At 32.6% G+C, this 144,179-nt stretch overlaps 3 protein-coding genes across 6 annotated transcripts; 1 reads left to right on the plus strand and 2 right to left on the minus strand.

Annotated features, from left to right (window-relative positions):
• The first annotated feature begins 15,749 nt into the window (after positions 1-15,749).
• Positions 15,750-36,172, plus strand: LOC129224540 (uncharacterized). 2 transcript variants are annotated; one of them, XM_054859013.1, is made up of 6 exons: positions 15,750-15,785; positions 20,826-21,004; positions 24,994-25,090; positions 27,699-27,800; positions 29,237-29,395; positions 35,039-36,172. In XM_054859013.1, exons 2-6 carry the CDS (start codon positions 20,850-20,852, stop codon positions 35,186-35,188), a joined length of 663 nt encoding a protein of 220 aa, XP_054714988.1. In that variant the 5' UTR covers positions 15,750-15,785; positions 20,826-20,849; the 3' UTR covers positions 35,189-36,172. The 2 variants fall into 2 exon arrangements, with proteins under 2 accessions (XP_054714988.1, XP_054714987.1); XM_054859012.1 differs by having other exon boundaries at positions 15,774-16,071; positions 35,039-36,171.
• A 628-nt stretch (positions 36,173-36,800) lies between these two features.
• Positions 36,801-83,927, minus strand: LOC129224123 (uncharacterized protein C2orf42 homolog). 3 transcript variants are annotated; one of them, XM_054858535.1, is made up of 11 exons: positions 83,893-83,927; positions 79,947-80,106; positions 78,948-79,045; positions 74,908-75,604; positions 72,933-73,071; positions 69,996-70,112; positions 55,089-55,181; positions 54,165-54,257; positions 41,154-41,362; positions 37,292-37,454; positions 36,801-37,214 (listed from the first exon to the last, which is right to left on the minus strand). In XM_054858535.1, exons 3-11 carry the CDS (start codon positions 78,977-78,979, stop codon positions 37,030-37,032), a joined length of 1,728 nt encoding a protein of 575 aa, XP_054714510.1. In that variant the 5' UTR covers positions 78,980-79,045; positions 79,947-80,106; positions 83,893-83,927; the 3' UTR covers positions 36,801-37,029. The 3 variants fall into 3 exon arrangements, with proteins under 3 accessions (XP_054714510.1, XP_054714509.1, XP_054714511.1); XM_054858534.1 differs by lacking the exon at positions 83,893-83,927 and adding an exon at positions 80,573-80,702; XM_054858536.1 differs by lacking the exons at positions 78,948-79,045; positions 83,893-83,927 and adding an exon at positions 80,573-80,702 and having other exon boundaries at positions 36,802-37,214.
• Positions 80,042-93,310, minus strand: LOC129225033 (uncharacterized protein K02A2.6-like). The gene is made up of 2 exons (XM_054859579.1): positions 90,403-93,310; positions 80,042-80,106 (listed from the first exon to the last, which is right to left on the minus strand). The coding sequence occupies exons 1-2, from the start codon at positions 93,308-93,310 to the stop codon at positions 80,042-80,044; spliced, it is 2,973 nt and encodes a 990-aa protein (XP_054715554.1).
• Between the last annotated feature and the right edge of the window lie 50,869 nt (positions 93,311-144,179).

The raw sequence follows: 144,179 nt of genomic DNA on the forward strand, positions 1-144,179 counted from the left end.
ACCGTAAAGAGGTCCCCTGCAACTTTTTAAAATGAACAAAGTCATTCATATGAACAAAAGTTAAACGCATGTGTTAAAAATATAAACAATCCTCTGATGAACGGATAATTAAAAATATCAACAATGCCCATCTCTAATATCAATGAATGCTAAACATTTCTCACATGAAAAATAAAAATGGCATAAATACATCTAATTAAATAAAATTTTGAAATTGTAGGTAAATGACATTTAAATCGAATTTTTATACATTCTCCAAAAGTTGTGAATAAACAATAACTGCTTGAGCTTTCCTCGCAGCAGTATGGGGGAAAAAAACGGAATTGTAGTCAACTACTTGCAGTATTAAGCTCACCATATGTCATCAGGAAAGACTGAAATTGGAGAATGTCAACTTTCACCGGTGATTCACAGGAAGCATAATGTCTTATATCGAACTCTTTGGTATGCGAATTTCGATATTCACCAGTCAATGTCAACATTTACCGTACTTCAGAATTACACAGAAATGCTGAGAGAAGAATCTGATCTGTGTGTGGCCCATAAGATAAAAATATTAGCAATGAAAAATAATATTTTCAAAGTAAACAGTAAAAATTATAATGTTTAAGGTGCAATCTTCAAATAATAAAGCTGAAAGTCTGTATGTCTGGTATTTGGATCTCTGTTAAGCGCATAGCGCCTCGACCGTTCGGCTGATTTTTATGAAATCTGGCACAAAATTAGTTCATAGCATAGCAAAGAACACCTCGAAGCGATTTTTCAAAAATTCGATTTTGTTCTTTTTCTATTCTAATTTTAAGAACATTTTACCGAGCAAATTATCATAACATGGAATCTTAACTTGGGCGAGAAATTTAACATAGCAAATTGGCGAGAAATTCATCATCCATTATTTGAAAATATACAGGTGAACCAAATGACTTTTTAATTTCCTGCTACGGGCAAAGCCGTGCAGCTACCGCTAGTAGTTGAATATAAGAAAGAGAACTAATTTGAAAACAATCATTTATTTAATACTATATAATATTTTAATAAGAAATATAGAGCTTATTTTAACAACTTTTAAATGGACGGAAAAATTCAATGACATACAACTTTAAAAAAATAAATACTTTTAAATTGCATCAAATTGCACAAGTGTATGATAGTAAAATGAACATACATTTAGCTTTATTTACAGTTATCAGTTTTGTAAAAAAAGTACAAAATGTATTCATAAAACAATGATTCAAAAGGAAAAGTTTTGCTACCAACAAATTTTTTTTCTTAGTTCATCGCCTAATCTATCCTACCCATAAAAAGGAATTTAAAATGTATGAAAACTCATTTGTTCCGATTACAAACTAAAAAATACATTCAATTTAATAAAATAAAGATAAAAAATTGATAACAAACAATATCGATGATGTACAACATTGAATAAAAAAAGCACAAAGGTGTACAAATGAATTTTCAAAACCTTCACAGTGATGATTTCGGTTCAATTATAATATTCATTACTGAGAATTATTTTACTTTGATAGATAAAATAAATAACTGTTAGCCATCTACAGTCACAAAGAATCAAATATAAAGACATTGAATGCAAGTAAAGTTCTAATAAAAAAAAAAAAAAAAAAAAAAAACTTTTAAGCTAAATTGTACAATGTTTCCTCTTACTGCAACATGCCAAAATGTCCTTTCATCCAAAATTTTAAATTGAATGCTCAATTTCGATCAATTGACATTCAACCAAATGTGATTAACAATTACAGTCTGAGTAAAAACTTTAAGGCCAGTATAATTTTCTTTGAAAAAAAGGAAAATGAAATTAAAGGGATTTTAATATTAGTGTATTAGTAATTATTAATGTTCATTGGTAAGAAATAACGCAACAGACAGGATTTGTAAAGCATGCAATAACCAGAAAAGCAGTGGGTTATTCAAAATTAGCATTTTAGCTTGAGTAAAAACTTTAAGGCCACTAGTATTTTTAAAAAACTGCAAGTACTTACACTCTAATAAATGTCACCTCAGTTAACAAGATTGTAGAAACCCTTCAACTTGCAGTTTTGTGATTAATTTCCTCAAAGTTTTTGTCCTACTTGTGACGATATCGTAAGGTAAAAAGTTAACTTTTCAAGAAGGAGGGCAGATTGAAATTTTTTCTTCAACAAGGATAAGTAGGCGCACTATTGCGAAAAAAAAGGAAGATCGAAGACTGAAGTCAACATTTTTGTTTGATTTAAGCACAATTAGGGTAAAAAGAAAACCCGGGAAAATTTAAAACTTTGTCCTCTCGTCATGGAAGAAGAGTTTGGAAATTATTATATTACCTGAAAAGTATTCAACCAGGAAACTTATTCAGACGATAGGTTTATATGTTTGTCAAAAACTTTATATAACACAATTAGAAGGTGTGGAAATTTTATTGATGCTGCAAAATTGCTTAAACCTCATTTATTGAAAATGCACAATATAGAGCGTTTCAACTTATCTAGAAAATCATGACCTGGGATAAACAATGAATATAAATAATTTTTTCTAACGAAAAGAAGTGGAGTTTCGATGGACCAAACGGACGGAAGTACTATGGGCATGATTTACGAAAAGAAAAAAAAATATTCTACAAGCGCCAATTAGATGGAGGCTCTGTCAGAACTTGAGAGTGCTTTGCTTACAATGGTGCGTGCTCAGTTGCGTTTGTTTCAGGTAAAATGAACTCACAAGCATATAAAATGTCCTCCCAAGTCATCTTTTACCAAATGCTGAATTTATTGCAGGAGAAAATTGAAAGTATCAGCAAAACAATGCATCTACCCATCCGAGTAATAGTGTAAAAAATAGGCTCCAAGTAAACAATATTGAAACTTCGAAATGACCAACTAAGTCTCCAGATCTTAACCCAATAGATTACTTATTGGGTGACTTAGCAAGAAGAGTTTATGCAAAGGAGAGACATTTTACTTCATCAATAGAGCTGAAATCTACCAACGAAGATGAATGGTAAAAAATACATCCCGAATTTTGTCAAAAACTAGTTTCATTCATGAAAACAAGAATATTTGATGTAATTTGAAGGAATGGCTCCCACACAAGCTAATAAATATTTGAATTTTTGTCCTCATATGCTTTTTTCTATGTTGGCCTTAAAGATTTTACTCAGGTTCAAATATTGATCTGTAATATTTTCTGATAATGAAATACTTACAATAGAAATTTTTTCTCTTTCTTACTTGTATTTAAGGTTAATAATTATCACTCACATGACTTTTTGATCCTAAGATTAAGGTGTGTCCAATTTCTCAAAAAAGTGCACTGGACTTACAGACTGTATTAACCCAAAATATGCTACGGAGTTTATTAATTTATATTTTAATTATGATTTAAATATTTGATGATAATTTAAAAATGAAATTTAAAAAAAATAAAAGAAGTCTTCAAGTAAAAAGTGATAAACTGTCATTTAGAAAATTATTTCCCGAAAATGGCATGACTTTTTAATGAATGTTTGATAAAAGTGCACTAAAAAGACAAAACAAAAGTGGAATGAAAAAATGTTTAAAACAATAATCTTAGCACTGAAAAAAAAATAAGTATAATAATTAATATTGTGGATGTCCTTAGGTATCCACTGCTATTACAACCGTCTTCAGCACAATAACATTCTTCCCAGTACACACCATTTTCTTTATAACCCCAATCACAGCCCCAGTTAATACCCCTTTCAGAAATCTGAGCACATCTTCGTACAACTGTCCGCCAGCGACCGTCCCCTGTTAGAAAAGTAAATAAACATTCAACCAAAAAACAATCAGCATTAAGAATTATTTTCATTGAATAATACTTTTGAAAAACCAGGGTTTGTGTTTTTTTAATTCAATCAGATTATTTTTTTCATTTTTTTTAATTAAAAAAATTTACAGAGATTAATTACTTTGCATTCATAAACATAATACAGTGAAACTTAAATAACTCAAAGTTGCAGGGAATGCGAAAAAAATTCGAGTTATTGAAAATTCGGCTTACTGAATATGAAAACATAAATATAGAATAAAGTAAAATACCACCACCGACACTCATTAAGTTTATAATATGAGCAATAAAGTGATAGAATAATGCATCAAAGTTAATATTGCCGCCTCAAAGCAAAAGTAGGATCTCACTGTTATTCCTGGAATTAGATGTATTAGATCTGAGGGGACGATATATACTTGCACATACTTAATGTATACTATAATTCTTTAAGGAGTCACAATACCTTTCAAGCAATTTCTTTTAATTTATATAAATTTTATATTTCTTTGAAACCATAACATGCATACTTATTTTGTAATCAATAATTTTTTGCAAAAATTAAAAATATTGCCTACATTTTTGAAAATTCAAAAAATTGAGGAAAATTTCAACTTTTTAAAATCCCTAAGGCTTTTTTATTTTTGCACTAATTTAAAAAACGTTTTTTGCAAAATGATCACTATAATCATCTCTAAAAATCTGTGCATTCATTTGCTTATGAGTTTATTCGAAAATTTTCTGTGATTAATTATGTAAAAAATCAAAGTTTTTTTTAAAAAAAATTTGGTTTTGAAAGGTTTAACATGCTCTAAACATTAGAGTAATTTATAAAATGCTTATCCAATGCACAGTTTTGTCAAATATGTTATCCCAATTGCAAAAAGTATTACTTTAAAGCTGTATCTTTAATAGAAAAAAATCCTTAGGGATTCTAATGACATGAAAACACAAAAAAACCATCATCGAGAAAAAGCAATTTGAAGTTTTTCTTTTGCATAAGAACACATAGTAAACATGGCCTAAAACCACTCATAACTTTTTAAATATTTGAACTAAAGCATTGAAACTTTTCCCCTGTGTTCAGAATAATTTTTTGTTTTGGAAATAAGCAATAAAAAATTTTTTGCTCGTTTCATCATTTTTGAGGTACTGTTGTAACTCCTTAAATTTAAGACTTCGTATAGGTTGGAAAACAAATTTTTAACTTTACATAGGATATAACAATTTTTAGTTACTAGGAAAAAAAAAGGTACATTTAAAAAATATATATCTGTTAATCAAACATTGCACTGAGCAGAAATTTGAAATTTGTTCTTTGATTAAGTCGCCCTCAGATACTTTTAAAGCATTAAAGAGGGAGTCGGGAACATTTAGACAGGATTCCATAAACATTTCCTACAATAATAATTTTCTTACTTTTAAGAAGAAAAATTTTTAAATATTGGCAGTTCTCTATGTTTATCAGCTTAGAGTTGACAAAAGTTTTGAAATGGATTCAATTGAGGTGAAGAAGGCAATTGTTAAAACTTGATAATAAAGCAATTTGAACTAATAAATCCATTCAGCTTACTCTTAAAATTAGGATAAGTTCTCTAAATATTCAATAATTATTTAAGATTTATGAAATATATATTACAATGATTAGATAAGTTATGATTTTTTTTAATGCTTTACTTAAAGAGAAGAGTTCCAACATCATGTTTTTAGTGGAAAATATGTTATTAGTCATGGCGTATTAACCAGGGCTGCCGAGTCGGAATGAAACTGACCGACTCCGACTCCTGGATTTTTGAAACGCCCGACTCCGACTCCAAATTTTTTTAATTTTTTTAATTGTATTTTTTCAACTCCTCTCTCCCTTCAGGGGAAGGGGGATAACCTCTAAACAAAGATTGAAATATTAATTCCTTTTTGTAACAATTTCGTATTTTGTTTTTTATTGTAAACCCAAGACTCATACAACGTTAGAAATTCAATTAAAAAATCAAATTTTCCAATAGTTACGATTAAAAAGTGAGATGACTTAAAAATCCCTTTTAAAAAAATTGAGAAGGATACTCTGTAATCTGCCCCCCCCCCCTTTAATGTTTAACAAATAGATATTGATGAAATCGTGTGCTTTTAATTTTTGAAAGCTGTAACTTGAGAGAAAAAAAAGCTTTTTTTCTAAATCCAAGTTCTTGAGAGGGGGTGGTTTGCCCCGGGTGACACTCATTTGGTAGATGACACCCAAAGTTAATTTCAGAGTTTATAAAAAATATAAATACTTTAATTCTGAAAATTTTCGTGAATATATTTTAAATTATATTTCATCAATAAAATTTCAACGAAAATAGGGCACATATACGTCAGGAGCTAATTTTACACAAAATGCGGCGGTATACAAATTTGTATGAATGGATTTTACCATACCTATATTTATTCTTCGCTACATTTTTAATTTAAATTTTATTGGCTGCTTTAGAATTAACCTTAATATGAAGATTTTAAGATTAACTGCAATTATTGAGTGTTGTAATCAAGAAATCATTTACACTTATTTTGTTCCATACTTTTTAGTGAGAACCAAGCTTATAGAAATAGTCTTAATAAAGAAAAAAAACATTAGATTATTTCATTGGATCTTTTGGATTGGTGCTTTCGCGCCAGAACTTATTTGAATTTGCCGTTTACCCTCAAAAGTGTCCAACTGAGCTACGGGCCTCGACTTACTAAATTGTTATGTTCCTTTTACTATTTTATAACTGAGATTGAACGAAACACTATATTTCTATTTTTATTTGAAAGTGATTACTTGAAAATGTTAGGCAACAAAATCGTTTGCTGACAGTTGCTATTAGTTAAGTTAAAAAGCAAGCAAACTAGGGGACGGCTACAGAAAGTTCGGTAAGCACTCAAGCTAGCTGGTTGCCATAATGGCAATTATTTTTTCATTAGTATATTTTCATACATGTAATCGAAACAATTGGTAGTCAGTTTTTAAAAAATGCAAGGAGAGTCAGGGAAAAGGAAAGAAAAAAATTAACCCGGAGTTGGAGTCGGAGTTTGCATGTTTTCTAACAACTCTGACTCCGACTCCTTTACCCCAAAACCAGTCCGACTCCGACTCTTTGACTCCGACTCCACAACCCTGGTATTAACTGCAAATTTTTATTTTGTTCTGAACAGTAATTTTAGAGTAAAATCAATATTGCAAGAGTCTGAAAGTCTGTTACACACAAAGAAAGAGGGATCTTGTAGTTTTGCCATGCAAGTTAAGATCGTATAATGCCCTGTACTTAAATTTAGAGCAGCGGTTTCCAACTTTTTTCTCTTGCGAACCCTCTGTGCAATAAACAACAAATAACAAGCAAAAAAAACCTCACTTTGCAATAATAAATGCAAACATAACTACAAAATATGAAAGTACAAACTAAAATGACGGTTAGAAAATGAACGCAAAACAAATTCAACTAAAAACAAACACAGTGTTTTTTTTTTTTTTTTTTTAACATCCTGCAATTAAAAAAAAAACTTCTGAAGGAATATTTGTGGAATAAATGAGATCAAAGTTTGGCTAAAATATGACAGTTTCAGTCCTACATTAGATTCAGCATTAAATTTGCGTCTGTATTGATTTCTGTATGTGCTGAAAATCCATTTCAGGTAGAAATGTTTTCCAAAACGGTAATAAAATTTTTAATAAGTCATTTTTTGACACAACAGTACATCTAAATTAGAAGTCAATTTAAGAATGATACCTATAACAAAAGTAAAATCAGATCTCTAAATTAATATCTTCTTGAAGCAGACTACGAGACTCGTTTCCTAATAGAGATATACTGCGCACATTAATTGTTTGAGTGCTGAAGAATTTTCTTGTCCTTATACTAAAAGTGCGAAACAAAATGCGTAGTTATTTTTGTTTTTTCTAACTTGTCTTTTGAAAAAAATAAAACTTCTATAACTAACACTAATCATTTCAAAAAAGGTGATTTTTACCTACAGAAATATTTTTATGCTTACTTATTACAAGAGAATTTTTTTGCACAAATTTCATGCATTCCTCTCTTACATGCAGCGCAAGTTCTAGTTCCATTGATTTCTTTTTTATTGTGCACACCTCAAATTCACAGTTTTCACACAGGATTTTTTTTTAAAGTAAAATGTTTTTTTTTCACATCAACTGAGGCATTTTTGGGTTGTTAACTATTTCTTTGTGAAAATTATAGCAACAAACAGCTCTTCATCAAACTCAAATCGCAAAAAAAAAAAAACCCATCAAAAATTAACTATAAATATTTCAGATGCTCGCGTATGCTCCATGAAATTTCCTCATCAAATTTACTTGAAATTTCCAATCAAAAGCTTCTGAGAAAACCAAGGAATTCGTATGCTCCTTCATTGTGTTTGAAAAAGGAACCTTTCCAGCACTATGTCAACTCTAATGACAGACTAATTCTTGAAATTTACAAAATATGTCTGGAAGCATGCTAACATTTACACCTAAAAAGTATCGAATGTGCAAGAGACAGACAAATCAAAGATAACCAAAAAATAAAGAAAGAAACCAATTGAACTTAAGAATTCATATCAACAAGCATTTTTAAATTCTGCCGTAACAGTATTGTTTTAGCGAACACCCAGGGGTTCGCGAACAGCTGGTTGGGAACCGATGATTAAGAGCAACACATTCTAAAAATGCAAAATTAGTTCACAGATTTGAATAAATGATTTTGTTAAAAAAATCAATTGATTTAAATCAATAACTTTAAACTTATCATTTTATTTTCAAGCGTAGTCTGCAGACCACAGCACTTAGTACAAATTAACAACAACTTTACTTAGTAGGTTAGTCTACAGATTACTTTAAGTCTTTTGTTTTAATTTAATCTATGATGCAGACTGCTAAAAAAAATATGCTGCTAGTCCGGATCAATGTTGTTTTTCATTTGTTTTCAGCATCTTTAGTTTTACTTAGTCAGCTAATTCAAATTGAATATTGAATCATGCATACTGAATATCCTTCTCCATAATCATACATTCCGTTGGCAAGTTGATTAAGAAGCAAGCAAAAAAAATGAAAATTAATTTGAAATTTGACGCCTTGAATTCAAATTATGTTTTTCGCAATCATGAGTGTGTGTGTATGTACGTAGGCGTTTGTGTCCAGGAATTAGTGTGTGTGTATGTATGCGTGTGTACAGTAGATCCTCATTTTAGGCAGGGGTTACTTTCCTCGTAAATGCTGCGTAAATTAAGACTTTACTGTTAAAATAGGGGTTTAATGGGTACTTATATCGATTTCTATGCATAACATGTATAAAGAAAACACAAATTAATTTAGTGTTTATGAAAAGGAGCTGGCTATGATAGTCTTTTTGCAGTCAAGAATTTTTCTCTGTAGATTTTTGCAGAGCATTAACGCATCCATGATCACTTTCATGATAGAACAAATCACCTTCACTAACAAATCAGAAAGATCATTTTTATTGTCAAGGAATGGCTCAAGATTTTCAATTGTGAACGTTTTTGGTTCTGTGTCATTGATGTCGGTATCGTTGCTTTTTTCCTCTTTTGTTGGTCCTAAAAGCTCTTCTTCTAGTGAGTTCTGAACTGTGTGAGTTTATAACTTTACTTCTGCCAAGAGCTCCGGAGCCGATTGCATAAAATGTCTTCAGTCGCCCACGCTCAATTATTAGCACTTCAAAATGCAGTTTATTATGTGTAATCTGAAATCTTTTAGAGTTTGGATTTCAAAAGAGGGGGAAATTTTATCTGTTTGCATTGCCGCATCCGCGTAAAACCGAAATTCAACCGCGGAAAATAAAATAAAAGTGTCAAATCTTAAACCGCGTATAATCCAAACCGTAAAATAAACCCGTGTACAACGAGGGCCTACTTTATTTGTGTCTGTGTGCTGGCATGAGTGTGTGGGCATATGTGTGTAGGTGTGTGTGTGTTTGTGTCTGTGTGCAGGCATGAGTGTGTGTGTGTGTATGCGTGCATCTGTGTGTAGGATATGGACGCAACCTAGCCTTGGGTTTCGCTTGAGGAGCATCATCGGGAGCGGTCGGTCAACGGTGGTGCTGCAGAGGAAGGCGGGGGGAAAATAAAATCATACAATATCAAAACAGTCAAATGAGAACAATAAGCAATGTGATTGCTCAAAAAAAACAAAAAAACAAAAACAAAGATTTTTTTTTTAAATTTTTCTTCAGAATAATTGTAGAGTTGAAAATTATTGTGGTTGGTGTGGTATGTAAAAGAACACAATACAAAAAAAATTAAAAAAATAATTTGAATTTTGACGTCTTGAATTCAAATTATGTTTTTCGTAATCACGAGTGTGTGTGTATGTAGGCGTGAGTGTTTGTGTCCAGGCATGAGTGTGTGTGTGTATATGTATGCGTGTGTGTTTGTGTCTGTGTGTGTATGTAGGCGTGAGTGTTTGTGTCCAGGCATGAGTGTGTGTGTGTATATGTATGTGTGCATGTTTGTCTGTGTGTGTGTTTGTGTCTGTGTGCAGGCATGAGTGTGTGTATATGTGTGTGTGTATGTGTGTGTATGCGTGTGTGTTTGTGTCTATGTGCAGGCATGAGTGTGTGTGTTTGTGTCTATGTGCAGGCATGAGTGTGTGTGTGTGTGTGTTTGTGGTGTGCAGGCATGAGTGTGTGTATGCATGTGTGCTTGTGTCTGTGCGCAGGCATGAGTGTGTGTGTATGCATGTGTGCTTGTGTCTGTGCGCAGGCATGAGTGTGTGTGTGTATGTATGTGTGCCTTTGTGTGTGGGATACAGACGCAACATAGAGTGGCTGCTCGCTAGAGCAGCAGCATTGGGAAGGGTCGGTCGACGTTGTTGCTTCAGAGGCAGGCGGGAGAAAATAAAATCATAGGACATCAAAACAGTCAAATGAGAGCAATAAGCAATGTGATTACTCAACAATGTGATTGCTCAAAAAAAAAACCCCTTTGTCAGCTTTCTTTTTTAAATGCTAGACATACACAAGTCCCAATTATACTTACATATAAAACCTCGAGGACTTTGTTGAATACTTTTGTAGCAAAACGTTCCTGGCGTTACAGCTTCTTCTCCTAAGCATTCTATTAAAGCATTCCTTTGATTATCGAAAGATTCATAAGCGCCACAGTTATCGTCTCCTTTAGCTTCTTGATCAGAACTGCATTGATAACATCGAATGGATTCGCCTGAAAATTCATCAAAAATAAACATTTTAAATTTGACAATGCAATAAGTAGCAAAGAAAATCTTTAATCATTGTCTTAAAAAAACAAAACATTAGATACTATAATGCATTTTAAAAAATCACTACGTTTCAGGGTTTGCAAATTTTTTATTTTAAATCGGATTTTTTAAAATTTAAATCAGATTTTTTTTTAAAAATCTTCAAATATTGTAAATATTAATTACTATTTACAATATTAAGGGGGCCTACTTTATTTGTGTCTGTGTGCTGGCATGAGTGTGTGGGCATATGTGTGTAGGTGTGTGTATGTATGTGTGTGTGTTTGTGTCTGTGTGCAGGCATGAGTGTGTGTGTGTGTATGCGTATACACACATAATATATTTCATACAACAGATGAAAATGCAACTTTTTAGCTATTTTCATTTCATGGCAGTTAGCTATTTTTTCTTTGTAATCATAAATAGACCCAGTTTTAATATAGAAATGAATACATAAAATACACCACCAGCTCAGTCATTTCATCCAAGGACTGCAGTTTTGTGCTTTTTAGCACAAAACTGCAGTCCTTGGAGCCTATAGAGCCAAACAAACTGGTAGCTAATTAGGGTTGCTAGACGCCCTGGATTTCAAGTGACAGTTCTGTATTTTGAAAAATTTTCCTGCGTCCCGGGGAACTTCTATACAGGATGGCTGAAGTCCCGTATTCTAGCTGATAACAATACATTACAGAACGAGACATTATTTTAAGGGGAAAAAATAAAGTAAAACAAAAAATGTGAAGTAATGAGCAATAAGAAAATCATGTGGGAGCAAGCACAAAAATTATTTTCTTTTTGATTTGGTTTGTATGTTTTTGTTTTGGCGGCAGACCATGAGGAACCTGAATGGTTTCCTCTTCTTTGTTCATTGACTAATGTTGGAAATATATCTCGGTGCATGCGTCGTCAATCACAATGAAAACATTTTTTATACTTTGATAGGCGACATTTTGTGAGGTTTAATGCTTTGAGGCGGTTGAATTTTTCAGATTTCTCATGAATAGACGTCTCCAAAATATCCCCCCCCCCCCACCCGTGTTTTCACTTGTAGTAAGCCTGTCCCGTATTTACTGTTCTTAATTCTGAAAACCCTGTAGCTAATATAGAATTAGCACACCAGACGAGTGACCAGAGCAGTGGTGCTGTTCAACTCAAAGATTGAAGGCAAAGCTGGGTATTTTGCAGTAAGTTACCGCACTAAGCCAGGGCTGAGGCAGACATACATAAAATACACCACAAGCTCAGTCATTCCATACGAGGACTGCAGTTTCGTGCTTTTTAGCACTCATCAGCCCGGAATAGGAAGTTACTGACTGAAGCCAGAAAACCTCTTAAAGGAGCCTAGAAACCCAAACAAACTGGTAGCTAATGTAGAATTAGCACACCAGACGAGTGACCGCAGCAGTAGTCTGGCAATCAACTCAGATTGAAGGCAAAGCTGGGTACTTTATAGTAAGTTACTACCCTACGCCACACCCCTAAAGCAGAAATACATAAAATACACCATGCATTCATTTGGCTCTCTAGGCTCATTTAAGAGGTTTTCCGCCTCCAGCTCAGTTACTTCCTGTTCCGGACTCATGAGTGCTAAAAAGCATGAAACTGCAGACCTCGGATGGAATGACTCAGCTGGTGGTGTGTTTTACGTATTTCTGCCTTAAGGCAGTAACTTACTGCAAAATACCCAGCTTTGTCATCAATCTTTGAGTTGAACCGAACCATTGCTACGGTCACTCGTCTGGTGTGCTAATTCTACATTAGCTACCAGTTTGTTTGGCTCTCTAGGCTCCTTTAAGAAGTTTTTTGCCTTCAGTCAGTTACATCTTATTCCGGGCTGATGAGTGCTAAAAAGCACGAAACTGCAGTCCTCCAATGGAATGACTGAGCTGGTGGTGTATTTCATCAATTTCTGCCTTAGCCCTGGCTTAGGGCGGTAACTTACTGCAAAATACAAATGCATGGTTCACATTAAATGTTCACCCCCCCCCCTCTCCCAGCTTCAACCACCAATCCTTCAGCTATAATTTTAGGAAACAGTGGTACCACTATTTCCTAAAACTATAATTCTGGTATGTTTTAGAAGAAAAATTCTTAAAAATTTCTATGTTTATTAGCTTAAAGTCAATAAAAGTTTGAAATGGAATCAATTCTTCATTTAGAATGAAGAAGGCAAAAAATCTTGATAAAGGGATCTGAACTAATGAAACCAGTCAGTTTTCTGTTAAAATTAGGATAAGTTCTCTAAATATATTCAATAAAGTTTTTAAATTTATAAATATGTTATGTTCAGGTAAGATGTGATTTTATTTCATGCTTGGATAAAACATAAGGTTTCCATCGTCATGTATACATTTTTAGTGTAAAATAATACGCTGAACAATTACTTTTCTTAACTATGTTAGTCATGGTAGAGAAAAACTGCTAATTTTTATATTGTTCTGAACTAATTTTGGAGCAAAAGCAATATTGCAAGATTCTGAAAATCTGTTACACACACAGAAACAGGCATCTACAGTGGCTCCCAAAAGTGTTCGTACACCTTGAAATTTTGTAGTAAAACCAAAATAACGCAAAACTGAATTCGAATATGAAGTCCAATTTTTTTTCACACCATTCCTATGCCATTCTGAATAAAACCCAGTAGTTTTTTTTAAAATATTGCCAGATTTTATTTTTGAAATTTGTCAAAAAACGATGAGACAGAGAAAAAATACGCCACAAAAGTCATCGTACACTGAAATTTTTCCGAATAAATTTATGATTAAAGTTATCACATGTCGTTTTTTTATTATTTTTGCATTGTGTTGACTCTTAAAGGTCATTTGGCTTTAATTTTTTGTTTATTTATTCCTTAATATTTTGCTTATTACTTTAAAATGGCTGGTATTCGAAAAAAACCACAAACACCATTCAAAAGTTGAATTTTTTCGCCACAATAGCGGTAAATTGGTTTGAAATGTCTCTAAATTAGTTGATTTATTCCATTTTATAGTAAAGTGCTTGATAAAATGCTTTAAAGAAAGGAATCGGATCGAAAACAAGGTAAGAAAAGGTCAACTGGCAAAGTTAACAATGCGTGATCGGAGGTTTACAGTTAAAAAAATTAAGAAAAATACACATTTGAGTGCTGAAAAAGTTTCTGCAGAATTGAATGAAACATTTTACGTTTAATTTTCACCTAAAATTGTTCGCCAAGTTCTCTGATTAGCTGGATTAAATGGGACCTCATCGCACAGAAATTTTCTTGTTCGTGCGAAAAACAGTCAATGATAAATAAGCTCAAAACGTTTTGGAACAGCGTCTTACTTATAGATGAAAATAAATTCAACTCTTTGGGTTAAATTGTTGTATAATTGTAAATAAAAGAAAAAATGAGGAATTTAAACTTAGGAACTTAGTTGGATCAGTTAATCAGGACGGTGAAGGTGTTCTAGTGTAAGGGTGCATTACAGCATTCGGACTTGGAAATTTGGAATGTTTTGATGAAATAATGAATCATTCTGTTTATTTAAATATTTTAAAAACAATTTTAAACTATTAGCCCAAAATTTGGTAATCGGAAACAACTTTGTTTTTTTATCAAGATAACGACAAGAAGCACGCGTTTGCATTTGGTGCCTCAAAAATTGTCCTTAAACTTCGAAATATCTCCTCGATCGCCAAATTTGAACTTAATGGAACATATTTGGAGATATCTGGTAGCTGGATTACGAAAATACACCATTGAAACGAAAAGCAAACTAGAAACAGTAAGACTCGAAGTACGTCTGAACACTTACTCAGAAATTACACAAAAAAAGAAAGAAAAAAACAATGAAATCTATTCCCATACGTTTAAAAGCTGTTGTTGATACTGTATGATATTCTACTAAATAATAACTTTGTAAAAAGTTAGATTATTTACTAATTTTTTGACATTTTTCCAAAGTGTACGAAGACTTTTGTGAGATAAAATTTCCGGCAATTTTTGGTTTTTGATTTTTTAAAAATTATGTTTTAATGTTTTATTAAAAATTTTCATGTAGTTTTGTTAAGAATAGATCATAGATCTTATAATAAAATACCTATTCCGAAATATTAATTCTAACCAATGGATAATGGCCTATTTCATTGAAAGTCGTAGGTGTACGAACACTTTTGGGAGCCACTGTATGTCTTTTGCCAGTTAGATAAATTTAGATCAACACATCGTAAAAATGCAAAATTAATTTATAAAATAAAATTAACTATTTTAATCAATGATTTTGGAAAAAAAAATTACTTGATTAAAATCAATTGATTTAAATCGTTGATCTTTAAAAAAAAAATCACTTGATTTAAATCAACGAACCCTGCTACGTTCATAAAAGAAAAAAAAATGATTCTTAGCGTACGCATTTTTAAAAAATATAATGATGAAGACATAAAAATACCTGAGATAACTAGGCATGCAACTACTAAAATCGTAAAGATAATCATCTTTCAATTTAATCACAAAATGTTACAAAAATTTGTAAACAATACAACAAGGTGGGGCACTAGAAGTTACAGTTAAACAATAAAAACTGAAACTGCATAAAAAATGACACTGGAGTAATATTATTTAGGGACTCTAATGCTGGTTGAGAATATTTTATCTTAATAAAGATTCTTAATAAAAGAAATAGTAGCATCTAAGTTAGATAATTCATCAAATATGTAAAAAATAGAAATAAATTTTGATCAAAAGGGGAGAAGAAGAAAAGAAAAAATTCTGTCTGCTTTTCAAAACTCGAGAGGGAGTTTTCCCCGAGGCAACATAGTACGTCACTTTTTGTTATCAAAAATGTTAAATGAATCTTGATAATAATTCTTTCCCTTCTTGATTATTTTCTTCATTTGTAATGACTAATTCAAGTCTTAGAAACTTTCGATAAGAATTTAACGAATTCGTTTCCCTGTTATTATAATAACTTCAATTCTTTTCAGCTAATCATATAAATTTATTTTAAACAAAATTGATAGCTGTCAGAAACTGTCATGTAGAAAAAAAAACTAGAAGCAACTGTCATTTTCTTCTATTACATGAAAGTTTCCCTGAAAACGTGGTTTGTATTGATTTTTATATCCAAACAACTAATAGTTTTATCAAGCTTTATCTGATCTTGCATAATACAAACAAGGAACACCTATTAGAAACTTTTTATTTATAAATCATCATTTTGGTTTCAAGAAAATTATTTCGAAGTAAATCGCGTTTCTTGTTTTGATTTTTTAAAAATATTTCTTATTTTTCAATGATTCAATTTTGACGCATAAAGGGTCCAATAAATAAATACCTTATCTCTTTGCAATGCAGAATGTGAAGCCTCCTGCCAAATCTATGCAAAGATTCTCTTTTTAGTTCTCTTATCTGGGGCTCTTTAGGTACCAGATCGCAGAAGCTCGGCGAACCTCCACACTGGCTTGCACCTTAGAAACCTTGCAGATGTACGTCAAAAAATACACCAATTTACGAAGTTATGCACCAGAAATTGTCTACAGAAGGGTGCTACTTCCAGCTTTCATTTTCAACAGTCTGTCTTGCATAATCATGTTTCAAAATTGCACATTTTTTGTTGATAATCACTAGAATGAACTCTTCAGACCTTAGACCATCGTTTGATGTTAGTGGAACCAAAAATATGAAAATTTGGCCGATATCCAAAAAGCCATATCCGGACATTTCGATCCAAAATCAATTGAGTTTTATTGATCCCAGATTGAAAGTTTGTTCACTAGATGGCAGGTTGTTCCTAACAAGGTTAATTACATCGTTAAATTTTTGACAACTTTTCTTTTTTAATTAGAGTTTGAAAAAATTCTTTTTGATCTGGTAATATTATGTCCTTTGCATGCTTTTTCAGCAATTGTAAATGTTGAGAATAAAAAAACAAAACAAAAAAAAAACACATTTTTGAGTGAATTTTCTATGACATTTATATCTACCTCACATACTCGCATTCTACCCTGCTACCACAGACCTCAACTAGAACTGGACCGCTTATCGTCCGCCGGGAAGTGACACAAATTGGGCGCCAACGCATCACCCCCAGAGCAGCCATTCTAGCCGTGTTTTGCATGCTGTATTAGATCTTGTTTGTTTTAATAAACTTCTTCTACCGTTCTTTACCATCTAGTATGCCGACTTGCAGTGCTGTTGATTGTTCCTACAAACATTGCATATAATACAGGATGGTATTAAGATAATTTCACGCCGTTTTTTTTTCTTTCTAATTTCTGCACAATACTTTAGAACAAATTAAAACAGAACAAAATTTTAGAAAAAAAAAAAAAACAGCACTTTTTATGTTTGTCACAGAAAAATCTGAGGCCTGCTTTTGCTTATATCTCAGCAACTAGACCACGTAAAGACTTCGGGATTTCACTAAATGATTTGCTTAATCTTAAGGTACAACTGAATGCTGAAAAATTGAAACTCCAAAATTAAATTATTTCAGTTAGCAGGGCTGCCCACGTTGGGGGGGGGGGGGGGGTTGTGGCGTAGAATGCGCCATTGAAATTTTTAGGGGGGTTTTGAGGGGTAGTTTTTCATTTTTGGGGGGTCCTCCACGGTATTGAGGGGGTGCGCCCCTGCAGTTAGGTTGGAAAACAGTAAATTCACTGGTGCCCACCTGGGGGAGGGGGGGTCGTGGCACAGGCTGTGCTATTGAAATTTTTAGGGGAGTTGTTTTGAGGGGTATTTTTTTCATTTTGGGGAAGGGTCTCGTCAGCATTGGGGATGGTGTCCTTGCCTTTAAGGGGGACACCCCGGGTAAATTTCTTGTAACTTCCCCACTAAATGATCATTGTAACAAATATTCGTAGCCACAATAGTAATATTAATTGTAATTGTAATGAGAATTTTGAATGACGGCTTCTCTAGAGCAAGCATGAAAAGTGTTCCCTATCATTGATCTCATCTATGCCAACAATCGATAACGGGGTAAAGTAAATAGACATATTACAGAGGTTCCCACCTGGGTCTGGCGTAGACTGCGGCCTTGGCATTTGGGGGTGGGGATCTTGCTCGAAAGGGGGCACCCCTGCATATTAGGATCTTTATCATGAGTAACTTATATGGTTTGAAACATAAATTAGTTTGGAAAACTTTTAATGTTTAAATGGTTTTAGTTAAATTAGTAAACAAATTAATCATAGAGAGGAGCAAGGATTAATTTTTAGTGCTAACTGCTTAAAGTTTTAGATATATACATATAGGTTTTTTTTCTTTCTAGTACAGAGCATTTATATGAAAAATAAGGTGAAATTTCGTGATTGTAACATTATTCTATTTCTGAAGAACATTTACACTAAACAGAATAAAATAATAGATTTAAAAAAAAAAACTAAGCACTTTTCATTATGCACTCAAAAGGTCAAAGTAACTTTTCTGGGTCAGAAAAGACTAGTTTTATCTCTAATGTTTTTGGAGAAACACATTCTGTTATTGTTTCTTAGTTTAGATGATATTTGATTTGAATCAACAGTATTTAAAAATTAAAAAAATATATATTTTATTAAAAATCGTAATTTTAATTCTGCAACATGCCATGCATAACAATTTGGAAGAAATCGAAAGTGGATAATTAGCGCTTGAGTTTATCGCTTTAATTTTTTTTTTTTTTTTGAAAAACAAAAGACGTATGCATAACGTTTGACTGAAATATTTCTTCTTAGAAAGTTCGTTTCACTTTTCGAATTCACCTTTAACTCTTAGACGAAAGAAAAAAAAATTTCCTTATTTCGCGAGCTACAAAAAGTGCGAGTAGTCGCACAGCTACAAAAAGTGCCAAAAGTTACTAACAGTTTTATACATCATATTCTTCCTAAAAAAAAGTGTTGTTTGAAAACAACTATTGAAGAGGATTTCTTCTTTTCATTTACTGCAATTATCTAAAATTAAACCAAGCATCAAATGTAGAATACAATTACAAAACCGTTTTTAACCTAGCATTATTGCCTATAATAACATGCGTGTTGGCTCAAACTGGGGGTGAACATGGCGAAACTCCGTCGTTTCAATTTGTGTCAACGTTTTCTCCCGAGAATGCGGAGGTGGTTTGTCCAGTTCTAGTTGAGGTCTGTGCCTGCTACTTGTAGGGAGAAAATAGAGGGAAAAAATGAAAGCCTGTTTGTATAAGTGAAGTCCCTCCTACTTTTGAGAAAAGTATGGGAAAGGTTTTTTTGTGATATTTAAAAGTAACTCTTTTAAAATGTAGGAACATTACCTATTAAACATGCTTGCAACTGAAAATGAGTGATTTTTATACCTTTGTTTTTTGTACAAAAAGATTTCATTTTTGCAATCACAATATCTGTTAAGGGCTCATTTTTGTCATCTTAAGATTTTTGTTAGTTGTTGCTTGCATTTTGAATTAATGTTAAATAAAATTTTTGTGGCAGCCATATTACATTAATTTTTTTAATGAGCATTATTATCCACATTGTTAACTATCAGGAAAATTTGCTACTCAGTTTGCAGCCCTTCTCAGTTTGCAAGCAGTCGGTCTTTTACTATACTGTAATTATTTTGTCTTTATTTCACTAATTTAAAATTATAGCAAATCATATCAGAACGTGTGGGCGTTCATTTCTTTAGTGATTGCTTAAAACAGTTGGACAAAAATCCAGAAAGTGTGAGAACTTTTGAGTTTTTTTTTTTTTTTTTCTAAGAATGGTTCAGGAAAAAGTTTTGTAATTCAGTCCTGCATATAAGTCCCCCCAACCTTTAACCTCATTTTTTGTACTAAATTTCTCGACTTTACCAGGTATATACAATAACTTTGCCTCGTGCATGTAGAAAGAAAGAAAGCTTAATAATAATCATACTTATTGTTGAATCATATGCAGTGATGTGCCTGTCAACTTTTCTGGGGGTATACTCCCAGTAATTCATTGCACACAATATGTGTATGCGATAATATACATAATATATAATGATATAAAAATTTTTGAAGCTTAAGGGTACAGTCAAACATTGATATCTCGAACCTCCTTATCTCGAAACCCTTGATGTCTGAAAACAAAAATTTTCCCCACCATTTTCTATAAAAACCCCTATGTATTTTCCATAGTTATCTCAAAATTTATTTTTCAAAACCTTTTATATGTCGAAATTTTTGCACAGAAGCAAGTTTCAATTGTCGTTTTGCTTTGGCAATTTTTGTAGTAAAACCAGTTCCAGAGACAATTGCTTTTAACGTTTTTCATCCCTTTTCTTGGAAATTTTGTGAAAAGGGGATTGGGGCAAGATAATAGGGGAGTGTTGGTATGAAGGAGGTGCTGTGTTTTTTCCCGAGTTTAGAATCTTTGTGCATTTATCTCGAACATGTTGTCCACTTTGAGGAAAGGGGTACAATTTTTCATCCGTCAGTTTTCAATTGAAAACGGGAAATGCGTTCCTCATTTTCCTCATTTAGCTTTTTAAACTCCTATAAAATGGCTGCTGAGAACTTTTTGAACGTAAGGTTACTTAATCTAGTGAAATATTGAAGACTACTTTATTGATTGTAATTCAAAGTGTTCCCATAGTACATATATAAATGCATATAGCGTACATGTGTGTACGAGAGTTACTAGTGTAATTTTTTAAAAACTCGATATCTCGAAAAAATTTCCCGTACCGAGAGATTCGAGCTATCAAGGTTGTACTGTATATGCTATATGTATAAAAAATGTTTGAGAGTATACGTCATATATGGAGTATACCCTACGGGAACACCACTCCCTGATCATATGTAAAATTTTAGAAGCATATTTTACTGTGTTTTACATGAATTTTTGTCACTTGCTTTGTTAAGTTACAGTTTTCATTTTATAGTTGAAAAGGTCTTAGTTGTTAACCATGTCATCTGGAATAGTATATTCAGCTGTTGCAAGAGCTGGAGTCATTTTAGTCAGCTGTCAGAGAGTAGCTGGAGACTTTGAAACAACAGTGAACGCATTTTTACCTAATGTCCCTGTTGAGCGTAACACCAAAACTTGCTATCAGTCTGGAATGTAAGAAAATTTTAAGTTACTTTTAATAAGACATTTGCAATTATTTTCTTGGCTTTGCCGTGGACAGTAAAAGATATTCAGCAAGGAATGGAGGGAATCTAAACTTTTTTTGTGTTGAAAGATTATTATTTAACTATATACTGTCTGGACAGCTTTGTGTTAGTGGATTTTTCACGTTAAGATTTTTTATTTTAAACTAGCTGCATTGCCCAGCTTTGCACAATCTACCTCAAAAATAAAAGTTATGTCAAGAGACGCATGTTCAGGATCAATTAGAGGAAAAAAAACTAAAATTTTCTGTCCAAACAATCATTCTGAACGAAAGAAAATGTCAAATCAAAAATTCCCAAACAAATTAAACGCAACTTTCCTGATTATCTTCTGCTGGCGGTACAAAAAAAAAAAAGAAAGAAGGTAAATCCCCAAATAATAATCAAAAGGGGAAATTTTTGCCTTCAACAAAAACAAAATTTTATTTATTCACAACAGAGAAAAATTTTTCCAACCTTCTGCACACTAATTTAAAATGAGATCGCACAAACGATAATTTTCCGATTTAAAATTTCTGTTCCATTAGGCTTTGCAGTGCTTTTTAATTTTTTTCCAGTGATTTTAGTCTTTTTTTTTTTTTTTTGAAATTTGAAGGAACTCTATGGGTGTTTATCGCGAGTTTTCGAATGGGGACCTGAATTAAATAAATTGAATAATTATTTTGGGTAGAAAGAGCCATTTAATGCCATTTTCAGGCTTTAAAAATAAAATTCAAATGGTTCGGTACTTTTTTGACGTTTGAAAACCCCCCTACGTTCCTTCTCGAGTGCCCAAGTACCTCCCAGCCAAATTTTGTGGAGATCCAACGTAAACTGGATTAGTGTAGGGAACATACACACACACACATATATATTCTCTGTTTTATTTATATAAATGTACTTCAGTGTACTGTAAAATCTACAAACTTTTGATTTATTTTATTTTAAAGGATGAGACTTAATGTTTTCCCCAGGATTTTTTAGGAGGGCCCTGCTGAGGGTTTGCCAATATATATCATGATATCACTAATATAATGCAATAATATAATATTCCTTTTTTATTTTGTATTCATAAAAATATTAGTAATGAAGCAATTTTAATATCTATCTAAAATGCCTAGTTCAAAATTAAAAGTTGGTTGAAAAAAGGAAAATGTCCTGTGACTGTGCACTGACTAATGCATATATATATTTTTTTTAATTCTGAATTAAATGATTTTGTAAAAATAGTTAACAAAAGAAAAATAAGTGAAGCAGTTAATGCATTCTTAAGTAACTCAATTAAAATTAATAAAAAATTTAATTAAAATATCAATTATAAAATGCATACCACTAATTACCAATAATAACCAAACAGTTATACACATACGGGTAGTATTAAATCAATTTTTCTTATTCTAATTTTACATGATATTTCATGCTTTTGTATATGATACTGTGATTTTTTTTCCTGAAGGAACTTGTGTATGCGTAATCAGTTTTACTGTCAGTCAGAGCACATGAATATAGACATCAATATCCAATGGAACAGCCAGTATCAGTAGCAGTTATATTATTTTTTATATTTTAAACTTAAATTATCATATTTCTCAAATGATTCTAAATATCACATGCATATATACCATTTAAAGTTTGCAAATTTTTACATAAAGTATATTTATCAATAATGAAAAAAAAAAAATGATTTTAAATCTATATAATATAAGAAAATAAAAAACAATGATTTGAGGATGCAATTATTATTTAAAGACTTCAGATTGTGATGCTTGAAAATGTCGAATATATCGTCGCCTCAGAGCAACAATAAGATATCTAATCCCAGAAATAACACTTAGATACCTTACTGTTGCTGTGAGGCGATGATATATCAAAATATTTGATGCATATCAAAATATCAGATATTTTTGATATTTTCAAAAATATCATGATATTTTCAAACTCTGGGCGGGACAGAGTCAACGCATAATTATTCTTATACAGTGAAATCCCTCTAATGCGGACACTAACGGAACAAATTTTTTTGTCCGCAATAGAGAAGTGTCCGCAGGACAGGGGTTTAATAATGTTATTTGAATTGTAACTGGGGTATTAAAAATTGTCTGCATAAGAGGGGTGTCCATTAGGAGGGGTTTTACTGTATACTAGCTTTTACACGCGGCTTTACTCACGTTGATGTAGTTTTTTTTAATCGATTCAAGTTAATTGTCAACACAGGGAGAGGTCATATAGTTACCAAAAAATGGTTTCTCGCCAGTTTTGCCGATATTTAAAATGGCCTCCCTCCTTTAACATATCAAAAGATATGATGAAAACTGAAAATCAAAGGGGGGGGGGAATGAAATGTCGGCGAAACTGAGAAGACACCCAAAAAAATCACACAACATCAGTCAGGAAAACGTTCAGGAGTAGTAAAGAAGTTAGTTTTGGTAATTCTCCAAAATTCCAATTCGAGTGAGGTCAGCAATTCTTAAATAAAGTCAACCATTTCCCTTACAATCCCCATCCCCGCCAAATGGTGTCCAGCGCTACACCTGCTATCTAAATTATTGTATAGCTTCTTACCGGAGAAATAGTCTTCAAAATAATCAGTCACTACAAATCCAGATTCTAATAATGTCCCTTTAGAGTGAGAACATCAAACTTTTAAAATCCCCCCACATGAAGGAAATCAACTGTTTCTTAATAACGTAAACAGTCCTGATTAAAATACCAAAAAAGTTCAGAGTAAAAATACCATTAAAATCAGAGTAAGCACAACAGTTTTTTTTTGTTTTTTTTTTAAGTTCCCATTTAAATGCGGACAATAGTACAAAAAACTTCTCATTTCATATACATTTTAAAAAAAACAAAAAACCCATTAATTGCTTCAAAGTTGTGTAAAACTGGAAAATAATCAGCCAAATCCATGTATTATTTGCCTATCTTGTGCAAAAAATCTTACTTTAAAATTTAACTTGAGAAAAGCCTTGAACAGTGAGACGAAAAGCAAAAATAGTCAACAATATAACAATTCTCGCTATCAGCAGGGAGTTGAGATGACACCCTAAATACTATATTGTGTTGAGGAAAGCCTTCGAACATGGAACTAAAAAGCTCATAACTCGTTTTTGTTCAACTTAGAAATTTGGAACAGGTGCCATCTTCAGCAGAAAAATCAAAGCTTTCGATGGACATATAATGTTAATATGTGCAAGTATTTTTTCATCCTCATAATAGAGAATTTATACGAAAATTGGGTTTTATCGCCCCCCTAGGGGGGTTTTGCCCCCCATAACGGGGTGAAAACTACCCTATGTGTTATTCTGATGTATAAACTATATTATTGTAAAGGTTCATCAAAATCCATTCAGTAGTTTTTGTGTGAAAGAGGAACAAACATCCATACATCCATACAGACAAACTTCTGCATGTATAATAGTAAGATTTATTTAATGGTTACAAACATAGGACAAAGAAATAAATATAGAGAAGCTCCTTCTATAATAAAAAGGAGATGAAATTGAAGCCAAAATTATGGAACAAATTGGTGCAAAGATGGGTTATGAAAATGTAGTCAATTCGCGAGAATGGTTTTCACTGATCTCGCAAAAGGATTGAATCAAATAGCTAGCGGTTTGGTTTGCATTTTAATGCAAATTTCAAAAACGTGCTTCATAAACATGCAACAATATATAAGTTTAAATTAACTACCAATTGAGTTTCAGTAAATGCAATATTTTGAATCGAAATGTATCCCAAGATCTTTTGTGAGAAGCTAAGGATTTTGTGATGATACATTCGCTTCAATTCCTGAGTAAAGTGGGGCTTTTCTATTTAAATTTCTGTACTCTATGGTACAAATGAATGTTTTACTGAACCTATGTTTTTTTTTATGGAACTTCATGAAGCATAATTTTATTGAAAAATAACCGAAAGCTTTTGTACAACCAGCAAAAATGTTGCACTTGTTTTGTTTTATAGATATAATTATCATATTTTGGTAGAAGATTTGCTCATATACATTTGTGCTGCAGAATCTGACTTCGGGAAAAATGTGCCCTTTGCTTTTCTTAATGAAGTAAGTTAAAATTCTCTGATTTTTTTAAAAATATTTTTTTAATATTTTGCTAAAATGGATCTTTCTGAAGTGTTGGCTTAGTAAAATGTTTATTATGTATTTTAACCTCTGGTGATGCTAACGCTTTCCATCTCACATTAGTAAAAGTGTCAAACATCTCAATATGATCTGAGCCGTTTAAAAAGTGGTGTGAGGTAATAAACCAAGATTTTGAGTAGTCTAATGGTTTATGAGCCACTTAATGCACAAAATGCTATTGCTGTTAAATTTTGCAATAACATCAGCAAATGGTTGAACCAAGATTTTTATACTATAGAATACCTTTATAATGCCACGCTGACTTATATAACGCAATTCTCTATAAACCGCACAACTTTTCAAAAGTAAACAATAGGTTTTGTAGTTTAAAAAATCTCTCTGTTTCGCCTTGCAGACATAAAAATTGTTAGGCAAATGAAATTTTGAAACACTTTTTCATCTTTCCATCTTAATTCAAAAGCTTTTAAATGAAAGTTAGTATTCACAGTGAAAGAAAATACAAGATGGCTCTTTAAAACGCAGCTGTTATGCGAACCATGAAACTAGCAGAAGTACAGGATAATTCACTTTCTTTTGATTGTGAAACATATTTATTTGGAAATGATTAGTTGTATAGTTAGTGCTTTAATGCCCATTGCAGATAAAACTCATTCTGAAATGCTAATATATAGATATATTCTGAATATTAGTTTCAAAATTTGTGAAATGACCTATATAATGCCATTACCTGTATAACGCAAAAACTCTGGTCCCAAGGTGTGCATTATAACGGTCTTATACTGTACCACTTTTGCTTGAAGTAGAATGAGGTTAGTTAAACTAATTTCTGATGGTGCAAATACAAACAATAAATAACAGAATTTTTTAAAAAAATACTAAGCACTTTTCATAATGCACTCAAAAGGACAAAATAACTTTTCTGGATCAGAAAGGACAGTTTAAGTATTCCTGTAGTTATCAAAAGTTCCAAGAAAATGACACCACAAACAACAAAAGGTGTGGCTCAAGTCATGAAGAGAATTTTTTTATCATTATCTAGCTTTCAATCATAACTTTGAGTGTTGAAGCATGCATATTTTTCTTATTGGGAAGGTTTGGTTTGAAATGACTAGAACCACACTTTTCTTAAATTGAGGTGTCATTTTCTTGGAATTTTTGCAAACTACAGGAATACTTAAATTTTCCTTTCTGATCCAGAAAAGTTATTTTATCCTTTTCAGTGCATTATGAAAAGTGCTTATAGTAGTTAGTACATATAACTATTTAGTATATATACTAACTATTTTTTTTTATTTATAATTTCTATATAGTATATATTAGAACTAGTAGTATTTTTTATTAGTTATTAGTAAGTTGTAATTAGTATTAGTATTTAGTATTTTTTAAAAATTTCTGTTATTTTATTCCTTTTAGCGTAAATGTATTTCAGAAATAGAATAATGTTACCATCACGAAACTTCACTTTATTTTTTCATATAAATGCTCCGTACTGAGAGGAAAAAAACCTTCACACGTGTCTAAAACTTTAAGCAGTTGGCACTAAAAATAAATCCTTGTTCCTCTCTAGGATTTATTTTTTTGCTAATTTAATTGGAACCATTTAAACATTAAAAGTTTCCCAAACTAATTTATGTTTCAAAACATACAAGTTACTCGCGATAAAGATCCTAATATGTCTCTTTACTTAGACCCGTTTCTGATTATTGCCATAGATGAGGATGAAAATCCAAAGAAAGCAATGATAGTGGATACATTTTTTGCTTGCTCCAGAGAAGCCTTGATTCAAAATTTTTATCATGATTACTATCAATATTGTTGTTGTCAGGCAACAAAATTTCACAATGGGTTTTATATTTAAACTTTAATGGAGAAATTACATGAAATTTGCTGTTTTCCATCCTAACCAAAATAATAGTTTTATTTTAGAATTGAATTTTTTAACGTGAAGTTGTACCTTAAGACTAAGCAAATCATTTAGTGAAATCCCAAAGTCTCTAAGTGGTCTAGGCGCTGAGATATAAGCAAAAGCAGGCCCCAGATTTTCTCGGGACAATCAGGCCAAGTATAATAAAAGTGCTTAAAAAAGTGACCTACACCACTTTTGCCCTCAATGGCTCATATATAAAACTGAATTCATTTCCATTCATTATTTTCACCTTATTGAATTTTTGTATAACTAATATCTTAATAGCCTAAATTGTTTCTGTAAAGTGTGGTTAACATGTTTACAGTAGAAACCTATGTTTAAAACTATATTTTCTTCAAAAATTAAAACAAAACTGATTAAAATTAAACATTATGTGAATACAACTTTTCTGTAGTATGGTAATTAATTTTTATGTTTTTTGTTTGCATGTTAAAAATAGACTTACATTGTGTGAATTGGTTAAATCTGTCCCAAATTCAATAGGGAAAAAAAGTCCTACAAATAAAATATAACTTGTATAAGCCCTGTATTTTTTATACAAAATTGCCTTTTAAGTACTAAATTTTATGAAAAATATTTTTGATTGTTATTCATGTCAAGATATCTTTTATTAAAATGTTAAATTTTCAATGTTTTCTTTAGATAAAATCAAAATTTACAAATGGAAGTCTTGCTATTAGAGCTTTGATGGCATCTGAGCATGAATTTGACAGAGATTTTAGTTACATTTTAAAGGACCAAATGGTATGTAGTATTTATTTCTCTTTTTAGAAATCAGATTTGTGCTGCATGTATTTCACAAACTGCAGTAGAATCTTGAAAACTCAACTAAAAAGTGGTTTGATTAAAGTGAAAAGCCAACGTAAATAAAGCACAAATAGTGAAGAATTCATTATTTGTGCTTTATTTAAGTTGGCTTTTCACTTTATTCATATTAAAGCACAAAGCTTATATGATAATTTTTCATTTAAAAAGTGATTTACCTTGAAAATACTGTGTTATGCGGAATGCACTCCTAGCAGGTTTTTCTAGAGCTGGGTTTTAGGTTTTTCAGCAAATGGCTCACATTGAATTTTATTTGTATAACTGCTGCTACCCTTACAGACTATGTAACAACATTACAAACATTTCTTTTTTTTTTTCTTTTGAGGGGGGAGCGGTGTCCTATAAGTACTAGCCTTCTGTAAATTATAGTAGTAAAACAAGCTTTATTTGTGTCGGTGATAAATTGTAAATATGATCCCCTCATATTCAACAAATTTCTGAATATCTGTCCTGTTTTGTTGATGTTTATAGTTAGGGATCAGTTTCCTTTAGCATAATACAAGAATTACTTGAAATAGGATATAAGTGTGCTATGTTTTCTGCATTAAAATCAAATTTGGGGTTCAGACTCTTCTCTGTCAAGAGTAAAACATCCATTGGAAAAAAAATGAAATTAAATAGAGCAAAAGTTTAACAAAATATATCTGCTGCTTTCAATAAATCTTCTTAAGATGTTTTAAACCTCTTAAGAAGATTTATTCACACCTTTTCTTCCAATATCCTCACAGCCTGCTGCTCAGAAGTCAAGCAGTTTTACATAATTTTTTGCTAAATCATTTTCAATTTAAATTGGAATGAAGTTCTTTCCCGTAGTATTACCATCATTTTTATTTATTTTTTTGTGTGTGACAAATTTGAATTTTCATATTGTGACAATAAAGAATCAATAAGGTATGCATAACAGTTCATGTTTATTTGCACAGTAGCGCTCAATGGTAACTTTTTTATGATGTGTACGAAAAATTTAATAATTATTTATTTTTTTTTTTGGTGTCCCACAAATCCTATATTTTTTCAAAATGTGTCCTATATCTTTTTAAAAAGATGTCCTATATTTTGTCAGTTGGTTGCTTTAATCCCTGGGTTTATTGAAATAGGCTACAGTAATTAGTGATGTGCTGAATTATCTTCTTTTCATGCTAGAAAAAAAGTATGAAGAACATTAATGATAAGAATTTTCAACACATTTATGCATACTTCTTCAAAAGTTATTGTATGGTAGTTCGAAAATGAACATATCTTTTGATGTCCTAAAAAGTGTGTGTCATTTATTTTTGAAATTTGTTTTTTATTTATTTATTTATTTTTGACTAAAAGAAAAGCTGTATTACATTAAAATTTAATGTACATTTCAGATAAAGTACACCACAGATGTTCCTGCAGATGGCGTTGGAAGGGTGAAACAGCAAGTCCAAGAAGTGATGTCAGTAATGTCTGATAATATTAATAAAGTAGTTGATCGGGGAGAAAGACTAGAATCCCTGCTAGATAAAACAAATGAGCTTGAAGTATCAGTAAGTAGTGCAACTTTTATGAATTATTTGTCTAACAAGAACTACTTTTGTTCAATTGTTTCAGTAATGTCTGAAAATATTAATAAAGTAGTTGATTGAGGATAAAGCTTAAAATCCCTCATAGGTAAAATAAATTAGCTTGAAGTATCAGTAAGTAAGCTTTTCATCAGTAAGTGTAGCTTTTATGAATTATTGTCTAACAAGGACTACTTTTGTTAAATTGTTTCAGTAATGTCTGATAATATTAATAAAGTAGTTGATCCAGGATAATAATTTTTTTGCTGGATAATCCGAATGAGCTTGTAGTATCAGTAAATAGTGTAGCTTTATGAATTATTTGTCTAACAAGAGCCACTTTTGTTAAATTGTTTCAGTAATGTTTGATAATATTAACAAAGTAGTTGATCAAGGATAAAGACTAAAATCCCTGCTAGGTAAAACAAATGAGCTTGAATAAGTAGAGTAACATTAATGAATTATTTGTCTAACAAGAACCACTTTTGTTAAATTGTTTGTGTTATAAAAATCAAAGATTCAAAATTGAAATTAATATTTTACATATCTATACTTATAAAAATCAATGTCCTGAGATAACATGTATATATCAACGCACAGCCAATACCACTGAAGCCTCAGACTTGAAATTTGGCTGGAATGACTACATGATTACGAAAGTACCCTAAGAAAGGATTTTTCGAAATATCAATAAGTTCGGGAGAAATTAATTACCCCCCCCCTAATTTCTGTGATATTAAAACCTGTAATTGAAATTTAAATTCCTTATTTTTGAAGGCTTTCTTCCATTCAAATCATTATTCAGTACTTCATCTTAACTTTTGGTCGATAGCGAATTCTAAATTTGATATTGTTTTTGTTTCTCTCGTGATTCTTCAAGGCTTTTCTCAAGTCAAATATTAATATTTCTGTCTTTTGCTTTCACTTTTTTTAAAACTGTAAACGAAGCTTTTAAGAACATCATCACAGATAAAACATAAAGCATTTACATTTCATTATATAAATTTTTCAAAGTTGTGTGAAAGATTGTGAAAATCTGATAAAAAATTGTGCATTTAAAATGTTTTTTTTTTGTCCATTATTGGGTTTTCCTTTTCAACATTACAAATCTAATCCATTGATAAATTAAAATGAAACTAAACTTTTTTAAAAATATAATTCGGCATTTCTTTGGCACACCCTGATCAATTTTGAAAACAATCCAGCAAAAATTATGTGTCTTATGAACTACTAACAGGAGTCCAGGGGCACCCGAGACCCTCACAAAATTAGAAAAATATATAGGTAATAAGTAGTTATTATAGGGGATTTTCGTAACTATAGGTGCACCAAGCAGTTATCCCCTGCTAATTTTATTAATCGAGCAATGCCGGGTACGGGCATCACTACCTACAAGACTTTCTATATAGGAGGTGGTGGTACGGGAATGCTAGTATTGTATACTATCTCTAAAGTGCCAATCTATATAACATATTTCCCTATAAACCTCACAACTTTTCAGAAATAAATAATTTATATAGTTAAAAACAACAACAACAAAAAAAAAAAAAACTTATATCTGCATTAGAAACATAACAGCATTCTTTGGCAAATTAAAATTTGAAACTGCTTCTCATCTTTCCACTTTAACTCAAAGCTTTTAAAAGTGAAATAGTATTCACAGTTAGAAATAGAACCAGATCGTCCTTGAAAATGCAATTTCTTTGTGAATGATAATTAAATTGCATTGTTTAAATCTTAGTGCTCAAATTAGTTTCATTGCTTTGATTTGATTTGTTGAGATTTTAATTTGTTTCCGATGTTTTCTCATGCAAATGCGGGGGACGAATCGGCAATGGCGTTTTCTTGCTGATTCGTCAGTGTGACATCACACACGTTTTGCTGCAGCACTATCATTTTCTTTTCTTATAAAAGCTTGTGTCTTTAGTTATAATGGCGAGTTGACCGTTTTAAGTAACATGTTTGTGCATGAAGTTCATATTGAACTTGATTTTAACATTTGAATTTACAAATAAAACTAAATGCTTTTAAATTTCTGCCCTGTTTCATTTTTCCACTGTGTAAATCTCTACAATTCTGATGTGCAAATATGTAGATATATTAAAAATATTACGTAATAAATTTGTGAAATGACCTATATATAATCTTTACTAATAATAAAGCTGAAAGTCTGTCTGGATCTCTGTGACGCGCATAGCGCCTAGACCATTCGGCCGATTTTCATGAAATTTGGCACCGAATCGGTTTGTAGCATGGGGTGTGCACCTTGAAGCGATTTTTTGAAAATTGGATTTTGTTCTTTTTCTCTTCCAATTTTAAGAACATTTTCCCGAGCAAAATTATCATAAAATGGATGAGTAAATTACCAAGTTATCATAACATGGAACTGTAACATGGGCAAGCCAATTGGCGAGAAATTCATCATCCATTATTTGTAAATATATAGGCGAAGTAAAAGACCTTTTAATTTTCTGCTACGGGCAAAGCCATGCGGGTGCCACTTACTAGTGTCAAAATAAAAACCTTCGTCCCAAGGTGTCTATATGGTCTTTTACTGTGCTGTTGCCGCCCGCCTTGTCCAGTGGTCGGAGGAGTCTGACTGCGATGAAGTAGTCCCAGGTTTGAATCTCGGCTCAGGCATGGATGTACTTTCTCTCTCCTGTCCTTGTCCTTCCTTTGTGTGAATGTTGTTGTGCTGTGAATGGTTGCCTACACTGTAAACGGGTCCTTATGGCATGTTTGTACTGTGGAAGTCGGACTTCACACCAAATTACGCCACAGTTGGAAAAGTGAAGCAGCGCACCCCAAATTGCCAGCCTAGCTGGCACAAGACAACAACAACTGTGCTGTTAAAAATGCAATTGGTAGAATCCAGGGGTTTTTCTTGATAGTCTCAGATTTTTTTCGGAAAAATGCCAATTTCTTTTTTTTTTTCTCCTGTTGATCAGAATTATTGGGTATTAAATTCCCTGAAAAGGAGAGCTTCCACTTTTGAGTTTAACAGGTTTTAGAGGCATTTGAAAAAATGAGTACTTTTCAGGAACTTTGTATGTAAAGTTAGATTTAAAAATTCAAAATTTTATTTAGCGGCAAGAGGCCAGAGGGCACATTCAATTTAGTTATGTAGCCCCATTTTCATTTAAGTTGGTGTTTCATCCATGAATTTTATTTTTTATGAAACCAAGCTGTCTTTTGCCGATTTCTCAGTCAAAACCTTTTTCTGTACGCAGCCTTTTTGGCCAAAAGATTGCGTTAGCGTGGTACCTTCTTGTTTTCATAAAAAACAAATTCTGGATAAAATGGCACCTAAAAGTGAAATAGTGGCTATATAATTAAATTTAAAGTGTCTTTACTGCTAAATAAAACTTGGAATTTTTAAGTCTACCTTTACATATAGTGCCTGTATAAATCCACATTTTTTTCAAATACCTGTAAAACCTGTTAAACTCAAAATTGGAAGCTCTCCTTTTCGGGAATGTAGCACTCAATGGTTCTAATCCACAATAAAAAGACTTAAAATTGGCATTTTTGAGATTTTTTTTTTTCAAAATGTTGCATATTGTATCAAAATAACATGATTATCTTTCAAATAAAAAAATGCAACAAATATCCTGCACCATTCTGGAGATAAAGCAGTTTGGAATTTTCACCAACAATTACAAATGAGGTAGTGAGAAGCAAAGGGATGCAAGTGGCAAAATTAAAAATTTGGTGATAACCAGTACAAATGGTAGGTGGACCGCTCATCTGTCTTGGGGCAAGAGATTGTACTAGTAGCCCTGGTAGTTGCTGCTGTACAGCATGATTTAGAAGAAAAATTCAATGAAAGCCTACCTAGGATCTATCTGATCTTTAAACGTGTTTTACTCAAAACTTAAAAAGTCCACTTGCATTCCTTTGCTTCTCACTGCCTCAAATGAGAAGTGTCAGGGTGTATCTCAAGTCAGAAATTTTTTTGGGGGGGAAAAAATGCTTTACTTTTTTCTGCATTTCAACATAGGTTAAATTTAAAAATTCTGAGACTATCAAAGCAAAACTCTTCCTGAATTGACGTGGATTCTACTAACAGTTTTGTGTTAAAAAGGGAAATATTCACAAGTTAAACTCGGAGGATTTAAAAGAAGTCCAAAAAAAAAAAAAAAAAAAAAAAAATCACCTATGCCAGTTATGACTCAAAATATCTAGTGAAAAAAATAGCTTCTTTACTGCATTTTAAAATTGTAGGCTTTCATATTTTATTTTTTTTTTTACATCTCGCAGCGCAAAATGCACTTGGCAAAACTGCATACAGTGTTTAATTCTTAAAAGACTGCCTGCTCATTTTTGCACTGTTGGTTTAAATTTTTTTAAACTTTATTTTATGTGTATTTAACACCAAAAGTATTTGAAACTGAGTTTGAATTTTAGTTTTTAAGGTTTTGAGTTATGTAGGTGAAACAGAGTCACAGTTGGTTGCAATTTTCGAGCTTTCATTTATTGCAGAAAGGAACTTGAAATTACAACTAATCAGATACACATTGTTTGCCTTTTCTGTTTACATTTTAAAAAGCTATTTTTCAATTATTTATGAATCAAAATCCAGCACTAAGTACATTTTGTCAGAATAAACTGTTAAATGTTTTTGTCTGTTTGAAATGCAAAATCACTTTGTATGACAGTTTGTTTTGATGCCTTCTGCATAAAACTTGCTCTAATTGCTAATTTATTCCTATTTTCACATTTTTGTATGTAAGGGAATGTGAGGCTAAGTGAAGAACTTACCTTTTTCAATGTAAGCATGTTGAAAATTTGTTTCACGAATTGCAGAACAAAAAAAAAAAAAAAAAACACCTTTGTAATGAAATTTGCATTGAAATATTTTTTTTTTATTTTTGGCAAATAAAATGGGACTTTCAAACCCCCATCCCCCTTTTTTTTTATAAAGCAGAGTGAAAAGTTAAAACTTTTTTTAGCAATGTGTTTTCTATGTAATTATTAAGACATGTGTTTCATTAAATGAATGAATGAATGAATGAATAAGTAATGAAACATATAATATGTAAAAAATAAATGAGTGAATAAAGTAAAGCATGAATGAGAAAATAAGTGAATGAAAAAATTAATGAGTGAATACATAAGTGATTTAATAACTGAGTGAATAAGTAAACAAAATTAACTATATTTAACTTTCCTCTGTGTGCACTTGACAAATTGCAGTTAGTATTTAAAATCAAAACATGCCTATTAACTAAACAGCACTGGACTTGAGTAGAGCTCAATTAATACTCAAACTGTTAATGACAAAAACTTGATCATTCTATAACAGCAAAAATTGTTTTTAATAAGCAATAAAATATTACAATATGTGCAACAAATTTTGAAAATGACTTTTCTTCTTATTTTTAATATTTTGTATTCTTTAGAGCTATTTATGTTTTGATTGGCATCAATTGTAGGTTTAAGAACATAGTTAAAATACTGCTAGATAAGTGGCACTGCAACCTCTGAAAATATTTTATTATTTTGCTTTACCCTCGCATTTTCCTCCCCCCCTCCTGTCCTTTAAAATGCTAAATGCTCATTACTTTCATCTTTGTTTAAGAGATGCATTTGTAATGTAATTTTCATGCTTATTCATTTATTTTTCAGTCGTCACAGTTCCATTCAACAGCAAAACGGGTTCGACGGCACATGTGGTGTAAAAACTTCAAAGTGTGGGTGATATGCTTTCTTATTGTTGCAATTATTATCACTCTTATTATACTGTTAGCCACAAATACAATACCTATTAGAAGTTGAGATTTATTTATTACATTTTGATGTTGCTCAGTGTTAAGCTATTTTTGTAGAGAATAAATAATTGAATATCTACTTGAAAAAACATATTTACAAATAGACTTTTAGTCGATGCAAAACTGAATAATAGACTTTAAATTGTTTATGAGAGGAAAAGTAAAAAATATACTTTTTGTACATGTTTACAGGTTCAGCAATAAAGTAAATCCCATTTTAAATGAATCTTTTATTTATTTGCATTTTGTATTTAATGTTTCATTTGGGATATAAGTACAGTAATAAATCACTGTAAAATCATGTCAAGTAGAAATCTCCTAAAAGTCAGGAAATAGCCTAACCTTATATAGTACTTAATTTTTGTACAAATTTTAAAAAAACAGCTTTAAAACTTTTCTGTTTAACTTAATTTTTTTTTTTTTTTTGAAATTTATTTATGCAAAAAGCCCAATAATTACCATCATGCATTGCTGGCAGCTGTGATATAAAACAGAGTTAACTTGCCTATTTATTCTTTAGATCTATTATGTTTGGAAAAAAGCTTATATATTTGTTAAATAATTTGATCTTTCAAAAACTACAAATAATAATAAAGATAATATCAGGAGAGAAAAAAGCTATTTGTTGAGCTACTCCATTTGTACTAAACTTCTTATCATCAATCTTTTATCAATCTGAGAAAGCATTATTTTTATAATTAAAATAATAAACTTTTATCGAATATACACCTGATTACACATTTGTATATTGAAAATTATTTTGTAATATTTATACTGACTGTCTTTTTGACCCTAAAATTATCAAATTATGTTCAAACCAGCAAATAATTATTTTTATGCAAATAATAATATAATTTTGTAATTATTTGTTATATTTATGAATAAACTTTTTGTATGATGTCTGTGCTCTTTATTTTTACTAATGGATCTGCTGTGATGTCAAGTAATATGACAACTCTGCCTTTCTGTGCAAGGAAAACATACCTTGAAAAGTTAGTGAAAAACAATTATTTATAAAGACATGTTTATTAACTCTTTTAATAAAACTGTTCATATTATCAATTAATATTCACATTAATTATTAACATATTGCTAACTGTAATTCGTTTATGACTATATACAGGGTTGCCACAGAAGTTCAAGAATGAAATTCCCTGACATTTCCAGGTTTTCCAGTTGCTTTTAGAAAAAATTCCAGGTTAATGAATGCCGACTTGCGTTATTAAATACCAATACAACATATTTTTAATGTAAGTAAATCTACTTTATGAACCAAATAATGCTTAAAAAATTGTCAATAATTGTAATCTCTATTTGGGTTAAGTTTAGACAAACTAAAAATTTAATTATTCCAGGTTTTCCATATTTTCCAGGTGCGTGGCGATCCTGTTATATAATAAGTGTAGTAAATGGTGTTAGATAAAAGTGATTGTTTTAAGAACCGAGGTATGGCCTTTGCATAGAAAAGCAGAATATACTGACATTTTTTTAGACAGAAATGATTTCATAAACTCAGAAGATCACTTAATCAACATACAGCTGACATTTTTTTCGAGACAATTATATTGAACAGTAATTGTATTTGATACAAGTAACAAAAATATAATTAGTGATATTCAAATCAGACTATCAACATTAACTTTGTTTAAAATACAGAAACCAATTTCTGGAGGTAAAAAAAGTTTATTGCCTAAAATACATATGTATATATATTTAAATATGTGGGAACTCTACTTTGATTTCATTAAACACTTAACAAAAGCTTTAATTAGCACAAATCAGTCTAAAATTAGTGTAATTTCTATAGATACAGTTGTACACCACGTTTAAAATAGTTTATCACAGTTTTCATGTTTGTGTACTTTGAGATTCTCTCGGACTAGGAGCTTCGCCTCGGTTTTCGATCATACCATTTCGCTGGTGGCCATACTCGAATTTAATTCTGAGTTCACCAATGTGAGATTTGGGAAGTATATCAGGAATCCATTCAACAATAAATGGTATTGGTTGTTTCTGATCTTGGTTCATCGTTCCTAAGAAATTTAAGGCGAAATTGAACTTTCCATTATTGCTGTACAAGTATTATATCAAATTCAAATTGAACACTTACCAACTTTCAGATATGTTTTCAATTCCAGGGGTTTTATGAAAAGGTTGTTGAGTGTTTTCCGGAAATTCTCTGCTAGTTCCACTTTGTCATTTTGAATTGGTTCGTAGGGTATATATGTTCCATCTCTGTTTTCAATGAAACTGCGAGTAACTTCCAAAGAAATCTGAAATTCAGCAAAATATGTAGATATTTACTATATACTAAGAGTTTCAAAAGAATGGAATTTCGGTATTGCTCAAACAACAATCAAGAATTAAATAAAAAATGATCAAAAATGCTTTGTGCTTAAAGATGGAAATCATCGGGAAAAAAAACCAGTTTTCTTTCCACTTGGAAAAAATTTGAAATTTCAAGCTCAAAATTATGTATTCAGAAATTTATAATATTTACATTCCAATGTTTTTATTGTTTAAATACTTTTTTATTGTCTTTTATATCTTACATGAAAACACCAACTTAGATAAGTAAAGGTGTAAGATAATATACTTTCCCTGTAGACCAAAGTAATATTTGCTATATTTGTAATGAATATACACAATGCCTTCTACTGATTTATTTTTTTAAATATAATTTTCGTGATTTTTTTTTTTTTTTTGCCAGATGGTAAATGATTATTTCCACACCAGGCATTTGTATATTCATTACATTCTTTACTAATTTTATATCTTTTTAAAATTTGGCTGCAACTTCAAAGTATGCATTGTTTTGGATTTTGTAGTGCATTGCCGAACTCTCCATTTGATGTTGCTTTGTAGTTCTGGTACTTAATACTTTGAGATTTCCAATGCTGATGAGTTCAATCTCAAAGCAACGTTTCTTTTTCCTTGGCTTTGTTTATAATTATTTTTTTTTTAAATTCCTCCCCCTTTTTTAAAAATGTTTAATTCCTTTTTTGTTACTTGTCATTATTGTACTTAACTTTTGTAATTGCTGCTTTGCGCATTTTAAAGTTAAAATTGTGTTTTTTTCCCCCTCTTTTCTACTTTTATTTGTTTTATTGTATTGTACATATATATATAAACTAGTAGTACCCCCATAGCGATGCCCGTGCTAAAAATTTAATGGAAGTCCGTTGAATAAAAAAAATCTGACGCCCCCTCCCCCTCTGATGTGAAATGATCATTTTTCTTTAAAAAAAAAAGAAAATGTCGTACATTTCACTCGGATAAAAACAAATCAAAAGTTTTTTTTCTTTCAAAACAAATCGCCAAACGATGAATTACATTAACAGTTGCCTTAAAACAATAACCCTAGACTGAACTGCTCAGCGCCTAACACGCCAAGCGGCCACCTACCGGAACCCAGCCCTTTTGCGAGTGAAGTGGATGATTTTTCTTTGGCAATAATAAATTTTTTTTCCAAACAAACAAAAAAGTATAAAATCACGTTAACAGTAGCTTTCAAATCTTTATATATTAAGAGCTGCGTTGCCCGGCTTTGCCCGGTCTACATTGAGAATGAAAATTGTGTCAAGTGACATATATTCAACAATCAGGCTTAAATAAATGGGAAAAAAAAATACACCATGCAAAATTACCCTTCCAAACAATGACGACAGATATTAAAATACTTTTAAGAAATTAAAATGCGAAAGATGGATTTTAAAAGCGTAACCTTGAAACACGAAATAAAATAAGTTTAAGAAATTAAATGCAAAATAAGGAAAGAAACGATGGATTCAAAAAGTGTAACCGTGGAAACACGAAAATAAAACGGCTGACAACCTGAATTCAAAATGACATTTTTCGAACTTGATTTAAAAACACTTGTAACTTTTTTCCTTTGAAGATCTGGGACAATTCCTTCACTTTTTATTGATAGATTTAATGAAGAAAGTAATACCTAAATTTTAGCAAAGTCTAAAAAAATTCGAGCTAAAAATGCAAATTACTTCCGCCTAAAAAATAGTATAAAGACATATATGCATAATTTATAGCCTATGTCACTCAGTAAGAAAGCACCTTTCATATAGCAAAGAGATTTTTCAAATAGGTGCAGTGGTTCCGGAGATTACCTCAAACATATAAACACACAAAAATCCACCCTCTCGTTTTATAATATTAGTATAGATATGTGTGTGTAACAAACTTAATTAAGAAGATGAAAAAATTCAGCTTACAGTAAAATCTCACATTTTGCCAAAAAAAAAAAAAAAAACGCAAAATTGACAAGGCATTCGATTTAATAATTTGCAAAAATAACATCATACTTAAAATTAATGGTCCAATTCTAAATTGACTAATTGTTTTCAATAATAAAAGTTTCATGCATATTTCTGTTAGAAAAAAGAAATAACATAAATATTTAAAGATATATGCAATCCATAGAAGCATTTTTTTAAAAATGTTTTCATAAAAAACATGGCTATTAAACACGTTTTTAATTAACACTAGAATTACGGGAGGTGTCATTTTGACCCCTTTGAGAAAAAAGAAATGCCAATGCATTTCATTGCGATATATTTTTGTTTTGTAAGCTATATTTTTTATTTTTTGCCAACTAAGCAACGAACAAAAAATAATATAAAAGGGTGTCTACATAACATAAAACCTGCCTGTCATGTGGTTTGTAATGCTGCAATTATACTTTCTAAAGGAAAGAGAACAGTGAAAAGATATTAGGCATAGATGAATGATTGTAGGTTCTGCTAGATGATTTGTTTTTTGTTCATTTTTGATAAAAAAGTTTGTTTTATTTACATGACTTTTTAATTTTGAAAAAGCACATTATTGTTATGTAAAAGAGGGCTAAGGCAAGACGAAATTGTAAAAATGCTGCAAGAACTAGACGCTCTAGATCAAATGAGAAGGAAATACTCCCTGAAATTTCCTCATGTGCCTCTGGCCAGTATACTATATATCTTCCACAATATTTTGGACTCAGCAGCTATAAATGCCTAAATTTTGTTCAGGACAGGTACAAAAAAAAAAAAAAAAAGTATCAGAGGAAGGAATTTTTAATTACGTTTAGCAGAAGGAGAACTCAGAAAGGAATGTATACCAAGTAATAAACAAACTTGTTCTAGCTGTAAGTAAATTCATATAAGTGCAAGATTCAGTGGAGTAAAAGAAAAGAAAAGAAAGAAATGTCAAACAAAGGAATGTAAGGGTAAAAAAAATAGCTTTGTACCACTGTAAGATATCTGTATGTCGATTTTGTACATAGAAATTTATAATTATAAGCTTGTGCGAAAATTGCTGCACAAATGAAAAACCTTGTAAATACAATTACTTGTTATTTTCAATTGTAGTAAAAAAATAAATAAATAAATAAAATACCATTAATCTACTTAAATATTTGGGTTCAAAACTGTTTTCTGCAAAATTTGATAAATTATTCACTTAATTTATTGTAGATTTCTAAAATGTTCTTAATGAAACCAAAACAACGCTAAATATTTCAATCTCATTTTTTAAAAAATATTTTTTAAATATTTTATTATATGTATTTAAAACTTCTCTATCCTCAAAACAAATAGTAATTATTTCAATTAGTTTATTTTAACTTCATTAAAAAAAATATATGACATTTTGTAGGAAACTACGCCGATTTCTTTAGCGGGGGTTAAATGACCCCCGCCGTATTTCTATGTATTCAAAAACTGCCGTAATTCTAGTGTTAAAAGTCGATTTTTGCAGATTTTTTTTCCAGCTGCTGTAAAATACCCAGATATTTTACATCTCTAATTGAGCGAAAACATGATTACAATGAAAAGAAAAAAGTTAAATAAAGATAATGAATTAAACAGACAATAAACTAGACTAATATTCATAAATCCTCTTCTAAAAAATATTTTTTATAAAACTAGATTTTTTCATATTTAATACTACTACTAATAGAAGTGGGTAAAATGTTTACTTACTTCAGGCGTGTCAAATATTTGCTTTAAATGAAGGATATTTGTTATGTGCCATGTGTACTTAGAAAATACACCCAAAGGCAAACTGTCTTTTCTTGTGAAAGCAACAACAGAATTCGGAAGACGTTTTTTCTTCGAGCCTGCTGATATCCTCTGCTGAAGTACCTCAAAAAACACTTGTGGGGCTTGAAATATTAATGGATCAGGATTGCCTTAAAAATGTGGAAAAATTAAATTACTATTAGTATTACGCTATTCAAATTTCACAGCATATCATATCAAGAACAAAGGAAAAGTGCGTTAGGTGAGTCATCTTGAAATGTAAAAGAACCCCGTTATACCATGGGGTTGGTGGAAATCAGGGTTTGAAAATATCATAATATTTTCGAAAATATCCGATATTTTGATATATATCGGATATTTTGATATATATCCAATATTTTCAATTAGCACAAACTAAAGTCTTCAAAATAGTAAATGCATCTTTAAATCACTCTTTAATTTCTTATTTTATAATTACAATATGTAAACTTAAAAATAAGGTTTCTTCCATTATTTATATCTAATATTTCAGTTTACATTTCTATCAATTTTAATGGAGTTAATTTAACATTAGCTGTTGTACTCATTTTTCTTCTGTTAGCTATTTTTAGTTACATGATTCATAAATAAATAATATGAATTAGGCGATGCACATTCATAAGACATTTTCTTTTCTTTCTGAGCAATGTTTAAAATTTAACTAGGCACTTTTAATACAAATTAAAATATGTTACATTACTAATAATTTTATGAATATAAAACAAAAGTAAAAAAGGAATATTATTTTACTTTGTTATATCAATGATATATTATACACTACAAAATACATTTAATATCTTTTTGGTTATTTTTAATTATAAATAAACAAAATTATTATGATTAACATACTTTTTATATTGAAAATATCATAGTTGAAAAAAGAAATATCGAAAATAACAAAATATCATGATATTTTCAAAATAAATATTGGATATATATCATGATATATATCATGATATGTAACGACTAATATATATCGGCGAAACCTGGTGGAAATGCTTTATTTCCCGTTTTTATAACCAGGGTTGTCAGGATTTTGACAGTATATACCATGGTTTCAACTGCCACATCAAAAACCTCCTTGTCAAAAATTTCAAAAACCTCATGTTTGTGAAGCAAAATTTATTTGATAGTAATAAATGATAGCTCCTTCTAAGAGTGCTGAAAATAAAGCAGTGCATTAAGTGATTAAGATAACTTAATCTTGAAATAAATTAATGTAATGAGCTTCCTTAACACCCATTATATACAATCAGTAAATATAAGACATAGGTAAAATGCAGATAAAGTCAATGCTGTTGTTTACAGGGATGGTAGCATCAAGAATAAAAGGTTTAGAGCTATGTAGCAACATAACTGAAAAGCAGATATGGGTCATTCTTCAAAAAGTATAACTTTTCAGTCACACACCTTTTACAGAATAAAACCTTTAAGGCACAATTCACTTAACAATGTTTTTTAATTTCATGAAAAATACTTGACCCTGCCAGCAATTTTTTAATAATAATTTTTATTTTAATATATTTTTGGTTCACAACATGTGAATTCTCACTTACGTGGCATGTCACACACCTGGTGTGACTGTTTATGTTGCTTAATAACTTGTTCAATTAAAAGTAACTATATATATATATATATATATATATAGAGTGAGACCTCGATATAAGGTCACCTCCCATATAAGGTCACTTTTCTTAAGTCCCGGCTCACTGAATAGGAATTCTATGTTATGTCTTATCGGATATATAGTCAGGTCAAAATACATTATTCGCTTATAAGGTCACTTTTGTCTTAGTTCTTTAAATGATTTTAGTGCTTAATTGATTCACTTCCAAGAATTTTCCGCGATATACAATCCTTAAAAAGTGAAATGTCTTATTTTTATTAACGTAGTATGCAGTGCACCGAATGCAGTAGAAGGTGACTGCTACAACAGTGACACTAAAATATGAAGCAATAAAGAGGGCACTCAGAGTGTAAATATTGCACTTTTTATCAGTCGTGAGAAGCCGTGGAAAATTTTCAGAAAACAATTAGAAACCATTGGGCTTAAACTAAACAAAAAACCAATTTGTCCAGTGTTAATGATAGTTTTAAGTGAGGTAAGTTGCACATCAGTTCTCTGCAACTTTACTCTAAATAAAAGTTCTAAAAAAATATTTTAAAATTTCTTAATGATTCCAAAAGTTTTAATTGGTTCAAATCTACTAAACTATTTTAACCTAATTTCTGATATTTTTGAACGTATTAATTTTAAAAAAGAATTAATGAATGTAAATGTTTATTTATCAATAAATATTACATGAATCGGTTATAAGGTCACCCCGCTTATAAGGTAAGTTTCGGGAAGTCCTGAGGGGTGACCTTATATCGAGGTCCGACTGTATACATTTATTTATTTATTCTTTCACAAGTATCTCAAATACTCACTTTTTAAGTACGTTGATTTTTTTTAAAATATTGGGTTTTAGTTCGTTTTAGCAGGATAAGGAACTACATCACACAAAATGCCATTGCTCATTAACAGATAGCAGTAATTACATTACATTTCTCATGAAACAAGGGAGCCCCCTTGTTTATTTCCAGCCATAAAGAAGTTGTGAGATTTTTGTTGAAAATCAAGAAGATTCTCATCTCTGTGAATTTGAATTTCTGGGATGTAACTTAATGTAAAAAAAAAGTGTACAGTTTTCATATGCTAAACTTGTGCAGATTATGGCAATGAAGAAAAAAAAAATTCCCTGAAAAATGTATCCATTAGGCCTATATTTATGAGAAATTCCCCACCTTCGTGAATCTCACCTCCATAACAAATCTTATAAGTGTCATTGTTTTTGAGGTGAGAATAACTGATTTAAGGGAAATACATCAATATTAGGCATTATACCAAAATTATAAATTGCCAGTATATTCTCAAATTTACTAATTTGGTAATGCTATACCGTTTTTTACCACAAATTTGAACTAAAAGCATAACTAAAATTTAAGTCGTACTTTAATTAGTGTGAATCTAATATTAAGCTCTCTTAATCATTAAAATAGTTCATTTTTTGCACAATTAACCAAATTACTACTTTAATATTAAATTGGCCTCTATTTTCAAACACTAAAAGTTTTTCTTTCTTTTTTATTTCCGTGAACAATTTTTCTGTTATTTTTATTTATGAGTAAAATAATTGGAATTTAGTTGGGCCATTGTTTATGCTGATTTCTAGTGGGTGTCAATGTAAAAAAAAAAAAAAAAAAAAAAAAAAAAAAAAACAAGCTGATGTGTGCATCACAAGACTTCCTTTTACACCAATTTAAAGTTATTATTTAGTTATTTCCCCATTATTGGCAATTTTAATGTGATTCAATAGTTAACTCTCTAAATATCAACAACAATGGCCAAATAAAACCAGATTTAAAAAAAAAAAAAATCGCTTGGCGACCACAAACTTGGCGATATATTGCCAAGTGTTTGCATAATTATATCATCACTTGAGTTTGCATTGAAATTTAAATTAATTTCCCCCCAAAAGACCCCCTTTGGAACATCCAAATGCAACCAAAAAAGGGAGGTGCACAACTAGGCCCCACTAGTAGTCTACGTGAAACAATCAAATTGTCCAATACTATGTGTGCAAACATCAGATCAAGTACGTGAAATACACCGCCAGCTCAGTCATTTCCAGCCGACTGCAGTTTCGTGCTTATTATCACTCATCAGCCCGGCATAGGAAAGTGACTGAGCTGGAGATGGAAAACCTCTTAAGGAAGCCAAGAGTGCCAAACAAACTGGTAGCTAATATAGAATTAGCAATGACCAGACGAGTGACCGAAGCAATGGTTCGGTTCAACTCGAATTTTGAAGGCAAGGCAGGTATATCAGATCAAGTAGTATATGTATTCAGTTATTAACTTGGTGTAAATATTGAGTTTGTTTATTGTACCTGCGTTTTAAGAACCTTGCTCTTTTCATGGCTATTTTTTTTTCCAGCAAAATGTATGTCACTGTTATAGCTTTTATGAAAAATGCAAACTTTTCTATTCATAAATCTATATATATAAAAGAAAGTCGTGTTAGTTACACCACTTATAACTCAAGAACGGCAGAACAGATTCGGCTGAAAATTGGTAGGGAGGTAGCTTAGAGCCAGGAGATGGACATAGGATACTTTTTATCCCGTTCTACAGCGTTCCCGTGTGACTTGACATGAAACGTCAGTCACTATAAAACGTGGTATAACAAAAAAGAATCAGACTTGGAATAACAAAACGCAAATGACAGCTATGTAATTGACGTAAAATGACAGCTATGTATTGACGTATGGATGACAATTTGATATTTGTAAGAAATCAATATTAAAACTATTTCTATTAAATAAATAATTAACAAGTGGATTGAAGTGAAGTGAAGTTTAATTAATAATGCCGCGACCAAGACGATCGAATCTTTCCCGACAAAGCCGTAATGCAAGAAGAATACAAAATACTGCAAATGAAAGGACTGAAGAAGAACAAGAAATTGCACGTGAACAGCGCCGCGATAGTATGGCTCGACTTCGTGCTTCTCAATCACGAGAGCAAAGTGAAGCAGCCCGTGAAACAGCTCGGTTGGCAATGCAGAATCGTCGAGCGAACAACAGAAGGCAACAAATAGATAATTTGCGACGCAGAACAAGATATTTAGCTGATTTGAATCGAGCAGCGTTTCGATACGATTGCAGCAATGATTACAGCTTGCATCCTAGCGTTTGCATTGGGCAAATGGACGTTGTTTGCGAGTATTGTGGTGCATTAAAGTTTTCCGGAGAAACGCCTGGATTATGCTGCCTTAATGGTAAAGTGAAATTGCCAGTGTTGACTCCGCCACATGAGCCATTGTATTCATTGCTTTGTGGCGAAACACAAGAATCACGCCACTTTCTTGCAAATACTCGAAAATACAATAGTTGTTTCCAAATGACGTCATTTGGGGCAGACATTATCGAAGAAGGAGGATTTAATCCGACATTTAAGGTATTTATTTTTGTACTTACATAGAATGTAGTTAAAGAATAACTTACTTTATCTATTGGTATGTATTATATTTGCTAATACTGAACTCGACTCTCCCACAGAAAAAGTGTTTATAACCCAGTTAATACTGTCTGGTTTTTATTTTGTAGATACAAGGACAGATTCACCATCGAATTGGATCATTACTACCTTTCGAAGATACACAGAATAAATTTTTACAAATATATTTCATGGGCAACGTGGAAGAACAACTTGATCGACGCCTAGGGATCAATGCAGGAATGAAGCGAGCAATTATTCAAGACTTGCAGTGTCTGCTTCATGAACATCATGCGTTGGTCAGGTTGTTTAAGAGTGCTTTAGAGCAAATGCCAAATGATGACTATAAAGTTGTCATCAAAGCAGATAAACGACCATCTGGAACACACGAACGCACATTTAATGCTCCAACAGCAGACGAAGTTGCCATCCTGATTGTTGGTGAACAATTGGAAAAACGCGATATTGTGCTTACACGTCGCGATACTGGGCAACTGCAACAAATATCTGAAACTCATCGATCATATGACGCATTGCAATACCCACTGATGTTTTGGCAAGGAGAAGATGGATATTATTTTAATATTAAAATGATAAATCCATTGAATGGTAAAGTATCAGTATCTTAATAATGGTTAATGTCTGTATTATTTGTCTTTGAAATGGTTAATTATCAAATTTTGAATTTCAGGTGAAGAAACTACAAAGAAAGTTAGCTCAATGAATTATTATGCATATCGTTTGATGATTCGTCAAAATGCTGACAACTATTTGCTGCGGTTTCGTCGATTGTTTCAGCAGTATTGCGTTGACATGTATGTAAAAATAGAAACGGAACGTTTAACATTTATTAGGTTGAACCAAGCCAAACTGCGTTCTGAGGAGTACGTCCATTTACGTGATGCAGTTAGTACTGAAGGAAATGCAGCTAATATTGGTCGATTAACTATTCTGCCGGCGACGTACATTGGTAGCCCACGTCATATGCATGAATATGCACAAGATGCAATGTCATATGTTCGTCATTACGGCCGGCCAGATCTCTTTATTACTTTTACCTGTAATCCAAAATGGATAGAAATTACTCAATTGCTGCTTCCCGGACAAACATCAAATGATAGATCACAGCACGTATATTCAGGCAAAAAATTCGGTCCCTGATGAACTTTATTGTTAAACAACGCGTCTTTGGAGATACTCGATGCTGGATGTATTCAATCGAATGGCAAAAGCGAGGCCTGCCGCACGCACACATTCTTATTTGGTTAGTGGAAAAAATTCAGCCTGACCAAATAGATGATATCATATGTGCCGAGATTCCTGATCATGAAGTCGATCCAGACCTACATGATGTTGTTACTACTAATATGATTCATGGACCGTGTGGTACCATCAATCCCCAATCACCTTGCATGGTCGATGGAAAGTGCTCTAAACGATATCCACGGAAATTAACGGCGGAGACTGTCACTGGCAACGATGGGTATCCGCTGTATCGGCGTCGATCACCAGATGACAACGGTCGAACTGTCACAACGAAAGTGAAATGAATGGATTTCGTTGTCGACAACAGTTGGATTGTTCCATATTCGCCACTTATTTCTAAAACGTTCAAGACACATTGCAACGTTGAATACTGCAATTCAGTTAAGTCAATAAAATATATTTGCAAATATGTCACGAAAGGCAGTGATATGGCGGTTTTTGGATTGCAATCCTCAAATACCAACGATGAAATTTCACGCTATCAAGTTGGTCGTTATGTGAACTGTAATGAAGCGATTTGGCGTATATTCGCATTTCCAATTCACGAACGTCATCCTACTGTTATACATTTGGCGGTGCATCTGGAGAATGGTCAACGAGTATATTTCACGGCTTCGAATGCTACGCAACGTGCTGAAACACCTCCAGCAACTACATTGACCAGTTTTTTTGCAATCTGCCAAAGCGAACTTTGCTTTACTCGGAGATGCCACGTTATTATACTTGGAATGCTTCATCCAAGAATTTTCAAAGACGGAAGCAAGGTGATGCGGTTCCTGGGTATCCAGATGTGCGTTCTACTGATGCTCTTGGTCGTATGTATACAGTTCATCCAAAGAATGATGAATGTTTCTATTTGCGGTTGTTGCTGGTAAATGTGCGTGGGCCAACTTCATTTGAGACACTACGAACTGTTAATGGTGTAATATTCCCAACATATCGTGCTGCATGTGAAGAATTGAACTTATTAGAAAACGATACCCATTGGGATACGACCATCGCTGAAGCCATTATCTCTGCATCTCCAAGTCAGATACGCACATTATTCGCTATCATAATTTCGACATGTTTTCCATCAAACCCATGTAACCTGTGGCACAAATACAAGGATAGTATGTCAGAAGATATTTTACATCAAAGTCGTGTCAGTTCCAGAAATCACGATATTGAGATGAATGAGGAGATACATAATCGTGCTTTACTCTTGATCGAAGATATGTGTTACCTCATGTGCGGTAATTTATTAATCAGGTTAGGAATGCCAGCGCCAAATCGTGAAATGAATGACGCATTTAATCGAGAATTGGAACGGGAACGTAAATATGATCACCAGGAATTAGATTTAGTAGTTCAAAGGAATGTACACCTGTTGAATTACCAACAAAAGGAAGTTTATGATACTTTAATGAAGACAATCGCTGATGAAAATGGTGGTTTATATTTCCTAGATGCCCCTGGTGGAACTGGCAAGACATTCCTTATGTCATTAGTTTTAGCAACTGTTCGGGCGAGATCCAACATAGCGGTTGCAGTTGCTTCTTCTGGAATAGCAGCCACATTGTTAGAAGGATGCCGTACGGCTCATTCAGCATTCAAATTACCGTTAAATCTTCAAACTATTGAAGAACCAACGTGTAATATTGCAAAACACTCAGCAATGGCCAAAGTTTTAGCGGCATCGAAAATCATCATCTGTAATGAATGCACAATGGCGCATAAACATGCATTAGAAGCACTTAACCGAACATTAAAAGATTTACGCAATGACTCGAGATGTTTTGGAGGAGCAATGATTTTACTGTCTGGCGATTTCCGCCAAATACTGCCAGTAATTCCAAGATCTACGGCTGCCGATGAAATAAACGCTTGCCTCAAATCGTCAAATCTATGGCGCTATGTGAAGAAACTGCAGCTGACAACAAACATGAGAGTTACATTGCTTAATGATACATCTGCTGAAGATTTCCCGGAGCAATTGCTGACTATCGGTAATGGTCAAGTACCTGAATGAATCGAGCGGATTAATATCATTTCCAAATAATTTCTGTAATTTTGTCTCATCAAAAGACGAACTTATCAACAATGTATTTCCAAATATTATTTCTAACTACAAAAATAATGAATGGTTGAGTGAGCGAGCAATTTTAGCGGCTAAGAATAAAGATGTAGATGACCTGAACTACATAATTCAAAATAAGATCATTGGAACAATGCATTCATTCAAATCTATTGACTGCGTCACAAATGAAGATGAAGCCACCAACTATCCAATTGAATTTTTAAACTCTTTGGACGTGCCTGGCTTACCACCGCACAATTTACGCCTAAAGGTTGGCTCCGTAGTAATCATGCTTCGAAACATAAACCAACCAAAACTGTGCAACGGTACGCGTTTGGTGGTTAGTAAATTGATGAACAATGTAATTTACGCTACGATAATGATAGGAAAATTCAAAGGTGAGGAAGTTCTCATTCCGAGGATCCCGATGATCCCAACCGATATGCCGTTTGAATTTAAAAGACTTCAATTTCCGATACGTCTTGCATTTGCCATGACCATCAACAAATCACAAGGCCAATCCTTAAAAGTTTGTGGTTTAAATCTAGAACATTCATGTTTTTCACATGGTCAATTATACGTGGCATGTTCACGGGTCGGAAGACCATCTGCGTTGTTTGTTTTTGCGCCTGATAATAAAACAAAAAATGTCGTGTATCACAAGGTACTTAAGTGAAGAGCAACCTATGTACTAAAATACAGAAATAATAATGAATGATTAATGTAGTTATTTAATTTTTTTTTTTTTGTATTTTTTCCAAAAAAAAAAAAAAAAAACACACAATCTGCTTATTTATTGCCATTAAGGCGGAACAAAGTTCGCCGGGTCAGCTAGTTTTAAATAAGTATAAAAATATTACTATTTTGATTTAATATTGTAATTTATCTGTTACCTTTTTTGTTTAATTTGATGACTAAAAAATGTCTACGTGCAATCTTTCCACTTTAATTGCATAATTTGTTGACCGTTTCATAGTTCTATTCTTAATTTTTTTTTTTTTTTGAATGATTAAACAACGTAATTTAACTTTTTTTAACTATGTTTAGTGTACCTAAATCCATACATTATTACAACATTACTGAAATCTTAGTTATATGCTCAATTAAAAAAAAAACAAATCAATTGGTTATTAAACAGTCTCTTTGTTTTTCTTCCTTCTTTTTTTGGCTATTGCTCTTTCTCTTTCATCATACAGCAGTCAAAAAAGGAGAAGCGTAACTACACCCCATACAGATTGTACGTAGTACGATGCAAAAGTTCGGGGACAAGCTGTATAAAATCTTACCCAGAATAGTTCACATTACCGAAGCACATCCACCTTCAAAAGGTCCCCTTAAGGGACCCCCCTTAAGGGTACTTCTGCCAGTGTTCATATAACTTTTGGAAACACTCCTGGAAGCCATTTTTCGCTACCTTCTATGATGCAGCTCCATCTTCTCCTGACGGAAAAAAGCGGCGTCTATGCAAATGTTTTTTTGCTGGGAACAGGTAAAAGTCACACGGAGCTAAGTCCGACGAAACGTTATGTTATTTGTTTGTCATATCAGAGAATTGACCAATCGAACCGTGCATCCTCAACATGAAAGTCGCCTTCTTCCCCACGATGAAGTTAAAGCAGCAGCGCAAGAGGCCTTACAGGAATTTGCGAAAAATGTCTTCCAGGAGTGTTTCTAAAAGCTATACGAACGTTGGCAGAAGTGCATAATCGTTCAAGGTGACTATTTTGTAGATAGATATATGCTTTGGTAATGTGAACTATTCAGGGTAAGGTTTTATACAACTTGACCTCGAAATTTTAGATCATACTACGTACGTATGAGTTTTCAATTTACTATTTCATAACGTTTTTGAGTGACGCAAGTTTACGCGCATGAAGACATCACAAGAGAACTTGCGATAATTAACTGAGGAGGCGTTCAAAATGGATATTTGGTTATCTATATGTTCTTAGGTACATATGTATGTACAGATGTGCCGAAAAAACTTGTGAAGTATAAATTTGGTGATAGTAAAATAGAAATTTAGGTCAAAATCTGACTTTTTTTTTGTGATTACAATTCTTTATTCGTAGAAAGGAAGTAAAGTGAAATGAATCAATGATCCTTTAAATCCCTGACAATTTTATCAATTTATTTCTGTTTGATTTTTTTTTTGCCATCGGCAATCGGCCATTTGGAGGAAAACAATCGGCCATCGGCCATCTTTGAACAATCGGCCAACAATCGGCATCGGCCCATTGGCCAAAAAATGCCATCGGTCGAGCCCTAGAGCCTAAATTTTTTCGCGAATACAATACTTCCTTTTTTGTAAAAGAAAGTAAAAAGAAAACAAAAGGTTTTGAAATTGAAAAATATTTTCGTTCAAAAGTTACACTTTCAGGCAGAAGAACCCATATGAATCAAGAAAAAACTGAGAAGATGCCCTTCTTTCCTTTTACTCACTAAAACAGATTAGGACATTTAGTTGAAGCAATTTAGTTTATTTGAATACGTGGATTATTAACTGAAAATTTAGTTTAGTCAACAACTTTGGAATACGGCATGATGGAATCACTAAATGTTTTTGAATGTCTAAGTATTCAGCGTGTGAATTAATAACTTTTCTTCTTACTAGCTTTCTAGGTAAATATCCTTTTTTAAAAAATTTTGTATTAGTTCAAGTCAAGAAGGCCCACATTCAACATTAAAAAAAGAAAGAAAAGAAAACTACAAAATATTTTGCATATGGTTTAAATATTAATCTAAAATTTGAAACCTATCATTTTACCTTGATTTTCAGAAACAATTTTTTTTAAGCTCTGCGAATGACTAACATTAAAATAAAAACTTTAGCATGATAAATGACAAATATTGCTAGCTTACATGTTTCTTCGGTAATCACTTGTTCAAGTTTTGACGATTTAAACCAGTATTATACACTTGTCATGTCAAAAACTACTTTTGACGTCCTCAAGAACCCAATTATGGATATAATATTTGAATAAAGAAACTTAATTTTACCAAATGTAAAATTCAGACAGTAATACAATATAGTAAGTACAGTACTAATAGACCATTAATTAAATATTCAGTCAAGCTTTACTAAAATCACGTGATCATTGTGACTACTCTAGCATTTCCATTTCGGCATTATACCATGGCATGATATAACAGCGCTTTAATGTAATTGCAAAAAAAAAAAAAAAGATGCTGTTTTTAAGTAACTAAACTAAAAGTTATGTTTCAAATGATAAAACTTAAAGTTTTTGCCCGAAAATAAATTTTTCTCAGTTGCTTTGTTTATATACAAACACAACAATATAGTTCTTGCTCTAACTTCTGTAACCAAATGTTTAAAGAATTGGTGAGTGCAAAATCTAATCTTTCATAAAGTCTAGTAATTGCATAATGAACTACTATGAGATAGGAAATTCTTAGATATTGCAGAAAAAAATAATTTTAAAAGTTTTTTTCTGAAAGAGCATGCTTAAATTAAAAACATAGGATCTGACCATTTTTTAAATAATTTGTTTATGTTTAATATTTTTAAAAATTACTTAAATCGGTGCACTTTCATTGTTTACGCTTCTCAGGGCCGGATTTGGAAGTCTGAAGGCCCCGGGGCAACGAAGGAGTGGAGGCCCCTAATCAGGGTTCGAAAAGATCACCATATTTTCGAAAATATCCGATAATTTGATATATATCCAAATATTTTGATATATATGTATATATCCGATATTTTCAATCTGTGAAAGTTAGGATATTTTGTAAAAATTTCATTGTGGGGGCCCCTTTGTTGTGGAGGCCCCAGGGCAACAGCCCCGCCTGCCCTCCCCTAAATCCGGCCCTGACGCTTCTGTTGTGTGACATCACAAATGATGAAATGCCATTCAGTGTTGCTATTCACAGAACAAAATATTTAATTCGCATCTTTACTCACGTGTATTGGCAACGATATAGTTGATAGCAAGGGTAGAGCGCAATATTTAATTCACTTCTTGATTATCATAACGTGGAACCGTGGTAGAAAGATGCGCCAAGTTGCATCATTTGTGACTTCATAAAGACCAAGCCTTGTTTTCAAAATCGACATTTTAAAAAATTGATTAAAAAATAACTGTTGGGAAAATGCAAATATTTTCTGGATCCATGTTATTTTTTTTTACTCATTCTATCAATTTCAGTGATTAAAAGTAGTACTTTTGACTGAAGGAAACAACTCCATTGCAGGAAATATTGACCCCCTATTGATTAAGAAATTCTTGATCATCAGTGGCAGGTTGTTGGGGGAGCTTAGAAGCCGCACATCCTCCCACCCAAAGGGAAAAAACAAACGTATAATTATCTCATTAAATATTTCAAAATTATATGCACAGATAAAATAACTAAGTTTCTAAAAGGATTGCCAACACAAAGCACTTGGTCACTTTTCTTTTACAGCATTCAAAAACTTTATGAAAATAAAAATTTATACAGATAGCAATATAGCAATAATGAATGCCTTTTAATATGCAAAAAGTAATTTCACAGCATTAATGAGTAGACTATAAATGCATTCAGAGAATTGCTAAACAATTAAATAAAATTACCATTAAACTGATAATGCATAGTTTGGTTGATTTTCTCAGTAATACTTGAAAGCCACTGCTCAAAAGTAAAAGATGCGGTTACTTCGTCTAGATCTGAAATACATAAAGAGTAGATCATAAGTATAATATATGTTTTTATGCTGAAAGAGTTTGCAAGGTATGTGCTAACGAAATGCAACATTTTTAGAAAAAACATAAATTTTTCATGGGAAATGTCTAAATTAGTGCTTTGTTAAAGCATAGTTGCAGCCATCTTCACACGTGAAGTTTCAGAAAATTCAAAGTAAAGCAACGCCTAATGAGCTTTATTTTCTCAAATCTTTGTAAATACTAAATAAACACTGGGGAAAATTAATGATAATTTTTAGGAGTGGTTTAAGTTTGAATCGACTCGGATACGAATTGATTAGCATTCACAAGTGGGCGAGGGAAAATGACCAGCATGCAAGCCATCAAATACACAATATAAAATACAAAAAGGTTTAAAAATAATGGTAAGCGTAACAGTATTAATGAAATGCTGTGGAAACACATAGTAAACAAAAACAAGCAAGTTTTAAAGAAGTAGATGCAATCTGGTTTCAAAATACTTAAAAATAGGAACTTACGCATAAAAGAGTAAAATTAGCTAAAACATGTAGCTTTTATGTCTAATTAGTAAAATTAAATACTTATGCATAAAACGACAACAACGTGTATAAAGTACAAATAAACTATTAAAATAGAGTTAAAAACTCATCAAACAGCTGTTTCAGGGCTGTCAAATGCAAGCCCCTTCATCAGTGCATAAAAGAAGAATGAAAAGCCCACACAATGTGGACCGAACGAAAAATTGTGTTTTTTAAGAAATCATGCCTTTTCACAACACTTAGCATTAAATTAAAAATTTTACTACAAAAAATACTGCTAAGATAAAATACTCACTTTGCTTTTTCGTTGACTGATTGCATCCTTTTTTAATAGATTTTATGGTCTTGTCAACACTATTTTCTTGCATTAAAGGTAAAACATTCGCATCTATAATAGAAATTGAAAAAAAAAAAAAGAATTAAGATTTTTAGCATATCAACAAACTCAAACAAACTATTATTTTATCTACTGTCTTTTAGCTTACTTATTTAAGAGTTTTTACAATCATAATAAACTTCACTAAATATAATAAATATGAATTTGTACTTCAAATTAATGATGCTAAAAAAAGTTAATTTAAGGCAAGAATTTAAAGTGTTAGGAAAAAAATAATAATAAGAAGAGTTGAAGTGATTTCTGATGACATGAATTCTGGGTAATTTGAGGAAACTTTTTTTTTTTTTTTTCAAAAGACATATTTTAACTGTATATTGAATTATATACCAAAAATATTTTGAATGAGCAGTTTAGTTAAGGAAAAGTAAAAAAAAATAGTGCAATAAAATTTGCTTTTAGGACTTCTTTTTCTAGATACTTATTCATATAAGAAAAAAAAAAAGTCTTTAGGACTTCAAAACAGGTAAATTAGGTTTTCAACTATTAGTGTCTTACATAAATATTCTAGTTTACAAATACAAATGTGACAACCAGCAGGCTGGTCCTAGTCAGTTTATTAGTCCCCAATGAAGATTAATGGCCTCTTAAAGCTATCTACCCCCTTCTTCATTCCTCTCTTCTGCTAAGCGGTTTTCAATGCCCACAACAGTTAACAACAACAAAAAACTCTACTAAAGAAATATCTTTTCCTAATTTGTTGAATAGCCTGAGATTGGAATAGATTAAAACAATGACCTTTTTTCCTATTTCCTGTTCAAAATTTTAACCCATTAACATCTTTCATATTGATAAATTTAAACTGAATCATGTCCCCTCTGACTCTCCTTTGCTCCAGGCTATACATATTGAGACTTTTAAGTCTGGCACCATTATCTAAATATAAAAGTCCGCTTACTAGCCTAGAAGCAGGGGCCGCAAATAGGAAGGTCGAGAGGGGGTGGTCACACACCCAAAATTTTTTGAACAGAATGATAGAAAATGGGTGAATTCAATTTATGCATATCGAAGACCAATGTTCATTTTTTTAATCTTGCTGGTTCTCAGTAACTATTTGATGAAACTCAACACGTTCCCAGACAAGAGCAAGTGTTTTTTCCTTTATTGAATGATGATTTAGAAATTTATGAAGCATTTTCCGACCTTTCAAGAACAGGAAAAAACTGATGAGGAAAAATGGTTAATTTCAACTAAAGACAAAATTTCTTCATGTAAGCTAAATATTTCATACTTGTGTGCCCAGTGTAACAATGGTATGTTCAATATGAGAGGCCTGTGCAAGTGCTGTGGCTGTATGGCCTTCACATGAAAATGCCTTGATATTTTGCATTCACTTTTACGCTCATATTTTACGTATATGTTTATTTAATGAGTGTTCATCACTTTCTTCGACTAGAAACATGTTTCAGCTATTGAATGCCATACCATATTTCATAGAAACTTCTTAAAAATGCATACTATTATTGAAAAAAAAGTACATTAACAAATACCTTTTTTGGGGCTCTATAACTACACAATCTCGGAGTGACACAAGCTAAAACCATAAAAACCTATTTCGATAATTTCAAAGCAGTGATTTTACGACTGGAAAATTTTTTTGCAAAACGATTCTTTCAATGGTGAAAAACCTCATGCCCATTAACATGTATGGCTTCGTTTGAATATTTATTCACTTTGTTTGTATTGTGGACAGTTTTCGAAAAATACTTAACTCTATCAAAACATCTTCAATCCGCTAACCTTAACTTTCGGACTATTCAAGCCCCAATTCAATTTACAATTGAGACTGAAAATAAATGTGACACAGATGTATATATTTCAACTAAGCGTGAAACTTTTCAAAAAAAAAAAAAAAAATCTTACTCCTAACCAATTTTAAAAAGGAGCAAAAAAGAAGAGGTGTCAAAAATCTTGATGATGATGTAAAGACATAACATTGATTTTGCACTGAAATAATAGATTCAGTTTCCAACGAAATTAACACAAGAATTGATGATAAATGTTTTTCTGTGTATTTTTGGCTCTATACAGGACCGTCGCCATAGGGGGGGGGGTGAGGGGGTGTCTCACCCTCAAAGCTTTTATTGATTGAATTTTTTAAAAAAAAATTTAGCATTTTCATATTTTAAAGTTGCAAATCTAATCTTTTTTTTGGGTACTTTGCGCAAGAGAAAATAATGAAAAGGATCTTTATTTACATTCATTTTCATTTTGCTCACACTACGTACAGCAAACACGATCATTCAGCATTCTTTCGCCGACTGTTCCATTGAGCGTGCATCTTCATGGTGCTTCTTTTACCGAGTGCGTAAATACGCACTGCCCAGTGCCTAATCATCAAATTCACCAGAGTCGGCATTTTTGACTCATTACTTTCAGCATTCACTACACAAAGTGTGTTTTTTTTTTTTTTAAATATGTATAATACACATATGCACAGATTTATAATTAATAATAAGCATTTACGGGATGAAAGAAAACATGAAGAGTTTGTGCGGGTATGTATACCATGTTTGACTGCACGTCATGTTCATTCTAATGAATTCATATCGCAGACACGAACATTTTTTTCATTTGCTCACTATGCCGATTGCTTACTTTGCGACAGCTCATTTTGCCGACACAATAAAGAATCGATCCCCTCAGAAAGTTCATCTATAGAGTCAGCATTTTTGCTTTTCAATTGATTCTAGATTCAAAATATTTGAATAAAAAGTAATTTGTTTTAATAATGAAAGAAAAATCAAAAACATGTATATACTAGTATAGCTTGTCCATCATACTGACGACTGTTCTTCTGAAAGACATAATCAACTCACCAACTGCTAATTGCACCGTATTTCCAATTTTACCGACATTCATATGAGCAAAATTTGATTTTGCCGACACTGATCTATTGACGTTCCGAACTTAAATTTTTGGAAAATTCTCAATTTGAGAGAAGTTCTCAATTTGCCGAAGAATAAAATATGGGTATGCAATGCACACATGAGAAGGAAAATTCAGGAACTAAAATAAAAAAAAAAGCAATAATGTCCCAAAACTTGCCGAATCATCAAACAAGTTTTGCCGAATAAGAATATTTTGCTTAGGCCACAGGGGGCAGTTTCAGCTACAATCGACAATTTTTATTTTTAGAGTTAATTCTGAATGTCATGGACGTTTTGGATTTGAACGTTAAGTCCGACATTCATAAATTCTAATCGAGTGTTTATTCTGTAAAATCTAAAAAGAAAAAGAAACCTTAATATATTATTTAGAAATTACCCGGAAATCTGTATTGCACATTAAGATTACCAAACTATGAGCAATCAAGATGCACGTTTCAAACATTTTTTAAAAAATAATTATTTAGAACATTACTTGAAAACCTAGGAAAATTCTCGGTTTAAAAATGCAATAGCTTCTGGCCGTCGACACATTTATGAAATTGTATCATCAATAAAAACCATATCAAAGTGGAAAAAATACATGGGACGCCGAAACTAAAGCAAATTAAAATAGAGAGAAAGATAGTGAAAATATTGCAATAAAAAGAGTCACATTTGTACTTATAAGTGCTTGTTTTTGAAACAAACTTCTGAACGCACATTGAGCACTATTTCCAGTTTTTCTACGCCTAACGAGTAAAAATCGAAATAGTATTTTACTACTAGCTGCGGTAATTTGTCGACCACACAAGTGTCAGGACATTTGTCCGTCAATTGTTAGTACTCAGAAATGTCGCCGCCGAGACGGCGTAGTCATGTGGGGGGGGGGGGGGGGTACATAAGAAAGACCCGTTTGACACTAGAAACGCAGAAATGTCGGACCTTCAGGGGGGAACTAGGAGATCGAGGGAAAAGTGTTTTTGTTTGCGTTTAGTTTTGAAGGGTCTGTCCGGAGCCCTGCTGTGTGACCTTTCCGCCAAAAGAAGAAAATTGTTATTGGCGCTGTGGAGCCTTGATGACAAAAGTTGCATTGAGTTTGATTTTCAATGCTGACTGCATCAAGGAGTAGAGCAGACGACTTGAATGACTATCCTGCATAGAGTTATTTTATTTATTTAGCACTGCACAAAAAAAGTTTAGTTGAAATTTTGAACTTCACTTAGCAAGTGAACGAGCAATAATATTCTTTTTGTGACAAGGAAAGAAAAATCTGAAAGTATATGATTTTAGTTTGATGAAAAAAGACTTATTGAAATGCAGCAGAAGAGGGGTATGATTATTTTAATGTAATTTTTCAAAGTTTTATTTTGAGCTTATCTTTTTCACATATCTTCCATTAAAATATTGAAAAATAACAGTTGTGAATTGGATGCTGGCCGGGATGGAAAAATGGATGTCTATTGGCCCCTGTTACACATTCGCAGTGTTGAAAGTTTAAAAAAAAGAAAAGAAAGAAAATTAATGAAGGAAAGAAAAAGAAAACAAATGAATGTTTTTTTTTTACTGTAAAATTTAAGAAAATGCAATCTTAAAATATTATTTAAGAACATTTAAAAATGTACATCATTAAAATTACCAAACTAAAGGCAGCTGAAATACGTTTCAAACACTTTTTTTAACCAATAAAGTAGAAAAAAAAGTAGTGAGTGCGGTATTGAAACGCCTGACAAGCTTCAGTGTAAAAAAGTGGATAAATAAACAAACAAGACAGTTTCTGAGGGGCAACCCTCACATCTATACTTCTACTTTTTTATAAACCACGATATCATCACAAAAATCAGAGTAAAGTGGAGAAAAGTAAAGACCGCCAAAATTATGTTTTAAATTGAGAAAAATATTTAAAATTTAGTAATGAAAAGTCATACCAGTCGCTCTAACGGTAAAAAAGTAAAGTTAAATAAAAGTTATCGATGGATACAGGCATTCAGGATTCCTGATTTTTAAGGGTAAAAAGTTATCTAAGCTATCACTGCAAAATACGTCGTCTGAAACTTCGATTTTTGGTATTCAATTTCAACTGACTGTAAATCAGTTAAGTATTAAGTTACCAGATCCAGTTCAGCCTTGTCACGATAAAGCCTTTCCCTGCATGTTAAACATTACCAAAATATATTATCAAATTATCATGGCGAGAGTTTCATTGCTGAAACACGCGGGTTACTCGATCATGGGCTATTATTCATATTAGGATTATTTTTCGTTGAATCGCTAAATAGGCTTCATTACGAATTATGCTAATAATTGGTAGCTTTTAATTATTAATGAATAATTTAAAATTCCAATACACTCGTATTTGTGAATCTGGATATTTTTAAAAAGACATAAATAGCCGCAAAATCTATGCATGAGTAATATGATTGAAACTTAACTAGGAGACAGACATACTGAAATGTTTTCACCTACAATAATGTTAATAATTCACTTAAACATGCTCAGAAAATATTTTTAAACATTAAAAATTGAAATAGCTCTCGTTTTTCTTTTTTTTTAAGTTATTTATAAATAAGACTTTGAATTTCACTGTGTACTAACATCAGACAAAGTTAGACCATTTTGACGCTCTTGATCATCAATACTGTTCTTTTAAATTGATACTCACTCGTTAAATGTCAAAATTGAACTTACAGTTGCTGCCATAGATGCTAGGGGACTTGTAAAAAGAGCAGAATGCGATTATTTGGGAAATTGACATAAAAATCGTAATTTTAGGCCACATTTGGCAATGTGGAAAGAGGATTTGGAGTACCTCTCGGAATATTTGTAAAATTGAAGTCAGTTTTAGGACTATCTTTGCTGATATTAGGGGGTCAAGAGTTTCTTCCAGAAATTTTTCGGATTTGGAAGTTTTCAAAACGCAATTTTAGACAATTTTTGCAGACATTAGGTGAGAGGTGGTGTTTCAGAATTTATCTCGGCAAAATTTTGAGCAATTTCAGGCTATCTTTGATGTTTGGGAAAGCGTGTGGCTCGGAAACCCCCAGCTATTTTTTTTTTTTAAATTGAAATCCTAAAATGCGTTTGAGGCTAATTTTGATGACGTTTGGGAAAATATAGGTTTTGGCGGATGTCTCAAGAAAATCTTTGATTTTGAAGTTTCAAAAGCGAAGTTTTAGGTTATGTGTAGAGATGAAAGGGGATGAGGGAATTGTTCGAAATTGGAGGCTTGAAAGCAGGGCCACCGAGAGCCAAGGACCAAGGCGGGTCCCTTGTTGGTCGTTGGTTTGCTTTCTGGGCCCCTTTCCTCCCATTAAACTGATAAAATTTATACTAGTCTGATTTCGAGCTGGGCCCCTGGTCAGATCCCTAATTTCCGACTAGGTAATGGCCTCTTATTGGCAAGGGAATTTTAAACACCCCATTTTTGAGACAGAAAAGAAATGTTAAAGTTTTTCGAGGGACAGCCTCTGAACATCATCACAGATCGTGTAAAAATACGTTTTTCGAATTTCAGTCTCAGAAATTTTCGGGGATGAGTCTTTTAACCCCACTGTTTCCCCCCAACACTAAAAAGATGTCATTAATCTCTTCTTTCTTTAATATGATTAATAGTTGTCTATGATTGCCTATGGAACTTGAATTTCAGAAAATTGCAAAGGGAGCACCGCTAGGCCCCATCCCTTCCCCTAACGAATCTAAAGATAGCTTAAAATCGCATTCTTAAGTCTTCGGTTTCGAAAAAATTTCCGAGCCTGCTCTCACCCTAAAATCGTCAAAGGTTGTCTAAAATTTCCTTTTCAGAATAGCATTTTTTAAAATTCTCAGGGGGGGAGAACCTTCCGAAACCCGTTATTTCAAACCTTTCATTATCATGGTATGACTCATATTATATTCTCTATATCATATTATATACTCTATTTCTCGACTTACAATGCAATTCTCCTGATTTGTATTCTTTTAACCTTTTTAGTGCGCTATAGAAATATTCAATCAGAAACAAGGTATTCAAAGATACCTAAACGGATGATTACCGTGAAATTTTTTTTTCTTCCAAAAACATGCTTTGCTTATGTAATATAATTAATTCACCATGTAGTATGAAAACTTTTTGTGTAAGTAGAAAATATTCTTATGGGTTAAACTTAAATTTTGGATGGTTAAAATGTGTTTCCTTTCTTTTTTTTTTTTTTTTTTTTGTCGAATTTCCTAATTATGTCTCCTCTAAAAGTAAATATAATTCCTCGTAAACTTCCTAAACAATCAAGTCTTTTAAAATCGAGGGTCATGAATGTTTGTTTATGCCATTCCCTTTTTCTAGCTAATCTGCCATTGTCCACTGATGATCTGTCAGTACCTATCCTCTCAACTACAGTCTCCAATAAATAGCCTAAAACTGCGGTTTTAAAAATTTAGTTTCAAAAATCTTTCGGGGGAAGGCACTAATGCTAGTCTGCAATGCGTGTTCCAGACTTCAATATGTAACAAATTCCAGTCAAAGGCAATTTTATATATATATATATATGCAGTCGAACCTCCATATATCGAACTTTCACATATCAAAATTTTCTACATATCGAAATCCCAGCAAATTTCAATGTTCATTTCATAGAAAAATTGTTTCTATGTATCGAAAAAAATCTCTATATATCAAAATTTTTTTCGAGACACTCGTACACATTTTTTTCCACTTTAGACTGTTTGTCTCATGAAAAATGAAGGTTGGGGGAGAAAATTATGTTCACTAAAATTTGCTACTAAACTCATAAGGAATCTAAGGTTGAGGGGTGTGTAGATAGGTCGTTGTTCCGATCTGGAGTAAGAACTCCAGAACGGAACAACGTTTCCTCAAGTTTATTTCAAATCTTAGTTGTAACCAGTAATACTGTAAAATCAGTTTCAAGTTATCCTTTTTGTATGTTGATTATCATTCCTAGTCCTTTTAGCTTCGGTAAAAATCATTCAAGTTAAGAAGATTGATTTTTTACTTTTATCTCGATTACATTGTCAAATCGAAAATCAAGTTGAACTGCCGAAGAATGAAGATGTATGAAGGCACAAAAATGTAATTACTGTTAATTTTTCAGCTATTAATTTTCGTTTATTCCGATGCTCGTATAAATTAGAAATTGGGTTTCATGCACGATAATTAGCTTTAATTTTAATGTTTTAGGATATTTTTTTGATAAAATAGGATTGTTTCTATATATCGAAATTTCTATATATCATATTTTTTTCCGGCAATTTGCTACTTCGATATATGGAGGTCTGACTGTGTGTATATATATATATATATATATATATATATATATATATACATATATAAATCGATATATCGGAAAAAATCGATATATAGAAATTTCAATACATAGAAACAACCTTATTTTATGCTAAAAATCCCCTAACATATTAAAATTAAATTATAGTTAATTTTCGTGTATGAAACCCGATTTCTAATTTATACGAGCATCGGATAAAATGAAAGTTGATAATTTAAAAAATAACAGATATTACATTTTTGCGCCTTCATTCATCTTCATTCTTCGACAATTCAACTTGATCTGCAACATTAGGGGATTTTCTTTTTGACAATGTAATCGAGAGAAAAGTAAAAAATCAATCTACTTAACTTGAATTATTTTTATCGCAGCTAAAAAGACTAGGAATGATAATCAACAGACAAAAGGGATATTTTGAAACTAATTTTACAATGTTACTGGTTATAAGATTTGAAACAAACTTGAGAGAATTTAAGAACTCCAGAACGAAACAACGACCTAACTACACACCCCTCAACCTTAGATTCCTTATGAGTTTAGTAGCAAATTTTAGTGAACATAATTTTCTCCCCTAACCTTCATTTTTCATGAGAAAAACAGTCTAAAGATGAAAAAAAATTTACGAATGTCTCGAAAAAAAAAATTGATATATAGAGATTTTTTCGATATATAGAAACAATTTTTCTATGTAATGGACATAGAAATTTGCTGGGATTTTGATATATAGAAAATTTTGATATGTGGAAGTTCGATATATGGAGGTTCGACTGTATATATATATATATATATATATATATATATATATATATATATATATATATATATATATATATATATATATATGTGTGTGTATATATGTGTATATATATATATATACAGTAGAACCTCCCAATAAGGGACACGAAGGGGACCAGAAATTTTGTCCCTTAAATAGAGGTGTCCCTTATTCGGAGGTACAAAAATCAAGATTTCCAAACATTAAATAGAGCATTAACGTTATACAATAATAATTAATAAGAATTCAATAATAATTTTTAAAATGCCCTTTTAATTTTCTAGTACAGGCTAAGTCGTCCGGGTAACGCTAGTATTAAATAAAGTTTGAAAATATTTTGAATTTTAAGTTATTTAATTAGAAAAAATTAATTTTAGCAAAAATTTAGTGATGAAAAGTACTTACAGATATTTATTTAAAGTAATCTGTTACAAGGGTTTGTTTTGCAGCACGTAATTTAGACGCATTTTTCTGTACATGTATACTAAAGTCGCTAATGAGTCCGAGTCCTTCACTGTCACCATTTATCAACATAAACTTTTGCAACTGTGTGATATGTCTTAAAGCATCACTATAATTTTTGATTTTGCAATCTTCTTCTTCCTCACTACTTTCAAGATCCTCTGGAAGACTTCCTCCTGCATCTTCAATTTTCTCAGAGATGAAAGCAGTGATATCCTCATTGGTGTCATCAGTGCATAAATTTTCATCTATCGCTATATAATCGTTAATCGGAATATCACAGCCAGTGACTCGAGCAAGTTCGGAGAGTTCATTTTCTTCATTGTTACTTTCATTGACTATTACACCTTGGATTTTAAAGCCTGCTTTTTTAAAACAGTTCTGAACGCAACTTATGGATATTGAGGAAACCGCTTTAGTGATCCACTGGATTGCATTCAATACATTCACGTACTTTGCGAGCTGAGCACTGTTTTCACTGGAAGCTTGCGAAATAACATGCCTTAAAAACAATTTCCTATATCCAACTTTAAAGTTTTGAATAATGCCTTGGTCTAAAGGCTGCAACACAGATGTAGCATTTGGTGGAAAAAATACCAATTTCACAGCCTTCAATTTTAAATTTTGTGGATGTGCTCTACAATTGTCAAGAAATAACAAAATCTTCCTATTTGTTTTGCACATTTTGTCATCAAGAGCAGTTAGCCATTCTATCATTATATTTTGAGTCATCCATGCCTTTCTGTTGAAATACCACTGAACTGATAAGGTTTTTGGGTTAATGTTTTTGAAACATCTAGGTTTTTTTGCCTTACCAATTACAAGTGGTACTTCAAATTCTCCTTCCGAGTTACAGCAGAGTAACACAGTTAACCGTTCCTTAGAACTTTTTTCGCCAGAACACTTTTCTCCTTTAAAACATAAGGTTTTATTTGGCAAAACTCTGAAAAACAGTCCAGTTTCATCAGCATTGTATATGTCCTTAGCTTCATAACCTTCACAAATTTATGTCAATATTTCCAGCCATTCTGTAACACACTGCAAATCTACAGATTTTTCTTCCCCACAAACAGTTTTAAAAGTAACATTATGACGTAGTTTAAACTTCTCCAGCCATCCATTAGAGGCCTTAAAGTTCTGCAATCCTAAACTTTCGGCAACTTCTTTCGCCTTTTCTTGCAACAGTACTCCACTAACTGGAATGTTCTTTCCTCTAATAGCCGAAAACCATTTAAAAACTATTTGATCAATATCTTCTCCTTCAGTTTTCCTAAACTTAACAGTTTTAGAATTTTCATTTGAATTTGTAATCCACAATCTTTTTATTTCTTCTTTTTCCTTTAGCACATTACTTACTTGGTTTTTACTTATTTTAAATTTCTCACCTAAATCCCTTAAGCTTAGTTTTTCATTTTCGGCCACATTTATTACTTCAATCTTTTCTTTCAAAGTTAATATTTTTCTTTTAGAAGCCATGGCTAGAATTAAAGCTTGAAAACTAAACAAATTCCTCTCAGCAACAGAGCTCTATATGACCTACCTGACTGGTGACAGGACATTAAAAGCAAAAAATCTCCTTTTTCCTACGGAATCTAAATTTAGCCTTTTAGAATAGTGACTGGGCCAATCAGTCAAGATAATCCCTGCCTTCTCCATTCTTGATTGTTAGTAAGCAACATTCTATGCATACAGCCTTTTCCTTCTCATAAGAAACCTTATCAAACTCTTCTGAACAACACCCCTCCCCCCTGACTTGCTAGTGAAATCTGCTTAGAGTTGAATACACCAGTGTACATTCTGAGACACCTGTGGAGCTTTTTCAAAGGCATTCTCAAAACTTGAGATAAGAATTTAAAAGATGAGTATGAGTGAGGGTGAGAACAAAAGCAAAATCAACCAGAAGTAATCCAGATCCACACTTTGTAAGAAACACCTTGCAGATAATTTCACCCCTTGCCCCTTCTAGAGCAATAGTATGCACTTTCCTGTTATGAATAGAAAATGTCAAGGGCGGTGCTCAAGTTGTCAGTGCTGAACCCACATGAATGGGGAAAGCATTTGGGAGTAGTTTTCAGCTAACATTTTAGTGTGATAATAGTACTTTTTCTTTGTTCATGTTTTGAAACCTATACCATTATTCCCCAGTTAGTTTGTTCAGAAAAAGTGGAACTTGAATTCTAGAAAATTCAATATTTTTTATCCATTTATGCATTAATTTTTGTTTTTTCGTTTCTTTGAGTGTCCCTTAATGAGAGGTAAATACATTGGAGTCTCTATTCAAAGGGACTGGGACCAGCAAAAGTGTCCCTTAAATAGAGGTGTCCCTTATTCGGAGGTGTCCCTTACAGGAGGTACTACTGCATATATATATATATATATAACATATTTCTTATGTGCGTATGTATTTGTTGGCAAATGTCGGGAGTCAGTCGGCAAAATCAGTTTCAACACCCCCCCAAATGAATCCACTTGGCGACGGCCCTGGCTCTATATTATCTGGATTGGATTTTGAAAACGAAAAATAAAATGCTTCAATTATGAGTAAAATTTTTACCATGAGACAAGAAATATTACAAGCAGTATAATATGGACAGACCGATTATCACATCCAGAACGTTTTGAAGTTGCCAGGGTGATATTGAAGAGTAAGATCTGAAAAGTGTTCTCATACATAACTTTGTTACTTCAATTATTTTTTAACTACTACAATCAGCTCAGCTAGTCGAGAAAGATATTATTTTCAAAGCACAACGGGCAAAAAAAAACAAAAAAACTTATTTTTAGCTGTACTTGCAAAAGAGCACGACGACACAGGGCACTGATAGATTAGAAACAAGATTCCCTGCTCTTCCGGATTCCTAAAATTATACATTAAAACTTTACTAAAAGGTATAAAATAAGTATCAATAAGTTTTAATAAGTTTTGCATGATAACTTATTAAAAAATAAACATTTTTGTCATAAAAATTTAAATTGTTTCTTAACACTATTTTTTTTAATATTAAACCCATTTTATGACCACTTCCTGTGAGCCAATGTGCGTTCAGTTCCACATTGTGGTAATTCATATTTAAGAAACTCAACCCCTCAAATGAAATGCTGAAATGCCGCCCCTGCCTAGAAGCCCTTTGAAATGAAAAAATATCTTTCTTCGGACCAGGAGACTGAAACTGAACAGCATACTCCAAATGGGGTCTTACCAAACTTCTATGTAAAGGATAGATTTCATATTTGCTGCCCTTTTTTCAAAGATAAAATTTTCATTTTTGTAACCGACGGGTGTCAATATGTTAAGCAAAACAATCTACAAGTTGCAACTTTTAGTTTGTATTTATGTTGAATGCGACTGCTAGCTTTCAATCTACAATTAAAATTAAAGAATGCTACTGTCTAACCATCGATTACATGGAAAGGTTAATATCCGGTTTATAGGCGGAAATGGACGTATCTATTAGTTTATAAGGGTGTTAGTTGGTTTGTTACAGATGTGCACTTTTGCCTCTCTATTATTTAGCCTTAGTTTTGTAAAAATAAAAATTTGCTCTCTCAGCAACATTTTTTTAATCTAAAGTATATTCGATCTATATTCTCACGGCAAAAATTCACAACAAAGTTTTGAATTTACCATTTTGCTTTTACGTTCCTGAACGAAATGAGAATATTATCTTTTCTTTTTCTTGTTTTCATGGTAATTTTTGTTTTCCCTTATTTTATTTTAGAGAATGCAATAAATGAATAAGGCACTAGTGACATTATAAAACGCGTGCATGAATATCCCATCGTTATTTTCCCTTCTCCCCTGCTAGATTCATTCAGATGGAATAGTCTTTACTTGGCAGATTGTCAAATCACATGCAATCCGCGGTCAAACAGTACAAAACATGTTTGAATAGAAAAGAAACAACATTCATTTGTCCAAAATGAATAATAAGCTATTAAAAATAATAATAATAATAATAATAATAAAACCTTTTTAAAATACAAATTCTTAATGTATTGTAACCTATAAATCTTTTCGCAGAATTTATTGTACAAAGGTGAAAAGATAAATTTCAACGAAAAAAAATTGTACTTTTGTATAAACTATGAAAGCGCTAGCAAAAAAACGCGCATAAGAGTGATAAGGGTGTCACTTTACCTTTACAAGCAAGTCATGGCTCATTTTCCAAATTTTTCGACCAACTGGCAAAACAACAAAGCACTTTACTCATCAAGTGTTGCCAAAATCGATATTTCGGAAATTTAAAATTTAATGTTTAGTTTTTAAATAAAACCATGCATTAAATTAGACTAATCGTTGCTTTAAAATGAAAAAAAAAATCCACTAAACAAATGAACTAAGCCATTAAAAATATCAACTTTGGATGCATTAGAACAGGGCTGTCTAACTGCAAAGAGCACACGGGCCAGAATTCCGGTCACTGATCACCTGGCAGGCCGCAGTTTGAAAAATTTAAACAATAAGCTCTTACCTCTTATACAATAACAATTAATAATAATTCTTAATGTATAAGCGATAATTAATTATAAAACAATAAAACAGGAGGATTATAAAACAATTTGCTTAAATTTTAATGGCAAAATTGAGGCAGATCCGCCTTTTTTACAGGGGCAGGAATGCCAACCTCGATGTTTTTCGTTGCCAGCAGAAGAAGGTCTATCAATGAACTGTCGGAGAGAGAGCTCCTGTGATGATTCTTGATAAAGTTCATTGTCGAAGAAACACTTTTGCACAAATATATGCTCCCAAACATGGAAGCGACGAGAGCAAATTCTCAATTTCTTTTTCGAAATCAACAAAGGCCGTAGAGTCATTGAGGGGGGGGATCTTTATTTTTAACCAATTGCAGGCAGGTTTTGCTTGTCTGAAATGTTTCTCTCTCTTCCCTCCCTGTCTCCCCCAGCCAACGCGAGGTAATACTATTTCTAGGAATTCGGTTAAACACCAGCGGGGTAGGACCGGTTGACCTTGACCTGTAGATGTCCTGTACCCTTTTCTCTCAAAACAATGAAAGAAGTATCAAAGGGCGATCAAGAGGAAATTTTCTGGACCCCGGCTTGACCAAGGTGGGTAGACTCGGATGCTTCTTGATACCAATAAATGTCGAAAAAATAAATATGCTGAATAAGAAGATGGCAGGCCGCACAATATGTGTTGGCGGGCCGCCAGTTGGACAGCCCTGCATTAGAAGGTCTGTAACTGTTGGATCTGGTTCAGCTTTGATTCATTTCTCTCTGTTGCATTTTCATTTTCAATTCCTTTAATTTGACTACTTTTGAATAGCTTAGATCTAATGCCTTACAATTTCAGCAAGACATTCACAAGCCCTATGAGCTGAAAGTAATTACTTTTGAAAATATTCTTATGCAAATACCTTACATCAAACTGAAATCACAGTAAAAGTTCTTTAGAGTATAGTAATATTACCATGAGAGTCATTCTTTTTTCTCTTAGGAGAAGGAAATATATCTTCTGGAAGAAAATCTTTTAAAACTTTTAGGCCAGAACTGATTTCATTAAGTTCTTCTGGAAGTGTAGTTGCATCTAAAGAAAGTAAGAAAATTTTATTGCAGGAATTAAATTACAAGGAGTAATTGTAGAAAATTTTATATATTTTAGAAAAACTAAAATTAACAATTTAATTTTAATAATTACAAAAAAAAAAAAAAATACAAATAATAATAGTTAAACTTTTGACATTTTAAACCACAAATAGCTTAATGATGAGATTCCCGAAAGTATTTATCTGAGTTTACAGAAAAAATCAGTAGAGCATGGCTTTTGAAAGATTGTTGTTTAAAGAACTAGTTACAAGAGCAAACCCTGAACTGAGTTTTATCTGGAAAAAAAAAAAAGAACAATAAAATAGTTCCTACCTAGGAGATAATATTTACCTAGGAGAAATTTTGAGGGGGGAAAAACAGGAATTATAACTTTTTTTTTTTTTTTTGTTCTTTTCTTTTTTTCAGGTGTAAGGTGATTTTTTGCTCTGATTTGTGATGACTGGTACATAAAATTATGTTGCAAAGATGAAAATATGATAAACCTGCAACATTTTCTAACAACTTATTTGGGGCAAAAAATGTATTTAAATTCAATTCTGGGCCAATAAAAATATTTAGAAGAAAAAAAATGTTTTGAGAACAAGAGTAACATATTCCACCAACTTATTTTGGGCAAAAAATGTATTTAAATGCATATCATGGCCAATAAAAATGTTTAGAAAAAACTTTTTTTTAAACAAAAAAAAATATTATTAAAAACTTTGAATGTAAATTGACTGAAAATGAGTACTGGGCACATGATTGGCATTTAATTTGGTCACAAAAGTAAAAACCTTTGAACCTTTTGCTAAGTAGCTTTTATAGTCAGTGCTGTGAAAATATGCAGGATCAGGTTCATGCTGTCATATTACTAATACTTCTAGACATGTAATAATAAAAATTAAAAAAACCCTTAACTTTATGAAAATACTTAATTCTGGAAACAAATGAAAAATTAGTACTTTTCTCTTAAAAATACGCCACTTGGTTGGGTGACTTGCAGTTTCTATCTTGGTGACAATAGAAAAGTAACTGCTTAAAGCATTTGGCAGTGTACAAGAATATGGAAACCTAGAGTTCAAAAAATTTTTTAATTGGGCCTCACCAACGAAAGTGACTTTGGGGAACTCTGGATTCTATTGGACAGTCGCAGCTCCCTTCAACAACTATACAAGATAAGTTGGAGACAAAATAAGCACTTCTATCCTTCATAATTTCAAAGCTTCATGATGTTCATTTTCAGTGGATACCATCTCACATAGATATCTTTGGGAACGAGCAAGCAGATTGCTTACCCAAAGAGGGCTGCAGTCTCTTGACACCCTCCTTCTCTGCTCTTACCTATTCAGAATACCAGTCCAAACTTAATAGTCAAGTATCAAAGGAATGGAAGATCTCTCCCTCCCACCACTGGTATGCGGCTAGGATACCGGGCTCTCCTTTTGATCTCAACTGTGAAAGAGCATCTAAATCGGCAATTTCTAGATTGGCAAACGGACATACCGAAGAGTCTCTCCTTTTTTGAGGGTAGAAAAACTTATGCAGTCCGCTCCAAGTGCACAGTTCAGCAGGCCTCAGTTGAACACATCCTGCACTGCTTGGGTCTTACCAAAGAAGACTTATATGCCTCAATTCTTCTTGTACTTGTTTTCTTAAGGGTCAATGATTTGCTGGATGTTGTCTGACTGTCTGACTCCATCAGATAATCAGAGGATTAGAAACAACAACAGAAATTAAAGTTGTGGAATGTTGTCAACTATGTAAGTTTTAGTTTACAATAGCAATAAATTAATATCACCAAAAATAGAAAATGCACCAAGTGAATGTACCTTTAACGGAAAAGTATTAAAATCAAATGTTTGCTTTTTTATTGTAAAAACAATGCAAATTTAATACAAATCGGCTTCAAACCACATTCTCTTTCGTCGAGTCCTCCCCAAACACAAAAGAGGGTTTTCCCCCCCATACATTTTTATCCAACTACAACACTGCTTAAAACAGTAAAAATTTTGGTATAAACCTCATCAGTAATTTCAACTTTTTGAGGAAGTTTAAAAGGACAATACAGTTTTCAAAATTTTCAATTGAATAAATGAAACTTTTAATAGTTTTCAAAGATTTTAGCAACTACAAAATATGCATTTAAATTGATGAATTCATTCATAATTTTTTTTTTACAGAAATGTTATCAAAGTACCTCAGTACTATTATACTAAAGCTTTTCCTCAAAGTATGTAATATTTTCTAGCATTTGGTAGTCTTCTAGAAAAGCAATTTAAATTAAAATACACTTTATTTTCCATATTATTTTCAAATGACAATTGTCCTGGATCACATTAATTAAAATAATTAAATCTTAAAACAATACCAGTTGCTCTAATTAAGAATGTGTAATTCTACTGATCCAATATACACACAGGTTTCAAATGAACTATAAATTTATTCTATATATTGTAGAAACTAACTTGCCTTGCTCATAAATAGCTAAACATTCCTCTACAATTCTACAGATGTGTAAAAAAACATTAGCTAAGATTGCACAGGCTAATTTGTATCATTTTTGCATTGAAACACTATAAAACTTCTATAAGGTTATACTAGTTTGTTATGAATAAATGAAAACTATGAAAATATGCTTCCTTATAATTCATACTCTTTGAGTCAAACTATTAGTTACAGAACAATAATAATACTTTATAGGTTTAGTTATTCAGGGTTAAAATACGTATGCATGCATGATTTGAATACAGTTTCATCTGTAGAATATCATAAAATTATACGATGCATAAGTGAGAAATATTCTAAATCCTTTTGAAGTTACCTGTTAATTTGTGAAAAAATACGCTTTGAACTAATGGCTTAAACTCTTCAGAGAGCTTTGCATCACTTGCAAAAGCACAGACACACATGTAAAAATGCATACACATTTGTTTTTCTTTTGGTATAAATGGTTTTGTAACCTAAAATAATGATAAAATATATTTAATCAAAAATAATACAGTATATGGGAAGAAAAAAAATTGAATAAATATGCAGTGAAATCCCGTTACAACGTACTTCGAGGGACCACAAATGTTGTTCGCTGTAACGGGAATTTCATTGTGATAGAATCCAAGTATTGCAATGAAAATTGAATTGGGATGGAAAATTTATTTCATTGAAATAGATATTGTTGTTGTATTGATATTCGTTGTAACGGGATTTCACTGTATGTGCATCAAAAGTTCAACATTTTTTAAAAAATGGAAATAATTTTTTTTTTTTTTTTTGATTTAAAGCAGAGGTTTTCAACCAGGGATCAATAGAATTTATTGCTGCCAGGAACTTTAACGGGGGTTCCGCAAGTAATCACTATTTGCCTAATAAAAGCACCAAAGTTTTAATTTGTAAAAAGGACTCTATGTGGGCATGTGTGGGGATGTTTCTTATACACAGTTTATGCCAGATCTTTGCCAAATTTGGCACAGAGGTCCCTTGAAGAAAACCTGTGAAACAAAATATTTATGCCTTTTAACAACAATGACTGAAGTTATGGAACTTTTAAAAAATTCAAAGAGGTCTCAATATAAATTCCGAGTCATAAAATTGCTCTTTTTCTACACCTTGACGGGAAATTTTACTTTTTACACATATATTTTTTCTTTTCTTCAGGCCTGATTGTTGAACACGCATTACTCAACATAACTTGTTTTTCGAGGTAGACTATACAAGGCAGCTAGCATTTTATAAAAGATTTAAAAAAAAGAAAACTTCTAAAGGCAGTCTGCTTGTAAAATCAAAAGCAAATACAAATTTCTTGGATAAAAAAATATTATAAACATACAGATACCATTGAATAAAAAACAATCAGAGGTTTGTCATTTAAAAAAAAAATTGGTTATACAGTATAACCCCGATTGAAAGATTATCCAGGAATTGGAAAAAATTATCGTTAAATCAAGGAGCACATACATTCAATGCAATTAAATCCGGACCAGTGAAATGTATCATTAAAATGAGGAAATCTTTAAATTTGGTATTGTTTAATCGAAGTTATATTGTACTTTAAAGCAGGGGTTCGACTTTTCCAAGTCCTGGCACTCTTTGAAGAGTTGCAATTTTCTCATAACATCCTTAGTCATTTATTGTATGCATGTTTGTATGATATAAAGGTAGATAGATAAGCATCATGCTTGCACATTTGTATAATTTTGTGGAGAAAATCAAGAAGTATATAAAAACAGGGTACTCACTTATTATTTTCTTTTTGATAGAAAAAGTCATTTTAAGGCTTTTAATGCAGAGAAACCATATCGTTCTCTTCTGTTAATATTTTTATTAAAATGAAATATCTATGTAAGATTTATGAATAATCATTGTATCATTTTGTTTCATTTATAACAAAGATTTGACACCATGGACAATGCCCCACCCCTCACCTCTCCCTGTGGCACAACAGGGTACCACAGCACTCTGTATGGAAACCTTTGCTTTAACGTAAGGTTGCTTTTGCTGATAATTCAAAAAATTCATTTTAGGAAAAAAAAAACATTAGCTATCTTGCATTATCTCATTTAGATTATTGCACGGTGGTAAAATAAAGATGAAATTTTTTCATAATTTTAAGCAGGGTAGATATTTTTTTTTCTCCTCCAATCTTTGATCAAGAGACTCTATCAAGAAAACAGCAACCTCAAAGGCTTCCCCAAAGTGTACAACGTTGAATACCCCTGATTTAAAGCAAAGCACAATTTCTTTCTAAGTAATTTAAGCAAATAAATTGTATCAAAAACATTTGTATTTTAAATAACTCTTACTTCAGATTGGCAGCCGCACAAAATTCTGCATTTTCTAGAATTCTTAAGGGGCTCAAAAACAGAAAAATGTAACAACCCCAAAGGATGTTGCTCATCGGGATGACATCGAACAACCATACTATTTTTAGAAACTCTTTGGACAAGTTGATCGTCTGATTTGAGAGCTAATGATAATATTTCTTCTTTGATGCTTTCTGCCACTGGCATGACTTTCAGAACTATTTTTTTTAGCGTCAAAGGTTCAGCATCCATGTTGCAATTGACAACCAGTTCCGTATGAGAACAAGGATTTAAATTTAAGGTTATCGTAGTTATGTCCTCCATTGGCTTGCGACAACTTGGTGCATAACATACGGCAGCACTGCGTTTGATGACCGTAACTTCTGCAGCATCTTGCAAAGCTTCAATGCCTTCTATAATAGGAAGATGAACAAAGCTTCTCATTTCTTCGATGCCGTCACTAATTTTTACAGAATATATTTGTAAATTCCTTCCACTATTTATCTTTACAGCATCTGGTTCTGTTCTAGAATTTTCTTTTTTGGCTTTAAAAATCAGTCTGCAATCCTTGTTCTTACACGACACTCCTCGAGTCCCGTTGAATGTTCCACATTTTGGACATTTGCGCACACCACGCAGAGTCGGCCTCCCTAAATCCTCAAAAAGTAGTTTTGATCTCTCTGTCATGCTTTCAAACCTAAATTAGAAAAGTTTGTTAAAATAAGAGCTGCAACAGATATTTATTGCAACATAATTAACAGAAACTCAATGGACTTCATTGGAGATTATTATATTTATATTATATATGGATTATTATATTTATACATAAATATATATAATGAAGCTATAACAGCTTCATTTGAAAATTAGGCACTAGAACCAAAATAACAAATATTTCTAATGCTGTTATTTATAGCAAGTCAGAGCTGGATCTTCTAATTTTGTTAATTTTGTGAGTTGGGACAAATCTTGTAACTGCTGCTCTTTCCCATTTTCTTTCATGCTTTTATGTAGAGTTTTAACAAAAAAAACCTCACAGAAATAATGTGAATTTGACCCCCCACCTCCCCTCCTATAGCGAGAAGGAAAAAGATGCAGAGAGTAGTTTATTGATACTAGATTTCAGAAATTTACTCACAAATAGAAATACTTTACATCAAATAAAACATCCTGCAAAAGTATTTTAAAGATCAAGGAACTATCTTTAACTAAGGTTTAAAAATGCATCGCATCAACTGTTGCCTCTAGGTTTTTGTTTTAACAATTTGTTAAAGGTATGATGATGGAAATCAGATTTTGAAATCTAGGATTTTACAACTACTGTATATACTTGCGTATAAAATCGATCTCGCGTATAACCCAGCTACTTCTAGGAGAAAAATCAGGAAAAAATATCGAAAATCCACATATAAGTCAATTTCCTACTTTTGGAAAAAACGGGAGTGTTTTGCAGCTAACTTTGAATTTAAACGCTATAAAATGGAGGAAAATGAAATGTAATGAACATTTTTATGTTAAAAAATGCCCGATTTTAATTATTTCGCACCAAAAGGGTTTACTTTTGCAATCACAATTTTTGTAAAGGGTTCGATTTCGCTGTTACGATTTTTTTTACTGGCGGCATTTATTTTGATTTTACATCAATAAAATTTTATGCTGCAGCCACATTATATTATGTTTAAAAAGAGAGCAATAATTCATGACTGTCGGGGAAATTCCCGAATGCAGCGATCCCCGTATTTTTTGCGTAGTCGGCCATTTACTGTAATTATTTATTCTTTATTTCATAGTCAGAACATGACAAATCATAGCAGAATGTATTTACTTCTTCAGCATCTGCTGAAAAGGGATGGACTAAAATTGGGAAAATGTTAACTTTTCAAGTGTTTTTTTTCTAAGAAAAAAATCAGGGAAATGTTTTGTAAATTCTACTCTTTGATAAGTTGACCCCCTAACTTTAAACATCATTTTTTGTTATAAATTTCTCGACTTATAGACGAGTACAGTATACACGGTAAGAGGTAACATGACCAGGCAAAGCTTAAAAATCCCCAAAGATGAACAAAGAACACAAAACTTTCTAACTAAGATATAAAAACATGACCAGGCAAAGCATAAAAATGTTAGAAAATAAAGATTGTTCTGCATTTTAATTTTTGTTACAAAATGTTTTTTTTTTTTTTTTAAACTCTTCAATACTGAGGCTATACAATTGTTTACATTAGAGTGAAAACTGGTAAAAGCTGACAAAAGGCTAGCAATTCATAAATTGAAAGGTGTTGGGCATATAAAAAAAAGCAGCATAAAAGTTGCAAACTATGCAATACCATTAATTGACTACACTACCATAAACAAAATGGTCACTTGAAATTAGTGTAAAATGATTTTTCACCAGCTCCTAGTATTTCCAGGCATGATTGAAGAGTTTGATTTAAAACAGCTCAGAACATTTATTTTATTTTCCATTTTCAAGATCCCCCACCCTTCTTTTGCCAACCCTATTGTTCATATTTTAGATCTCTTAAATAATGTAAAGCATATACAGTCGAACCTCCTTAGATCAAATTTCCATATATCGAAATTTTCTATATATCGAAGTCCCAGCAAATTTCCATGTCCCTTACATAGAAAAATTGTTTCTATATATTGAAAAAATCTCTATATATCGAAAAAATTTTTGAAATATTCGTAGATTTTTTTTCTACTTTAGATTGTTTGTCACATGAGAAATTAAGGTTAGGGGAGAAAGCTATGTTCACTTAAGGTTGCTACGGAACTCACAAGCTATCTGGGGTTGAGGGGTATGTAGATAGGTCGTTGTACCATTATGGAGTTCTTAAATTGCCTCAAGTTTATTTCAAATCTTGGTTGTAACCAATAATACAATAAAATCAGTTTCAAGCTATCCCTACAGTCAGTTGGTTATCATTACTAGTCTTTTTAGCTTCAGTAAAAATCATTCAAGTTAAGTAGATTGATTTTTTACTTTTCTCTCGATTACATTGTCAAAACGAAAATACCCTAATGTTGTGGATCAAGTTGAATTGCCGAAGAATAAAGGTGTATGAAGGCACAAAAAAGTCATTTTTGGTAAAGTTAGTGTTTCCACAAGCAGAGTTCCTTTCGCAGAGCTATTATGAGAAATCAGAAAGCCGTAATAAAAGTACTGAAACTTACAGAAAACTCACTCGAAAACATGAAACAGCATTACAGTTGGCAAAAATGAGCCTTAATTTTATTGCTTTAGGAGATTTTTATGATAAACTAAGATTATTTCTATGTATCAAAATTTCTATATACAGTAGGCGCCCCTTAATATGATCACTTTGGGACAAATACAATTTGATAACAATAACTGACTGATAACAATTACAAGAAGCATTTATTTTTGCAACCATAAATTAAAATTACAATGACTCAACTAAATGCAGTTTTAAATTATAAATTACTAAATTAGCAGAATGGAAGTATCTGAATCATAAAAGGGAAAATTAAAATGTGGTATGTTTAAACACATGAAGTGAAAAGGGGGACGCTTTAAAACAGTGCGAGCACCGAGACCACAGGTCTATTGTACTATATGTTTAAACACATAGTAACAGGTGAAATAAAATATGACGGTTTACTTGCACATCCTTTTTCGTGACATTCGTAAACCACATTTTCAAAGCAGCACGGTTTTGCTTGTTATTGTTTAAATTTTAATTTAGCTTCACTTTGTTTTCAATCTCATCACGATTTTTAGCCACTTGAAAAATAATGGCTGAGAAATGTTTAGTTCTTCTGCATCATTTCCTTGACTCATCATAGTTAAATTGTCAAAGCATTTTAAAATGTCATTTTTTTAATTGACAGTTAAAACATTGCGCTTTTTCTCTATGGCTAAAATGTTTGACCATTTAGAGTGAAGTTCTTCAAGTGAAGTGAAAATTCTTCTGCTTTACTGATAAGAAGGAAACTTGTTTTCCCGGAAGCTATATTAATTTTCTTAAAGTCCGAAGAGATCACCACCTGAAACCATACAGGTCCTACATCCATACCTGCAACGTGTCCAGCGACTGAATTTTCTCATATGCAAACCAAAGGCATCTTAGGGGGAGTCTGTGGTCACTGAGAACGAACTTTTGTTGTTTCAATCCTAAAAAAAGTTTACACTGCTATTAAAAACCACAAAATGCCACACAAAAAGTTAGTCTTGTCAAGGTTTGCCATTGTATTTATGTTAATTGAGGAACAGAAATAGGGAAAAAATTGAAAGTTTATGAAAAAGGGAAAACAATAAACAAAGATGCTGATTACAATATCTGATTTTTTTAAACACAGGTTAACATACAAGTGTTCTGGGACTTTGTGGTTCTGATAACAATAAGCGAATAATAACATTAAACGTGATCACATTAAGCGGCGCTTACTTTATATCGAATTTTTCCCTGGCAATTTGCTACTTTGATATATGGAGGTTTGACTGTAGTTAAAATATACGACTCACCGTCAAGCGATCTCACCTTTCTGGTTACACTTACTGCCAGAACTGCATTATTATTTACTAGTGGCACCCGCACGGCTTCGCCCGTAATAGAAAAATTAAAGGTCTTTTGGTTCGCCTGTATATTTACAAATAATGTATGGTGAAATTTCTCGCCAATTGGCTTGTGCCCATGTTACGGTTCCACGTTATGATAATTTCGTAATTTATGATAGTTTTTTTCTTAAAATTGGAATAAAAAAAGAACCACATCGAATTTTCGAAAAATCGCTTCGAGGTGCTCACCCCCATGCTACATACTAACTTTGTGTCAAATTTCATGAAAATCGGCCGAACGGTTTAGGCGCTATGCGCGTCACAGACATCCTACAGATATCCTACAGACATCCAGACATCTAGACATCCTCCGGACAGAGAGACTTTCTGCTTTATTATTAGTAATAAGTTTTTGAACATATTTAATTTATTTAAGTTAGTAATCTAAGAAACAAAAACATGACCAGGCAAAGCTTAAAAAAACCCAAAAATGAATACAAACTTTTCCTATACTTACAAACAAGTCAACTGCTAAAGTAAGTGCATGTTAAATAAATCCAGAGACACTTCCGTCTAGTATCTATTGTCGTTGGTTCTACATAAATTTATCTTTTAATCTGTTTTGAGACATTGTTGAGCAGCAGAGGATTCAAATGGATTCCAAGATGTTACATTTTCTAGAAATTAAAAAAAAAAAAAAAAAATTAGAATACAAAAAAATAGTTCTAAAACATTATAAAGAATCATTGTACCAACAACAAATGCTACGTGATTTTGATAATTAAGTACGAGCATCACTCTAACATTTTTTCAATACAACAAGGATAATATAAACCAACAGTCTATAAATTCAAGTTTGTTTCAAAAATATCTTTTTTTCCAAACATAACATCTTACTGGCAATCACCAGAAAGCAAACATGTAAAGAAAACTCACAAAACACAACTCTGCTCAAGTGAAGGATCTATTTCAATGACAGAGATTTAAATGAGATATAATATGTGTAATACTTGGACGACCGAGCCTCACTTTGCTTTAAAAGGAATTTTTTTTTGTAAAATCTTGTTTTTCTAAGGTTCGAGGCACTTTTTTAAGTAGTATACTTAAAAAGCAAAACTTTAATGATATAGTAAATGTTCTCACCAATGGTTGGATCTGTTTCCAAGAAACAAGAGATATGAAATACATATAAACACTTCATCAGCATCATTATCATTTCAGCGTTAAGGAGCCCACTGATGAATATAGGCCTCCCCTCACTCATAGAAATCCATCTAGAGAAACTCTTATCTGGTTACATATAAATATTTAATGTATGGTATTTCCAAAAAAAAGCGGTTTCTTAGATAATAAATGTGAAAAAATTGCTAGGATTTAAAATGCATCGTGACCTACTTATAACACTACAGTTAGCAAATAAAAATGATCCTGAATTAAATAAACAATTAATTTTAAAATATCTGTTGCATTTTTGTTTCTTTTGTACAATTTTCCTGTCATTAGATACGATTTTGAAATTGTAGCCAATTTTACCATGGTGAAATCGAGTCTTAACCTAATACTTTCTTCCATGCTATGTTGCGATTCATGATTCCATCTCAACCAATATCTTCATTAGGAAACCACAAATCACTCCAACAATTTCTAAACAGTCTTAAGGTATATGGTTTTTCAAAATAAAATTTAGATGCATAATTTAAAAAATATATAAAACTATTTGAAGTGTAAAAAAGAAAATAAATAAAATAAAATAAGACAGTCAAACAATAGTTTCGCTAAAAAAAAGGGCAATGATTTTTTCCCCTTTTAAAAATAATTCTTTTTAAAAATAAAATCGGATTTTATGATTGCATTATTGGAATTTAACATCACTGATAAAATGACATTTAGAAAATGGAAATTGGCGCCAAAATTCGGGACGGATGGCCACTGTGAACTCTCCCTTCCAATTCAAAGTTTCATTCTTATGAAATAACATGAGAAAATTCCATTTGTTTGGAATTTTTAGTTTTTATCGTGTAAAATAAATCTGCTGAGTAAAAATTTATTTTTCAATCAATTGTTAATTTTTAACTCTGAAAATTTTTAACTCCTTTACGTTTGAAAGTGAGGGGGCAGTGCCCCCCCTCTCGTACGAACCAGCTATGCCTCCCGCTCTGAATCCACACTTATGTATTCAGGCAAAATTGATGGCGTAGGTGTAGTGTAAAAAAAGCAGGTTTGACTCAAATTTGATCATGCATAGGCTTGCCAGATTTCTGAAATGTTCAACCGGGACACCGGTATGCCCCCCTCCCCCCAATCAATGTTTCCTACTATTCGTCGTATGTACTAAGTGTACATACCTGTGGGTGATTTTTTTTTTAAGTGTTAGGGCAGTTTATTCTCAGTGCTATGAATAAATGGTAACTAATTATGAACCTAAAACAGGGGTAGTAAAAAATGACATAAGCAGATGAAATTAGAACATTTCACTTCTTAGATGCAAATATTTAGTTTATTCTAGTTAGAAGAAACACTTTGAATGAGGAACAACAAATTAAACAATATTTAGATGTATTTTTATTTTTATAGGACTATTTTTAGATAATCTTTTTTGGTTTTAATCTTGTAAAAATGCTCACAAGTTACTCCGGTAATTATTTTACAAGTTAATGTTACAAATCATTAAGTAATTATCCTAAATAATCCTTCACAATTAATTACTTTTAGATCTCTTTGGTTATTTCTAACCAAATTTATCTTTTTACGGGACGTGAAGTAAACCATCCGGGACATCGGGATTCTGTCTGAAAATTCGGACATCTGGCCAGCTTAATCATGCATACAAATGTCACTGATGTAAAATGATTTCAAATTAATCATTCTCATCATTAATTTGCTTTGTTACTGACAAACGTTTTTTCTTCCTAACACTTCATTTGTAACTCAGTTAAACCATTCCCAAATAGTAAAAAAGTAGGCACTGATCAAAAAGATTTAGAAATTTCTCAATGAAGTTACATCATAGAACAAAATTAAACATTGAGCTTTATCGAGCTCATATAAATATGACATAACACTTCGACAATGATTCAGATTCATCTTTCACACCAAAGAAAAGCTATAGGTACAGTTGAAGCAAACAATAGAATAAATTTCAACGCGGGAAGTTAGGCATATTTCGATAGTTGGGAAGTTGGTGCAGTCGTCACATTTTTGGCGCTAACAGTTTTAATTTCGGGACCATGTTGCTTTATGGCAACCCTATGCAAATCGATTTTCCCTACTCATTGTTTAAGTATGCAAATAATAAACTAGACGTTAAATCCCGGTTATCACAAATTTGCCATTTCAACTGCGCTTGCGCGCGGACTTAGCTTTTTGGGCTTTCTGCTTTAAGATTTCGTGTTGCTTGTTCATATTTAGACTGAGCTAGAGTCCCAACAAATTAATGAATGCGATTAGAATATTTTCTCAGCGATTTCGTGATATATTATATGAAACTACGGATATGAATAACTGATAATCTTTATAATGTAAAGAGAAAAACGACACCTCAGCATTTATTGGTTTGGAAATATTTATGTAACATAAACGTAAAATACGTTGTGTACTTAAAAAAAGATTGTAATACGAGTACAGATGTCCGTCTTTTGCGGATATTTTACGTTAGGCGTAAACAGCTTAGTATTATACATTTTTATTTAGGTTGAGGGTTCGGCTTTGTAATAGAAGTGCTGCTGCAATTCTAGTACGCTCTTCTGAGGTTCAAAATTTGGCCCTGAAAAAGGACAGAAAAATCAGACATCGAATCCATTAATAATTAAGACGCAAAACTCTATCTTAACCCAGGACTAAAAACTAAATCAGAGATAACTTTGATTTTTCATATTTATGTTTCCATCTCATATTTATTAACAAATTCAAAGTGTTTGTAATTAATTTTAGCAAGATTTTTGAAATAAGCGAAGTCCGCGTCAAGCGCAGTTGAAATGGCAAATTTGTGATAACCGGGACTTAAAGTCGAGTAAATAATAAACAATCCTTTCGTAGGCATTAGTGCCAATATTTGAAGCGAAAGGATGAAGATCGCAAACCTCCAAGTTATTGAAATTTTTCTGAATCTTAGTGTATTATAACCGGCAAGAGAAGTTTAAACTAAATGCATTAAAATGTTCTTTATACGAGCAACAAAATAGATCACCGTAAAAAATGTAAATCTTTCAAATTTTTATGTTCCATGAGGAATTTGATATAAAAATTGTCTTTCTTTGAGCAATAACAATGCTTGTATTGTATTCTTCAATTCAAAACAAAGCAACTGCAGTTGATTTTTATTCATTAATTTTTCTTCTAAAAAGAACAAGGATTAGCCCAATTTCGCAGAGTGCAATCAAACAAAGAAAATTCATTTTTTTTTCACACTATGTAATCAAATCTAAAGAAAATGCTAAAACATTTAACGAAAAACATGAACATACCCCACGAAACGTAAACATCAGCTGGTTAATGTTTTCTTCTTCTTCTTCTTCTTCTTCTTCTTCTGGAGTTCCCGGAAGAAAATATTGTTGAGGACTGCGTACAGAGCGCTTTGCCTCCCTTTCGTATCTTATTTTGAATTAAAAACAGTTGTGTTAAGGCAGATCTTTTTATAGCCGTCTTAAATATATTAAAAATTGCTTAGGATTGTATATATTTATATATATATTTATTTATTTGTTTATTTATTTTTGATGAATGAAGCAACTGCATTAATGTGAGTATAATATGCAAATAACTGAAGTAATCTGACAGTATAAAAGTAGAGCAAGGAGAGGACGGGATCAGAAGAGGGCGAGGATAGCCCTTCCGTATCTTGGATCCTTAAGCAAATCCAGACTAAAAATGTCATTTGAACATAAGTTATTAGCCTTTATAGTTTTTATAATAAAGTTCCTTTGTTCAATGTTTTTACTACAATTCCATATTACGTGCTGGGTATTTTCAATTTTTTGGCAGGTCTCGCAGATGGGGGAATTTGATTTCCTTAGTTTAAACAGTTTTTCTTTAGTTAAGAAGGAATCGGTTAGGATTCTATTCAATTTTGTTTCTTCGCTTCTGTTCTTAATCCACTTATACTTTTCATTGATTGAATTTACAATATTTTTGTATTTGGAGAAATATTTTGATCTCTCCCATATGATTTGCAACTCTTTATTCCTCTCTTTTTTTATATAATTTCGCGTGTCATTCCATGTACAGATAGGAAACATAGGTGTTTGGGGGCATGACTCTGCTTCTTTGGCTAGTTTGTCCGCTTCTTCGTTGTCTGGAATTCCCTTATGCCCAGGGACCCATACTATTTTGGTTTTGTTCTTTTTTGAGAGTTCCGATAAGTGGTGTCTTGTGTTGTATGCCAGTACGTCTTCGTTTTCATTTTCTTCTTTTAGTGCTGTAATGGCACTTAGGGAATCGGATAAAATAATATTTGGGGAGTCATTTTTAATAAGGAATTTTGCAGCGTACCAGATAGCCCCTAGTTCCGCCGTGTAAACTGAACAGATGGGTGGGATTTTTATTTTCCTTTTTAATCCTTCCTTTTTGTTATAGATAGAAAATGCTGTATTGTTTGATTTTGAACCGTCAGTGGCCCAGATGTTATAATTGGGGTGTTGTGTTTTGAATTCTTCAAAGGTCTGCCTGATGATGTAGTCTGGGTTTGGTTTTTGAAATTCTTTGTTCTTCAGGATATACTCGATGTTGCTGATGCCTGTTTCCGATTTTATATATTCTTTACATATGCAATTTTCGTTCGCCCTGGTTTCTCTTTCTATTTTTTCAAGGTTAGTGACTATTTCAAACATGTGTGGTTGGTTTTTTTGGAAATTTTTGATTGAGGTGATATAATTTTTATTCTTTTTAAATTTTTGTTTGCTGATGTATTTTATGTAATTCCATTTGATGCGGGTTTCTATGTTTTCTGTATCTGTAATGATCCTGATTAGTTTATTTGGAGCGAAGGTATTAACCCCTAGTGCTTTCCGTAAAGCTTTATTTTCTGTTGTCTCAATTTGTTTTTGATTCGCTTTTGTATCTTTGACTCTGATTGTAATTCCGTAATTGGCTTTAGCTATAATTGTTTGCTTTGTGACGTTGAGAATATTAGCGTAACTGGCGCCAGATTGAATGCTCCCAAGCCAATTTATTACATGCAGCATTTTCTTCATTTTTCCATTTAGGTAATTTGTATGAACATTCCACTTTAGGTTGTTTTGAAAATATGTTCCTAGGATTTTGTGATTTGTTGTCCATTTGATGCTTATTCCCTGTAAGTTAAATTTTGTGGAGTTTTTCTCGTTTTTAGGGGAGAAGTCAATTAAGACGGTTTTTTCTGTTGAGATAGTTATTTTGTTTTCCTTACTCCATTGTTCCAGGGATAATAAGTTTTGGTTTAGCTTTTCCTCTGCTTCGTTTTTGTTCTTCCCGGATACATTGATTGTCATGTCATCTACATAGCAAAATATTCTTCCTTTCTTTATATAATTTCCGATGTCGGAAATAAAACAGTTAAATAGAAATGGTGATAAGATTGACCCTTGGGCTATTCCTTGGTTAATTATGGCTTTTTCTGAATTCCTGTTGTTCCAGCTTATTATTATCTTTCTATTGTGGAGGAAATTTTGAATCCATTTTATAATTTTGTAGTCTATTTTGAATTGTATGAGTTTTTGCATCAGCTTTGGTATCCAAACGTTGTCATAAGCTCCTTTAATGTCTATGGCGATAGCATACACAAATCTTTTTTTTCCCCTTAAGTAATAAATTAAGTTGTAAAGGTCATAAAGATAATCTTCCGTACCTCTTTCTTTGACGAAGCCATATATGTAGTTTGGAAACACTTTAGTTTTTCTTCTGTTGATTCTGTATAATATTATTTTTTCTATTAGTTTACTGATATTTTGGGTTAGTGCAATAGGTCTATAATTGTTGATCTGTTTGGGGTTTTTCCCAGGTTTCTTGATTGGGACTATTTTTGAAATTTTCCAGTCTTCGGGAATTTTGGCAGTTTGAATGCTTTGATTAAAGACGTTTCTTAATACTTCCAGTCCCTCATCTGGTAGAATTTTAAGAACTTTGTTTGAGATTTGGTCTGGGCCTGGGGCTTTATCCCTTGTAGTTTTTAAGGCTTTTTTTATTTCTTCAATGGTAATTTCCTCAGACATTTTAAGTTCTCCTTCTTGTTGAGAAATGTTGACTGTGTCGACCGTTTTTTCTGTTTTGTCACTGTTAGAGAAATGTTTCGCAAATAGATTTGCCTGTTCTTGAATATCTGTTACCTTGGTTCCATTGATTTCTATTGTTAGGTTGTTGTTTGTGTATTCCTTTTCTAGATTTTTTTTAATTCTGTTAACTGTATTGTAAAGCTCTTGGGGGTTGTTTATTTTATAATTTTGTTTTCTCCAGTATTCTCTTCTTGCTTTTCTGATATGGTGTTTGAGTACGGCGTTAGCTTTCTTGTAGCTAATCCAGTCCTCCAAAGAGGAGGATCTTCTTGCTTTGTTTCTCTTCCTATCTCTGTCTGTTTTTAATTTTGCGCATTTTGGATTCCACCAAAAGTTGTTGTTCTTTATTTTGTAACTTATGCTGACAGAATGTTGTCTGATCGTTTCTTTTATGTTTTTGGTTATGTGGTTGTATTGAATGTCTATGGTATTTAGTGGAGAGTTCGTGGGAAGTTTGTTTTTTAGATCCTCTGTGATGTTTTTCCAGTTTTTGTACGATTTAATAATATAGGTTTCGTCTTTCTTTTCTATGTTTGTTTTTATTAAGAATGGGTAATGGTCGCTGCTTCCATGTTCGTCTAGGCGTATCCATGAGAAAATTTTATTATTACTGTTTTCTATTATTGCTAAATCTAGGATGCCATCTTCTTTGCCTTTATTTATTCTGGTTGGTATATTTTCGTTCAGTATATGTAGATTATTGTCTAGGACCCAATTTTCTAGTTTTTTTCCACTAGGGGTGGTAAGCCTGTCTCCCAAGCTTTGCGCTCTGCTGTTAAAATCTCCGACGAAGATTGAAAATTTGTCGGTTATATTGTTGAGTTCCCCGATCGTCGTGTCATTGAAAACTCCTGGAGGTCTATAGCAATTAATTATTTTAAAGGACCTTTTGTGGAGAACTACGTGGATCATCAAGGATTCCATGCCATGGATTTCGCAAGGAATAATATATGAGGGTAAATTGTCTTTGACATATGTACACACTCCTCCACCTTTATGGGGAAAGTCCTTTTCCTTACTATAAACTGTGTATCCTTTAAGTCCGGGTATTTTGCTATCGGGTAACCATGTCTCTTGGACGCAGATGATGGGGGGGTTTGACCAAGCGACAATGAATTTGAGAAAATCAATGTTGGCAAGAAGTCCTCGTAAATTCCAAGAAAGAAGAAAATTAGACCACGACGACATAATAACAACAGCAAAAACAACAGAACACAAAACAGCGAGACTAAATATCTCCCGTTTCCAATTCAATGTCTTCTGTGTGAAATTCGTTTTGTTCGAATGGGCTCGAATAAGGTAGATCGGTGAGTGATCCTTCGCTTGTCACTGAGTTATTCAGTTTGAAGATTTCTATTTTTAATTTCTCTATTTCCGCGCTTTTTAGGTTACAGCTTTCGCATTGATGTGATTTAATTTGATTGGTTAATGTTATCAGGACTTTTAATTTTTCGATTTCAGCTCTCAGTTCTTTGATTTCCTTATCTCTGCTATCTAATTTGTCGCTAAGTTCCGTTATAGTGATATTTGCGTTGTTTTTTCTTTCAACCTTGTTGTGCCCCTTCGCAGGTTCTTCTGCCTTGGCAACGCTGGCCCAAGATTTATCGGGGGTGTCGGTTTTTAATTGTGTTTGGGTGGCTTTTTTGATTTTTTCTTTGTATACTGGGCAGTTTTTGTCTGTTGATAGGTGATTGCCTTCACATCTTATACATTTGGGGTCATTTTCGCAGTTAGCATGATCCCCTCCGCATGTCATGCATTTTGTTTTTCCCTTGCAGTCTTTCTTTTGATGTCCCAATTTTAGACAGTTATAGCAAATTTTCGGTTGCTCAATGTATTTTTGCGTTTTGTATATGATCCTCCCGATTTTTACTTCCTTTCTGTCAGTTTTCCCAAGCTCTTTGATTAGAATAACTGGTATCGGCTCTTTGGATCCTTTCCTGTTGAACCTTATTATTTGAGCTATTTGAACTTTGTCTTGTGTCAAGTATTCCGCTATTTCTTCCAATTTTATTTCTGTGTCGACATTTTTGATTATGTACTTTGAGGTTACAGTCTCGTCGATTATTCTGGTAATGATTTCCGTGTTGCAAATTTCTTTGGTTTTAGAGATATTAATCACTGTATTTAAATTCTTGGTTGTGATTACTAGGTTTTGTTTGCCTGTAAGATTGATGGTGTCATCCGCGGCAATTATCTTGTCTAGTTGCTCGTTGAGGGTTTTAGTGTTATTTGTGGGGATTTTGTTGACAACGCCTGTTATTATCAGTTTTATTGTTTCACAGCCATTTTTGAATGCTATTTTGGCTTTTTTTACTATATTTATTGCCGGTTCATAAACGTTGTTGTCAGTTTTTATTTCTTTTTCTCTGCTACTTGCAGATTCAACATTCTCTACTTTTCTTTTGGACGAATTTTTCATGTTGAACTCTCATAATAAAAGAAAAACGGGACTTACCGAATATGGTTCTAATAAGAAATAAATCAGTAGAGTTACCTCCGCACGTATCGAACGTGCAGACAAAAATATAACACCTCCGTACGCCGAGTTTGCACATTCGAGGAAAACCTGACCGGAGAACAATAGGTCAACCGCGGCACTCCAAAGAAATTGTCCATCTTTTGATCTAACCGGCACTTGGCGTTGGCTTGTATATCTGGCGATTAGATTATTGGCAGGGTATTCATGTTTTTCCGGAAGGAAGCCATTTTTTTTTACGTTCGAGCGGTTTTTGGTGGAGGTATGTGGTTTTGATTTTTCCGACGTTTGTATCATTATTTTTTAAAATTGATCAATCATTAACCATAATAGTTTTAGTTTGTAGATATTTATTGTGTATTATTTATATTTCTTGTTGGCTTAGAAAATATATATTGAATCTTTAATGTATTCATTCTAATATTTAAGTCGTTTAATACCTTATCATTCGCATTTGAGATTATTAATTTTGTATTTTAAGTACTGATCAATGCAAAGTACGCTGGTTATTTTTGCTTGTGCATAATATTAAACATTATATTTGTAACGTAATATTTAATTTCGCATCAACGGTGTTCGAGCTAAATGGTTGTTTCACTGTGTTTTGTATAATTATATACGAAGTATGTTATTTTTGTTTTAACTATTATATTGGGCCGGTGTTTCATGTTATATAGTCTTAAAATATTTAGTAAAGAGATACTTAAACTCCTATAGTACAAAACCAACTAAGTCTGTGAATTTATTTACATCTCTGGAATACAGGAATGTTGCCACTCAGGCATAACTAATAACACGTAACATCCTTCCCTTTTTGCAGAACTTTCAAACAGTTATTTTCCCCCTCAAAATAAAATCACAACACAATATTATACTAGAATCAAAAAATTTTTTAAAACGTCACAAAAGTTCTCTCTTCAAAATTAAAGAAATAAACTTAAAAAATCACTAAGCAGAATAAGGTAAATTAAATTCTGAAAGAGAGAAAAAAATTAAAGAAAAGTAGCAGTTCTAGTCTTTGTATCTTGATGGCAATTTCACAACGCGTCCTGATTTTGTTTTATATTCTGTATTGTCTCTTTTTGAATCAGTACCCATTTTTTGTAGTAAAGATGGTATACAAGTTTTATTTTTTTGTATTTATATTTTCTGTTGGTACACTTTCTGGTATCTGCTTGGTTGGCGTATTTGGTATTGGTGTCTCGAATTTTTTTTTCGTGTGTGTTGTTTTGGGTATTCCTCGAATAAACCTTCTATTTCTGACATATTTTTGTCCATTATCCGTGGTGACCTTCTTCTAGGTGTTAAAGTCTTTGTAACCACAGCTTTCTTCCAGGTATCATTTTTCTTTTGAGGCTGCATGTACACTATATCTCCATACTGAAATTCAGGCAGAACAGATTTCTTGTAATCAGCTTCAGACTTCCTCTGTCTTAGATCTTCTTTACGATGAGTAATTTCAGGATAGGAATTGAAAGATGGCTTAAATAAATTATTTGTAGTGGGTACTAGAGTCCTTGTCCTTTTTCCAAGAAGTAACTGTGCTGGGCTTTTTGAAATGTTTTCAATTGGAGTATTCCTATAATTCAATAGACCTAAGTAGGGATCTTCTTTTGCAAAGAGACTCCTTTTCATAATCCTCTTCACAATTTTTACGGCAGATTCAACTTGACCATTTGATTTACTATTGTATGGACTGGTCTGCTTGTGTTTAATATCCCAAGCTTCACAAAATTTGTCAAATTCAGAAGATTTCAGCTGTGAATCATTTCCAGTTACAACTATTTCTGGTATACCATATCTTGCAAAATGATGTTTGACTTTTCCTATAACAGTTGTTGATGTCGTGTCTGGTAGATAATCCACTTCTATAAATTGACTAAAATAGTCCACAGTAACTAAGTAATTTCTATCTCGTAAAACAAATAAATCAATTCCAACTTTCTGAAAAGGTCTTTCTGCTACTTCATGCCACTTTATTGCTTCTTGAGGTCTACGATCACTATATGATAAGCATGTATGGCATCCACTTATGAATTGTCTAATTTCAGATGACATACCAGGCCAAAAAATAAGCTCTCTTGCTCTTCTTAAGCATGAATTAATACCTTGGTGTCCTAGATGAATTTTGTCTTTCATTTCTCTTCTCATCGCTTTTGGAATTACTATTCTTTCTCCTCTTACTACAACACCTTCTTGAATTCCAATTTCATCTCTATAGTCAAAATAATTTCTTATATTTGGAGGAACATCAATTTTGTCCTCTGGCCATCCTTTTGTAATCATTTCTTTTAAAGCGAGAATTTCTTCATCTTTATTTGATTCATCTTGTATTTTCTCTAAACAGGTTCCTTTAATTGGCAGAGTGTGAACACTGCAAACTATATCAATTTTCTTATTGTCCTGTTCTGTTGTATTCAGTGGCGCCCTAGACAAAGTATCTGACACAAGGCTTTGTGTTCCGGGCTTGTAGACTAAATCAAAATTGTAACGTTGAGCTCTAAGTAACATACTCTGCAAGCGCTTCGGTGCCTTGTGTAAGGGTTTCTTTCTAATAGCTTCTAAAGGTTTGTGGTCATTGTATACAGTTATTTTTCTTCCATATACATAATGGTGAAATTTTTCTAAACTCCATATAACAGCTAACATTTCTTTTTCAATTTGAGCATAGTTACGCTCCGCAGCATTTAGTGTTCTACTTGCATAGGCAATTGTACCCGAGTCTTGCATTAATACTGCACCAAGCCCAAATTGGCTTGCATCACATTCTACTTGAACAGGTTTTGTAAAATCAAAAATTTTCAAAGTTGGTGCTTCTGTGAGTAGACTCTTCAGCTTCATTAGGGCTGCATCTTGTTTCTCTGTCCAATTCCATGGAATATCATTCTTTAAAAGAGTATACAATGGTTCACTAATAGTAGCATAATCTTTTAGAAACTTCATCTGATAATTACACATTCCCAAGAATCGTTTCAATTCTTCTTTATTATTAGGCTTTTTAAGATCAATAATTGCTTGAATTTTCTTTACATCAGGTTTCACGCCTTCTTTGGAGATTTTGTGACCCATAAAAATAATTTCATCACATTGCAGTTCCATTTTTTCCTTATTGAGCTTCACATTCAGATCTTTGCATCTCTGTAGAAAAAGTTGTACATTTTCATCATGTTCTTTTCTGTCTTTTCCAAAAATTACTACATCATCAGCAATATTGATGAGTCCAGGAAGACCTTCAAATGACTGTTTCATCTTAATTTGGAAAATTTCCGAAGCTACATTCAAGCCAAAAGGCAAGCGCAGAAAACAATATCGTCCAAAAATAGTTTGGAATGTTGTTAGTATACTTGATGCTTCATCAAGAGAAATGTGCCAGTAGCCATTCTGCAAATCAAATTTGCTAAAAACTGTAGCACCATTTAATTCATGTAGCACTTCTTCTAAACTAGGCATAATATATCTTGGTCTTTTAAGAGCTTTATTCAATTCAAGCGGATTTAAACAAATTCTCAACTTACCGTTTGGTTTTTCTACACAGACAATGTTACTAGTCCAAGAAGTTGGTTCAGTTATTTTCCGGATAATTCCTTTTTCTTCAAGTTGGTCCAGTTCCTTTTTAAGTTTATCTCGCAAAGCAATAGGCACTCTGTGTACAGGCATAGTAGAAGGTGAGATATTAGGGTCAGTCTGTAGATGAACAATACCAGGCAAGTCTCCAATTCCTTCAGAAAATATATTATTATAATCAGTTATGTTTACTATGTTTACAGACTGGAATTCTTTCTCTTGAATCGTAATCAATTTCATAGCTTGAATAGCCTTCAACCCTAGAAGTGGTTGTATATGTTCCTTGTCAACAATAGTAAACTCAATATTATACCTTTTGTTGTTCTTCGGATTGATTACATGTTCACGATGAACTCCAACTGGTTCTAAAGTACTACCGTTCCACATCTTTAGAACTTTATGACATGGATCTATGCCAGTAGCATAATGTTTGGGCAAAATATTTACTGTAGCTCCAGTGTCTACCTGAAAAGTTACTTCTTTTCCATTAATTAACATCAGACATTTTATGTCTTTACCTTTGTCTTCAACTTTATTCACCCATTCTTCACTCTCGTGATCTGAATCTAAATGATGAATACTTTCTTTCTTCATTTTGAATGATGATACACATTTTTTTGCAAAATGGTTCTTCTTTTTACATTTTGAACATGTTTTTCCCCAAGCTGGACAAAGTTCTTTCACAAATTTATGCTTTTTACCACAAAACTTAAATGATTTTTCTTGTTTCTCGCTTTCAAAAAACTTTTTAGCTTCAAATTTTTTATTTTGCTGAATTTTGTTCCCTATTTCTGGATGAAATTCTTTTCGTTTACTTTGTGCATATTCTGCAGCTCTGCAAGTATCGATGCATTTCTCTAAGGTTAATGTTCTTTCTCTCAAAAGTAGTTCTTGTAACTGGGAGTCCTTTAAACCTAAAATAACTCTATCTCGAAGTAAAGAATCAATACAGTCTTCACAATAATTGCAAGTTTTGATTAACACTCTTATGGCAGATAAAAATTCATCAAATGTTTCACCATCTCCTTGTTTTCTATTATTGAACATAAATCTTTCATATGTTTCATTAATTTCACCGACTACATATTCATCGAACTTGTCAATTATTTCTTCAGTTGTTCTTGCTTCATCATCTGTCGAAAACGAAAAACCATTGTATCTTTGTAATGCAGCGTCACCCAGTGTATGTAATAATAGCGCAACTTGATACTTCATAGTCTGCTTTTCTAAATTGGTAAGAATCGCATAATTCATCCATTTTTGCTTGAACAACTTCCATCTTGTGCATAGATCACTATCGAACAACAACGGTCCAGGAGCTTTGATAATAGGCTTAGCAGCGTCCGTGCTCATTGCGGCTAATTAGAATTTCGATCTAAGTAACTTCTTCAAAGTTATTTAAGAGAATAATAATTTACTTATTTTTCCCGCTGCCACCATGTTTCATGTTATATAGTCTTAAAATATTTAGTAAAGAGATACTTAAACTCCTATAGTACAAAACCAACTAAGTCTGTGAATTTATTTACATCTCTGGAATACAGGAATGTTGCCACTCAGGCATAACTAATAACACGTAACAGCCGGTCTGTTTGTAATGTTAGCTACAAGCATTGCAGCAGAGTGAAATTAATTTTCGAGCAGGCTAATTAGTAAAATTGAAAATTAATATCAAACACTATTGAGCATCTTCCCGAGGTGGATTTTATGACTTCTTGTATTCATGACATTACGATTCTACAAGCATATAACTCGATGCGTTTTTATGCTAAGTATGCTTCAATGTGGTAAAAGTAAGTTAAATGCTGTGTTTTCTCCTCTGCTTTGCAAATAGTCAACAAGTGATTTCTTTTCATGTAATAATTTCAAATCTTCCTAGGGTGAAAACGTCCTGCCATCTAAGAAGGGACAGGGGTTTGAGAGCCCCTGATAATCTGTATAATTTTAAAAACAATATTTGATTGATGGAATTATATGACGACAAGGTGTATTTTGGGCTAGTGCATTCCTCAATGGATAGAGCCTCTATTCTGTTAGCTACAGGGTGGCAAGTTTCTGCGGAGGCGGTTAAAACCACTGGTAGAAACCGGTTAAACCGGCATGACAAAAACCACTTTCTGCCACAGTTGCGGCAGAAACTGGCAAAAACTCACAAAATAAAAAATAAATAAATTATTGACATGCAATAGGAAGTGCATGGAAAAAATAATTATTAACCAAAGCACATTTTAATTATATTACCACAATTTCAAATCAAATATTACATTGTTTGGACCCTGCAGTTGCTTCTTCAAAAAGGTTATTTCTAAAATCTAAACAGTCTCTCAATCTAATATGTACAAATGAGAAACTTTAGAATATTCCTGCAACAGAAGAGCTAGCAGGCAATGCATGAAGGAACAAGCAATGTTTGAAACTTTCATCTATTGTTTTTTTTTTTTAACTGGTCCACCATGTAGTAACTGGGGTAGTGGGAGAAATTCGATTGGAAAATTAAGTTTCGAGAAATAGGGCCAATTTGTTTTGCAAAGCTGTGACATTAGGTACAAAATCTATGTTAATATTGGCAAGTAAAATTCTGGCACTTTCTTCTTGAAGCACGTGATAATTTCGATCACAAACAATTTAGATGAAGCATATAAGTGAGCAAATTAAAATCAGAAATGCCTTTTAATTTTGTATGTCGCTCCTCTTTCCTGAGCACCTATATGATTTTTTGTCCTTTGTTAAATTAATCCAAACATTGCGAGCATCTACAAATGAAAAGTTCCCTTCTCGAACTAAATCAAGGACATTAGCATAGAATTTTATTTTTTTTAAATGATGAAATGAAGTTTCATTTCTTAGTTTACTTAAACGAATATCATTTAGCAATCACTTAAGTAATTAAAGATGCTTTTAAGTTTTTGCCAGTTTCTGCCGGTTTTTACCAGTTACAACCAGTTTCTGCCACTGGCACGGCAAAAACTAGTTTCTGCCGGCAGAAAGCCAACCCTGGGTGGATACAGTTTGGTAAAGGTCCCGTCGATTTTCCGTTGGCGAAAGGATCAGTTCCCGCGCCAGGTTCAATGTTTTCATTGCAATACAATGCCATATATGGTATCCATGCGGTGTTTTCCTCATCGCCAAGGAGATATAAGCAAACCTGTTTTGTACAGCAACCCGTTCTCATGAAAATTTGACAATTTGTCATAGTTTGTGAAATAGGTAACTAATTGTCCCCAATGCATGCAGTTCATGTTAATCATATTCTTTCTTTAAATCACCTTTTTTTTTTTTTGCAGAAAACCTAAGCATCCCGCCTTCAACGATGGTTCCTCTACAAAGCGGGTATTTTTCCTATAAAACTGGGCTTTGAACCCAGTATCTTCCTGCTTTACATATTTCCTTCTTTGCAATCTCCCTGTGAATTGACTGGACTGCCCTCAATTTGAGCAATCTGAGGATGGAAAAGGTTGACAAATTTCCTTGATATCTTTCCATTGAAAGAGTCTTGTTGAACAAGGTGGCAAGGGTAAGTTCTCTACATGTCATTTTAAAATTGTTGTTATAAGTTGTTTAAAATGCATTTATATGATCTATTCAGTGTGCTCTTTTTTTTTCTCACTCATTTTCTGAAAAAAATATTGTCTCCCCAAAAAAACTGCTTGTGTCAAGACCTGAAAAGCACCGATAATGTTCTGGTCTCAATCAAGGTTTCCGCTATGGTCACATTTTTTGAAAAATGCAAAAATACTATTTAAATTGCAAAAATGGAACAAGGCATTTTTACTTTTTTTTTTGCTCTAATATAATAAGAAAAAGAAGGGGCAATTTTCAAGTCGATATTCTATATTAGAAATTGTGCGGTCAAGTGGTTTGGCAAGGATCATATTTTATTTTCTTTGGGAAGGTAAAAACGTATAAGGATGAGCTGTTTTTACTTGTTTTTCATAGAATGAATAGTGTAAAATATAATAAAAGTATCGCACTGTGTATTGCATGTCTTATTTTTAATTAGTATTTCATCATATACAAAAAATCTTTATCAAAAAAACATTCATTCTAGAATCCTTTTAGTAAATTTTTTTTTACACTTAAAGGTTTTTTTTTAAAAAAATAACGATTCCAGCGATGTAAGATTTGTTATTTTATTATTTTGAAAATCGAAATGGAATTTTACGTAAGATAAAGAGGGGGGTGAAAAATCTTTCGACCCCCCCCCCCCCCCATGTAAGGGTAAGCAAGTTGCCAAAATCATCCTTACGTAATCAATGAATGGCCTCTAGAGATTCAAACTGACTTACCCGGAATCCATAAAACCCTAAATTAGTTTTTCGTCGACGAGAAAGGTATGTACTTTAATGTTTCTAATAGCCGAATTAAACATGAGTTACAAATTAGGAAGATGCGAAATCTATTTTCTGTTCTGAAATTACCTCCAATAGTGAATTTCCAATAGAAAATTATTTTGAGACTTTTTTTTTTCTTCAAAAAATAAGATGTTCCATTGAAAGTGGTACTTTAAAATGGAAAATCCCCGCAAAAATTGCGGAAAACGAACCCATAGTAAGCTTATTGGATGTGCAGTGGGAAGTACTTGCCCACAAAATGGCGGACGATCGTTGGTTGAAAAGGAATCACTTTTCTACCACATGGACATCCATCTAGTTAAGCGAACCGGTTCCCATGTCCATGTTTTCCTCCCTTCTCTCTTAAGATTTGCGGCGGTCCCGCCTCAGTGGCCGAGTGGTCTAAGCGATTCTTTCTCACACTTCCGATTCCGAGTCACAACTGTATTTATGTCGAGGACTGCATACTAAGTGCCTTGCTTCCATTATTTTTTATACCGATAGATGGCAGCACCATCACCGGATCGAACAGTTAATGAGAATTTAGAACTAGTTCAGGAGCTAATAGCTACCTGGTGCTAGCACCCCCAGAGGTATCGTTTCACTTGGAGGACATTGAGACCACGAGCATATTTAACGTCGCCCAGTCCCCTTTAATGACGACAGTGGGTCTTCGACCATCAAAGTTTAAACTTGGGACCCTCCGGCCCCGAATATGACACTCTACCGATCGGTCTTTTCTCACACTTGAGGCGGTGGGTTCAACTCCCACCCTCGCTCCGCATGTACTTCCCCCTCTTTCTGATGTAAATTCTTTCATGTGTTGTTTATATGTAATCTACTGAAATAAAAAATATATCATGCGTAAGGGCGGCAAGACACTCAGATTGTAGTCCTCATCAAAATAAACCCGTGCAATAAGCACCAAAAGAAGGAAAGTCTACTAATTCAACTTTCATCTCTAACATGTTGCATTTGTTTTTGTCATGATTCAGGAGACTGAGTTTTGCGTTATGTACTTTCTTGTCTACCTTTTTTAGTTTTGAGAGATAGATTTGACTGACGACGTTTCCTAGCTCGCGTCAGCATGAGTTATACAGGCTGTTTTTGCTGAAGGTCATGCACATGTAGCTTTAAGCCCAGTTAGGCCCCTAGAAGCAGGACTTGATTGCTGAATAGGCCAACTAGGCCCGGGCTTAGGGCTCCCGATATTTAGGGGCCCCTAAATGTCTGAAATTACTTTAGTCTTTCTAGAATTTATTCAGCCGACGGCTAATGCTATAAATTTTGAATACAGGGGCCCCCAAAAAAGTATTTGGCCCAGGACCCCTCGATATTTTAATCAGGCCCTGCCTAGAGGGACTAATTATCAGTAGTTTAGACCACCGCAAGTTACTTAATAAACCTCAAGATACAAACTCTCTCAATAAAATGACAAGATTGAGAAGTGTATCCTCTTATAATCATCTAAGTCAATGAAAATTAACTAAAAAGTGTAAAATAAAAAAGAAATATTTAAAAAAAAACCCTACTGCGTAAAAACCTAAAAAGAGAAATGTATAAGACCAGTAGTTAAGAATGTTATTAAGTACTTCTGATAATTACACCATTGAAATAGTTTTATAATTGTACACAGATAAGACTAATCATAAATTCAAAAGCAGAAGAGAAGGATCAACAGTCGGAGCCCATTCAAATTTTACGGGGTTCCTTGAATCAGAAAGGAATGGGCCCCCACTGTTGATCCTTCTCTTCTGCTTTTGAATTTATGATTTGTCTTACCTGTGTATGGTTATAAAACTATTTCAATGGTGTAGTTATTCAGTAGTACTTAATAACATTCTAAACTACTGGGCTTATACATTTTTCTTTTTAGTTTTTTTGGTTTTTACGCAGTCAGGTTTTTTGTTTGTATTTAATAACTTCTGAATTCGCTGGAAAAGCAGTGGTTTATCCAAATGTACATACATGCAGTATATTTCATTTTAAGATATAGCTTGGAAACTACTTCACGTTTTCTTTTGTATTGATACCAAGACCTTTACAATGATTGAGAGAGCAGTCAGGTGTCATACTGGTCTAAGTAGAAGAGAACATACACCCTCTCTGACTGCCTGTTAGCACAGAAAAGATTTGTGCTTGGTTCCACAAATCAAGATTTGCATCAAAGAAAGGAAGAATGCTCCGGACGGGCAAAAGAGTTCTCTAAACAATCTGGTTACTTTTACTTTTCACATCCTTTCTACTGCAAATCGAAGGGATTAGAAAGTCCCTTGGGAATAAGAGGGTATTGGAATGCTCACTCTTGATGAAGATCACCATTTCATATTGGCGCTGAAAATTTACTTAAATTTGAATCTTGTATAAGTTTCAATACGTGCCATAGTAAATTCTGGAAACATATCGAAACCTTTCGAAAATCATGTCAAAAAGAGTGAATGCTAATTTACATGTATGTGTTGGATGGATGACTATTTTTAATAACCTTGGTTACTTCGCGCTTTCGGATAATACGTGCTTTTTCTTTGTCCCCCGAAAAGCACGATATAACAAGGGGTAACTGTAATATCAAATTGAGTGATAAACAAGCCAGGGAAAAAAATCTTGATGAAGAAATGAAGACTGGTGTCGAAGGGATACTATGTGGGCCTTGCTTCCGGTTTCTGGCATGTAAACATATTGTTGAAAACAGTTATATTTGTACTGGTGAAAAAGATGTATTAAATCATAAATATATAATTTATTACTCTGCAGCTCTACAATCTGTGGAAACTTTGTTAGATGCTATAAGTTGAAAAAAAATTGATTATGGTGACACTGCTGAGCCCATGCAATCTGTTTATTTGTTTTGAAATATCTATACAAACAATTGTATTGTTTTCATATGCTCCTGTAGTAATTCTATTTTAATCTTTTCTTTTCCGATTTTTAGTCTGGAAAAACATTAAATGATATAATGCATTTATTGGTCATACAGTTACATATTTTGAAAATGCATGTGCTTATAAATTCTAAAGAACTATCCTAGAACTTTTCCTTTTTTTCCCCCGAGATTGTTTATTTGTACTAACTGTACTTATTCTATATTTTGTAGGTTTTAGTTCTTTGAAAAGTACTGCTCCTGGACCCCTACCCCTCCAACAGTTGATGTTACCAGTATGTTTTGAAGAAGCTTGTGCTCTATCTGGATATCTCCTCAAAAATTGAAGATTTGAACAGACTATTTCACTTTACTACTAATCCTGAGTGATGTGTTGCTCGGTTTTGTCTAATATTAGCAATGTAGTGCGCTAGGCTTTTCGAGTGGAATGATAATTCAATTACTCAGTTTATTAAGATTCTAAAATGTACTTTAACTTGAGAATCTTGTGAGATTTATTTTATGTATTCTTATATCAACTACTTTTGAATTTTTATTGTTATAAAAAAGATGTATTGAAATCATGGACTATGAATGTACCTGTAAAATGCATATAAAACTGTTATTCACAAAACTTTGTTTGGATTATGTCTATATTTTTAACTTTAAAGTAAACATCTCCATGTAATTTTAGAAAGTTTCTACTTCTACATCAGAAATAATTTTGATCCCTATGGATTATGTGATATATTGCCGTATCTGAGAGGATATTCCGATTATTCGGATTATCCGCGAATGAATCAACAATCACGAACATGTATTTTCGCAGTATAAAGTGTATACCAGTGGCTGTTTTTTTTTTTTTGAAAAATTGTAAATTTACACTCAGTTGTTTTTGCTTGATTGATTGATTTAATTTTATTTTATTATTGTTATTATTATTATTATTTTTGTGCGTTCTTCATCGTACATACACTTGTTTGTTAAGTTCGGTTGTGCAAAAATACAAAACATTTGTACTGTACTCTATATATATTTTCACTGTTTGCAGAAAGTGTTATACATCAATACAGTTAAGAATTTGAGATAGGACAATTTTTACCTGATTTGTCCCCCATTTTAGTCTTTTTGCGGCTATCCGCGATTTTTATTATCCGCGGCACTTGTGCCACCCAATTCCGCGGATAATCGGGAGTTTACTGTATAATTTTGTTCACAATACAAAGACCTAAATCAGAATATTATTAAAACAATTTTAATAATTCTCAATCAAGAACTCCAAATATACTTGTACATGAAGAATATTATTATTATTATTATTCTCTGCAATTTTGGAAAATCAAAAGTAGAAAATTTTAGGATATTTTAATTATTCAAGTTACCTGTACTTTAATATGGGTTAAACTATTTTTACTTTCTTCTATATCTAATATATAGAAAAAAGTATTGAATTCGTGCAAATTTTCAAATTTTGATGGATTTGAACGTTTTGAGGTGTGCTGAGTAGTGTTTCTGTGTGTGTGTGTCACGTACGTGCATGACCAGTTTTTTGTGGCCGCTCTACAGCAAAAACTACCACATGAAATCAAACAAAATTTGGTACACATATGTGCCTCAATGAACTTCTGCCCATTGGTTTTTGGCGTGAATTCCTCGAAGGGGGGTGAAGCAATGGGACGTTTCTTGAGTTATGCGTGCCTGCTATTACCCAAGAAGTAACGAGCGTAATCAAACAAATATTGGGCCTTATGTTGCCCCTAACATTAGCAGGTGCTGATTCAATTTTGGTGTCGATATCTCAAACAGGGGTTGAGCTATAGAACGTTTTTTTGTCTTCAATTGTGCCCTTAGAAGGTATAAGAGCTGATTTTATTTTGGTGTCAACAACTGAAAAGGAGGTGGGGTAATCGAACATTCTTTTTTTCCATTGTGAGTGCCATATCTCAAGAAGTAATGTTACGTTCTGCATGAAATTCGGGATAAATGTGAATTCATATGAAACAGGCATTGGTTCAATTTTCACGCCAAATCGCTCCAAGAGGTGCTGATTTTTTTTTTTTTTTTTTTTTGCGAATAAAAATAGCTTTATGAATGCAACAATGAGAAAGATAAATCGTAATAAACTGTCGTCTGCGTATTTCTTGTGATTTTAATTGTATGGAAATGATTGGAAATATTATCTCAAAATGATTTGAAACTTTTAACTGTTGCCATCTCATGTTTGTTAACAAATAAAATATTTGTAATTAATTCAAGCAAGTCTTTTAAAATAACCTTCAATTTTCACTCTTTGCTTTGATTTTGCGATAATTCAGACATTGGGATGGTTGTCAAGTTTTTGCATGTGTAATTTTGTTTTTGTTTGGAATATTGCTTCCTCGTCAAGAGTGGTGAGGGATCAGAATTATAAGAAAGATATAGAAGAAAGTTTCGTGATAGCCACAACATACTAGTTTATAATGACACATACTAGTTACAGTTTGTTTCTCTTCAAATTTTTATTGTCCTGATAGCATAGGCAATTTGACATTGTTTCACTAATGAAAATTAACTGAAAGATAAAGTTTGTTCTTAGTTACATCCAGTAATGCAGGCCTACATCCACCTTCTAAAGGTGGGGGGGGGGGGGGGTTCTTAACCTTTAAACCAAAGCCAGTGAGTTATTTTATTCATTTTTACTCTCCCCTTTATTCTGCTTTCAAAGCTTATTACTAAGAGAACTAGCTTAACATTTGGATTCCTGTTTCAATGATGCATTGAATATTCTGAGGTAAAAAACAAAGTAACATCTTGGTAAATATATATATATATATATGAAGCAAACTGTTTTTGCAACCTCTGGCCACTCTGCTAATGTATAGCCCTAAAAGTACATTCATCAATGAAAAGCTCTTCTTTGAAAATAAGTTTTCCCCCTTATTTAATGCATACCTTCAGTAATTAATTGAAATAGACCCTGTTTTTTGAAGAAAATTAATTATTTGAATGGGGTCCGGTTCCAATTGATTCGGATGATTGGAGTTCACTGAATTTTAAAAGATTTCATAATCATCTTTTTTTGTAGCAAAAAACTAGGAAGTTTTAGTTTTTCTGCTTTTTTTTTTTTTTTCCATTTTATTCTGCAATTCAGAATATGTTGTACCAGCATTAACAGCTACAATTCTAATCCTAAGCTTGAACACACATGACAATACGATAATAACTTTTTACTAAATTTTACAAAAACAGACATTTGCTCTCTTCAAAAAACTTGAGTCATTTTAAAAAATATCTTTAATTTCATTTCAGTCATGGACATCCTTTAATTGCCTGTCCAATTATCCGAATTCGGGCCCGACGGACTCGGACAGTTATAATTCTATAGTATTTGTATACAGTCGAACCTTGATGATGCTTGTGTATCCCCGATTCACTATTTTGTGTCAATGTCCAGAGGCAATTGGTATAAAAAAAACCTTGGGCGGGGAGGGGGGTTGGCTTGAAACTAACTCTTCATTTAAAGAACTAGACAACTAAATTTTAACGTCATAATTTATTGAATGACCTCTACAAAATACAGGACAAAGCCTTAAAATCCGAGACTGATGGCCACAGTGTGGTTTTCCTCCTTTCAATTCCAGGGCTGTGTCCAAGGGGGGGGGATTTAGGGATTAAATCCCTCCCAGTGTGAAAAAAATAATAGAAAGTCAAATGAAGAAAGGTTCATATTTGACTTTTAGTTAACTTTTAATGTTGAAGTTGGGGTTCAGCGGTTAGGAAAAAAAATTCTCTGGGAAGTTTCCTGGCAATTTAGGAGTGTCCTCTTTTTATTGACTAAAATCATTCTCTTAAAAGCAGTGATGAAGGAACCACTGAATGGGCTGTCAACACAAGTCATTTTAATATTGTTTTTTATAAAAAGGCTATGATGACTTAGGCGGTTCACAAAAAGGGAAGAGTTGCTGCTATGAATGAATATGCGTAGTAATTGTGCTTGGGTAATGTAAATAATTTGCATCTGCAACGAACCTTTTACTATTTAGTTTATTAAGCATTATTTTAGAATACCTGAAAACATGTGTAATAAAAGAATTTTTAGAAATATATTAGTACTTATTGAAATTTAGTGCACAGTAAACAGGTTTGAAATCTAAACAAGCAGTAGAATGAGTAAATACTGAGGTTACTAGCGCAACCAGAATTTATCTTCTAGAAGGTGAATTTCATAAGGGTTCTGACATGTATACAGTATAACGGTCCTGACTTATATCCCCTCCCACCGCTACGCCCCTCATTGGGAATAGTAAAGAAATGAATTATTTGGCACTGTTGTGTTTTCCTGACAATGCAAGCAAGAATGAAAAAACATTGAAACCAAAAGCCCTCCCTTAATGAAATCCTGGACACTCACCTGTCCAATTCAAAACTCGAATTTATTTTTTATCAAATGACATGAGAAGAGTATAAAACGCACACTTATTAAGCAAATTCTTCTTTCTTCAAATACGTGAAACGATCAACACGATCATTTTCTATCGACGGTTTATTTTGAACTAGGAAAAGTTAAGCTGAAATCACCCAAACAAAGTGAGATAAAAATGACTATAAAAGTTTACGGTATTTAAGACCTGACTATATATCCGAAAATGTAGAATGGAATTTCTATTCAATATATGAAACATTAAAAAAGTGATTGTATATGCGGGGTGACCTCGTATGGAAAGGGGGGTGGGGGCTAGGCGCAAACTGTTCAGTTGAGAGTTTACCTCTTTTTTATTTATTTATTTATTTATTTATTTGAGGGGGGAGGTGGTTAGCTCCCTAATTTAGCCAAGGTCTGACTCTTTGTGTTTCTGTGTAAAGCTAATAAATAGCGTTTTTTAGTTAACTTTGCTGATACTTCTTTCATGACGACCTTTCCTTAAATTTTAAGGAATAATTTAAATTTCCTTGACTCTTATAAACCCTAAATTTTGCCCCCCCCCCCCCCTCTGCAGCAAAATCTGTAGGACCCCCACAAGGCTGTGTATATTTGAAACGTTAACAAGCCTTTAATGCTTTTTTTCCCCCTCCCATTTCTTCTGCGTAGGGCCCCATAAGGACGTGCCCCCTCCCCCGCACTGTGGGGTCAGCGGGCACGCAGATCCGTTCCTAGACGGTCGTAATCGCTTACCTTTCTATTAACGCAATGGTAACGTTTTATTTGATGCACAGACACAAGTATATATACATTATACATAGATATATTTAGGAGGGGACACGATTTTAGTGGTATAAAGACGCAATTTTTGTGATGTGAGGGTTAAGGAGTGCAGAGCTTACCTCAGAGAACTTTTCTAAATTGATTTATATAAATTTTGATTTTCTTTTTTTTAATCTGAAGACGTTTAAATTTGACTTAGAGGACGGGAGGCTCCTCCTATAAGTTTTCTGAAATTGATGCTTTAAAAGCACTATTCGGTGATGATGAGAGGAATATTCGGAAGTCCTCTTCAGAAAATTTTCACTGAATTCTGAGAAACGAAATTGTAGGCTATTTTTAGTGACAAACTGCCAGATAAGGAATGGGTTCGGTGGTCTAAATCGGGAAAATTTCAAAATCGAAACCTTGACGCAATGACGCACAACCCCTGCAATTGTCGAATACTTTAAGGGTAGGTTTTCCTCGAGATTTTTTTTCATACAGAAGTTATAAAGAAGCAACTTTTCATAGGCTTTGTTATCAATAGAGGAAAGAGGGTGCAGTAGGTTTGAAGTTCCCTCTGATTTTTTCTTTTTTCGAAATTAAAGATGAGTTTAAGAATGCTATCATTTACAGGGAGGTTCCCAATATAATCCATATAATCCTCAATTCCTAAAAAAATCATTTCTAAAGCTAACCTACTGTTGCGGTTAGCTTTAGTAGTGAAAGAAATTAACAATACTATTTTCTTTCTTTCGAAATGGAAATTAACTCTCTCAAGGTCAAATATCTTTTTATCAGAGCCATACTTACGATTGCTCGATTAAGCTTTTTCAGACAAATATATGTTGGGGAAGCTTACAAGGGGTATAGGGTTCATGACGTAGACTGTACCATTGCATTTTTAATAGGGTGGCGGGTATTTTAGAGAGAGGATTTTTGATCTCACATTCGGGGATCTCGTTCTTGGGAGGATAGGCAGAGTAGTAACCCTTCGAACGCTTCGTTTATCCTCCATTCACAACCCCCTCAAAATGATATCAGGAACCCTGAAAAACTATTCCGCCTAATCAAATCCTCCCTTCAAATGACACAGCATCCCCATAAATAAGACAAAAAAAAAAATCAAAAACTTCTAAAACTATTACCCCTCCTGAAATATATCAATGCCGCAGTCTGCGTCAGGACTCCTCCTCCCCTCGAGTATCCCTATCTTCTTTTGCCCACACTGAAATGAATTCTCTCAAGGTCATACATCTTTTTATCAGAACCATACTATACAAGCAATTGTTTATGCCTTTTCAGATAGTTAACCATGTCAGGTGTGCCCACGAGAGAGTTGCTGGGGTTGTAGCGCAGATCGTACCATTGAAATTTTCATGAAACGACAACTTAGCAGGAGTTTTGATCATGCTAAACCGTCGTGATGACCCCTGATGATTTGTGGGGTCTCTTTTCTTTTCTTATGGAGGGGGGGAGGGTATCGTTTTTGTGGGGATGGACACCGTACCACTCCTTTGAATGCCGAAATGGGAAGATGGGGCGCCGCAGACATTGGGCGCATGCCGGGAAAACATTGGGCACAACATGCTCGGCGCCCAATGTTCTTGTGCCCAAAGTTAACGGCGCCCAAAGTTCTCGGCCCCAATGTTCCCGGAGGCCAATCGACGGCGCCCAATGTGCGGCCCCAATCTTCCTAGACTGAGGACCCGGTCCTCAAGCCTCAACCGAAATCCTTTTAAAATTGATGTAAAAAAGTGTGTTTTAGTTGATCTTTAATGATATCAGAAGAAAGTCAGTGTTCGGAGGCTGTCCCTAGAGTTCCTAGCTCTCCTCAAACGAAAATTTTCGAAGTGGAAGACCTAAAACTGCATTAGGCTATTTGTATAGATGATGAGGGGCGGACGGTAGGTTTCAGGAGCTCTTCCTCAGAACCTTATGCAGTCTTTACTTGTTTTGACTTTAAAGTCAAAGGGAGCAACGACACAACTGTGCCTTTTGGTTCATTTAGCGCCACTGTATGAAAACTACCTTTTCTGATAGGACTCTAGGTTCACTATAAGAAGAGGGGCAGGACGAGGACCAATAAACCAGAACTCTGTTTTCAAAACAAAAAGATGCATCTAGATTGTAAAGTTAATTGTTCGTATCTCGTCCAAAGACGGCTGCTCAAGGGCTGATTATATCAGGACTACTGAAAACGTCTGGAAGATATTACAACATCGGCCGATGTTTCACCGACATTGCCACCAAGTCCATCATTTAGACAGGAGAGCCAACTGCCCTCCTGGATTTGAGAAATTGATGCACCAGTGTTGGTACGGGCCATGACAACTATTTTGTTTTCTTGTAGATAAATGAACGGATTATAATCGTATGTGTATCGCATGAAAGATAGAGTATATGCAGAACAGGAACTCATCACTGAGTTGTAGCTGGTATATAGTAGCGCACAGTTTTGGGAGGGACCATCCGAAATTTTTGAACTCCCTAGGGCCGAATTTAGCTCCATGCCGGCCCTAGGCAAATTTGAAATCTTCGCCCCCTAACTCCCTTTAAGAAGCAAAATATCCTTGACTCAAAAAAACGTAAAAAAGTGTTCCCCAGATTCAAACTGTCAAACTTATGAAGAAATGATGACGTTTCACATTCTGAGGCGCCCCGATGAAATGATCACAGCGATCTCCCAAAAAAATTTTTATTCGGCAAATTTTGCTGACGATTCGGCAAATACCATGATTGAAAACTTTCATAAGATATGTTAAGTAATCATTATTAAATTACAAGAAAAATTGTCTCTGTGGAAAATGAAAGAATGCTAATATTTTACTTTCAAGACTAACAATTTAATTCAAAAAATGTGTATTTTAATAGCAAATTTGCCGCCCCTGAAAAGTCTGCCGCCCTTAGGCAGCTGCCTACTCTGCCTATTGAGAAATTGGGCCCTGATAACTCCCCAGAAATTTTATTAAAATAAAGTTTTAAAAACTCAATTTTCGGGGTATCGAGGCATTAACTGAGGGGGTAGATTTAGGAATCTCCCTCGAAAATGTTTCAAAATTTAAATTTACCAGTAATTTCTGAAAATTAGGAAACTAAAAACACATTTTGTATGTTTTTGATGATGTACGGAGAAAGTACTTTTTGAAAATAAAGCTTAGAAACCAAAATATTCTGTCATTATACGTTGAGAATTTAGAAGAGGAGGGGTGCTCTTCTAGCTCTTCAGCTGTCCAGCCTAAAAATGTACCTTTAGGTAAGGTAATGTTTGCTTACATTAAAAGAAGTGTGAAGGTGCTTAGAATCCTTCCTTCCTGGAAATATTTTGCCTTTGAGGCTTTAAAAACTCGATTTTTAACTATGTTTATACATATTTTAGAAAGGGATGGAAGATTCGTGAGCTCCTCCAAAAAACCTCCTTTTAAAGCTATTATCACGATATAAACTAAGGAGGGAGGGGGTCCTATCAAAACTCGTTTGTAGTTGAAGTCCCAAAAAAATTCATTTAAGTTGTTTAAGTAAGTTAAGTGATAAGGGCTGGATAAGCTAGTTTCCGTTGACAATTTTTTTCCAAATAAAAGACTTAAAATGCAATTTTTTGCTACATATCAAGGCATTTGTGAAAGGGCACGGGAGAAGGGGTTCTCCTCCTAGTTTCGAAATTAAAGCCATAAAAACGAAAATTTAGGCTCTCTTTGGTCTTGTGAACAATAAGTATACTCTGAGAACCGCAGCATTTAGAGATCGTCCAAGTGTCTGTAGTTAATTAAACACTTTGGAAACAAAAGTTTTGTTTTGAGGATAGGGATATAATTTATCTCCCAATTAAGGCTTATACTTCTTTTTCAGTAAAATACATGTGTTAAATTTTGTTACCTTCTCATAATATTTTTTTCCTTAAAGAACTCCTGCAATCACAAGGCTTTGGGAGGGGCTATGGCACCCAACTAGATCCGCTCCTGGTAGCGCTGCCAGGGCTGAGAAATCAGTCAGTTGGTGAATCGTGTGCAAGACCACATAAAACAGAGTGTGGACTGCAGCTACTCCGACGTCGGGGATGGGAAGAATTAGAGCACCCACCGTACTCTCGACTTTTCTCCCTGTGACTTAGATATCATTCGCAAGATTAAAAAACCAATATGTAGTAGGCGGTTTGCAATAAGAGAGGACATTGTTAATGCTGTGCGCCAACAGGTGACCAGATTCCCTCATGGCACCAAATACTGAGGCTGATATTATTCAGCGCACCCCATATCGTTGGTAGAGTGTGGTTACAATAGTAGGGGAGTACAATGAGGGTTTTTTGGTCCAGGTTTGTCATGTTAACTTTATGCGTGCTGAGTTATTTTTGTGCCCCGTGAAGGCCATATTTCCCTGTATTCTACCATAATAAATTAGTGTCAGTGATGTTCCCGTCAGTTTTTCTGAGGGTATACTCCCAGTAATTTTATGCACAATATGTGTATGCGATCATATACATAATATGCAAATTTTTAAAACTTGAGTGTATAACCTATATGTCTAATAAATGTTTAAGAGTATATGGCCTATATGGAATATACTCAATGGGAACACCACTGATTAGCGTTACTATTCATTGTCCACTAAGCTGGTTCAAAAATACATGTATATAAAAAAAAGTTTCTCCTAGATACCAGGATACTCCACAATATCTTTAGACTTATAAATAGTAATATACTGGCAAAATTTTAGCTTCCTATTTCAACTGAAAGAGGGTTCTCAACCCCCGCCCCCAAACTTCATAAGTATGAGGAAAGAGGCTAAAAAAAATATATTTAACTGAAAAAACAATGCTACACATTATAATATACACTAGTAACATGCATACATTGCAATAAAACATTTACAAAAAAGAAAAACAGCTGGGGAGAATAAATGTTTCTTTTTCTATGTTATGGCTACTGTTAAATTAATAGCTCCACTGAGCACCCTCTTAAAATTTGAGTAAGAAGCTAAAACTTTTACAGCATAATACTATTAGTAAGTCTAAAGAAAAATAAGGGGTGTCCTGGACTCTAGCTGAAAAGAAGTTTTTTTTATAAACACCCTAATGTCCACACATGTAGCTAACACCTTGTCCTTTTGTCTGTATATATCATTTTCCAACCGGGCTGGTATCTTCAAGAAAAAAAATAGTTGCCATGACTTTTGTGCCAACCCTTTGTATTTATAAAATGTAAATTGGTGATTACATTATTCTTTGAATGTTTCTTCATATGATAGCTCAATATTTTAAATTCTTACTCACTAATGTGTTTATTAATGATCATACCAATCCAAATAGAAAATAATTTGCAACAATTACAAATACAAGAATTGGTATTAGGTATAGTATAAAATGTCAAAAGATATTGTCTGTTGAAAAAAAAGGCGTACAAAGAAAAACATATATGGAGCATTGAAATTATATTATATATGTACTTCACATGAAGAAAAACGTTGTTTTGGAGACTCAAAAAGAAAGAAATATAGACAAGAATATAGAAAAAAATAAGTAAAATTTATTTGCAACAATAATTTTTGTTCAAATTTTTTACAACAATTTAGAGTTAAAAGTGAGCAACAATCAAAAGTACAAAGTAAATTTTTAATAGCTGTCATCTTTATCACATTTCTTTTCCCTTTCTTCAAGTCAGTTTCCAATTAACAACTGAAAAGTAGAAAACAAATAAATAAGTTTGCATTTCAAACAATTTGCGATCTCTTGAAGTTCATTGTAACGGGATTTCACTGTAGTATAAACTGCCTAAAAGTATATATTAATTTAAATTTTACATTTTATTTCGTTTTTGGATAAAAATTTATCAATTATTCACCTATTCCTTTTTTTTTTCGAAATTGCCCAATTTGAGTATTTATCCAGTCCCCGGGTAAATATCCCAAAATATTTACCTACCTACTGGGTGTTTACATGATCCACATCATTGGTTATGATTACTCTTTTGCTTCATATCATTCTATACATATATTTTCATATGACAGCTCAATATTTTAAGTTTGTACTCATAAATTTTCTATTATTAGTAATCATAGCAACAGAAATATAAAATAGCAAAAACAAAAAATGTAAGAATAATTATTAGATATAGTATAAAATATCTTAAGATTTGTCAGTTTACTGTTAATAAGATGGTAGGATCAAAAAAAAAAAAAAAGTATTATATGCTTCATAAATAAATTATGTACTGCAATTTACATTTCATCGTCTTTTAGGGTATTGGAGAGATATGTTTTGAGAACACTTACCTGCAGAAAGGAAGGAAAATAACAATCAAAATTGTCCATAATTTAAAGTTAACTTAGAAGCGATAGATTTGACAAGGAAAAAAAATCATACATTTTGAACTTAAATCTTCACTGTAGCAACACAACAGCAGGGTTGGCAGTTTTGAACACTATGCCCTGTCCAAAACCCTTGTGTTTAAAACTGTACGAAAGTGTCCAAAACTACATTTTTAGAGAAACTATTTTGTGAGAAAATATCAAAAACAGAATGAAATGATTCAAATTTATGTTTTATATTGAATATTTATTTAATGTGAACACTCAAGTGTAAATATATATGTATCTTATTTATTCAGCTGATTCTAATCTAGTTACATAAAAGTTGAATTCTTCATCAAAGATTTCAATTTGTACACGAGTTTTTTTGTTTTCCATAATAGTAACTAATTTTTTTGATATTTATGCTTGTGTGCAAATGAAAGTGCTCAAGATATAATGCAACAATTGACTTAAATGTAATAAATGACAATTTTGAACTACAAATATATTCGAGTCTTTTACAGCTTTGTGAAGATTTTCTTTACAGGATGGCACCATTTCATGATCTAAAACTAATTTACCACCAAACTACTACAAACGTACACCATACAAAAAAAAAAAAAAAAAAAAAACATACATAGAGCATTAAAATCACATTTTATAAGTATTAACACAAATGAATGAAATTTTTTTTTTTTTTTTTTTTTAACATAAGACTTAAAAGAAATAAACATAGACTGAATTAGAAAAATTAAACAAATTTATTTGCATTAAAAATTTTAGTTCAAAATTTTTTACTACAAATAAGAGTCAAAGGTACAAATAGAGTCAACCATAACTACAGAATAGTCTTCTTTAATAGCTGGCATCTACATCACTTTTTTTCTTTTTTTCCAAGTCAGTTTTAAATTAACAGCTGAAAATAAATAAATAAAAATAAATAAGTTTGCATTCCAGATGTACATTATCAAAAAAAGTTGAATGTGTACAAAAGTTTGCATGTAATGGCATGGCAAACATAACTGCTGCCTGGGGTTTGATATCTTTTGACCCTTTCTCCCTCTTAAAATCTACAGTAATACAATCTGTACAATATAATAGTAATAATAATATAATGTAAATAACAACATAGCAAGCAGTACCTATCTTAAACTACATTACAGTTAATCATAAATAGTCAATACCCAACTGAAAAAAAAAAATCAAGATTAGGATTGAAAATTAAAGGCAGTGGAAAAATTAACAGTCCAGTTACTGAAAATTAGTTAAAAAAAAAAAAAAAAACTTATGTGAGGTGAGTTCAGGTAAGTGCGTCGCCTGAGAATTTGGGGAATGCTGCCTGAAGAGACTTCTGCCATGCATTGAACATGTTGGGAGAATGTCTGGTGATAAATCCTATAAGTAGAGATTGGCACTGGTTTCTCATAGATAAAACACAATCAGTGATAACTTAAATACTCCAATGCGAAGATTGATAAAGTTAGTTTGGTTTACTTTGTTGTCACATCAAACAGCTGAAGTCAGCAAGTGTACGTTGTATTTTTTTAGCCACAAGTTACTACATACTAACATACATGACATGTTTTAGTTAATTACTTTAACCAGACTTTGTTTATAAGAAGGGTTGCACTTTCCCTTTATTTAAAGTAAGATGGGGCAAGTGCACCAAGGGCGTCCATATGCAAAATTTTAAGAGGGAGGGGGGTGCCCCAGATATCCTCTCCATGGTTTAGCAGGATATTTTCCCCATTGAAACAGATTTCACTACAGATTAAAGTTATTAAAATTTGACATTTTTAATAGCTTATTCCTTAATTGCTGGAGAAGAAATGCATTCGCAAAGAAAAAAGACCCCCCTCCCCATATGGGCGCCCTTGAAGTGCACCCTATATTGTGGGGCAAATGTGACCCCATGCAATTTGCCTTTAATTTTGTTTATAATTTCTATTTTCAGTTCATTCTTATATTTTCTCTTTGTTAAATTATGATACATTTATCTTTACCATTGTGGCAACACATTAGTACTTTTACTATATTTGAAATGGTCGTTGCTGTAGTTTCGTTATATTTTCGTTGTTGTCTTTTTCTAAATAAATACAAGTAAAAATGCATCTGGATCTCTAATTATTCTTCAAGCAACATAACAAATTCACGGAGCTCACTTAACATGGTAACAGAAGCAGTAGTTATTGAAAACAATCGAAGATCAAGAAGATTTGTTAGTAAGTTGCTTTAGAAATAGTGATATATATAAGAGAAAGAAACCTAATATGGCGTATGCAAGAAGTAGTGATATTGGTATACCGCTTTTCGATGGTTCAGATTACTTTAATTGGAAAACACGAATGATGAAATTTTTGCAGTTCAAAAAGTGTAAGGAAGTGGTTCAACGGACAGTTAATGCTAACGATGATCGAGCAAAATGGGAAGAAAAAGATGTTCAAGCAACAAATTATATTTATGGCGCTATCACAAATAAGAAATTGGAATACATCCATGAATGCGATTCTGCGTTTGAAATTATCGCCAAATTTGACACAATGTATTTGAAAACTTCCACTTCTTTGCAAATTGTACGTAGAAATAATTTAGAAAATGTGAAGTTAAAGAATTATCCAGATGTAAGTTTATTTTTCGATGACTTTGAAAAATGTGTGAACGATCTTAAGCAAGCCGGTGCTACCGTAACGGAACAAGAGAAATTGAATTATATGCTAAGAGCATTACCATCAAACTATAGCCACATTGGCGATTTAATCGACGTTTTACCGGAAAAGCATAGAACAGCTGAATATTTGAAAAGCAAAATTAAAGCGAAATCGCTCGAGGAGAAAAATGATTGTGACGAACGTGCACCAATGGAAAGATCAAATGCTTTTAAAATTGAAACAAAGAAATCGGGCCCACGAGGAAATATTTGTTACAATTGTGGAAAAGCTGGACATATTAAAAAGAACTGTTGGTATGGCAACAGCAAAATGAGTTATCATGGCAGGGGTTACAAAAATTATCGCGGACGAAGCCTAGCAAATAATCAGGAACGAAGTCAAAGTTTTGGTAATCATCGCGCACGTGGAGCGAACTTTAACCACAGTGTAAATAATAATCAGTTAGAAGAAAGTTTCCATACTACAATAATTGAAAGCAACATGTCAAGCTCTGATGAAAGTATTATGACAAAGAGAAATGAAATTAACTGGTTGCTGGACAGTGGGTGTACCGATCATATAATAAATAGTGATGAATATTTTAAAGAGCAAGTAACATTGAAGGACCCAATTAAAGTAAAGGTTGGAGACGGAAGGTTGTTAGAAGCGACAAAGGTTGGAAATATTAAAGTCTCTTTTCCTGTTTATGACATTGAATCGAAAGTAACTTTGAAAAATGTATTTTATGTTAAAGAAATGAAGGCAAATTTATTAAGTTATTCGAAGATTACAGACAATCATAAAATAGTTTCAAAAGGACGGTTCTCAAAAATTTATAATTTTGATGGCACATTATTAGCAATAGCGAAGAAAGAGGAAAGATTATACAAAATAGTAAGTTATGTTTCAAATAAAATATTTGCGAATGTTACCAATAAAACACTAACATTAAAAGAAAAGCTGCATCGTACATTTGGACATGTAAATTTTAAATATTTGGACATTATGTGTAAAAATCAATTATTAGAAGGAATACCTAACGAAATAGAAACAGAATTTATGAAGTGCGCTATATGTATTGAAAACAAGATGCATAATTTACCCTTTAAGAATAATAGAAGAAGAGCTGAAGATATATTGGAGATTGTACACACTGATGTAAATGGACCTCACAGAACTACTGGATGCAATGGGGAAAAATACTTCGTTACTTTTATCGATGATTATAGCAAATTGGCAAAAGTTTGGTGTATTAAGACGAAGGATCAAGTCTTTGGTTGTTTTATGGAATATGTAAATGAAGTTCAAAATTTAACTGGAAAGATAATAAAAGAGTTGAGATGTGATAATGGTAAAGAATATATGAATAACAAGATATATAACTTTGCAAGAGAAAAAGGAATACAGATAAAGCCGTGTCCACCATATGTACACGAATTGAACGGCACAGCCGAAAGATATAACAGAACAATAATGAATATGGCTAGATGTCTCCTAGCAGAAGCAAAAGTTGATCGGCGTTATTGGCCTGAAGTAGTTAAAACAGCTGTTTATCTGAAAAACAGGACATTGACAAATACTGTACAGAGGAAGACACCTTATGAAATATTTTTTGACAAAAAACCTTCTGCAAAAGAATTAAAACTATATGGCAGTAAAGTGTATCTCAGAGTACCAGATGAACAAAGAGAATCCAAATGGGATAAAAAGGCTGTATTTGGAATTTTGCTTGGATATTCGGAAGTTGGATACAGAGTTTTGGTCAATAATAGAATAATAGTTGCCAGACATGTTGACATTGTTGAAGAAGACGGTATGTGTGTAAACTATGGTGATGAAGATGACAGTCATGATACAAATGATAGGACACTATCTGAAGAAGTGTCAAATGGGCAAAGTAATAAAAAGAGTTTCAAAGACAATGCAAAAAATGATGATGAAATTAAAAGTCAAACGAGACCGAAAAGGCAAGTCAAACCACCCGTTCGATTCGATGAAGAATTCGGATATTATAGTGTTTATGTGAATCTTTGTGATGCTACAATTCCAGGTAACTTCGAAGTGGCAATAAAATGCAATGAGGCTATTCGACGGAAAGAGGCAAAGGACATAGATATGAACAGTGTTGACAAAAATAATTCTTGGACACTAGTGAGTAAACCAGAGGATAAAGGCACTGTATATGTGAAATGGGTGTTCAAAAGAAAACCAGGAGATGATACGAAGTCAACTACCGAATTTGTAATTGAATTATTTGGAAATCCCATTTATTGGAAATCTAAAAAACAAAATTGTGTAACTAAGTCATCTACCTTTGCAGAATATATTGCATTATCTGAAGTTGTGACAGAATCAAACTTTGTAAGAAATGTTGTTAATGATATTATTGTTGAAATATTTAAGATAGATTCAGAGTCAAACATTGCTGATATCTTTACTAAGTCGTTAGGAAAAATTAAATTTACCAAGTTCAGAAAAATGTTGAAATTGATATAAATTTTGTTTTTGGTAGAAAACTAAATTGTATTTATGTTTAGTTCAACGTTTTGGATTTATATGTATAAAAATATATGTATATATATATATTATTTAATAATTTGGACATTTTGTGCAAAAACGTTGAACGTAGTAAAAAAAAAGTATATTTCTGTTATGTTTGTAATTGATAAAGATAATTGTAAGGAGGCGTGTTAAATTATGATACATTTATCTTTACCATTGTGGCAACACATTAGTACTTTTACTATATTTGAAATGGTCGTTGCTGTAGTTTCGTTATATTTTCGTTGTTGTCTTTTTCTAAATAAATACAAGTAAAAATGCATCTGGATCTCTAATTATTCTTCAAGCAACATAACAAATTCACGGAGCTCACTTAACACTCTTCAATAACTTCTGAATTCCAATTGTGTATTAAATTTGGAAAATGGGGAGAAATCGGCTCGAAAGAATGGATCAAGAAAAATTGTATTTGAAATATAACATCCAAGCAATGATAGTCTTGTAAAATCTGAAAAATGAGGTGTGAATTAGATTAGATAATTTCAATGTAGTAGTTAGATAATTTGAGGTTCCAAAGTGAACTATTGTACACCATTTAAAAGCTAGGCGAGGTTGGATATCTCTGTTTGGTAGTGTTACTGTGATTCTTCAACAGGGCCGATCCTAGGGTGTCAGCCGCGAGCGAAGACCAAATTTGCCGCCCCTCAAAAGTAATTTTCATATTTTGACTAATATTCAACGTCCACATTAATCTTTCTTCAAATTTCTATATCCAGTTCTAATTAAAAAAAAAAAAAAAACAGAAGAATGATGAACTTATAAAAAGGAAGAAAAGTTAAATAGTAAGAAACTCCTTAGGTACAATTTACATCTTCGAAGAAAGTAATAAATACCAAAATTTACTAGTCACGTATTTTATAGCCTGTCTTCGGTGACATCAGAAGAATGCAGGAGGGGGGAGGCAGGAGGTCAGGGAAGGAGGGATTGCATTCAGAAAATTATCGAAATTGGAGTAAAAAAAGTTTTAGTTAATGTTTGGTTGTGTTTGATTGCAAGGACAAAAGAGTCGGGCATATTCAAGGTGCATGGAGAAATTCTTGAAATTGATGTTATTGTAGTTTTAGGAACTTTTTCAAGACTTCAGGGAAAAGTAATTTCAGAGTATTTTCCTAAAATTCTTCCAAAATTGAAATCAATTTGAAGCTATTTTTTGTGACCATAGCTTAGGAAGGATCAGTTCTCTTCCCAAAGATTTTTCGAAACTGAAGTTTTAACCACGCCATTTTGGGTTATCTTTGTTGACGTTGCTAGAGGGAGGAAGATTCAATCGTCTTCCATCGAAAGTTTTCGAAATTGAAGTTTAAAATGCAAATGTAGGCTTTCTTTGGTGATGGTAGGGGATCTTTCAGCTTTTCTCCTGTAATTTCTCGGCACCTATTGTTTCAAAAACCGATTTTTTGGCTAGATCTGAAAATGATAGGGGAAACGCAAAAATATTCCGAACCGAAATTTTTTTTGGAACTAAAATCTTTTTTAGGCAAATTTTAGGAAGGATATGTTTTGGGGCTCCTAAGCGGATATTTCTAAAAGCGCAATTTTATACTATCTTTGGTGACGTTAACGAAACTGGGAAGCTGTGATGGGTCTTTTGGATATTTTTCGATATTAAGAGCCAGTTTTTATAAGAGTCAGACAGGTCAGATCATGCCATTTTTGATTTCGCAAAAAATTTTAGTGGTTTCTTTGAATGATTTTAGAAGACATTTCTTTTCTTCCAAAAAAATTTTTTATGACCTACAAAAACACTGAAAGTTGGTCTTAACTTAGGGTTTTTCTCACACATATCGACATTTTTAAATAATTCAATTATTTCTGCGCATGGAGCATCAGCAAAAGTAATCTTTGTGATTACACCATGATATTTAGTGCCACAAATGAAATATATCACAAATTTTATGGCTGACCTTCAGTGGACCCTGGCAAGGGTGGCTAAACTGACGAAGTAAGTGAAAATGTGTCATGTTTGAGGCATCTCGGTTCCATGCACTGCGGTTCAACCATAGTTTTTATGAGCAATTTGTGTAGAGATATATATAAATTATTAAATAGTATGTGTATTTTCACAATCAAGTGACAGAACTATTGGCAAATTATTTTCAAGAACACAATATGTATTTCAAAATAGTAAAATGAATTATTTAGTTTTTAATTTAATCAACATATACGGTTTAAACTTTGCTCCAGGGATTTCTAGATACTATTTAAAAAACTAATATGATCAAAAACGTACCATAAAAGATTTATAGACTTGCAAATGGACTAATTATGCTTATTCATACTTTATAATATGATCACTAGAAGCAAAGTTTTAAAAAAAGGTTACTATTGCGGTAAAAATGTAAGTTATATTTGTAACACGTTTTTGAAGGTGTTTTAGGTATATTTTTAATTATTTTAATTAAGATAGCCTTTTTTTCATTTGTACTGTACATTATAGTTCATTGACATTTGTTTAGTCTGTGCATTATAGTGACAAAAATTATTTTCTCTGCACATGATAGCAAACAACTACTAAGTCATATTTTGTTACTTATGATAAAAGCATTATAAAACAAGGGTATTGTTCAGACGAAGGGGGTGAGAAAGGATTGTTCCCACAGACTTTAGTTCTAGATCATATTACCGATCTCAGAATGTCTTAATGCAAGTAGGGATTATTATGAACCCCAGCTTCCTTGGCTGGTTTCCAAGTAAAGAAAATGCAAAAGAAAAGTTCTGTACAAATAGAAATTGATGTTACACAACTAAAAGAAGTTGCTAACATCATAAAAACATTTAAATCGTACAAATAGCAACTAGAATCGGAGACACACGCTTTAGGGTTACAAAGGACTTTTGATAATTAAGTAAAAAAACAACCTTATTATTGAAAAGACATCAAACAAAACATAAGAAGTCTTTTCATCCACAAGCTAATTTTTGTTTGCTTATTGCATGAAAGTTAATATTTTATTTGCAGCTAAGAATAGTTTATAGCCAAGGAATACTTACCGCCACTTAATTAGAAATAGCGTAATCATCAGCAGAACTTCCTCCACGGCATGTAAAGAATGGTCATCACTACAGGCATTCTTATTTGTAATCTCCATTCACAATCTCTGAAATTTGAAGCAAAATTTTTAATCATAAGATAAAACTGTAATTTAATAACAGAAATCAAAAGAATGTAATGACTGCATTTATGCAAAGTATAAGAAACGAGAAATATTAAATAAGTGCTTTCTTTTTGAAAGGGGCGGATCCACGGACATCATGACTTTAATTGACCAAATATAGTCTAAATTGCTTTTTTTTGGGAACTTTTTTTCTTCATGCCTAATTATCTTATATTCAAATAAATTTAACACAAGTGCGGCATATTTGTAGCATAATTCAATAAATTACCTAACTGCACGTACATGTGTGTGCGTTGCTATTCATCTCTTTTATATTTTTCTTAATCTTTACCAACATATACACCCTAGCTTAGTGGCAGATCTAGCCAATCATTTTGGGAGAGGCCATCCAAAATTTTTGAACTCTTCAGATATTTTATTAAAATGAAATTTTAAAAACTCAATTTTAAGCATGTTTGTACTTTGTACCTAAAATTATTTGCACTTTATGATTACATTTATAAAGTTATTTAAAAAAAATTTATCAGTTTCATTTTCAGCTAATCGATGAAATACAACTCAAATTCTAAATAATAGAATACTTCCCACATTTTGTAAAAAAGTTTATTCTAACCAAATATAAGTGTAAATTAGGCATTTAAATGAACATGCTACCTTTCTTAGATAGTTTATAGTGATGAAGATTTACATTGAGTCAAAAAATTAGAATATTCAAATTAAAGGGGGGAAAACACTTTCAAAAAGAAACAACATTAATAATTCTAGTATTAATGTTTTGCAAGTCAAAATTTTTTGCTGAATTCGATGCTTTAATCCTTTCTCTCACATGGATTCTACCACCTATTTACATTAATCGTTTCTGACAGTTTCCATACTCTCTTCAATGCGGCAACAAGCTAAATTTTGTTGGCGGGCACCAGATCTTGAACGGATTTATTTAGATTTGATGGTACACCAAATTCTTGATTGTATTGAGATTGGCAGAGTTGATTTACCAGTTCAATACCGAAATTCCTCTTTCTGTTTAAAATCTATGAGTCTATTTAGAGATGTGACACGAAGTAGAACCTTGCTGGAAGATAAAATATGTCGCTAAATGGGTAACTGCTGTGCCTCAGATGAAGTATCATTCAGTATTATTGATTAACAGTGGAAATCACGCATTGTTTTATTTTATGATAGATATAACTATTTTATGATATAAATAATATTTTGGCAAAAAATATTTTGCTTTGGTGTCTTAAATAGCAAAATGTAGTTTTAAAACCAACTTCACTTTTCTTTTTCGCAACCGCTAAAATAGGCTACTGAATATTTGAGAATTTAATTTGATTATTTTCATTTAGTTTCAGGACGTTGTCCCCCCCCCCCCAAGTATGTAAATATTTGGTACAATGTAGATATGAAATTTAAAATTACATAAATTTATTAGAAAAAATTGTAAAAAAAGGAAACCAATGGTTTGGCTAATAAATAGTGAAACATCAGCTAGGCCAATTTTTCTAGCCGAGCGTAATCAAAAATAGCCAGTGATTGTTGATCTCTGAGGACTACTGATTATTTTTTATGGCTATAATAAGAGTAGTATAAAGTTTTGTAAATTTTATGGGGGCATGGGGGTCTGGCAACCGAACTGACAAGGGGCCTTGGCTCTCAGGGACTCTGAATGACAATCATATTTTTGAGACTAATGCACATATTAAAATAAGTCATCCATGATTTTAAAGAGAAATTTACCAGGTTTTTTCTTAATAAAGTTTAATCACATAAATGTGCAATGTGCGAGCCCATTGTACAACGTGCTTAATTATAAATGCCCAATGTTGGAATTTTTAGTAATGCAACATCTTATCTATAATTGAACTTGTTTCACACATTTTGAAGTATTGCACTGTCAATGAAGGTGGTCTCCATACACCCCATTTTGAAGAGAAAAAACTTATGTGAATTCCTGAGCATCAAAGGACCACTGCACCATGTTTGGAAAAAAATCCGACGAAAACTGGATTTGCATAACAAAAACCCCTTGTGGGGTGTATTCACACCCTCCCCCCTTTCCTCATAGCAAAAACCCCTATGACAATTCCTGACCATCAAAGAACCGCTGTGCCAAATTTGGCAAAGATCCGACGAAAACTGTAGATTTGCATTAAGAAATCCACTGTGGGAGGGAGGGTGGCCCCCCCATTGTGAACAAAAAACTACTCTAAGTGAATTCTTGAGCATCAAAGTACAGGTCTGTAAAACTTTTGCAAAAATCTGACGTAAACTGGAATGGTGGTGTTTTCGCGCCCAACCCCTCCCTCATAGGTAGGCGAAAAACTCCCTATGAAAATTCCTATGCATCAAAGTATCACTGATCCAAATTTGACAAAGATCCGACAAAAACTAGGTATTTGTAAAAGGAAGTCCCCGGTGGGAGGGGGGTTCCGATTGGGAACGAAAACAGCCCAATGTGAATTCTTGAGCATCAAAAGATCTCTCTGCCATATTTGGCAAAAATCTGATATAAACTGAATTAGCATTAATAAAATCGTTATTTGGTTCAGCGTTAGAAATTAGTGCTGGTCCACTGGTCCCAGACTAGTGAAACCTGCCTGGGACCACCATAAAAAATAATTGGTGGTCCTTAGGACCAACTGTTGTATATTTTTTATCACACTAGTGATAGGGGGGGCGACCGGTATTCGGATACCTGGTAATGGAAAATTCTTCACCTTTCAAAAACTATAGTTATTAAAACAAATCGGTACACAATTCAGGAATATCTTTCAGAATACCTATGTTGTGTAATACCGAACCAAGCATATGGCACGTCAAATCAAAGAAAGTCGTTCCCAGAAAATAAGGCATGTATGATTTAAAGCTCAATCAAATCTGTTCGGATAAAAAAAATCCCAAAAGCGAAAAATAAAATCTTTTATTTTATTGCCATTTTGACGAGGAAGAAAAAAAATCTTGTAAGCACTGTCTGACCGTTGGCGTCATCATATACTTAACGTCTGAAAAGTGGATGGATATGTGTAAGAATGGATTTTTGCATTTACTTATCTGTTGTCATTCAGAATCTTGCAATCAGCGCATAAACCTCCTTACGTAGTTTTTATTGTTTGATTTAATTTAGTGAATTTCTATTTAATTGTGCATGTTTCGTAGTGTGGAAGTTCGATATGAATTTAAAAAAGAAGTACTGACAGTATTCAGCAGAGTATTTAAAATTTGGTTTTGTCACGTCACCGCAAAATGTGCAGTTTCTGCATTGTCTTTTGTGCAATAAAACATTTTCTAGCTATGAAGCGATGAAGTCCTCCCGAATGAAAGAGCATTTGTCAAGAGTACATGGTGACAAAGTAAATAAACCTCTTAGTTATTTTCAAGACCTCAAAACAAAAACGGATAAACGGCCAAAGGTGGGTGAATTACTTAGAAGACAAGCAACAGATCTTGACAAAGGACTTCTTGCTTCTTACAAAGTGTCTCTTTTGATACAAAAATGTGGTAAGCCTCATATAATTGGCGAATCTCTTATTCTACCGGCTGTCAAAAAAATAGTTGAAATTTTGCTTGGTGAGGGCTCCAGTAAAAAGATAAGTCAATCTCTCCTCCTGAGTAACAACACAGTTTCCAGGAGAATAGATGAAAAAGGTTCTGCTGACATTGAGTGCAAACTCATAAATGTTTTGAAACAAAGTAAATTTGCACTACAGATTGATGAATCCAACTGTGACAGATAACAGCTATTTTATTAGCTTACGTGAGGTTTATTAATGAGCTGAAATAGATAACTGAGAAAATGTTGTTCGCCAGAACTTTGATTACTGATACAAAGAGATTGTCGATTTTTAAATTTGTGAAGGATTATTTTGAAGAAAAAGAAATCCCATTGACAAATGTAAGTGCTTGCGCAGCAGATGGTGCCCCTGCCATGGTGGATCGTCATGTTGGGTTTCTTGTACACCTTAAAAAAGAAGTGCCAAAAGTGATTACCTTCCGTTGTGTCATTCATCGTCAACACTTGGCTGCAAAAAAATTGAGTGGTGTTTTACATGAAACCTTACAATTAGTCATTACTGATATTAACAAGATCAAAACTAATTCTCTCAATGATCGCCTGTTTCGTGAGCTTTGCCATGAAAATGATGAAAAATTCGATTGCTTGCTTTTACATATGTCTGTGAGATGGCTTTCCAAAGGAAACTGTTTTTCTTTGAATTATTCGACTTTGTAGCTGAGTTTCTCGACTTGCATGATCCTGCTTTAAGTGAGAATTTGAAACAGCGCAAATTGAAACTTGTGTATCTCACAGATATTTTCAAAAAAAAGTCAACATTAAGCTTCAAGGAAACAAGATAAACCTCATCAAGGCCAAAAGCATAATTTCAGCATTCATTTCCAAATTCAAAATCCACAAGGCAAATATTGGCCGTAAAGAATTTATCCTGCTTCCAATTCTAAAAAAAAGTTTAATCGTGGATGATGAATTTCCTGAAGAAAAAATTTTGATTTATATTGATCACCTTGATCAGTTAAAAAAGAACATGGAATCAAGGTTTGCAGATTTGATCAACTTACAAATTTCTGACTGGATTTTAGACCCATTTAGTTTCGAAGATGTGGATGAACTGGAAAACTCTTTGCAGACAGAGTTTATGGATTTGAAATTTGATTGTGAATCAAAAATTACTTTCAAGCAATACGGTTACGAACTTGCCTGGGTGAAGCTTATGGGTACTTACCCATAACTTTGGAAATAAGTTGAACAGCTCCGCACCTCATTCCCCTCAACATATTTAGTTGAAAGTGGATTTAGCTCTGTAGTGCTGCTTCTCACGAAGCAAAGAAATAGATTGGACATCTGCCTCAAAGGGGACCTCAGATTAAATTTCACAGACATCAAAGCTTTAACGGAGATCCATCAAGCACAAGGCAGCCATTAAAAAGGTAAAAAAGAACAAATCTTAACAGTTAAAATTTTCAATTTTTTCCGGATTTCAATTAAAAAAAAAGCATGTTACTGAAAAATGTAATCTTCTCAGTTTTGCTAAGTATGTAAATGACGTTGGTTAATTAAAGCACTTCAAATTACATTTTTTTTTTTGGGGGGGGGAGGGGTTAAGATTAAAAAATTCAGTTTTAAAGCTAATTATTGCTTTATCATGCACTTTAACTGAAGAGCTGAAAAAATTGAGATGTTCTCCCTCTTGTGTGATAAATGTGAGACATAAGTATTCTTATTAGGATTTTTTCGTTTTTCATTTTTTTTAAATAAAAATATTTATGTTTAGTATTTTTCTTAAACATTTTATTCAGCTCAATAACAATAGTTTATGTTTAATTTGAACTATGAATCGTGTTGATACCTCAATTGGTTAATTTTTAATTGTTGCATTAGGATGCTCTCTTAACCAATACACGTTCACTTTTATGGGCCTATGAGAGGTCATGTCAGCTTTGTCAGACAGAGAGCAGAGATCCTTGGAAGGAACCTGCTCTGAATGATAGTAATATAAGTTTCGAAAACTCTATAGGGGGAGGAAATCCGGAGACCTACTGACAAAGGGGCCCATATTTACCTACGGCGACCTTGTGAATTCTTCCTTTTGACTATAGTTAAAAATTAAATAACTCTTTGAACAATGCAGAAAACATCTTAAAACTTCAAACATTCACCCATCACACAGAGCTATGAAAGATTACGTATTGTTAAGTCAGTATTTTAATTTCTCTGTAATGAAGTCCCGTATTTTCTTTATAAATGATATATCGAACAGATAGAAATCTAAATATTTTTATTGCGGTAGTAGATATATATCGATATATGATGGTATATCGGTATATTGCCCAGCCCTAGTGATGTATGAAAATGAAAAAGTGAAGATGCAGTAGTAATGTTATTGTGGGACGGGGAGGAGTAGAGTAGTAATTGCCCTCCCACTGATTATTTTAAATCACGGGCCCGGATGCAGTGGTACCCCCATTATTGAAACTCTGCACATGCCTCTGGTACATAATAAAATTTGAGTTTGGAATAGAATATCGATTATATCAAAGTAAGCCCTAAATTTTAAAACCATTGTTGATGCTACTTGAGCAAGCGAGGTTTTAGATTTATATATTAACTAGCAAAAATACCCGGCGTTGCCTGGGTCAATAATAATTGTGAGAAACAATCGCTACTTTCTTTCGTTTTGTTTTAACTGAAAGAACTCAAAACACACCGCTTTGACGTGATTAAAAATCGAGCTTCTTCCTTACCCATAAAAGTAAAATAGCAATAAGTATGAACAAACGAGTACAGTAGAAGACCGTTATAACGCACACCTTGGGACCAGAGCTTTTGCGTTATACAGGTTTTGGCGTTATATAAGTCATTTCACAAATTTTGAAACTAATATTCAAAATATATCTATATTAGCACTTCAGAATGAGTTCTATCTGCAATGAGTATTAAAACACTAATTATACAACTAATCATTCATAAATAAACATGCTTTACCATTAAAAGGAAGCAGGGGCGGACTGGCCATGTGGAGGATGTGGAAAATTCTACATGGGCCGCACCTAACTCGGGCCGTTTTCTTTTTTTCAATGTTAATTTTATTTTGCAAAAAAAAGAAAAAAAAAAGATTTTAGCTAGGCCGGCCGTTCTTGTGTATTTAGAGTCACAGTCAGTTGTCTTAAACTTAGACATTGAGATAACTGCAATTGGGGTTAGAGGTTTGGAGAGGATGATGATTAGATGGTTTTCCACTTCCAGTGGTCATTCTGGTATATTGGGGGTGAGGATATTTTTTATGACCATCTAAAGCTGCCTGGGAAAGATTACATTAATCCCTTTCCTTCATATGAAAAAGACTCCATCCAAAGAATAGGATGTATACCAGTTCTGGTAACATGCAAAACGCCTGCTAAGAAAGCTTTTTTCTCTCTCTCTCTCTCTTCCCTTCGTGTTTACTGTTAAGTTTCCCGCCACTTTCTGTATAATAGACGGAGCCATGTCTTTTTCAACCAATTAGGTAATCCCTCTCTTCGCAATTTCGTCTCAGAAAAATAACGAGTCATTTGTTATACAGTGTATAATAACATCTGTATTGAACTAACAATGACAAGAACTTTTTCGCGGTAAGTTTAATATTTTTAGTCATGTGTTTGCTAAAATTTTGTTGTTTTCAACACTTTAAACAAAATAATATGAATTTAAAATAACGATTACTTTAAATTAATTTGTTTTCGTTTATTAAATTTCAAATCCAGAGTCTTTGAAAATAACTAGATTAGTCTTTGAAACTCCTAAGCAAACTGTGCTTCATTTTATTTCTTTTCAATCGTATTAATGGACAGTATTCATCTGACGTCACTGCAGGTCAAAACCGGCACTGCAGTGCATTGTGGGAACTGTAGCAAACGAAAATCCGTCACTACAGCGTATAATAACACTTGCATTTATGCGGCTTATAAACTCTTCTTTCTATTTAAAAACGAGAGGTGTTTTTAAGTTTTTTACAAAGAAACTATGTAACAGAATGATGAACAATTCATTTAATATGAAATACTCTTTATTATCGTAATTTCATGGGTTTAAGCCTCTTTGGTTCCTCATCAGAAACATGGTGAAAACTCGAATTCTCGTTTTACTTTTCCCTTTTCTCGGAGTTTTATGAAGTTCAGTAATCCTTAAATAAAACGAGTTTTTTTAGCATTACTAACACTGTGCAGTTGGTCAAAATACCCGCAGACGGAGAGATGATGGCCAAACCGTAAGTAAGTTCCATTATAAATAGTAAAAATAGGTAATATGTTACTCTCCCGTTCCCCATTCTCGAAATCTGTGCATCATTTCTTTTAAAGCATTTTTTACTATTGATCATTTTATATTTAATTCAGTGTTGTATTTGTTGTGGTGATCAAAAATTAATCGTACCGAAAGCCGATGTGACAAAACAACAATGCATTATATTTTCTCCTTCCTCACTCTTTCTGTCTGTCAACTGCTGTCATTGATTTATCGACACAAAAAAGTTTATTATCTTAATTTGAAAAATGAAACTCAAAAAAAAGTTTTGTTCGCCTATTTTTTTTCCTGATATTTCTTTGTTCCAATCACTCCTTATGAGGCTTCAAAATGCAGATTTTATTCCCCCGGACCCCCTAAATTCGGGATATTCCATACCCCACTTACAGGGAGAAACATTCATCACTATCTTGATATCATTCTCCGTTTTAAGCTGAATTCAAAAACGGACAGCAGCCCAAACATTGGAAAAAAAAAATTAAAACTAAAAAGATGGCTTCTTTCGTCATCAACAGAAAAGTTTTCCAGATTACAAAACTGGGATTTTTTTTTTCTTTTAAAGACATGTGTAGTCTTTGAAAAACCTTGTTCTTTTCTTTTTCTTTTTTTATATAAAGAAAATCACTAAAAACTTTTGCGGTTGGGAAAAAGACAGCCAAAATGTTTGGGGGAGGGCCGGAAAGAATATTTTTCCACATAGAAATTCTAGGGCCAGTCCGCCCCTGAAAGGAAGTGAATTATCCTGCACTTCTGTCAGCTTCATGGTTTGCATTAACAGCTGCATTTTCAAGAGCCATCTGATATTTTCTCTTTACTGTGAATATTAATTTTCATTTAAAAGCTTTGAATTAAGCTGGAAAGATGAAAAACTGTTTCAAAATTTAATTTTCCTAACAATTTTTATGTTAGCAAGGCAAAACAAAGGAATTTTTTTAACTTAAAAACCTATTGTTTACTTCTGAAAAGTTGTGCAGTTTATAGAGAATTGCGTTATATAAGTTGGCGCTGTTTCTCTAAGTGTGCAAAAAGTAGTTTCCAAATGTTTGAAATAAAGTAGAAAAAAGTAGAGTTTCCAAATGACTTTCTTTAAACTTATGTTTACTCCGGAGAAGCCTTGATTAAAAATTTTCATTATGATTACTTTTAATATTGCTGTTGTTAGGCACAGAATTTTTGTAACAATGGGTTTTATATTTAATCATTTAATGGAGAAATTACATGACATTTACTGTTTTCCATCATAACATTTTTAAACTAAGCTTTTTAGGAATAAATAATAGCCTAAGTTGCTCCCTGATAATGTAGCTATCTATGGTGAAAAAATGGTTAAAATCGGTTCAGTAGTTTTGAAGATTACGCTGGACATACATACAGAAGTAGCCATTTATGTATAAAGATAAGTGCATTAAATTTACCTATAATTCTTAGTTTTTTGATGAGATGAGGCTACAAAAATATGTTTTTTCAAATCTAATTAGGTTTGTAAACAATAAAAATGACTTTCAAGTACAGTAGAAGACCGTAATAAAGCACACCTTGGGACCAGAGCTTTTGCGTTATACAGGTTTTGGCATTATATAGGTCATTTCACAAATTTTGAAACTAATATTCAGAATATATATATATATATATATATTAGCACTTCAGAATTAGTTCTCTCTGCAATGAGTATTAAAACACAACTAATCATTCACAAATAAATATGCTTTATAATTAAAAGAAAGTGAATTATCCTTCACTTCTACCAGTTTCATAGTTTGCATAACAGCTGCATTTTCAAGAGCCATCTGATATTTTCTCTTTTTACTGTGAATATTGATTTTCATTTAAAAGCTTTGAATTAAGCTGGAAAGATGAAAAACTTTCAAAATTCAATTTTCCTAACAACTTTTATATTAGCAAGGCAAAACAAAGGGATTTTTTAAACTTAAAAACCTATTGTTTACTTCTGAAAAGTTGTGCGGTTTATAGAGAATTGCGTTACATAGGTCGGCGTTATAAAGGTATTCTACTGTATATACTTCTATGTACTACTTATGTGATATTGATTCATACCAAAATAAGTTAAGAAATTAGCACAGCTACATTAAAATATTTTATCCAACATTTTCATAGCTTTCTTCTTATTAGCAAAATTTTTTAATCTTTGAGTTACACAGCAAAATCTGAACTACTATCAATAATTTACATGATACAATACAATGATATGTAAAAAGAACTGAATTTGTCAAAAGGAAAAAGACAAATTTCAACTCAAAATTTATTCTTAAATAACAAGTAGACAAAATGAAATTTTAAAAGATTAAGCATTCTAAGTAACAAATCTGGCTAATCATATTAGTACCTTAACTAGAGAAAACGGGTAAACAAACAGAAAAAAACACACAATAACAATTTTTAAATAAAATGCTTACGAAAGAATATGTTTTTTTTTCTATTCAGCCTGAATTTCAATTATATTAAGAAAATATCATAATACTTACGACTTACGTAGAAAACCACAAGTAGATTTCTCACGAATCGCCATATTGTTAAGCAAAAACAAGACAACATTCTGGAACTTCCGGTTGACATCGAAATCAACCAGTTAGATCAAACTATAACTATTTCTAATAAAACTATTGACGCCAAGCTGGCAACCCGGCGCTAATTGCTTTATGGCAACCCATGGACAACTCCTTTGGAATGCCGCGGTTAGCCTATTGTTATAGCTTGGGTCAAGTTTTCCTCGAATGAGACACCCTCTCCGTACGCAACCTTGTACAGGTTCCTCCTTTCCAATGCAACTCTCCGCCACGCACAGCCGTTCCACACGCCAACTCCAATGCTTAGCAATCACTCAGGAATTTCTGGCTTTTGCCCTCTGGTTAATGTTTTACATCACGCTCTTCTTCTTCTGATTCCGCCATTAAAAAGTATTAAAAGGCTTTGCACAAGCAGATTCATTGCATATGACGTCAATCTGGAGGACATAAAAATGCTGATAATTGTTATAAGGGGCTTTAAAAAGTGTGATACTTGCACTACGATACTACCCTTTTAAAAGCAAGTATTGTATTAATTATTGTATTCCTCATTTATATCTCATGCATAATTCTGGAAGCCGGTCTTCAAGAAAAGGTTTAAAGATAATGCAGGAATTTATAAATTTGTCAGTCCGTCTTCAGTGATATGAAAATTTTTTTAACTTTGATCGAAATCAAGATTATAAATTTCCTAGAGAATAATGAGCTGTTTTGTAGTTTGCAGTATGGTTTCAGGAAAGATAAATCGTGTGCTGCTAATTTATTGCATATCTACGACAGTATTATCATGGCTTTAGCTTTAGATAACAAAAAGTGTGTTGTAGATGTTGTTTATAATGAAAAAGCTTCCGATACTAAGGAATCGCATATCTGATATAAGGAATAGGAGGGAAAATTATAATTTGGGTTAGGAATTAGCTGACTGGAAGTAAACAAAGAGTAGTTGTAAGGGAAAATCAATCTAAATGGAAGGGTTACCCATGCCTAATAGCAAGGGCGCACCCCCTAAATATCACGAAGATTCCCCCAAAGCAAGAGCTCCCCCCCCAAAAAAAGAAAAAATACCCCTCAAAACTACCTACGCTAAAAATTTCAATTGCGCAGTCTGCGCCATGACACCCCCCTCCCCCAGGAGGGCACCCATGTGGAGTGATTGCTTAATGGGGTTTCTTAAGCAAGGACGTAACAAGGTTATTTTCCCACAAGGGCAAAATCAGTCTTTTGAGCTCTCACCCCTTAATTAACTTGATATCGATACCACACATTAACTTCTCAGTCTCCCTTTCTCTCCTTCCCAGGAAATTAAATGTTTCAGTTCGGGAATAATGTAACTGAATTTACATTAGATTTAATTTTGTACTATAAACTATATAGATACTTCTAAAATACCGCATTGGCATAAATGGAACATATTATTAAACATATTCTTTCGGTCTACTTAAAATAATTTCGAAGATAAAAACATAAACTATAGAACCGAAAGTATTGGGACACTTCCAAAAGTTCACATTTTTACGGATTTCTCGAGAAATAAAAGACCAATTGCTCTGAAAGTTTTTTCACATAAAAGGTATACTCCAGCTGTCATTTTCTAATAAAAATTAAGTCTACTCATCATTTAGGGGACCAGGAACAAATTGAGGAAACAAAAAAGGTTTTTGATCATTTTTCATTGTTAGCGTCTGGGAATAAGCTTTAAATTTGAGAAATAAGTCAAAAAACATTCAAGAATTAATTTTTATATTTTCGTGAAAGTATCTCTTATACCCACGGATATATGAGCATTTCTTTCAAAAATGCAATTTTTTTAAAAAGGTTTTCGGTTCATATCACGCAGAGTTTTCCATCCAACGTTACTAAACTTTCCGAATATTTACAGCATATTAGAGAAACATAATAATAAAATTTGAAGTTAAAATATTGAAAATTTAATGAAATATGAACATTTAAAGCAATTAATTTTTCACCGCGCATGCGCGAGAGATAGCAATTTATAACTTTCATAATCCTCAGATACATCCTACAACTCATAAAAAAATTCCACCTCAATATCTTCAAAATTTAAAAAGTTATCAGCGATCTAATCAGTGGCGAATCCAGGATTTTGTTCTGGGGGTGGCTGCGATCATTAAAAATTTGTCTCTTTGACCAAAGATCATTGATGTAAACAAAGGCATTTTTAAAAAAAATCTATAACATAATTATTTGCCTATCAAGACGTGTTGATGGCTAATGATATTCTGAGTCACACACACTTGAAAGTATCTAAAATTTAGTATTCAGTGGTGTAAAGTTTTAAAATTTAAATGTGAGTGTACTATATAAAAAAAAAAAAAAAAGAAAAAGAAAAATGTCTTGCATTTTAGACACCATGGCTATGCAATTTTAAGGCAATTTTCGTTAATTATGCAAAATAATAATAATAATAATGCGCATCAGAGAAGCTGGTAGTGTAAAAAAAAAACTAAATATAAGAAAGAAAACCTGAAAAATCGTGAACTTAAAAAGTGAGAAACAGTTAAAGAGAGAGGGAGAGGAAAAAAAAAGTAGTAGTGAGGTCTGCAATTTGTCTCTTTCTTCTCTTAAGATTAAATAAATATATTTTTGGCGCAGGTAGGACAAAATTTCCGAAATTCGAATGGAAAATGTTGGGAAACTAACATCTCCGTTACTATAGCAAATGCGTGCATCAACATGAATGAAAACTAATAAAATGATAAATATAGGAAATGATATATTTTTTATTAATATTTTAAATTAAGAACGAATTCAGTTCTGGTATGGGAGCGGCTTCAGCCTCATAGCCACCCCCCTGGATTCGCCACTGGATCTAATAAACCGAATTTCTGTAATTCTTGGATAGGCGACGAATGGTAAGTGTTCGTTCGCAAACTGGCAACAATCCTGCTATCGTTGCACAGTGATTCATGATAAGAACGGATTATTTGCGGAGGATCAATCACGATTCGCCGTCTAACCAAGAATTATTAAAATCGGCTCATTAGATCGCTTATAACCTTTTACATTTTAAAGATATCAAGGTGGAATTTTTTTAGGAGCTGTAGGATATATCTGGGCTTTCGATTATGACAGTTATAAATTGCTATCTTTCGCGCATGCGCGGTGAAAAAATAATTGCTTTAAACGTTCACATTTTATTAATATTTCGTTAAATTTTAACTTCAAATTTTATTATTAAGTCCCTCCAATATGTTGTCAAATATTCTGCAGGTTTAGTAACGTATGATGGAAAATTCTGCGTGATATGTGCCGAAAACTTTCAAAAAGAAAAAAAAATTGCATTTTTGAAAGAAATGCTTATATCTCCGTGGGTATAAGAAAAACTTTCACGAAAATATAAAAATAAACTAGCAAAAATACCCGGCGTTGCCTGGGTCAGTAATAATTATTAGAAAAAATCGTTACTTGCTTTTGTTTTCTGTTTTAAGTAAAAGAATTTAAAACACATCTTTTTGACGTGATTAAAAATCGAGTTTCTTCCTTACCCATAAAACTAAAATAGCAATCAGTATAAAAACAAATTAGTATTGATTAAGAAACGAAAGCACTATATTTAAGCATATACAAATTTAAAAAACATGAAATTAATCTTCTCATGTTTAAAAAGATTAATCTGTTGATACTTTTTTTTTAACATGGAGTCGAAAACCTTCTCTGTATGGCTAATGAAGTACGAAGTGATTAAAAAAAAGTAGCTGCGCTCGTAATCCCCTTATACTTGCTTTAGTTATTTCGGGAAATTTCAATCATTGTGGCTCTTGGTGCGATTTTACCGAATTTGCGAAAGTCGTTTCGAGGTACCTTCGATGATGCTCCCCCATTCTTTCCTTACTTTGTAAAACGATATGATATTAATTTTCGTTACAGAGATATCGTCGCCAGATGCTGAGATATTTTTGGTCACCATAAAATGGCGCTAAACAGTTTCATCCCAAATGTTACCAAAATAAGTAATAAAATTTGGTGATTGTTTGAAATTGTGCAAAAAGGAAAATTAATGAAAGTTTTTGTGCTGTTTATGGATTTGCCTAATTTAGTTGCTGGATTATTTAACACAGTAAAAAAAGTCTTTTGAAAATTCTTTGATTGGCGATATTTTCTTTACATGGTGAAAGCTGAGAAACATTATGACGTAGTCTTCGGCTTCAAAAACAGCAACGTTGAAAAAACTGCCAAATGCATCAGCTACGGAAATCTTTCTGCAAAAATTTTGGCGATCTGCTGGTTGTTTGGATAATGAGTAAGTGTTCAATTAGCATAAATAATAATAAAAACCATTAATTACTTTAAAGTTCCGTTTAAATGGAAAATCATCAGCCAAATCATGTATTATTTGCCAATCTTGTGCAAAAATCTTACTTCAAGATTTGACTTGAGAAAAGCCTTGAACAATCACGAAAAGCAAAGAAAGTCAACAATACAACAATTGTCGCTATCGACAGGGAGTTGAGATGATACACTAAATACTGTATTGAGTTGAGGAAAGCCTTCGAACATGGATCTAAAAAGCTCATAACTCGTTTTTTATTCTACTTAGAAATTTCGAACAGGTGTCATCTTCAGCAGAAAAATCAGAGCTTTCGATGGACATATAATGTAAATATGTGCAAGTATTTTTTCATCCCAATGTTAGAGAATTTATACAAAAATTGTGTTTTATTGCCCCCCTAAGGGGGTTTTGCCCCCCATAACGGGACGAAAACTACCCTATGTGTTATTCTGATGCATAAGCTATATTATTGTAAAGTTTCATCAAAATCCGTTCAGTAGTTTTTGCGTGAAAGAGTAACAAACATCCATACATCCATCCATACAGACAAACTTTCGCATATATAATATTAGTAAGATTATAGATAGGTTTTTAACTTATTTCTGAAATTTATAGATTATTCCCAACTATTTACAAGGAAAAATGATCAAAACCCTTTTTTTTCCTCCAATTAATTGCTCGTCCCCTAAATGAATAGTAGACTTAATTTTTGTTGGAAAATGGCAGCTGGAGCCTTTTATGTGAAAAAAATTACAGAGCAATTGGTCTTTTATTTCTCGAGAAATCCGTAAAAATGTGAATTTTTGAAAGTGTCCCAATACTTTTGGTCATATACTGTGTGTCTTGTATGTCGATAAAGATATCGAATTTCATGTGGGCTGAGTCAAAATAAATGAATTATTGCTTTAGAACAGGATACTTCATTTGATAGAGAAACAAATATTAGGCTATATTTTTTTAAGTAATCACGAATTGCTTATTATTCTCACTTGGCCCAAGTTGATGTTGCTCTGATTTTTCATATTACCATGACAATGGTTGTTTTAAATATATTTTTAGAGAGCGAAATTTTCGTCTTCAAAGTTACAAATCGTCTGTGGTTTAATGTTACTCATATTTTTTTCAGACCTTTGCGCAAGCAGACTTTACTATAAAAACGGGTGATTTTGTGTAAAATTATGTTTTTTTCAGGAGAAAAAACACATGGTTAAACTCAAGCAGCAAAACTTCAACTAAATACAAAAGTTTCAGATTACTAATTCCCATCCTTTAAGTTATATAAGAAATAAAAATTCAAAACGTTATATGCTGTAAATAATCTTTATGACAAGTGGATGTCGGTCATAAAATCTTTATCTTTATTACAGCTTCCTTATCACCATTCCTTTTTTTTTATGGATATGCCTGGTATTACTTATTCTAGAAATTCACCAGTCATTACGTAACGGGTGAAAATTCTTTGGTCATTTCCATTCCATTCAATTTGTAGAAACAAGAAATCAGGGTCATGATTACGAAAAGCATGATTTGAATTCAAGACGCCGAAATTTAAATGATTTTCTTTCTTCCTTTTCTTTTTTTTTTAAATTTAAGTTTACTTTTGAATTTGTTTGCGTACAGATAATTAAACCTGAAACTTGTTAAATATTCAAGTGGTTATAAATTGCTGTTGTTAATTTAAAATATTATTTCATACCCAAAACAGCATTGATAGTTAAAACTATAGTCAGGGAAACCTAACCTGACAGCATTATGAAGGCTATACAGATCCTAATCACAGCGTTACGAAGCTGCCAGGTTAGGTTTGTCCCAACTATAGATAGTCGGTTTTTAATATAGCTTTTTAAGTCGGCACAGAAATTGTACACAAAACCACGCGTTAACGTAAATTTATTACAAGTAAAATTCTAAATGGAACTAGAATGTTCAACTATTCTTTTTTGGTTAAAAATTAAACTTTATCGTATCATTATACTTCTGACAACATATCAGCATAAATATCGCGATATTCATCTTTTATAATTTTGCGTGATGCTTTAAAAACTATGTCCAAGAGTAAAAATAGATAGGGTATAATTATACTTTTAGCCTTTTATTTTTTTATCGCTATTCGCAATTATATGAACAGTAGCTTGGTTTTTTTTCTTCAACTCTGCTCAATTTGGATTTTTCTTTCTTCCTTAATTTTTCTTCCCCTTTTTTTCCAATAAATAAATAAATAAATAAAAGAAAACTGTATAGATTTAGACATTAAGGAAATATATTTACATTTTTGGACATTTTTTCACTGCATTTAACATTGCTTCTGTATGTAATAGAACTGTTAAATATTTGTTTTCGCTACTCATACAAATGCATAAATCGTTCAATGCAATTGATGTATTTTGAAAGTGAATTCTAGTGCTGAAGTTAGCTCTAAGCACTGTATAAAAATAACACAAAAAATTCTATATTCAAAAATACAAAATTAAACTTTTACTGGCAGCAATAGCAATACGTATATAACACATTAGTGTTGGTGTTTAATTGTTTTGCATGATTCAAATTAAGCAAATAATGCCTTACCTACCTACTCTTTTTGTGCCTTTAACATTTAACGCAAGCAAGTATTGGGCAAAATATATTTCAGCCATTTACTGCACCCCCGTCCCCATTTCTCAGTGTGTACATTCACATCCTGCATTTATTATTATTATTATTATTATTTTTTTTGGTTGGCTTTTCAAAAGAATTATTTTTTACTGCCCCATACATTTCCGTGAAATATATATTTGTTTATACAACTTCGTCAGTTTGGTGTCCCTAAAATCTGACAACCAGGATACAAGGCCCGTCTGCCTCCTCGAGTTACGTCCTTCCCTCAAGGATCCATTTTTGGGCCTCTTTTATTTACTATCATCATGAATTCATGAAAATATCTCTGGAATCATTAACTGTTTTGCTGATGACGTGAAAGTTATGAGGATTGTAGATAATGAAAAGAAAGTAAAACAGCTATACAAGAGAATTTAGATGATATTATTAAGCAGATAAGTAGGATATAGCAGTTAATGTTGGGAAATGTCAAGTGCTACCATTAAGCAATGGAAATAAGTGTATAAGTTGTATACAGTGTTCAGTCGTTAGTCAGGCATAAAATGTTATTCATCTGGGCGTCTTAATAATTCAGGACTTCTAGTTCAGTCAATAGTGCAGCATTGCAAATAACAAAGCCAGTGGAGTGCTCGGGTTTATCAATAGATCTTATTCAAATAAAACTAAGAAGGCTCTTCCGCCATTACTTAGAAGTTTGGCAAATAAGACCTCATTTGAAATACGCTGTTCACTTTTGGTCTCTTTATCTCAAGAAAGAAATTTCTTTATTGGAAAGGAAACAGCTGCTACTTATATTCATAAAAGGGTATACTGAAGTAATAAATAAAACCACACACGGCACCACCTGGTGAAAAACTGTGGAGTTAGCATTCTTATCATGAAAACGGAACGAAACAGAGTAAATAAGTGATTTATAAAGTTGTAGTGCATCACAGATTTAGTACGAAAATACATCTTGGTGACATCAATGCAAAGAATAAAACGAGTAAAACCGCCATTTGTCTTTTCGTGATTTCCTTCTCTGTAACGCGAGAAAATGATTTGAGATAGAAACAAGTAGTTTCGTCCTCAACTAAATGAGCCTACTTTCCCTTATACCAATATCGACATTCTAGCATCTAAACAATATTAAGACTGCAAAATATGTCAACTATATTTTTCCTTTGGCAATGGAAATAAGTGTAAATAAAAAACAACCTTTTCATTAATTAAAGCCGGTTTCGAAAAACAAAATATTCCTCTGTTCTGACAAATATATTCGTAAAAAATAAATAAAAGAACAAATAACGTGTGCACCTTTTAAGTAAGACAGCTAATATTTTTTTTCTATGAAAGTTATTTAATTGTTTTTAAAAATAAATAAAAATAAATACATTTTAGAAAATAAAAAACAAAGTATCTCAAGTAAATAATTTTCCTGAATAATAAACTTGTCTGACATTTCTTTTTTCCATTAAAAAAATAAAGCGCTCCAAATTTTATTTCCCGTTGCCAAAAATGAAATAGCTCAAAACTTTAGAATGAAAATAAAAACAAAGAATGTCAACAATCATTATTTCACAGTAAAAATCCAGGGCTGCAGATTTAAAGTCGACTGATTTTGGGGTAAAAGAGTAGGAGTCGGGAGTCGAAGGTTTTAAAATTCCTAAGAGTCAAAGTCTGTCCTTTGCCCTCAGAGTTTGAATTTCTGCAAAGGCTGTGGATTCAGAGTCGAATTTGGACTCATTTTGAGGTACAGGAGTCGGAGTCGAAGGTCCTAAAACTATAGGAGTCGGAGTCAGAAGTTAATCAATTCCTCCACAACTCCGCAGCCCTGTTAAAAGAATTTGAGATATACATGCATTTCGTTTTGTTTCAGTCATATTCATCTCTTACTTGCGTCAGTGTCAAGTCAACGAGACATAGTGTTTTGATTTTTGTTAATAACCTTTTTATCTATGTCTTGAAACCAAAAATTGAGAATGTAATATGAAGTCTACTGCACGAATTTTTATTGCCAAAAAATAATTTTTCGTGTTTCGTTAAGGTTCAAACTCTTTGGATTGCTCAAAAAACACCCTTAAAATTGCCATATCATAAAACTTTTTCACAACCGTTCTTCATCAAGAGTTTTTTTTTAAACAAAATTTGTTTGAAAAATATTCCGCTTTTAAGTGTATGACCTATATTGGTCTTAAGTTTCCCCGTAGACGCTAATGTTAAAATTTTTTGAACTGATTCAATATTGAATGAAAAATTGCTCAAATCAAAAAGTAAAATATGGGAATGAGAGGTCCTCGTCATGATCTTTTGAACAAAAAAAGTTTGTTCGAATCAGATTATTTATTCAAAAGGTATTAGGGGGACAGACCGACAGACAGACCTCATTTTCCCGATCTCAAAACCCTACCTTGAAGTTTTTAATTTTTAAATTTTTATTTGATTATTTGATTTATTTTTGACTTTCTTTCTTTTTTTAGAGATATTTTTGGATGCATTAAGCCTTCTCTCATGCTTTAAAAAAAAAAATTTCTTTGACTTTTACGGGAAAGTAGGTTGAAAAGCACATTAAAATAAATATATTAAATGAAAAAAAAAATCGTGTTCTTCCTTTTGTGTGAAAATAAAGCAACTCGATTTTTATTTTCCCCCCGTTACCAAAAAAAAGTAAGAAAATAAATAAATAAGTAATAAAATGTTGTCATAAGTAAATAGGTTTCATCAAAATCGTCTGCACAGTTTTATTCTGATAAAAAATAAAGCACTCAGATTTTCTTCTTAATTCCCGTTGCCAAAACAAATAAATTAAGACTTAAGAACGAAAATAAAAACAAATCATCTCAACAACAACAATCATTATTTCACAGTAAAAACTAGGAATATCTAGTCGGAGTAGGAATCGTGGAGTCGAAGTCGGTATGATTTTGGGATATAGGAATCGCTTGGGATATAGGCTCTAAAATTCCAGGAGCCGGCGTCGGGAATTGGTCCTTTTCCCGCTGACTCCCCAGCACTGGCCAACACATCTGCGCTTTAAGTTTATTTCATTTAGATTCAGTCATATTTATCCCTGATTTGCTTCAATGGCAATTCTACGAAATGCGGTATACTTGGTTTTTATTGATATTTTTTTCCCTATTTCTTGAAAACATAAAACTGAGAACATATTCAGAATCCGTACATTTTTTTTTTCAATTTTTCGCGTTGTCGTAAATGTTAAATTTTTTTTTAACCGTTCAAAAAATACCTTTAGGACAGCAAAATCAAAAAAATCTTTTCCATAATTGTTCTTTATCAAAAGCTTTTTGCAACGAAGTTTGCTTGAAGAAAATCCGTCTGTAAGTGTGGGGTCAAGTTGACCTTAAGTTTCTTTGTAGGCGCTAATATTGAGATTCTTTGAACTGTTTAAAACTGAACGAAAAATTCTGTACGTAAAAAAGATCTTTTCTATACATGTTCTTTATCATTTGCCTTTCCCCCAACATTGTTTTTTCTTCTCTCTTTCCAACAAAGTTTTTTTGAAGCAAATCTGTCTTTAAGGTCAGGATTCATCTTTGCCTTAAATTTCTCCGTGGGCGTTATTGTTCCGGTTTTTTTTTTTTTTTTTTTGAACTGTTCAAAATTAAACAAAAAATATTTCAAATCCAAAAGAACTTTTCTACATATGCTCTTCATTAAGAGCTATTTCCAACAAAGTTTGTTTGGAGCAATTCACCTTTAATCTTATTTATATTTTCCTTAAATTTCTACGTAGAGATTATAATATACAGTTTTTGGAACTATTCAGAAAGATTGAAGACTATTCAGATTGATTGAAAAATTGTTCAAATCAAAAAGTGAAAGGTGGAAATGAGGTGCCTTCGCCGATATCTTTCGAGCAAAATAAGGTTTGTTGAATTTGACTGCTCACTCAAAAGTTCTACCTTCCAATTTTAAATTTTTCGATATTCATTAATTATTTCATTAAAATTTCCCTTTTTGTTTTTCGTGATGTTTTGAAGACATATTTAACCTTCGTTCATACTTTTAAGAGAAAGTAGACTGAAAACAATCAAAATTTGCTTTCTTAGCATCTGTTGGTAAAGAAAACACGAAAACACGTTTACAGAATTTATTATCAGTATTGCAGACAAGTAGTGAGAGGTTGCTTTCTTTGCCTTGAAACTCTGCTCGTAAAGAAAACACTTTTACAGAATTCACTTTGCCTCTAATCCAGGTGTTCTCAAACTGGGTACCGCGACAACCTGAGGTGTCGTAGGAAGAGGCGAGAGGTACCGCGAAGTGTCCATACTATCAATATACTAGAGGTAAAATTGCGCTTTAAAGTTTTTTACTTCCTTTTACAAAAAAGGGAGTATTGTATTCGCGAAAATTTTTTCACTCAAAAATCGACCTTAATTTCCATTTTGCTCACCCCCGAATGAATGTTGAGTTTTTTTTTCGACTCGACCACACGTGGATAAGTGCCTAAGAATGTATCGACACGCGAAATATTCATTTTGACGATTCCCGAGTTAGTTACAACGAGTTTTCTCGTAACGTCTGTATGTACGTATGAATGTGCGTATGTATGTCGCAAAACTCAAGAACGGAATGTCCTAGAAAGTTGAAATTTTTTACGTAGACTCCTAGTGGGGTCTAGTTTTGCACCTCCCTTTTTGGTTGCATCCGGATGCTCCAAAGGGGGCTTTTGCCCCTTTTGGGGGGGGGGGGAATCATTGTTACTTTCGATGTAAACTCAAGTGGTGTTATAATTTGGCGAACACTTGGCGATATATCGCCAGTCTTTTGGTAGTCAAGTTATGTCGCCAACTTGGCGACAAGGTTGGCGATTTCTTAAAAATTTAATTTTTTTTATTTTTAATCTGGTTTCAATTTGGCCACTGTTGGTGATGTTTAGAGAGTAAACTATTGAATCACATTAAAACTGCCAATAATGAGACAATGAGATTAAATTGGAGTAAAAGGAAGTCATTTGATGCACACAGCTTGTTTTATTTATTTTTTTATTTTTTTTTTAAGCAAAGCGTATTTCATGACAACTGAAGGAAATAATAAAATAACTTTTGAACCCTGTCGTCGATTTTAATAATATATGGTTTGCAGTTGAATGTGAAAAACTAATTGGTTTCTAAAAATTTTCAATCATCAGTATTTTTACTTCCTTTTACAAAAAATGAAGTATTGTTTCCGCGAAAAAATTTTCACTCAAAAATCGACCTTAATTTCCATTTTGCTCACCCCCGAATGAATGTTGAGTTTTTTTTCGACCCGACCACACGTGGATAAGTGCCTAAAAAGGTATAGACACGCGAAATATCCATTTTGACGGTTCCTGAGTTAATTACAACGAGTTTTCTCGTGACGTCTGTATGTACGTATGTATGTCGCATAACTCAAGAACGGTATGCCCTAGAAAGTTGAAATTTGGTACGTAGACTCCTAGTAGGGTCTAGTTGTGCACCTCCCCTTTTAATTGCATTCGGGTGTTTCTAAAAGGGTCTTTTGCCCTTTTTTGGGGGGAAATCATTGTTAATTTCGATGTAAACTCAAGTGGTGTTAAAATTTGGCGGACACTTGGCGATATATCGCCAGTCTTTTGGTCACCAAGTTTTGTCGCCAACTTGGCAACAAATTTAGCGATTCGATTTTTTTTAAATCTGTTTCCAATTTGGCCACTCTTGGTGATAGTTAGAGAGTAAACTATTGAATCACATTAAAATTGCCATAATGAGAAAATCACATTAAATTGGAGTAAATGGAAGTCATGTGATGCACACATCAGCCCGTTTTACATAGTTTTCTGATCGACTATGATTACTAAATTTTGTATTACTAACCCTTTGACGTGTTTTTAATTACTCTGTAGCAGCAAATTTTACCACGAAAGGCAGGTTCTTCTTGGCGTTGCATTTTGTGTGACCAGCAATGTACATACACTAGTATACAATGATATACAGGGTGTTTGAGTAAAGTGTTTCAGAATTCCTAAGAGGGGTCGGATGCATCCTGACGACTCGAAATCATATAGCAATGTGGGGTCGGAGCCCAACCCGAGAAATCTGAGATATGGCATGAGTATTCCAGTCTGTCCGAAGATGTGAGGTGGGCTTTGCAGTCAGTGGAAAAAACTTCGAACACTTACTTAATCCCATGTAGGGGAAGGTTGGGCAAAGTGAAATGGCTAAAATGATTGAGCTTTTTCAAAATGAACCAATTGGAACATTGTATTTTATAATAAAACTTGCATTGAAACATTATTTTTTATTTTTCGCAGTAAAGTGAAAACGTGGATTAACCCTAAACTCTAGTAGGTAGCGTTCATTGTTGACTATTTTTTTGTTTCTTCATTCCCCTGAAATGACACAATCTTACCAGTAAAACAGTTAAGTTGCCGGATTGAGTTCAGCTTTGTCACAATAAAGCCTTTTCCCGCATGTTAAACATTACCAAAACACATTATCAAATGATCATGCCGTGGCGCGAGTTTCATTGTTGAAACACGCGCGTTACTCGATCATCGGTAATTATATTTATGAGGATTTGATTATAAAAAGTATTTTTGATGAATTTAATCTGAAAATAAAATTTTTAATGAATGAATGAAAAGAAAATGGAACAATAAACCAACAAATAAATAAAAAAATTAATATATGTAGAAAAACAAATAAGTGAGTAAAAGAGTGAATAAATAAGAAGGTAAGTGAACGGATGAATAAATAAGTAAAGTACTAAATGAAGGGATGCAAATGAATGAATTAATAAATGAACACGTAAATGTTTTAGTAAATGATTGAGTGAATAAATGAAATAAGCTATTTCACTTTGCTCCATCCACTTTGTCTCGCATATGCTCGACCCCTTCAGCGGAATATTTAAACTACAAATAAGCTTAATATTAACTAAATAAATATTGCACCCCATACTAGAAGGTTTCAAGTCATATTTAAAATGTCAATAGCAAGAATTTTATTATTTTATAATCTTATATAATTAAAAACTGAGCGTATGTATCTGTGTATGTACCTATGTATCTATGTCCAAGTTTCTTCTCCCGAACGACAGTCGACCCGAACGACAGACCATCGAACCAAGTATAGATGGATTCGTAATCTTCCCGTCTTTATGTTTGGCTATTTAACATAATCTTCCGATAATATTTAGCGGATATATTAATTAAAAGCTATCAATTGTGACACTTAGATTTTGACACAAAATTATTATTTTGCGAAGGCTTTCCTCCATTCAAATTATTATTCAGTACTTCATCTCAACTTTCCACAACAATGCTTTTATTTAAATTTATAGCCTGAAGAAA

The sequence above is a fragment of the Uloborus diversus genome, chromosome 6 (genome assembly GCF_026930045.1).
Source record: "Uloborus diversus isolate 005 chromosome 6, Udiv.v.3.1, whole genome shotgun sequence".
NCBI lineage: Eukaryota > Metazoa > Arthropoda > Arachnida > Araneae > Uloboridae > Uloborus > Uloborus diversus.

What these genes read in the sequence shown, in the direction of transcription:
- LOC129224540 (XM_054859013.1), top strand. Translation starts at nt 20,850, where the DNA reads ATGTCATCTGGAATAGTATATTCAGCTGTTGCAAGAGCTGGAGTCATT. An exon ending in CCTTTGCTTTTCTTAATGAA is followed by an intron (nt 25,091 to 27,698) that starts GTAAGTTAAAAT and finishes TGTTTTCTTTAG; the next exon opens with ATAAAATCAAAATTTACAAA. An exon ending in ACATTTTAAAGGACCAAATG is followed by an intron (nt 27,801 to 29,236) that starts GTATGTAGTATT and finishes TGTACATTTCAG; the next exon opens with ATAAAGTACACCACAGATGT.
- LOC129224123 (XM_054858535.1), bottom strand. Translation starts at nt 78,979, where the DNA reads ATGAGAAAATTCAGTCGCTGGACACGTTGCAG. An exon ending in AGTCGCTGGACACGTTGCAG is followed by an intron (nt 75,605 to 78,947) that starts GTATGGATGTAG and finishes TTTCTAATTTAG; the next exon opens with GTTTGAAAGCATGACAGAGA. An exon ending in TGTGCGGCTGCCAATCTGAA is followed by an intron (nt 73,072 to 74,907) that starts GTAAGAGTTATT and finishes TCATTATTTTAG; the next exon opens with GTTACAAAACCATTTATACC.
- LOC129225033 (XM_054859579.1), bottom strand. Translation starts at nt 93,310, where the DNA reads ATGAAGAAAGAAAGTATTCATCATTTAGATTCAGATCACGAGAGTGAA. An exon ending in AAATATGTCAGAAATAGAAG is followed by an intron (nt 80,107 to 90,402) that starts GTTTATTCGAGG and finishes TTTAATTTCTAG; the next exon opens with AAAATGTAACATCTTGGAAT.